This window comes from Myxocyprinus asiaticus, chromosome 11 (genome assembly GCF_019703515.2).
Source record: "Myxocyprinus asiaticus isolate MX2 ecotype Aquarium Trade chromosome 11, UBuf_Myxa_2, whole genome shotgun sequence".
NCBI classification, from domain to species: Eukaryota; Metazoa; Chordata; class Actinopteri; order Cypriniformes; family Catostomidae; genus Myxocyprinus; species Myxocyprinus asiaticus.
In genome coordinates, this window is record NC_059354.1 from 8,993,013 (window position 1) to 9,098,846 (window position 105,834).

Here is a 105,834-nt window from a genome sequence, read left to right on the forward strand (position 1 = left end):
GGCTGCAAGCTTCTTTGGGATCTTTTTATTTAAAAAAAAAAAAATTCTCCCCTTTTCTCCCCAATTTGGAATGCCCAGTTCCCAATGCGCTCTATGTCCTCATGGTGGCGTAGTGACTCGCCTCAATCCAGATGGGGGAGGACGAATTTCAACTGCCTCTGCATCTGAGATGTCAATCCGAGCATCTTATCATGTGGCTTGTTGAGTGCATTACCATGGAGATGTAGCACGTGTGGAGGCCCACACTATTCTCCGTGGCATCCAAGCACAACTCACCATGTGCCCCACTGAGAGTGAGAACCACACATTATAGTGACCATGAGGAGGTTACCCCCACGTGACTCTACCCTCCCTAGCAACTGGGCCAATTTGGTTGCTTAGGAGACCTGGCTGGAGTCACTCAGCACACCCTGGATTCTAACTCGCGACTCCAGGGGTGGTAGTCAGCGTCAATACTCGCTGAGCTACCCAGGCCCCCTTCTTTGGGATCATTAAAGTACAATAGGCCATCATTAATGGAGTACTGAGAAGTAACGTCTGTGTCCTCCTCCTCCTGGAGCATGTCTTCAAGTTTATGAACGAGTTCCCCTGTGACTGGGTCATTTAGCTGCAACTGCCGTAAGTGAAACTGATCCGCAAGCAACACTGAAGGCAGGCAATGGAGGTCAAGACCACCTATTACAGCATAGTCAGGAAGAACGTCTATTAGGGCTCATAATTAGACAGGGGGTTTTGAGATAGAGCATCAGGCACCTTGTTTCGTGATACAGGCTTATGGACAATCTCGAAATCAAATTCCTGAAGGCGGAGAGACCATAGAGCTAATCGGCCAGTAGGGTTGGGTAGGGACATTAGCCACCTAAGGCCACTGTGGTCTGTGAAGATGGTCACATGTAGACCTTCGATGTAAGGCCTGAAGTATTCAAGGGCCCAAATGACGGGCAAACACTCCTTTTCTGGCATGTAATATGGTTTCTTGGATTCATGCAGGACTTGGCTTGCATAAGCCACTGCTACTTCACTGCCTTCCTTATTTCTCTGCATCAGAGCAGCTCCAAGTCCTGCATCGCAGGCATCAGCATGAATAAAAGAAGCGTGAAATCATGGAATTTCAGAACAGGTGCTGATGTTAACCTGCAGTTTTTGTCTTGACTCCACAGCTACGGCAACCTGCCAATACCCCTGTGTGAGGTCAATTGTGGTCAGGTATTTTCCTCTGGCCAGAAAGTCAAGGGACTCATCGACTCTCGGTAAAGGATAAAAGTCTTTCACAGTGAGCTGGTTCAGGCCACGATAGTCCACACAAAATCATGGCTCGCCAGAAGGCTTCTTGACAATTACAACTGGCATGGACCAAAGGCCTGATTCGGGCTCGATGATGCCCTCATTAAGCATTGTTTTGATTTGGTCCTCTATCGACTTGTTTTTAGCCAATGAATGGTCACTGAAGCACGCAACATGAAGTCCATTCCCAAGACCACTGGAGAGGACAGATGAGGGATAATGGAAAAGCAATGAGAAAAGCATTGACCCATGAAGCCTAAAGATAACCATGTCATGCCTGAGGGTTGACAGGCTGCACCATCTGCAAACTGAATTGGAGGAACAGTCTCAGAAATTTGTCTAGCATTATTTTGTACAATATCTGCCTGCACAGCAGAAAGTGATGCCCCAGAATCGAGAGTAGCATCCAGCACCTGCCCGTGAATGTTCACTTTGACTCTGAATGGCAAGTTCCAAAAAGAAGTAGATGTGGGATCCTCCACATGACAAAGGACAGGTTGGTGGGGAAAGGGTGCATTTAGTAAGTGAGGCATGCTTATCTTCTGGAGGGAGGTTTGCCTCTGCGCATTGTCCTCCCTCCCTTGAAGTTTCCTTTTTGTCTGACAAATGGATTGCCTCCATCCACTTTACTGCTTTCGGGTAGGTCTGAATTTTGTGTTTCAGGTGGAGGTTTGGTATGCACATTAAAAGTCTTTATCGAATGTGAACTCATCTTGGAAAAGGAGTTGCAATTTGGACACGTATGAGAGGTGAAACCAAGCAGTGAGCATTTGAAACAGTAGGTCTCTTTATCAGGTTTTGCTTTAGCCTGCCCTGGAGATGGGTATCATCTGCTCGAGCCAAGAACCACAAGGAGCTCATGAGCCCTCAAGAGAAGATCTATGACTGAGGAGACAGAAGTGCCATAAACTGCAACTCTATATTTCTCAAGTGCATGTTTACATATAAGGTGTATTTGCTCTTTCTCGGGGGGAGGGGCTTTCAGCTTTTTGGGCTCTTTAGGCATTTGAATGCGATCATAACCTAACCTCTCATTATCTGTTCTTGATTGTCAGAAGGCAGGATGACCTTCCTAAAGAAGTCTCAGAACTGAGCCCATATAACAACATGCGTCAAGAACAGTAAACAACTAGGTCACATTTCTATAGAGCACATTAGAAGTAACCATACATTGCAGTGGTGCCTGGGTTGACGACACATTGATGAAAGGCATGGAACTGGCCATAGGAGGTGACTATACATGTGATGCAGCAGGGGTGTCAACCTCAGCACGTCCAATGCATCTCAATATGTTTCTCTGTAAATCAAGTGAATCATGGGGGCACTGCCGTAGCACTGTCACTTTGGCTTGTAGAAGTTGTACTTGAACCTCCAGACCCCAGCAGCATATTGTGGTAATAACCACTGTTTCTGTCCAGAGTCAGAGCCTGCCAACATGTAAGTATAGTCAGTCTGAAAGTCAGTGTGGGTAGCCATTATAGCACATGCATGCACACAAACAGTGAAATAGCAGTTGTGATATACTGTATGTCACAATTAGCTTAAATATATCAAATGCAGCTTAAATGCAACAAAATTCAATAGAATTAAACAAACTTTGAATAGTTCACAACAGTTCAAAAGCACACACTTTTTTTTTTAAGTGCTATTACCCACTTTGGTGAACACAGTAATGTAAATTACATAGAAAAATCTGAAATATTCACTCAATAAGAATATGTTTTAATTCAAACACCTATATGCTTCCAATTAACCTATAGTTTGGATTTACCCCAATTTTTCCATTCACCTGCAGTCCTTAATGAGAGAGCCTGACAGAGCGCTAGAGAAAACAAAATCAGCTCCCAGCACATTTGCTTTTTATCCCTTTGAAAAATATGGTAAAAAAGACAGTTAAATGGTAGAAAATGAGAAACAAATCCTCAGTACCATGCTTTTTCAACGATCTCAGTCCATTGCACTCTTAATCCACATTTGACCATCAGAAGAGTGCAAGAGAGGCCAAAATGTCCATATTCCAGCACTTTGAATATAAAGTCTATAAGCACCAATCCTCTGATTTGATCAGGGTTTGCCTCACAAACACTGTGCAGTTTGTAATCCACATAGAGAGTGTCCAAGGTTGTGTGAAAGAATGGCAAAAAGTCTGGTTATTATCAATAGTTCACCGCTTTGAATTCCAGATGTATTGCAAGTGATAAGCACACCCCATTTTCTGACTAGACTGCCTAGTGCATCAGCCACATGTTCCCCAGTATTAACAACTAATCTCACCAGTTCAGGTCTGGCCACGGTGATTAATGAAACCCAGCAGCACGCCTCAGCTAGAACAATTCACCGCACCATGGATCTAGCAGCATTCTTCGTTCAATTAAGCCAGGCGGACTTATCAATAAGGGAGTACTCCCATTTCTATTCCACTGTTGCCGCCCACACTGGTTTTGATGATGCTGCTCTGATATCTATATACAGAATCGGACTTACAACATGCCAGTGGAGGGAATTGCCGGAGACTGGAAATTACACTTGGGAGGAATATGTGAGGCTAATACTCGACAAACTCGCCACAGAGGATCCTCCTCTCACAATCCCGGTTCCAGCTTCCATGTCAGTCAAACCTCAGCCCGCTCCATACCATGTCACAGCCAAACCTCAGCATGCTCCCTGCTATGTCACAGCCACTTCTGAGTCTGCTCCATACCATGTCACAGCCAAACCTCAGCATGCTCCCTGCTATGTCACAGCCACTTCTGAGTCTGCTCCATGCCATGTCACAGCAACATCTGATTCTGCTCCATGCCATGTCATAGCCATGCCTCAGCCTGCTCCATGCCATGTCACAGCCAAGCCTCAGCATGCTCCATGCCATGTCACAGCCACATCTGAATCTGTTCAACGCCATTTCACAGTCAAATCTGAGTCGGCTCCATGCCATGCCACAGTTCAGCCTTCTGCGGCTCATTGCTCGAAGGTCTTCATGGCTCTTGTCTCCAAGTTGAATTATCCGCCACTGATATCGGTGCGTAGGGCCACAAAGACTCTTTCCCACAAACTGCCCTTGCCTGCCACGGCTAATGAGCCGACGCCCACACCTGCCACGGCCAACGAGCCAACACCCACGCCTGCCACGGCCAACGAGCCAATGGCCACGCCTGCCACGGTCAACGAGCTGGAAGCCTCGTCCATCCCAGAGCCAGCATTGCCAGCCTCGTCTGTCCCAGAGCCTGCGTTGCCAGCCTCGTCCTTCCCAGAGCCTGCGTTGCCTACTTCGGTTGTCCGGAGGAGGAGGAGAGGAAAGGCTTCTGTTTCCAAGTCTCTGCCAGTGTTCATGACCACAGAGATTTTCTCTGTGTCTCAGCCTATGTTCACGACCACAGAAGTCATTTCCAAGTCTCTGCCCATGTTCATGACCACAGAGGTCATTTCCGAGTCTCTGCTCATGTTCACGACCACAGATGTCGTTTCCAAGTCTCTACCAGTGTTCACGACCACAAAGGTCGTTTCTGAGTCTCTGCCAGTGTTCTCGACCACAGAGGTCGTTTCCAAGACTCTGCCAGTGTTCACGACCACAGAGGTCGTTTCCAAGTCTCTACCAGTGTTCACGACCACAGAGGTCGTTCTCGAGACTATGTCCATTTCTACGACCACAGAGGTCGTTCCCGAGACTATGCCTATGTTCACGACCATAGAAGTCATCTCCGAGTCTCTGCCTATGCCCACGACCACAGAGGTCATTCCCGAGTCTCAGTCCATGCCCATGACCACAGAGGTCATTCCCGAGACTCTGTCTACGCCCATGATCACAGAGGTCGTTCCCAAGTCTCAGTCCATGCCCACGACCACAGAGGTCGCGCCCGAGACTCTGTTCATGTTCACGACCACTGAGGTCATTTCCCAGTCATCCTGGACTCTTAGCCTCAAACCTGCCACGGCTCTGCCTTCTACAACTTTGCCCCTCGAGCCTGCAATGACTCCGCCTTCCATGGCACCGGTTCTCGAACTTCCCATGGCTCTGCCTTCTACGGCTTTGCCCTTTGAGCCTGTCATGGCTCTGCCTTCTATGGCTTCGCCCCTCGAGCCTCCCATGGCTCCGCCTTCCACAGCTCCACCCCTTGAGCCTCCCACAGCTCCGCCTTCCAAGGCTTCACCCTTCGAGCCTGCCACAGTTCTGCCTTCTATGGCTTCGCCTCTGGGGCCTGCCATGGCTCCACCTTCCACGGCTTCGCCCCTCGAGCCTCCCATGGCTCCGCCTTCCACGGCTCCGCTCCTCAAGCCTCCCATGGCTCTGCCTTCCACGGCTTCATCCTTCGAGCCTGCCACGGCTCTGCCTTCTACGGCTTCGCCCCTTGAACCTGCCATGGCTCTGCCTTATGGCTTCGCCCCTCGAGCCTCCCATGGCTCTGCCTTCCATGGCTCTGCCCCTCGAGACTCCTACGGCTACTTCTTCCATGGCTTCACCCTTTGAACCTGCCACGGCTCCACCTTCAGAGGCTTCTACGGCTCCACTTTCTAGTCTGTGGCCGCCTCCTAGGCCTCCTGACCCTATCTCGACCCAGTGGTCACCACCCAGGCCTCCTGGTCCTGTTTCAGTCCTGTGGCCGCCAACCAGGCCTCCTGATCCAGTCCCTACCCTGAGGTGGTCTCCTGGTCGTCCACCTGATCTGCTCTGGTCTTCTGGGTTTCCTTGCCATCCGCCTGATCTGCTCTGGTCTTCTGGATCTCCTGGATGTCTGCCGGATCTGCTCTGGTCCCCTTGGTCTCATGGCCGTCCGCCTGATCCACTCTGGACTTCTGGGTCTCCTGGTCATCCACCTGATCCACTCTGGTCTTCTGGGTCTCCCGACTGTCTGCCTGATCTGCTCTGGTCCCCTGGGACTCCTGGCCATCCGCCTGACCTGCTCTGGTATTCCTAGTCTCATGGCCATCCTCCTGGTCTGCTCTGGCTCCCTTGGTCTCCTGGTCATCCACCTGACCTAGTCTGGTATCCCTGGTCTCATGGCCATCCGCCTGGTCTACTCTGGCTCCCTTGGTCTCCTGGTTGTCCACCTGACCTGCTCTGGTATCCCTGGCCTCATGGCCATCTGCCTGGTCTGCTCTAGCTCCCTTGGTTCCCTGTTCGACTACCTGATCTGCCCTGGTTTCTTTGGACCCCGGCGTCGCCTGCCTCCTTGCTTCAGGAGCCACTCACAGGGGGGTGCTCTGTCATGAATCCCGCCTTTGTTGTTCCTCCCGCTCACCACAAGAGGGCTCCATCACCTGGGGTTTGACTTTAACTCACTGGACTCCATTTCCCATAATCCCTGTACCTGTCAAGGATTACCTGTTCACCTGTTTCCAATTCATGCAGCTATTTAAGTCTCACTCTCACTCGCTGTCATTGCGAAGTCTTGTTTTGCCCAGGCTGACATTTCTGAGCATTTTCTGAGTTTGTTGCATTTTCTGTGTATTATCCTGGACTGTTTACCCTGTTTTTGATCCGTTGCTGCCTGCCTACTATTACTGCCTTGTTTATCTGGATTTAACCTGTAATTGTCTGCTGCCTGCCCCGACCTCTTGCCTGGTTATTGAATATCCCTCTGGACTGCCTTTGATATTACTGCTGCTGGTGATTTGCCTCTGCCTGTCTGTATTACTACGATTGTTATTAAAAGCTGCACATGGATCTCAACTCCATTGACTCATCATTACAGAAGGAAGCGCGTCATTGTTTACAAGAGAAACTTGCACAGACCACAGACCAAGCGCTGTTCACAAACCAAAACAGTCCAAAACAATTTCAAAACAATATAAAATAAATAAAAAATAATTTCCAAATAATAGTAAAAAAACAAACATTACTGCAGTAAATAACCATCCTTTATATCGGAGCAATGCCGTTGCGTTATCTACTTATGCTTTTTCTTTAGTAGATATATATAGGCTATATGACTATCAGGAATTCAAGCCACACAAGCTGTAGCTAGAGAAACCAAGTGCGAGAGCATTTACTGAGATTCACTGGATTTACAGGGTTTACACAGTGAGATCAATGGTACAGGTGATATCACACAGAAGAGAAGCTTCACAAACGTATTTACGCAGGTAGTGATGAGCGAGTGAATTGAGTGCAGGTGCGGTTAATTAGAAATCGGGTGATGAGGAGCGGAGCACTGAGGGAGGCGTGACAATGACAAAGTTTTCACACATACCTGAGTTCGCTGGAAAAACAGCACGGGCACAGCCGATGAATTCAGATACTGACCCTTTGTTTCTTTCGACGGTCTCAAATCCTCAAGGGTAAAATGTTCACTGCACACCCTCCAATATTTGAGAGAATGTAGGGATGTACTGGTATCCAGGTTCAGTGTGATAAGCCAGAGCTTCAGTCGCTCATGATCATGTATAGGCAATCGATGAATAGTTAATATTTTTCCCAGCGTGCATTTTCTTTGGGGTTTATAAAGGTTGAATCATCCAGGATACACACACCAAATGACCATTTTGAACAATACACTTATACAAATACAAATCTAGAGTCTTGTTTCTCTTGTAAACAACGATGCACTTCCGGCCTCCTCCTCCACGTGACGCGTGACCTTACCAACGAGTTAATGTCATCTCTCTAATGAGCGCGTGTCACAGAAATGTACGGAAGTGAACATTTGTAGTTAAAAACTATATAAGTATTGTTTTGTTTCTAAAATAATCAATCGTTTGGGTTCAGAAGAACTTTATTTGTTGACTGGATTATTTTGATGCACCCTAAATATGCATTTTGGACTGTCAAAAAAATGGAGTACATTCACTTGCATTGTTTAAAGGAGGAGTGAAATGAAATGAAATCCTAAAAATCTTAAATTCTGTTTTGATGAAGAAAGAAACTCAGATACATCTTGAATGGCCTGAGGGTAAGTAAATTATCAGCAAATTTTCATTTTTGGGTGAACTATTCCTTTAAAGGCACTAGGGCTGCCCCCTGATAGTTGACCAAACGTTAGTCAATGAGAAGAGTCTTGGTCGACCAAGTTTTGATTGGTCGGTTTTCGCAGAAAAAAATAAATAAAATCTCCACATGAAACTGATGAACTGGTATTACTGCTGGTTGGACGCTAGGTGGTACTATGGGTTAATTTTCGTTATGCAGGATTAGAGTTAAGCCTACACAATAAAGCAAGACACCTTGATTTCAAACTTTGAACTTTATTTTGTATTTATTTTAACTAAAAATTCAAATGAAAGTGGAAAAAAATAAGTGCAATTAAAATGTGTGTTGTTGTATTTCGTTGTCTGGGAAAATACATTGTGGCAGCGCGGGCATGGTCAAGCGTCCATCTGGAGAGAGAAAGAGGTAAGGGCGCTTGCACCTGAGCTAAATTATGTCTAACACCTGTCTCTAATTACAGTGAGCACGGGGAGAGTGGCATAAAAGAGCCACACCACCAGCAGACCAGTAAGAGAGAGTCTGGGTCCAGAAAGTGATTGTTGTGAAGCTGCAGAGATTATTGTGAACTAAGAATGTATTATTTTGAAGCTATGAATTTATTATTGTGAAACTGCAGAGAATAGTGTGTGAAGCTGTGAGCGCTGAAGTGTGGTCATTAAAATCCTTACCTGTGAGTGGAGCAACCTGCCTCCCGTGTCCTCCTTATCGACTGCCCTTACACTGGTGCCGAAACCCGGGATATCTTGGTTGAAGATGGACGGAAGTCGCCCCGTAGAGTCCTCCCAGTTGGCAGAGATCCTCCAATCCCTCACTAGCCTACATCAGATCCACCAGCAAACCCTGCTTGAGCTCTGGCAAGACCAAGATCGCTGGTTTGTGGAGCTCCTACGGGCTCAAGCAGAAGACCAGCAAGCTCCTGGCTTATGGTGACCTAAAAAAAGCCATCTTGCAATGGGTTGGTCGGAGTCCGGAAGAGAATCGTCAACTCTTCCAGAGCCTGAAGCTGGAGAAGTCCGACCACCTGTTTGCCTTCACCCAACGGCTCCGCGATGCCTGCCAGAGATGGCTGCTAGCGAGGGACCGCAGTGTCGAGGGGATCATCGACCAGGTGGTACTGGAACAGCTAATACATTGACTGCCAAAAGGTATGGCGGAGTGAGTCCTGTGCCACCGCCCGGCATCGCTGGAGGAAGCCGTCCAGCTTGCGGAGGCCACATGGCGGTGATCCCGAGGGCGGAAGAGCCCTCCTACTCTCTCTCCCCTCCCCTTGTTTTCCCTGGGGAGGTCTCATCCGCCTCCCCTCTCTCCTCTCGTTCTGTTCTCTCCCCAGGGCCCGTTCCTGCCCCACGCAGGCGAGGAGGACTTCCGCCACCGAGACCAGTTCCCCGAGCATGGGAGACGACACCTTCCCCTACCCCGATGCCCCGCTGCTCTCCCTATCAGGTGGGGGTGCCCGCCGACGCAAGTGCGGGCATAGCGCCTGGGCCAGCATGCTGGAGGTGCAGAGACCTGGGCCACTTCCGGGATCAGTGCCCTCTGATGGAGCTCGGGACGGTGGTACGGGTCTCCGACATCCCACAGGCTGCCCCTGACCGGGCCGGAGTGTACTGGATACCGGTAAGTGTCAAGGGAGTACTCACCAAGCGTTGGTGGACACCGGTTGTAATCAAACCACTATCCACCAACGCTTGGTTCAACACAAGGCTTTGGGCACAGCTAAAATGGTGAGGGTGAAGTGTGTGCATGGGGATATTCACAAGTATCCTGTGGTGACTCTTACGATTAAATTCCGGGGGAAAAAGCATAGAGTGGAGGCCGCGGTTAGTTCCGGCCTCACCCATCCGCTGATTTTGGGGACGGATTAGCCTGATTTTAGAAATTTATTGAAGGGAATATGTGCGGATGGTTCCTGCACTAAATTAGGGAGATGTGAAACATGCGATGCTCTGGCAGGGGATGCAGAGCTGGGGCCGTCCTTGACAGCTCTACATCATAATGACGAGAGAAGGGGAGAGGCTGTAGCCCCTCCCCTTCTCAGAGAACTCCCTGAGGGGGATTTCTCTTTGGAGCAGTCGCGAGACGAAACCCTCAAACACGCCTTCGACCAAGTGAGAGTAATCGATGGTCAACAACTCCAGCCAGACATTGCCCTTTCATATTCCTATTTTGCAATTATAAATGAGTGGTTGTATAGAGTGACGCAGGACGCTCAGACAAAAGAAGATACAACCCAGCTTTTGATACCATGGAGCTGTCGGGAAGTGGTATTCCAGGTGGCTCATTATAATCCCATGGCGGGTCACTTAGGAGAAAGGAAAACACTGAACCATCTAATAGCCCGTTACTATTGGCCGGGCATTGGCGGCGATGTCCGCAGGTGGTGTGCGGCATGCTGCAAATGTCAGCTGGTTAACCCACTGGCCACCCCAAAAGCGCCATTGCGCCCCCTTCCGTTGATCGAGGTCCCCTTTGAAAGAATTGGAATGGACCCCGTCAGGCCATTAGAGTGGTCAGCACACGGACATCGCTTTGTATTGGTCCTAGTGGACCATTCTAACGATGCTAGAAACTGGGATAAATGGCTCGACCCCCTGTTATTTGCAGTACGAGAGGTCCCGCAAGCCTCCACTGGCTTCTCCCCATTTGAGCTGCTGTATGGGCGGTGCCCACGCTGTGTGCTTGATGTCTTGCAAGAAGCCTGGGAGGAGGGACCTTCAAATAGTAAGAATGAAATTCAATACGTTCTTGATCTTAGAGCAAAACTCCACACTTTGGGGCAGTTAACACAGGAGAATTTGCTCCAAGCTCAAGAACGACAGCACTGAATGTATGACAGGGGAACTCAGCTAAAGGAATTTGCACCGGGAGATAAAGTGCTTGTATTGCTTCCCACATTGAGCTCTAAATTACTCGCCAAGTGGCAAGGACCCTTTGAGGTCACACGATGAGTGGGGGATCTCGATTATGAGGTTAAACGAACCAATAGAGGGGGCGCACGTCAAATATACCACCTCAACCTCCTGAAATTGTGGAGGGAGGCGGTCCCTGTGACATTAGCTATGGTAGTTCCGGAGAGGGCGGAGCTCGGGCCTGAGGTGAATTAAAAACATAAACAGTTCACCCCGGTCACTTGCGGAGACCACCTCTCACCGAGTCAACTCGCGGAGGTTGCCAGGTTGCAACAGGAGTTTGCGGATGTGTTCTCCCCTCTACCGGGTCATACGAATCTCATTCAGCACCACATCGAGACCGAGCCGGGGGTCGTGGTACGTAGCCACCCCTACCAATTACCCGAGCACAAAAAGAAAATTGTTCGGGAACAGTTGGATGCAATGCTCGATATGGGGGTAATAGAAGAATCCCACAGTGACTGGTTCTGCCAAGTTGTTCTAGTGCCTAAGAGCGACGGGTCTGTACGGTTCTGTGTGGATTATAGAAAAGTCAACGCGGTGTCTAAATTTGACGCGTACCCAATGCCTCGCATTGATGAGTTGCTTGATTGGTTGGGTACTGCTCGATTTTATTCGACATTGGATTTGACGAAGGGTTATTGGCAGATCCCCTTGACACCAATTTCCCGTGAAAAAACCGCCTTCTCCACACCGTTTGGATTACACCAGTTTGTGACACTTCCTTTTGGTTTGTTTGGAGCCCCGGCTACGTTTCAGCATCTCATGGACCGAATCCTCAGACCACATTCAGCTTACGCCACTGCCTATTTAGATGACATCATCATTTACAGCTATGATTGGCAGTGGCACATGCAACATCTGAGGGCGGTTCTGAGATCGCTGTGCCGAGCGGGACTCACAGCAAACCCAAAGAAGTGTGTGATTGGGCGGGTGGAGGTACGGTATCTGGGGTTCCACTTGGGCCATGGGCAGGTGTGTCCCCAAATTGACAAGACAGCGGTGATTGCGACCTGCCCGAGCCACGGGGAGAGCGGCATAAAAGAGCCACACCGCCAGTAGACGCAGAGAGAGAGACTGGCGCAAGAAAGGCCGCGACGCCACATGATATTGTAGTCGTGAAATGTCAAGTGAATGTTTAATTGTAAAGCTGTGGACTGTGAAGCTGTAAGTGTTAACGTGCATAATTAAACTTCTACCTGAACCAGGAAATCTTGCTTCTCGACTTTTCCTTTCCACTGAGAAGTGTTACAGCAGTGAACATGTTTTTGTATTATTTTATGTTTTAATCACAGATGTATAGGCTGCAGTGTTGCATTCACAATGAACTGCTATGTGGAAATAAAGCAAACTGAACTCAAAATAACCTCCTGAGCTGAGATGTCATTTGCAGCACTCATATACGATACTGTTCTTGCAAAAAAAATAAAATAAAATAAATTCAGAAGACAGAATCAAAGAAAGAGTGAGAACCTTTTACATGCACGTGTTCCACAAGACTGCACGGCCCCGTACAAACAGCACGTAATACATGCGCATAGATGGCTTTTCTGTCATCTGTTCTTAATAATATAAGTGTTTTTCTTCAAGCACGTGTCTGCGTGTCTATGGGCAAATTATTGTAATATTAATTTGATAATAATAATAGCTTAATAATAATAATTTAATACATGGGAAAACAAGACAAATATCAGCTATTGGCGATCACTCTGACCATCGTCGATCCTCGAGATCATCGTCTGGGGCACAACCCTAAGGTGCATTTCTCTATATAAATTAACAAAATGTTCAGATAGTCTCCTTGCTGGTTTTTCCAACACATTCAGAATCTTTACTGCTTTTGTCGGTGTCGCTGCAGCTCGCTTCATGCGTGCACTTGTGAAATTGTTATTTTAAGGGCTCATTATTACGGTTTAGTATTTCTCTGTAATGTAAACAGTGTTAGCAATGTTACTATAACATTCTTTCTCAGCCCTGGAACTCAAACCATTTTCTGATGCTCCCCCAAAAAATGTATTTAAGTAATTAAATTAATATCATAAACGTGCGACTAGTCCACTGATGGTTAAATTAATGCCTACTAGTCGACTAGGAAAATCTTTGCCCTAAAAGGCACCCTGCATACACAAATAAATGTAAATTTTATTATTTTATTACGGAGACTACTGTATTACATCGATCACAAGGTGGCTGGCATGACAAAAACATAAAGACAGGTATGTAGCCAATGTACTAGAAACTAAACAAGGCAGTTTTGCATAGCACACGACAAGACAACTGGTAAAATCGCGCAGCATTTGTGCAGCCAAGACGGTGCTCGCATCACTGTTTCATTGATAAACGGGTCGAGTTTCTGGAGTCAGACGAAAGAGAGCTAAAGGATAACCTGCCTGCTACCAAGGCTGATGTGGAATGGGTGTGGGAAAAACTAGAGGATAGGGAAAATCGGAGCAGGCGTAATAATGTTCGTTTCATTGGAATCCCAGAGGGAAAGAAAGGTCAGCATATGGTGAAGTTTTTGGTCAGGCTTATGCCAAATTTGATCGACACAGCAGGCAGACGGCTTGAGAGAGAGTGCATGCACAGAGCTCTTGGTCAGCTTCCCGGGGCATCCTGTATCCTGGCAAGATTCTTGCGGTCAGCTGACCGAGACTTTGTTCTACGAGCGGTGAGGAATAAAAGCAAGTTATGCTGGGAGGACCATAACATCATATTTTTTCCAGACTTTGCAAAAGCGACTCAAGTGAAGTGGGATGGATTCAAAGAGTGTAAAAAATTGCTGCACCAGCAGAGGGTAAGCTTTATCCGGCTAAGCTAAAAGTTGATGGCAAGGATGGGCGCAAGACTTTTACATGCCCACAACAAGCTATGGCCTTCATTAAATCAATGGTGTGAGTGGGTAATTTTGCCTGCACTCAGTCAACAATACAGACTACACATCGTGCATTTTACTGATGCAGCCTTGGAGGGTTTGTTATTCTGTTGGCTGCTTACTGACTCTTGCTCTACTTTTTTTCTTTTTCTCTTTCTCACTTTATTGACTTATTGTTGAGTTCATTTTGTGGGTTTGATGTGATTATTTACTGGGGTTTATTATAAAATCTTCCTAAGAACTTCCTAAATTAACGAATGATCAAAAAAACGAACTTGACTCAGATATTACTTTGGAGGAGCTTGTTGAGGTAATTAAAGCCTTGCCAACTAGTAAGGCACCAGGGCCTGATGGTTTTGCTGCAGAATTTTTTAGATTTTATGCCACAGAACTGGCTCCATTTATGTTAGAAGTTTACACAGAGTCATTAAAGAAAGGTGAACTACCGCCAACCAAGACGCAAGCCCTGATCAGTCTCATTCTTAAAAAAGATTAAGACCCAAATTAATGTAAAGGTTATCGTCCAATTTCACTGATCCAGTTAGATGTTAAAATATTGTCTAAAATTTTAGCTAATTGTTTAATCAGAGTAATTACATCTTTACTACATATAGATCAAGTGGGGTTTATTCGTAATCGCAGTTCCTCTGATAATACTAGACGTTTTATAAATATTATGTGGTCAGTACCGAATGATCAGACCCCGATCGCTTCCATCTCACTTGATGCCGAGAAGGCGTTTGATAGAGAGGAATGGGACCATCTTTTTAAGATTTTGGAGATTTATGGGTTTGGGTAAACATTTATTGGATGGATTAAGTTACTTTATAAACAACTGTTAGCGGCAATGCAAACTAATGGATTAATTTCAGAACCCGGCAAGGCTAACACCATTAGCAGCCACAATAAGAAAAGAAGATGATTTTCCTGGTGTTGTTGCAGGAGGTGTGGTGCATAAACTTAAACTCTATGCAGATGATATATTATTATTTGTCTCTGACCCTAGAAGATCTATGCCTACCCTCCATAGAATTATTAATTCTTTCTCCACATTTTAGGATACAGAAGCTATTGCTCTGACAGCATATTGCCCTACCATAGTTTTCCAACCTGGCACCTTTCAATGGCCCAAGCAAGGCATTAGGTATTTAGGCATTTTATTTCCAGCAAATTTGATAGATTTATTTAGAGTTCATTTCAACCCATCAATAAAAATGTTCTCGTGTGATGTTGATAGGTGGGCTTCACTACATTTGTCTATGGCTGGGAAGGTTGTATCCACAAATTCAATTATCTACTGCAGTCTCTCCCTCTAGAAGTTCCTCTTTCTTATTTTAAACAATTTGATAGAATATCTAAGTTTTTTATTTGGAATGGTAAATGACCCTGGTTGCATTTCAGTAAGTTACATAGACCAGTTTACAAAGGTGGTTTAGGCCTCCCCAACATTTTGGTTTATTAATATAATTATAATATTAGACACCTGGCCCATTGGTCTCTTCCACTAGAGAGAGCCCCTCCCTGGTACAATATTGAACAAGCGGTCCTTGCCCCAATCTCACCATTGCAAAGTCTTTCTATTAAATCGCCAAGAGAAGCAAAAATGCATCCTATTATTTCACATTTACATTCAGTATGGACAAAGTTTTCTCACAATTCTGATACTAACCTAAATGTTTCCTCAAGTAGGGATGGATTACCGACCGGGCCAATGGGGCCAGTGCCCAGGGGCCCTTGACTGCCCAGGGTAAGGTTGCGCGATCCATCAACAATGAAAACTCAACAACTTTTGACCATGAAAAATAATCTTCACACCCCAACCCCCCCACCCCCCTCAACAACGTTTGGCCATGAAAAAGACCCACCCACTCCCTGCTCAAAAACCTTTGGGCCAGTTGCTATGTAAAAAAATGGTGGGAGGGGGGCCCTTGGAGATAATTGGCCCCGGGGCCTTTGCAAGTCATAATCCGTCCCTGATTAACAAGTACCCCTTTTGCTGGAAAGAATGGATCGAGAGGGGTGTTGTTTGAGATTTGAGATTATTTGAAAATATATCGCAGCAATTTGGGATTTCTAGGTTTCAATTTTTCAGGTATTTACAGCTGTGCCATTTACTTTGTACTTTTTTTGGTGGTAGTACACAGCACCCTAAGGCTGCTGACACTCTTTGTATGGTGCTCACAGCCTTTGGACAGGGTTATGAAGCGTCAGTGTATTACTCCTCGTTGATTCAGAGACTGGGTGATGGAGCCTTAACAGCTCTTAAGAGGTTATGGGAAAGAGATTTGAACTTGGTATTGGAGGATGGGGAGTGGGAAAGAATAAAAAAAAATATGTTAGAACTATGTCTAGGGATGCAAGGGTATGCCTTATTCAGTTTAAGATGTTGCATTGTTTCTATTGGACTCCCTCTAGATTGTTTAGACTTGGTTTAAAAGACACACCTACCTGCTGGCGATGCCAGCTGGGGGATGGAGACACAGTCCATGCTCTGTGGTTCTGCGCTAAGATTCAAGAATTATGGGTAAGAGTCCATAATTTTATCTGGGAGGCACTAGACACTCCAATTTCATTCTGCCCTAGACTATGTCTATTGGGTGCTGGGGCATTCATTAAAGTAGGTGACAAATATACAAAAAGCCGGGTCCAAACTAGTGTAATTATTGGCAGACAGATTGTTCTTAGTGGATGAAAGTCAAAAGATGGTTCACCAAATTGGGCAGGTTGACAGCATTTTAAAAGATGTCTTATGAACAGCTTGGGAGAATTGACGTGTATGGGAAGAAATGGGACAAATACTTCACCTTTCTGGAGGGCTCTCAGTGAGGACCCTGTTTGTGGTTGAAAATGTAAATTGTATCCTTTGTGGAATTTTCCTTTGTCCTTTTCTCTCTTTATTTGTTGAATTTTATATTTTTATTTTTCTATAATTTTTTATTTTGTGTGTATATACGTGGGATGTTGTTGAGGTTTGGGGTGGGGTTTGGGATTGGTAGGGGGATGGGGGATATTGGGTGTTAAAAGGGGATAATTGTTTGATTCTGTTCATGAATATTGTAATTCATTTTATGAAATATATTAAGAATCAATAAAAACTGTTAATTGCAAAAAACAAAAAAAAAAAGTGACTAATGACATTACAATGACATAGGATATAATTAAAACCTGTAAAAATATTTTTGGGCTATGTAGTTTTTTTTGGATATTCCTTGATGGTCATGCACAGCAGTTCACAAGATGATATTCTTTGTTGTCATTTGCAGGGAAAACGCTTATGATATTTAAACACTGCTTAAGTCTATTAGTAGCCTATATTTACACGTGGGGGCAGCACGGTGGCTCTGGGTGCTCCGGTTTCCCCCAGAAGTCCAAAAACATGCAGGTTAAGTGAATTGGAGTCTCTAAATTGCCCCGTAGGTGTGAGTGAGTGTCCCCCAGCTGCTGGGGGTTGTGTCAGGAAGGGCATCTGGCGTAAAACCTGTGCCAGGTCAAAATGTGTGGATCATGGATGGTGACCTAACGGGAGCAGCCGGAAGAAGAAGAAAAAGCCTATTTGTTTTGGTCGTGAACGTCTCTGTGCTGAATCAATGATTTAATGACCCAAAAACACATAAAAGACATTCATTTGTTGCCACTTACTGGTGTAAAAGTGTGATTTACAAAAACTGTTGTCTGAACAAATAAGTGAACAAGTCTGAACTAATCTTATATATACAGTATATATACTGGTGGCCAAAAGTTTGGAATAATGTACAAATTTTGCTGTTTTGGAAGGAAATTGGTAATTTTATTCTCCAAAGTGGCTCTCAGCTGATCACAAAGTATAGTCAGGACATTACTAATGTAAAAAACAGCACCATCACTATTTGAAAAATGTCATTTTTGATAAAATCTAGATAGGCCTCTTTTCCAGCAGCCATCACTCCAACACCTTATCCTTGAGTAATCATGTTAAATTGCTAATTTGGTACAGAAAATCACTTGTCATTATATCAAACACTGCTGAAAGCTATTTGGTTCATTAAATAAAGCTTAACATTGTCTTTGTTTGTTATTTGTTTGTGAGTTGCTACAGTATGCAATTGACTGGCAGGTCAAAACTGGCAAAAAAAATAAAAAAATAAACAGCTTTCTCTAGAAATTCATCAGTCAATCATTGTTTTGAGGAATGAAGGCTAGAAAATGCTTGAACTTGCCAAAATACTGAAGATTTCATACAAAGGTGTACACCACAGTCTTCAAAGACAAAGGACAACTGGCTCTAACAAGGACAGAAAGAGATGTGGAAGGCCAGATATACAACTAAACAAGAGGATAAGTACATCAGAGTCTCTAGTTTGAGAAACAGATGTCTCACATGTCCTCAGTGTAACATAGACTCAGGAGAACCAGAAGTTAGATCCATTTGCAGCTTTATTTGTAAAGTCACAGAGAATATACAACAGGCATAGGTCAGTATTCAAAACATACAGCAACGTAGGCAAATCAAATAATCGTGGTCAAAAACAGGCAGAGGGTCAAGGCAGGCAGAAAACAATCACAAAGAGTACATCCAGGAACATATCAAAGTCAAAAGGCAGGCAGCAGTGAATCAGGATGACAATAACATGCAGAAGATCAAACACAGGCAGACTAAGATGGAAAAATGCTCAGAAATGTTAGCCAGGGCAAAAACAAGACTTCACACTGAACCCAGTGTTTGCAGTGCTTAAATAGTCCATTAAATAAGGTACAGGTGTGTAGTAATCAGTCCCGCTGAGGATAATGGGAATCGTAGTTCATGAGAAACAGTTAATACTCGAGTGACGCCGCTCTCTGGTAGTTATCGAGGGGAGTGTTCGTAACACTCAGCTGACAGCTTCACTGAATTCTACCCGCTCAACACCAGTTTCATGTACAACAGTAAAGAGAAGACTCAGGGGTGCAGTCCTTATGGGAAGAACTGCAAAGAAAAAGCCACTTTTGAAACAGAAAAACAAAAAGAAAAGGTTAGAGTGGGCAAAGAAACACAGACATTGGACAACAGATAATTGGAAAAGAGTGTTATGGATCTAAATCCCATTGAGTTTTTGTGGGATCAGCTAGACTGTAAGGTGCATGAGAAGTGCCCGACAAGACAGCCACATCTATTGTAAGTGCTACAGGAAGCATGGGGTGAAATGTCACCTGAGTATCCGGACAAACTGACAGCTAGACTGCCAAGGATCTGCAAAGCTGTCATTGCTACACATGTAGGATTTTTTGATGAGAAATCTTTGAAGTAATTTTTCATGTTATTAATGTCCTTACTATACATTATGATCAGTTGAATGCCACTTTGGTGAATAAAAGTACCAATTTCTTTCCATAAGAGCAAAATCTGTACATTATTCCAAACTCTTGGTCGCCAGTGTGTAATCCAATATAAAAGTGTATATATATATATATATATATATATATATATATATATATATATATATATATATATATATATATTAGATTACTCAAGGTCAGTAACGTATTCTAAATACTTTGGATTAATTCTTCAGCACTGGTAGATCACTTGTTTGGACCATAAAAACTCTGTCAGTACAGTAAAACAAAATACACATGTTAAAAATACATTCTCTGAAAAACCTAAATATTTTATGCAGTGTTGTTTATAAAACAAGCACTGCTGTTTGTTCTCTGTGTTCATAAATATCCCAATACTGTTTTAATGAGTGAGAAACCATTCTAAATGATTCAGTGAGAGAGCGCTCTGAATGAATTGAACTGAATCATGAATCGATTCAGACCGTTTTGCAAGACCATTTGGCCAATTCACTGAAAAGAACTGACTCAAAATAATTATTCATTTGCAAATTGGGCATCACTAGTTCTTTTAAACAGCCAACAGAAATACAGAACACACTTCATGATTGATGAAATATTCTGAGAGTAAATGTTTCTTAGGTCAGTCTGTGCACTCATGGTACGCACAGTGCATACAGCTGTACAGTTGCAGGCGCCACTGCACCTAAAGCATTTGCTTTCATTCTGAATCCACTTTGATGTTTGTTCAGCAGGATACTAATCATAAAATTGATATATGAAATGCAACAGATGTGTTTTTGTTGTATTTATATTGACAAATAATTTTTCTTAGTTGTGAAGATTAAAATAAGCTTAAAATATTGATGTTGAGTTTACGGTTACAATTTTAATTCAGATCCATGAACAGATTCATTCGGACTTGGATTCAACTTGTACTCGGCCCGTTATGGACTCGGTCTTGATTCTGACTTAGCCCCTTTTGGACTCGGACTCGACTCGGACTCGATTGTTTAAAGACTCTGACTTGACTCGGACTCGACTAAGGTGGTCTCGAACCCAACACTAGATGATACTACACCCTGAAAATTAATACACTACATGGATAGTGTATATCGTAAGTGCACAGTGTATAGTGCGTAATTTGGGACACAGCTATAGAGAGGAATACACATTATAATAAAGATCCCAACAAATTTATGTGATATACAATTTATAGTCATTGTTATGTCTTAAGCCAATGGTTATTACAGTCTATTTCTAAATAGACCATAATAATGTTGTAAGAAGTAAGAATCACTGAAAACCATGTTTACAGTGTGTCCTGTGATCCTCAGATTAGTGAGGTTGATTGATTTTGTGCTCAGAGAATGACAAAGGGTTTTTCACATTCTGCACTCATCAGAATTTCTTTCTGTCAGGTCTCTTTAGAAACCTTGGAAATATTTGTTTTGTGCATACACACAGGAGTCAGAAAAGTTTCATATTAAAAGAATAAAGCAAAAATTGCACTGAATAATTTAACAGAACAGAGCGATATACTGGAATCACTGTACTGATCTACAGCTAAAATGAACTCTCCCATGTATGTATGTTAAATGTTGGTTTTTATTGTTATTTTGATGCTTTACATTTAATCAATTAGTTGTTATATTTTGTTTATAATTATGTTATTTGTGACTTTTTTCACTGTACTTGGCAGCCTGTCTTGGCCAGGAAATTCCTGTAAAATATATTTCTAATCTCAGTGAGGATTCGTCCTGATTAAATAAAGGTCAAATAATAATAATTTGCGCCCTGGAGTTGTTTATCAGGTTTTTTTTTTTTTTTTTTTTTTTTAAATGTACTTTTATGAGGGCATTTTTAGAGCACATTGTTTTCTAAGCATACAAAATATGACATAATATGATATCATTGTTTTATGTTAGATCAATTAATCAATTAATTTAAATACTATCTAAATAATCATATAAGCTGTTGTCAATAAATTTAAATAAACATCAAATAATTTCATGAAATAATCTGTATACTAGGCCTAAAATAGGATATTAAGAAATGTATCAGTTATCACAAATAAGAAAAAGAGAAATTCATTAAGAGACATGTTTTGCCCCACATTTTCCATTTTGTAGGTATTTTTGTCACTTTCAGTGGCACTTTTGCCCTGAGCACTTGATTATTTCAAGAACTCAGTGTCTGTTAAGTTAAAGCATTTTTCACTCTAAACCCTAACAACCCTAAGCTGACATATGCAAAGAATTTGATTGCATTTATTGCCTCAAAGTATTAAAGTAGACAAATAATCTATTTCAAATCTTGTGTCATCAAGTTTACCTAATGTGGTCTCATTATGAACGTTTCAGAGAAGTTAACCTGCAAGTATACAGACAACTCACATTTGCAATTGAAATTGTGTTGTTTTCACCTAATAACTTCAGTTGAACTGGCTAAAAATTATACAAAATAATTATAAAATTGTAGTGTAGGTTATATAAATAATTATAACCTGAATGTGTGACAGTTAACGAAATGTGACTGTGTTGTGTGAGACATGCTGAGTTTTTCTCAGTGTACAGTAGTTACGGTGTAGCATGTAAAGTTGAGCCATTGCAGACCCAACTTAAACCCTGGAGAGCTTTTAACCAAGCTGTGAATCACTGCAGAGAGACGTGTGTGTGTGTGTGTGTGTGTGTGTGTGTATGTGTTTGTGATGCATTGACAAAATGTTTCTTTACTTTCGACACTAGTTGTAATTTCCTCTGGCTTGCTTTTCTATCATGTCCACGGTTCCCTTGCCACGTTTCAATTCTTCCTTTGATGTCTGCTTGACTAAATATAGATGTCCTTAAGAAGCTTTGTTAGGTTAAGCAGGTATGACATTTATGGCCATGGCTTCAACAAGGTTTACACTGAGAGCTCATCTTGTCTGTGGAAATTACCGCACCATAAATTGAATCCTCCGATCTGACAACATCATCATGATGTTTGTGTTTGTCAGCTTGTGCGTATGTATTTGTGTGTGCTGTGCGGTTTGGAGCTTTGTTTTGGACAATTCACAGGGCGGAAAGGGGAGTCGACCCCATATCACTTCACAAACGCTGATGGATTGCACTTTTACACACCTGTGTAGATGACAACGTTACCATAGTGACCAGTAGACCAGTAGTCTTCTTTTTCCGTAGTGAGTATAAGTTCATGCACACACACACTCTTGTCTGGTGAGAATAATCTTGTTATCAAGTCAATAAAAAAGCACCTCATTGATCAAAGTGAGACAGCATGTCAGTTTACATAAGCAACAGCGCACATTGAATCGACAGACTTCCGCATACTGCAAGCCTGTTTGTGTGTGTGTGTGTGTGTGTGTGTGTGTTTTAAATGAGTCCTGGGAAGAGCCTATGAGACAATGAAAATGGAAAAGTTTTATCAGGTAAAAGTCTGTCTATCAAAATCAATTCAGTTAATTTGTACAACACATTCCACATTACATATTGTTCCACAGCAGCTTTACAAAGAATAGTGAATTACAAACTTCCCTGTAAGCAAGCTAAAAGATACAGTGGCAATGAACAACTCAAATATAGTCACATGATAACTTGTTATAATTCATATGCGATGGCGAAATCGTAAAATATTGTTTGACTTGAGAATGTTGATCATTTCGCCGTCAGTCTATGGGGCAATGTGCCCCTTCACCGTTTCACTGTCAGTCAGGGTGGGGGCATCAGAAGTTTCTCTTTGGAGGGGCAATGGGCAATGCCGCCCAAATCTTGGTACAATCAAACAGAAGTCTTTGGTCTAAAAAGTTAAGGGACGATCACACAAGGCTTCGAGTGTGCAATATTTTTTCATACAGTGCAACGCAGACCAGGATATAATGCTACACACAAGGACTACTGATCTTAACAAATAAATCACAAATAACAAATAATATTATTATTTTTAAAATGTTAAAATATACCATCTACTCACCTTCCTGCAGCTTTGAAATACGTATCCTTTGAATTGAGCCAAGAGGTCAGTGTGTGACGTTTTCTCTTCATCCAGATTCGCAGGTCAGAGTTCACCATATTTTAAATTTTGTACCCAGCGAATTGCAACGTTTCTTTGCACGAGCTTGCGTTTCCGGTTTACCGCGTTTGGATGTGAGTGAATGGAGCATGAAGTGTAGTGTAATGGGGCTTTTCTCTTTCAAGGACATCAGTTGAACTCCAGTTAAACATCACCAGGTTTTGTTGTCATGCAGTTTGGAGACAAAGCTGTGCTGCTTATCGAGAGCTTGAACAAACATCTTTCTATCAGATGCTTTAGAAAGATGTGTCTGTAATACCAAATATGGCCAATGGAACATCAACACATACTGCAGCACAGCTCACAGCTGTCAATATAATCCACTGTTTGCTGTTTCTGAATATTGGAAAACAGGGCTTTTTTTTAAAGGCTGTAAACTGCAATAAGGTTTTATCTCAATCTGCTTAAATGAGGAAGATATATTAGTAACACACCACTTCTTAAAATACAGTATTAGGAGAGAAAGAGAGAGATTGTTTAATCATTAATTTGCAGTATGTGGATGTTTAAGCTCTCACCATATAAGTTAGCTCGTATTGTCTGTGAGCAGTACTTGAATTGTATGTGTGGATATTGAGCGCTTTAATGAAACTCATCACATACAGGAAATGAAGTGCTGAGCGGTGTTGAACAGGAGAGCATCATGCTACAAACTCAGCCAGTGTTGGGAGTATTCTGATCACGAATTTCTACTTTAATTGTACTGTAATCTAATTACTTTTCTGGTACAAAAAGTAGTTTAACACATTGCATTTTAAATTCTTGTCATCAGATGCCAGTTACAGACTTTCCGTTAAGTTAATTACTTTAAGTACATTACTTGGGTTACACATATTTCTAAAATAATATTATTTATGCAGAATATGTTTAAAGAAGGAATTATGTATATATGTACTGCACATCTGTTTGTTTCTTTTGACATTGTCATTGTAAGGGAGAAACACATGGTGCTGAGAGTATGACTTCCTTGTGACAGTGAACAAGGAAAACTATATTGACGTTATTTTGAATTTGTTGAAGAGAAAAAGAAAAACTTTTATGTGAAAAGTGTTTTAGAAAGTAGCGTGAAAGTAATAAGCAGTTTGGTTACTTTTTTGATTAGGGAATCTGTACAGTCAGTAATCCGATTACAATTTTATAGTAGTAATTTGAAGGCCTCACACCTTATCGTGTTTTAATCACTGTAAATTTAAACATGTAGGGTAAAACGCATATGAGCTTATCAATCTTGCAGCATTTATTTAAATCCTGGGTTATTGTCTTGTTCTATACTGTTCATACTTTACCCTGGGTTGGTAAATAATCCTGGGTAGGTTCATATTTACAATGTTAATAACATTGATAGGACAAGTACAGCATGCACCCTGTTTAATAACTTCTAGTCCATCGGTGGTAATGCCACCAAATAAACATACTGTACTCTGGTTGTCTTAAAGACATAGTTTACCCCAAAATGAAAATTCTCTCGTCGCTTTCTCACCCTCATTTCATCCCAGATGTGTATGACTTTCTTTCTTCTGCTGAACACAAACTAAGATTTTAAGAAGAATATCTCAGCTCTGTAGGTCCATAAAAAGCAAGCGAATGGTGACGAAAATTTTGAAGCTCCAAAAAGCGCATAAAGGCAGCATAAAAGTAATCCATACATCTTCAGTAGTTTAATCAATGTCTATTGAGGTGATCCAATTGGTTTTGGGTGAGAACAGACCAAAATATAACTCCTTTTTCACTGTACATCTTGCCATTGCAATCTCTGGACACAATCATAATTTCAAGCTTGATTAAACTTCCTAGTGCTTGATGCATATGCAGGAGCTAGATGGTGCTAGGAATACTGGAAGACTCCAGGAAGGCTGATGTTATGATTTATAGTGGAAAAAGGAGTTATATTTTGGTCTGTTCTCACCCAGAACCAATTGGATCGCTTCAGAAGAAATGGATTTAAACACTGGAGTTTTATGTTGCTTTTATGTGCTTTTTGGACCTTCAAAGTTTTGATCACCATTCAGTTGCACTGTATGGACCTACAGAGCTGAAATATTCTTCTAAAAATCTTTGTTCGAAAGTTATACACATCTGGGATATCATGAGGGAGAGTAAATGATGAGATGATTTTAATTTTTGGTTGAACTATCCATTTAAGTCTTCTGACACTTTTTGAAACTAAACTAAAGCAAACAAAATTAAAGTGGCTTGGATGAGTAAAAGTTATTTGCTAAGCCTAATTTTTGAAATTGGAAAAATGAAAGTCTGAAAGTTGCTTAACTTTGGGTAAAAAAAAAAAAAAATAAAAAATAAATAAATAAATTAACCCAGGGTTAAGCAGTGTGAGGAGCCTTTATAGACTCAATGGTTATGTCTTTGTGATTAATGATTAGTGTTATTATGATTTTTAATAACTGTGAGCAAAGGCCTGTGAGTGTTGTTTGATTTATTTATTATTTATTCTTCATGTTTCCCAATATGGTGGTCTGTAAAATTAAATCGGTTTATATTATTTGTATTTTCTAAAAAATATATAATAATAATAATAATAACAATAATAATAATAATAATAATAATAATAATAATATTCAGACAAGTGCAGCGCCAGCATGTAACAACCAGATTCTGAGTAAATCAGAGAGTGCGGTGGAGAGGAGGCGCAGCTGGACAGCTGTTTAATTGCAGTCAGACAGATGTTTAGATGAGATGGGAGCCTACTGTCTTTATTCTCAAACTGGATTTGTTCAAGACTGGACGCGTCGCGCGCACACTATTATTGCGCTCGTGCGTCAAAGAATGCGTGAGAGGAGATGAAACTTTCCTTCAGACAGACCGAGACAGAAAACATTGGTTTTATCCAGCTCTACTGTCTAATCCGCAGATTTTAAATGAGGATTTCTGCCCATTTACACCAAGTTGCTCTCGCGGCTTTACTCCACATCTTTTATCACGTGAGTTCATACGCGCAGCATATGTTACACAGGTGAAATACTGCATATAGTAATGTTCTGTATGATGCAAATCTATTTAATATGTTTATTTATTGTTATAAATCCTTTCATATTTGTGATTCGACTTAGACTTTTGCACTTTTTATCCTGTGGGTTTAATATGGTTCCTGTTTTCTGTAGGGGAGACTGGAGCGTTTATTTCAATGATTATTTCTCAGGGTAGATTCATTTTTGAAAGTCATTTTCTGATTTAAAAAATACATTAAAGTCTTGGCTACAAAAAGCAGTTGAACATTTTAACCGTTATTGCCCAGGAAAAAGCGATATGCGACAGTTTAACGTAGGCTATGTTATAAATGTTGTCAGTAGTAAAACCCTCAGAGAAATCCTAATGATTTTAATATTTATAATGGGAATTGTATTGGTTTTAATGAAAACTAATGGTTCCTGTGGGTCTCTAGTACTAGCCTATTGGTTATGTGTTGGCTTGAATTGGTGGGATGTTATGTCTAGTGTAATTGTAATTGTTATCAGCCGATGGTTTGCAATAGTAATTGCAGTGGAAACTATTAGACTTTCTATTGTTTTGTTTTTCTTTAAGCAGGGACTAAATGTGGTAAGTTGTCACAAGAGGGAACCTGACATTAAACAGTCTAGTATGTTTTTTTTCAGCAAAATGTAAACAGTTAAACAATTATGAAACACAAAATATTTAATAAAACAACAAAAAAGTAAACATAACTTAAAAAAGTATCAAACAATTGCTTGGCAACCTGAAATTATAATGAATAAATTGTGTAAAATCAGAACATATAAACCACATTGGATATCTAGCACCAATAAACTGTGACAACTTGCCCCTTAATTACATTTATGACGAATACCCCTTTGCTGAGTAGGCTACACAGCTCAACCTTTCAGTTAAAATCTTCCTTAATAATACTGTTTAAGAATGCCTTAATATATCCCAGTGTATCATATTTCTGCAACTGGACTCAAAACCTTACTGAGACACTGACATATACCAATCAGCCACAACATTAAAACCGCTTGCCTAATATTGTGTAGGACTCCCTCGTGCCACCAAAACAGCGCCAATCCGCATCTCAGAATAGTATCCTGAGATGATATTCTTCCCACCACAATTGTACAGAGTGGTTATCTGAGTTACCGAAGACTTTGTCAGTTCAAACCAGTCTGGCCATTCTCCGTTGACCTCTCTCATCAACAAGGCGTTTCCATCCACAGAACTGCCCCTCATTGGATGTTTTTTGTTTTTGGCACCATTTGGAGTAAATTCTAGAGACTGTTGTGAGTGAAAATCCCAGGAGATCAGCAGTTACAGAAATGACCAGACTGGTATGAACTGACAAAGTCTACGGTAACTCAGATCACTGCTCTGTACAATTGTGGTGAGAAGAATATCATCTCAGAATGCTATTTTGAGATGCGGATTGGCGCTGTTTTGGCGGCACTAGGGGGACCTACACAATATTAGGCAGGTGGTTTTAATGTTGTGGCTGATCGGTGTATAGCCCATGTGACAACTTCCCATGTGACAACTAGTCCCGATCTTCCGTATACAGTCATGGGATGCAATTAGCATATTATTAAAGGTAATAATATAGTTTATTGTCAGTATAAATGATATATTTTGTAATAATTTTATATTTTCAGTCTGTCTAAGTCTTGTGTTTGATACCAGTGTGTGTGTGTGTGTGTGTGTGTGTGTGTGTGTGTGTGTGTGTGTGGGCGGGTTATGGGATAGAATCTATAGTTCGTACAGTATAAAAATCATTATGTCTATGGAAAGTCCTCATAAGGATAGCTGCATCAACATGTGCGTGTGTGTGTGTGTGTGTGTGTGTGTGTGTGTGTGTGTTTGTAGGTTCGTGCCATACCTCCAGAATGTGATCCAGACTTTGTGCTGCTCAAAGAGGAGGAAAACTGCTACAGTATCATCCACCAAGAGAACCTGACGGAGACTGGGCCCTCGTATTCAGGCAAGCCATTATTCTCTCTCTCTCTCTCTCTCTCTCTCTCTCTCTCTCTCTCTCTCTCTCTGTCTCTCTCTCTCTCTAACACACACACACACACACACACACACACACACTTTCCTAATGAGAAAATTGAGTTCATATAAAGGGCAGTTATTTTCGATATGCCCAGAGTGGTTTCCGCAAGCCTGCCCTGTACACATCTGGGCTCCTAATGACCTTATACTTGTGCTTGTATGTGTGTGTGTGCAGCCTTGTGGACAAACACAATGATTAGTGTTTATGTGTGCTCCTAAGAGGTGTAATGTGATATCAAGGGGAAGTTTGGAGAATGGCTTCCATGATCACAACACTCAAACATAAATCACACCTTTATCGGATTATACATATAACGCCCTCCAGCGCAGTGAGTTCACACAAAATTGCCGGCCTAATGCCCACTCAGGATAAACACTGTAATGCTTTTTTAAAGCTGAAGTGTGTAATTTGTGCCCCACTAGTATTGCCAAACAGGATTGCAAAAATAATGATTCAAACAGGTTTCAGGAACACTCCCCCTGTCTACCATTAGACAGACTCATAGACAGTCCAGAGTCAATGTTGCTGTGTCGGGCTGGATGGGCCAGTCAAACAAACAGAGCTGCCAGTCAGCTGTGCTAAAACGAGATTTTATTTTATCCCCTTTTTCTCCCCAATTTGGCATGCCCAATTCCCAATGCAGTTACTCGCCTCAGTCCGGATGGGGGAGGATGGAACTCAGTTGCCTCCGCTTCTGAGACAGCCATCCTGTGCATCTTATCATGTGGATTGCTGAGCGTGTTACCACAGAGATTTAGCACGTGTGGAGGTTCCACCTTGACGTCCACGCACAACTCACCACATGCTCCACCGAGAGTGAGAACCACCATATTGCAACCACAAGGAAGGTAATCCCACATGACTCTACCCACCCTTGGATCCAGGCTAATTAGTTGCTTAGCAAGCTTGGGTGGAGTCATTCAGCACACCCTGGATATGAACTCATGACTCCAGGGGTGGTAGCCAGCGTCTTTGTTCGCTGAGCTACCCAGATCCCCCAAGATATTTAAACTTTGCCAGTTACAAGCAGCTTTAAAGGAAATATCTATCTAAACAGAAAATTTAAAAAGTCCATACATAAAACATACACAAAAACATTAACATGCAGAGACACAGATGACTAAAAAAAAACAGACATATCTTGCAGTAATACACTGACTTAAAGGGACAGTTCACCCAAAACTGAAAATTCTCTCATCATTTACTCACCCTCTTTCCATCCCAGATGTGTATGACTTTCTTCTGCAGAACACAAATTAAGTATATTTTAGCTCTGTCAGTCCATACACTGCAGGTGAATTGTGGCCAGAACTTTAAAGGTCTAAAAAGCACATAAACACAGCATATAAGTAATCAATAAACTCCAGTGGTTTAATCCATGTCTTCAGAAGTGATATGATAAGTGTGGGTGATAAATAGATCAATATTTAAGATCAATCCTTTTTACTATAAATCTCCACTTTCACTTTCACATTATTCTTCTTTTGTTTTTGGCGATTCACATTTATTGTGCATATTGCAACCTACTGGGCAGGGAGGAGAACTTATAGTAAAAAAGGATTTAAGTATTGATCTGTTTCTTACCCTCACCTATTATATTACTTCTGAAGATATTGATTTAAACACTGGAGTCATATGGATTACTTTTATGCTGCCCTTATGTACATTTTGGAATTTCAGAATTTTGGTCACAATTCACTTGCATTGAAAGGAGCAAAAGAGCTATAATGTTCTTCTAAAAATATTAGTTTGTGTTCAGCAGAAGAAAGAAAGTCATACATATCTGGGATGGCATGAGGATGAGTAAATGATGAGAGAATTTTAATTTCTGGGTGAACTATTCCTTTAATGATTGATGTATGTCATCATGAAATCAGAGACCCTCCCCTCAAAATCTGAACACAACTGGTCATAGGAGATGCATTTGAGACACATATTAAATCCACGTGTGATGTTTCTCGCCTGACCACTTGAGATCAGATCACCCGAAACACATCTTGATACCGGGTGTAAACGAGGTCTTATATTCTTGTGTGGCTTGGTGACATGTACTTTTGGAACTGTTTTCATCAGTGGAAAAGAAATACACAAACTTACTTACTTGCCATTTTTTGTCTGAAACGTGAGGTATTCAATATTATTTACTTGTTTATATAATTGTTCTACAGCAAGATCACACGAGCAAGAATGCTATTGTTCTGAATATCAACATGGCTGTGATTCAGCCACAGGCACGTGGCTGCTGGTCGATTATCTTAACAACAGCAGTATTCAGACCCCTTCATTTTGTTATGTTGCAGCCTTATGCTAAAATGCCTTAAATTATTTATTTTTTCACATCAATCTACACTACATACCCCATAATGACAAAGCAAAAAACAGATTTTTGATAACTGCAAATTTGTTAAAAAGAAAAAATTGAAATATCACAGTGGCAAAGGTCTCTTGCTTATCGTAAAGGAGGAAGCAGGAACCGTGTGAACAATCAGGAAGACCTTTAATTACACACAACATAAAACTGCTTTTCAGCATAACCAATCGCACACACACAGCTCCGTGTGCTCTCTCACTCTGTTGGCTTTTCAGCCCAGCACGCAGAATGCACACGTTTAGTGGCTGCGTGCATCTCTCTCTCTCTCTCTCTCTCTCTCTCTCAAACTGGCATCTCCAGCTCCTCTTTATCCCCCTCCTGGCTGATTGGGGTAACTCAGCACCAGGCATCCATCCTTATGGTCTGACCACACCCTCCTCCTTGTCACATACCCAATGCCCGATTCATTACTGGTGGGGAGGTGTTGCCCTTCTGGCCGTTCCGCCAATGGCTGGTCTTCCCTGCCTCCTGGGAACATGAGCAGGACGAGGGGAGGGAGACAGGAGAGAGAAAGAGGGAGAGAAAGAAAAAAGAGAAAAGGGAAAGATATAAACTCCGGTTCCCGACCACGTCGCCAGTCGGTCCTCAGCCAGCTGCACAGTGGTCCTCAGCGATGCCGGGCAATGGTACTGGACCACTCAGCCATCCTTTTCTGCTGCCGGCTGGCACACTGCTCCAGCATCACCGAGTCGAGCACTCCCTCGGCATCTTGATCCTACGTCAGAGGCGAGGGTTCTCTGACAGCACGTCTTCTTCCAACTCCCTGGTTTCGTCACTACTGTGGCAAAAGGTCTCTTGCTTATCATAAAGCGCTTTTCAGCCCAATATGTGGAATGTACATGTTTAGCGGCTGCATGTATCTCTCTCTCTCGAACTGGCGTCTCCGGCTCCTCTTTATACCCTATTATTGGGGTAACTCAGCACCAGGCGTCCATCCTTATGGCCCGGCCACGCCCTCCTCCTCGTCACAATCACATTGACATAAGTATTCAGACCACTTTGCTATGACACTTGAAATTTAGCTCAGGTGAATTCCATTTCTCAGGATCATCTTTAAGAGGTTTCTACACTTTGATTGGAGTCCACCTGTGGCAAATTCAATTGATTGGACATGATTTGGAAAGGCACACAACTGTCTATATAAGGTCTCTGCTGAAAATGCATATCAGAGCAAAAACCAAGCCATGAGGTCAAATGAACTGCCTGCAGAGCTCAGAGACAGGATTGTGTTGAGACACCTATCTGAGGAAGGCTACACATTTTTTTTGGCTGCATTGAAGGTGCCCAAGGGCACAGTGGTCTCCTTAATTCTTAAATGCAAGAAGTTTGCAACAACCAGGACTTTTCATAGAGCTGGCTGCCTGGCCAAACTGAATAATCTGGGGAGAAGGGCCTTGGTAAGAGAGGTGACCACTCTGGTTGAGCTCCAGAGATCATGTGTGGAGATGGGAGAAACTTGCAGAAGGACATCCATCTATGCAACACTCCACCGATCTGGGTTTTATGGCAAAGTGGCCAGACGGAAGCCTCTCCTCAGTGCAAGACACATGAAAGCCAGCTTGGAATTAGCAAAAAAGCACCTAAAGGACTCTCAGACTGTGGGAAACAAGATTCTCTGGTCTGATGAACCAAAGATTTAACTGTTTGGCCTCAATTCCAAGCGTCATGTCTGGAGGAATCCAGGCACTGCTCATTAACTGCGCAATACCATCCCAACAGTGAAGCATGGTGGTGGTAGCATCATGCTGTGGGGATATTTTTCAGTGGCAGGGACTGGTCAGGGTTGAAGGAAAGTTGAACGCAAAATACAGAGATATCCTTAATGAAAACCTGGTCCAGAGTGCTCAGGAACTCAGACTGGGCCAAAGGTTCACCTTCCAACATGACAATGACCCTAAGCACACAGCCAAGACAACGCAAGAGTGGCTTAGGGACAACAAAGTGAATGTCCTTGAGTGGCCCAGCCAGAGCCCGGACTTGAACCCAATCGAACATCTCTGGAGAGACCTGAAAATGGCTGTCCACTGATGGTCCCCATCCAACCTGACAGAGAAGAATGGCAGAAAATCCCCAAATCCAGGTGTGCAAAGCTTGTTGCATCATACCCAAAAAGACTTGAGGCTGTAATTGCTGCCAAAGGTGCTTCAACTAATTACTGAGTTAAAGGTCTGAATACTTATGTCAATGTGATATTTCAGTTTTTTCTTTTTAATAAATTTGCAAAGTTATCAAAAATTGCTTTGTCATTATGGGGTATGGAGTGTAGATTGATGTGAATTTTTTTTAAAGCATTTTAGCATAAGGCTGCAACATAACAAAATGTGAAAATACTTGATGAATGCACTGTAAATGCTTTACTCTCTGGAATTTCTAGTGGCAGTGTCGTTGTAAAAATGGAATTAAATCTTATTTATGCCAGCAATGTACCCTGATACTGTGATATGCTATGAAGCCCACCAATAACATTAGGGCATTCAGCAGAACCCCTTTTAGCAAACATCAACACGACAACTCTGAAATCTCCAGCAATAAAATCACTGTCAGTGTGAACAGGGTTTAAGGTTCTCGTGCTGTAAGCAGAAATTCTGTTTCAAAATGTCATCAGTCCTTTACATCCACAGGAAACATTCAATACAGGGCTGTCAACACAGGCAGATCACATTAACACAGAAACGCTGTACAGATCTCCTTTGCTCCTCACACCCTCTCCTCCCTTACACTCCACTCTCCACTCTTTTTTTCCACTCACCCTATCTGCTCTATCATCACTCTTTCTCTCCATATTTCATTCGAGAGAGTACTGAGAGAAACATTTACAAACCTGCAACACTTTTCCTGCCATTCATCAGACTGAGAGACGGAGACAGCAAAAGGGGCAAAAGCTGGGAGACAGACTGTGCAATTCATCAGAGAGAGAGAGCAGAGAGATAAACAGAATGTGAACAAAACAAAAAACAACTAAATTAAGAATGCAGAGAGAAGGGTGATGGAGAGAGCGAATAGAAGATTGACAAATAGAGTAATTCTCTGCTCTCATTAGTATGGGGATGGTACATCGCAAGGACATGGAGGAAGAACGCAAGGGTTTGTGAAAGTGGCAAGCTGTCATGCAACCAATAACTGATAACATTGTATGCACTCTGGCTTAGTTATCTATGGGTCATTGAGAACTGCAGAGAGACAGGTCCAGTTGTGCTTCCGGAAATTGCTGTATATCTGCTTGATTTCAAACTGACATGGCTTTTCCACACCCTCAAAATGCATCCTAGGCATTCCTATCCATCACATGCTCTGTCAGAGCTTTCTCTAGTTGCTCTAAGGGCTGCTCTGTTGATTTATTCTGTTACATTCATGGAAATTTACACTTCACATCTCAGATTCAATGGCTGGCACACATGGAGTATACTGTATGTTTTATAGACATATAGGACATCATAAATCGACTTTATTAAGCAATACAAAGAAAGTTTGGCATCATTGCAAAGGTTAGCCACAGCTGCTCGATGGACTGAATGTGGGTCTTAGGACTCTGCTGTTCTCTCATTAGTTAAAGGTGCATTCAGTAATTTTCTTCTGATCAAAAAATTTACTCCTGAAGAAGTGAATTGAATGAGACTTGCTCTGCCTCTGAAACAACAACATTTAGGCCACTCGGTCTAGTGGTTAATGTTATTTAGATATTATTTAATGCTACTGTTACGGATAATGCAACCCTTCTAAAATCTTGCCAATATTTAATGCAGTAATTGGTAACACTTGACAATAAGGTTGTATTCTTAAACATTATACACAATTGTTAACATGAAATAACAATGAACAACACTTTTACAACCTTTATTATTAATCTTGGTAAATGTTCATTTCTTCATATACAAACACATTTTTACATTAAAAGTTGTTAGAAGTTGCATAAACTTTAGTTCCCCTTCTGTCACTCACTCGACGTTGTGTCGATGTAGTGACACTAGGGGTTGCCCTTGGGAGCCCCAAACACCTCAGATCTTTGAGAAAAGGTCAGTGAGAATTGGCGAGTGGAATTTGCATGCCACTCCCCCGGACATATGAGTATAAAAGGAGCTGGCTCGCAACCACTCATTCAGATTTTTTCTTCAGAGCCGAGCGGTTGTGTGTCAGCAAGCTGTCTTCCACTACCGGTCCATTCCCCTCCCAAGAAGCGTTTGCTGTTGGATATACGGTGCATTCCAGCGGCTTTTCTCTCCTTCTGCACAGATCTGTGCAGATTACGCCCCTGGGTGCTTTGACAGCGCTAAGAGAGTTTATATTCCTGCAAAGAGTATATTTTCTCTATTAGAGCAAACACATTGACGTGAACGTCTTTTTAAGACGCATCTTTTTCAAGATGCCTTTCCGTCTTTGTGTGATTCCTTGATGCAGTTGCTATCTCTCCGCTTCTGACGGCCATGGGTGCTGCCTCACGTGTCTTGGTCGTAATCACACTGAGGCTGCGTTCGTGGATGGTTCATGTTCTCATTGCGAGAATATGACCATGGCAACATTGTGGTCGTGGCCTTCCTTCTTCCGGGGGAAAGCCACTCTAGCCGCCCCCCGCACCGTGCTTTCTACCTCCGGGTATGAGGCCGGCCCGGCTGGCGCTGGAGGCGATTTGGGGGCTTCAGTGGGCGCGGCTCGGCCAGGTAAATCCCCGCGGACCTCCCATTCACCAGCACACTCGTTTTCCCCCGGCGAGTTCCAAGAGGATACCAGCTCGCCCCAGGGCCAGCTTGCCCCAGGGCCAGCTTAGTGTCCCTTTCAGAGCTCCGGAGCGGGATGAGTGCTCAATTGCTGCATCGGAGAGCGTACTGGCGATGTCAGACGCCGAGTACTCGACTGGGCTGCCACCTTTGGGTCATGTCGGGTTGGAGTGGAACCTTCCACCCTCCCCAGAGCCCTCGCGGCTAGATGATTGGTTCCTGGGTTCGGGGTGCCACTCACAGCCACTTTCTTCCTGGAAGTGCACGACGAGCTGACGAGGTCATGGAGGGCACATTTTAATGCCCGAAACCGACCTCCCAGCTCATCCGCTCTCACTACCCTCGATGGCGGGGTGGCCCATGGGTATACGGAGGTCCCTCAGGTGGATAAGACGGTTGCGGTGCACCTGTGCCCGCAAAGCGCAGCCACCTGGCAGGATCGCCTGGCACTCCCTTCCAAGGCCTGTAGGACGACGTCGTCTCTGACGGCCAAAGCCTACAGCGCTGCTGGTCTGGCTGCCTCTGCCCTGCATGCCATGGTCCTCCTGCAAGGCCAAGGCACTAAAGGAACTGCATGTAGGTAGTCCTGATCCTGATGTGATGTTGGAGCTGCACTCGGCGACCAACCTCACCCTCTGGGCGACGAGGTTATGGCGCGAGCACTCAGGCAGGCGATGTCTACCCTCGTGGTCCAGGAACGCCACCTGTGGCTGAATCTGGTCGAGATGAAGGACGCGGACAATGTTCACTTTCTCAACGCCACCATCTCCCAGATCGGCCTATTCAGCGACACCGTCGAGGACTTCGCCCAGCAGTTCTCGGCGGTGAGGAAGCAGACAGAGGCTATACAACACATCTCGCCCCAGTGCGGCTCAAGATCTCATATCCCGTCTGCTCGCCGAGGGTGTCCCCCTGTGGTGGCGAAAGCCCAGGCGGCTCCGCCTCAGCCCGAGCCCAGTTCTCAGCCCCAGCGTAGAGCCCCCCACAGGAAGCTGACACCCCCTGCCTCACGGGCCGGCACAAGGACCCGGAAGGCTCCTAAGCACACCTGAGATGGACGACCCAGGGAGCGAGATGTCTGCTGCAAACCCAGAGCTGGTATCCAGACCACTCCATCCCCCGGTGGAGGGCCGTGAGGTAAATCCTTGGTTTCCTTTTCTTTTATGTTTGCCGCACCCCAAATGGGCTGCGGTACCCATATTCTAAATAAAAGAGCGGTTTCCTCACTCCCTGGGTCACTCCAGATCACAGCAACTGGGCACTGAGCACCTGCGACTTAGACGCTGTGAATGGTGCCCCCCACCTTCGCGTGTCTGGTCACACCACACTCACACCCATGGCCAGGTGGTTGTGACGGACCACGAGGACGGTCAAAAAGTCCCTCCTCCCCCATCGCCGACCCCCCCGACGCTGGGTACATGGAGCAAGGTAAGTGCTTCGAGGGTCCCCTCAGCGCAGCCATGAGTTCGAGATGACGCGAGGCTCCTCAACATGGCATCCCCTGCTCCCTCCCGCCGTGAGGCCCCACCCACAGGTACGTTAAACGCGATCGTCCCCTTAGTGCCCCTCTCCCGGAGCTTCGACGCATGGCTAGTGCTTTCCAACCCATTGCGGTGGTTGGCCAGGACCATCCGACTTGGCTACCTGATTCAGTTCGCCAGGCACCCGCCCCGGTTCAGCGTTGTCCGCTTCACTTCGGTGAAGGCCGAGAACGCCGCCACCTTGCGTGCGGAGATCGCGAACCTTCTGTAAAAGGGCGCGATAGGGCCTGTCCCTCCAGCCGAGATGAAGAAAGGATTTACAGCCCTTACTTCATCGTACCGAAGAAAGGTGGTGGGTTGCGGCCAATCTTGGACCTGCGAGTTCTGAACCGGGCATTGCACAGACTCCCGTTCAAGATGCTGATGCCAAAGCATATTTTGGCGTGTGTCCGGCATCAAGATTGGTTCGCGGTGGTAGACCTGAGGGACACGTACTTTCACGTCTTGGTTCTACCTCAACACAGACCCTTCCTATGGTTTGTTTTTGACGGCCGGGCGTATCAGTACAAGGTCTTCCCCTTCGGCCTGTCCCTGTCCCCTCACGTCTTCACGAAAGCCGCAGAGGCAGCTCTTGCCCCATTAAGGGAATTGGGCGTCCGCATACTCAACTACCTCGATGACTGGCTGATTCTAGCTCACTCTCGAGAGTTGCTGTGCGCACACAGGGACCTCGTGCTCAGGCACCTCAGCCAGCTAGGGCTTCGGGTCAACTGGGAAAAGAGCAAGCTCTCCCCGGTTCAGAGCATCTCTTTTCTCGGCATAGAGTTAGACTCAGTCTCAATGATAGCACGCCTCACGAGCGAGCGAGCGCGCATGGTCGGTGATGCACTGCCTGAAGTTGTTCAAGCAGAGAACGGCAGTTCCACTGAAACACTTTCAGAGGCTCCTGGGGCATATGGCATCCTCGGTGCTGGTCACGCCACTAGGGTTGATGCATATGAGACTGCTTCAGCACTCCGAGATGGGCATGGCGCCGCAGCACACATCGCGTGGCCATCACACTAATCTGCCGCCACTTGTTCAGCCCTTGGACAGACCTTACATTTCTACGGGCAGGAGTTCCCCTACAGCAATTGTCCAGGCACGTCGTCATTACGACAGATGCCTCCAAGCGAGGCTGGGGTGCCTGGACAGGACCGTGACTGTGTTGGCACATCAACTGCCTTGAGTTGCTGGCAGTATTGCTCGCCCTGTGGAGGCTTTTGCCATTGATCAGAGGCAAGCATGTGTTGGTCTGGACGGACAACACAGTGACAGTAGTGTATATAAATCGCCAAGCCGGCTTACGCTTACATCGCATGTCGCAACTCGCCCGCCATCTCCTCCTATGGAGTCAGCAGCGACTGAGGCCACTCACATCCCAGGCAACCTCAACGCCACAGCGGACGCGCTGTCGCAGCAGGTGACGCTCAGGGGAGAGTGGAGACTCCACACCCAGGTGGTCCAGCTGATTTGGAGTTGGTTCGGCAAAGCACAAGTAGACCTATTTGCCTCCCGAGAAACCTCCCACTGCCTGCTCTAGTATTCTCCGACAGGGGTCCCCCTCAGCCCAGACGCGCTGGCACACAGCTGGCCCACAAGTATGCGTTCCCCCCAGTGAGCCTACTTGCACAGACACTGTGCAAGGTCAGGGAGGACGAGGAGCAGGTCACCCCTGTGGCCCCATATTGGCCCACCCAGACTTGGTTCTCAGACCTCACGCTCCTTGCGACAGCCCCTACCTGGCGAATTCCCCTGAGGAAGGAACTTCTTTCTCAGGGACGGGGCACCATCTGGCACCCGCGCCCAGACCTCTGACCCTTGGATGGGACGCAGAAGACCTAAGTGGCCTACCACAAGCAGTGGTAGACAGGATCACTCATGCCAGAGCTCCCTCCACGAGGCAGCTTTATACCCTGAAGTGGCGTCGGTTTGCGAATTGGTGTTCTTCCCGAGCTGAAGACCCTCAGAGATGTGCAGTCGGGTCAGTGCTTTCCTTCCTGCAGGAGAGGCTGAAGGAACGGCTGTCCCCCTCCACCTTGAAGGTGTATGTGGCCGCCATAGCGGCACACCATGATACAGTGGACGGTAAGTCCTTAGGGAAGCATGACCTGATCATCAGGTTCCTGAGAGGCGCCCGGAGGCTGAATCCTCTTAGGCCACGCCTGTTCCCCTCATGGGATATCTCTGTGGTCCTCCTGGGCATCCTTGTGGGCACTGGCCCATGGCACCTCTCTAGCAGACATTTGCAGGGCAGTGGGCTGGGCGACACCCAATACCTTCGCGAGATTTTACAATCTCCAGGTTGAGCCGGTTTTGTCCCGTGTTCTGTCAGGTACGAACAGGTAAGTTCGGGAATACGGACAGCTGGCCGGGTGTATCGCTTGCGTATAGCGCCTTTCCCCTCCAAAGAGGCAAAGATGTGCGCTTCTTTTCCCATGCGAGTTCACTAACACGTGAACCCTGGATGTCCTTCCTCCCTAGCCCTGTGGCTCGCGATTTCAGCAGAAGAATTCACAGCCGGAACCAGTACATATGCTAATATGCCCTTACTGAGGTAGGTTCTCCACAGGTGTCGGTTACTCTGGTAACCCCCTGTGATGTATTTTCTGCAGTACGGTCTCCCTGTCGGCAGACCTGCGTCTACCTTCGACAGAGCCCTCTCTGTCCCAGTTGCCGTGTTTGTATAGCTCCTCCCCTTTCAGGCAGGACCTACCAACGTGCCTCTTCCATATGTAGCTCTGAGCCCACATGACATGCTTGCCACATGTTACCTCCCCGCCGGGCAGGATGAGGTCTCTGCTGGATCTTTTCCCACTGAAATAATAGGATAGGAAAAGAAGACCTTCCCTGGCACATATATTGAGCGTTAAAATGGCCCAGCCGAATAACTGAATACTCTGTGGAGAGAAAACATAGAGAGAAAAGGCAGCGGCTGGCGCCTTCTCCCATACTAGATACGTCTCTTCCCCCCCTAGGGATGTGGGGAACTATTCAATGTTTTTTGGGGCATTGGGGGAGGCTACATGCAGACCGGTGCACCTGCTACTACGCATGCAGCAGCTTGCTTGCACCTGCACCGGCAGTCCACGTAACGTGGTTCAGCTTGTTGTGGCTTTTCGTATAGGGACCCCTAGTGTCACTACATCAACACAACATCGAGTGAGTGACAGAAGGGGAATGTCTCGGTTACTGTCGTAACCTCCGTTCCCTGATGGAGGGAACGAGACGTTGTGTCCCCCCTGCCACAATGCTGTACTACCCACTGAAATGGCCGGGACCCTGTCTCGGCTCCTCAGCAAAAAACCTGAATGAGTGGTTGCGAGCCAGCTCCTTTTATACCCATATGTCCAGGGGAGTGGCATGCAAATTCCACTCACCAATTCTCATTGGCCTTTTCTCAAAGATCTGAGGTGTTTGGGGCTCCCAAGGGCGACCCCTAGTGTCACTACATCGACACAACGTCTCATTCCCTCCATCAGGGAACGGAGGTTACGACAGTAACCGAGACGTTAATGCATTATGAACTGACATGAACGACGCACAACAGTATAATTGTAAATTAATAATAATAAAACTAATGATAAAAAAAAATAAAAAAAACTAATACACTGCCTGGCCCCAAAAAAAGTTGCATTCTCTAATATTTAGTTGGACCGCCTTTAGCTTTGATTATGGTGCACATTCATTGAGGCATTGTTTAGAAAACCTTATGCAACGTCACAACATTTATTTCCATCCAGAGTTGCATACATTTTTGGTGGAGATCATGTATTGACCACAGGAGAGTCGAACCAATCCGTAAAGTCTTCTCCAACACATCCCAAAGACTTCCAATGGGGTTAAATTTAGGACTCTGTGGTGGCCAATTCATGTGTGAAAATGATCCCTTATGCTCCCTGAACCACTCTTTCACAATTTCAGCCTGATGAATCTTGGCAACAATCGAAGAAACAATGGAGGAATTTTTCATTTCTGAAAAAATCCATTGATGGTATAACCTGGTCATTCAGTACATTCAGGTAGTCAGCTGACTTCATTTTATTGCCACATAACATTGCTGAACTTAGACCTGACCAACTGAAGCAACCCCAGATCATAACACGGCCTTAAATCCAAAAGGCTACTGGCAGTGTAATAATAAATGCTATAAAAATAATTGTACATTGTTATTTCATGTACATTGTATCATGAAACCTAATGCATTAATTCATTTAAATGAATACAACCTTATTTTAAGTTTTACCAGTAATGTAATGCCATTAACATGAATGTAATAAAGGTTACAGAACTAATAGCAAATAAATTATTATTGAATTGCACTGTATTGGACACTGTTAAAAGTGGTAACCAAAAATGCTAAAGGAGCTATTTTTGTCTGATCTATCTTTTATAAAACATTTTGTTGGTATAACCTAATACATTTGTGTTGATTTAGTGATGATAAACATATTTTTGACTTGAACCTTAGTACAATGTCAATTTTTAATTTAATGTTGTTGTTTTTTTCAGTGTATGATATGTATTGTTATTCCCTTTTCTATCCAATCCTATGTCTGCCAGATCCATAAATGAAAATGTAATATTTGTAAAAGAACCTTCAGCTTCCATGTCCTGGGCAAAAAACTCATCATTAGTGGGAAGTAGTCCTTCACAATCCACTGTAAATTCACATTCAAGCAGGTTCCATTCTGGTACAGAAAGCCCACTTCTCACCATTCATATATAAAATCAAGTCTCGTCCTACTTTTTTCTAATTTAATATCCTGTTTCATTTGGAATTGTGTCACATTACTGAAGTAAAATTTGTTGACTTTCAACTCTCTTATTCGTGGTTTTGTAAATTGCCACTTACAAATGTTTACTGAGATAATGTACACATTTGTACTTCACCTGGTGGTGATAGAAAGATTATGCAATATTGGGAAACTTTGGAAAGAAGACAAAAGGCAAACTGTAAAACCTGTAAACCGTTAAAGCCATTGGATTTAGATATGGTAACAGTTTATTTTGACACTGTCATAAATCTCATGTAATTCTGTCTAACCCCCATTTGCATCCCTCCAAACAGGTTGCAGTGCATTTTGGGATCATCTGAACTGTTGGCCTCATGCTGAGGTGGGAGAAACCGTGTCACAGCCATGCCCAAAGATCCTTAGGGTCAAAGGTTAGGTGCAAATATTTCCTCAAGTCTTTTGTTAATTAAAGGACACCTTGATTAATCCAGAGCAAATCAGATGATGGGCTAGCGTCAGTGCATAATGCTGTGTTCAGTTTGTGTCAGAATTACTGTAATTAGAGATGACAACTCGCATGTTCTACTCGGAGCTGTTCACATCCTCAGATCTCGGGAAAGTCAAAATAGCTTTGTTATTGATTACAGTCAAATATTTATTACGTACCTACGCTAAAAAAGGGGTAATGCAAATGAATGACATCATAGCAAAGTGAAGAGTAATGTGTGCAGCTCCACATGTTCCTGATTTCAGAATCCTCTGAAAAATGCTTCAAATATGTAGAATTTAACTTAGCACACTTTGGCAAGTGGAGTGAGGTATGTATTCTAAATTTGTATTGTGTTTCTTGATTTATTTCATCGTGGTTTGAAGTTTTTTTGTGTTTGTCTTAATGATCTATGCACATTTTTGAAATGGTCTAAATCAGTGCTTCTCAAACTTTTTAGGCAAAGTACCACCTTCGATCAAATCAGAACCACCTAGTCACCGCCAATGTTCACTCAAATATTTCTTCAGCTTTCGGCAAATATACATTTTTTGCGTAGTCTTAAAGATTGTGAGCAACATACACAATGCCATATTTGATTAATATCAATATTTTCTCTAGTTTACACAATCAGCAAGAGTGTGTTTCTAAAATCAAACATACAATATTAATATTTAGAAGTTTTGCAATCCAGCTCAAACAAACTACTATATATATTTAGAAATTTGGAGCTTAGGCATTGCTAGACCCTGTTTTTCATCTCAGCCCCCATAAAATTATGCAGCTAGCATCACCCTTAAAAATATGTGATAATGTGCATGTGATCTATGAAAACAGCAGCTGCAGTAAGCTGTCTGAGGTTAATTTTACTCTAAATCATGCCCTTACCAGTCGTTAACTTTAAAACTGGTCAAACTAAGTATTTTCCTTCCCTTTAGTCTTAGTCGGACTTGGCCATAGGTGACATAGCGGTAATGTTCATCACATAGCGCTGCCTTGCGCACAGCTGTCAGACGTGCACTCCATTGCTGTTCTATTTTCTGCATGGGAATAATATTGTGGTGTGCACACAGAGACATCAGCGCAGCCACGCGCAACAAGAACGTTACCTATTGACATCCTGCACTGCCAATGTAAAAAAAGAAAAAGAAAAAGGTGGATATATTAAAGATATATTACAATTGTAATCATACATTAGAAATAAAACATGGAAAACATTTTAATAAAAATATTTTTGTTATTTTTTTAATGTAAATATCCTGGGTCGTGCTGCGTACCACCTGAGGGCACTCCGCGTACCACAGTTTGAGAACCACTGGTCTAAATCATCTATTGGGATCATTTATTTACATTCTGTTACACTGTGAATATGCATCGAACAGTTCAAACTTTTTATGTGTATTTTCATTTGTGTACTTATTTTGTAATTTCTTTGTGTAGTTTCACGGTGCTACAGTGATATTCTGAAGTGATGCTCAATGGTGCTCAATGGAGCAAAATAAAAAGCACCCGTCTGAAACACTCTGTGTCCCGCTTATCGAAGCCAATGGAGCTGTTACATTTATCACTTCATTAATTCTTTAATTTACCTCTACATTGATGCAAAATGTTTAAGAAAAAAGAAAACACTCCAGGTAACAATTGTATAATAAAATGGCATGTCAAGCTAAAATATGAATACCTACTTTTAATTGTTGACTCCGCTGCCATATTGGTTCTTTTTACATGACGTCACGAGTCACGACTGTCAAGCTTTCAGAACTCTGAGTTTGCAGCTTGTAATGACATGCTCTATGAAGACGTTAACAATTTTTACGGTAATTACGATAATTCCAACATGATGTGTATGCACCATGCTGAGTTCCATTCAACTCGGTCAGTAAGAATTTCCAGTTTCCTTCTTGAAAAAGTGCAGTAGAATGCCAATTGAAGTCGAAATTTTACATTTTCCAATTTGGAAACTAGTGTGGAAATCCTCAACTACGATTTTGCCAAGATGAATGTGCATTGCCAACTTTTATGTTGTAGCTGAGATGATAATGCCAAATCCCATAGGGGATGCCTTTTGTCCCATATTTAAGTGGCAAATTCGCTCGATTCTCAAGGTGGACTGCAAAAAGTTGGAAAGCCCACAAGTGGATAACGTCACACCAACATGTCAGTACACAGGGAGATGTACAAAGTTAATGATAAACATTGAATGGTGGTTTTTATTTGTTTTGAAGTGAAAGTTACATGATACATTACATGATAATAAAACTTGTTTATAAAATGTTTGCAGAGAGGTTTGTAAAATATTTTGAAATAAACTCTCTGTAACAGTCTAAGGATGGGCAAGGAGGAGGCGGGAAACGGCTGAACAGTAAACATAAACTTTAATGATATAAATGAACTTAAAACAACATAAAACATAAGGACACAGACACACATGCAATGCGTGCGTCTCTCTCTCTCTCTCTCAAACCGGCGTTTCCTCTGGCTTTCAGTGGCTGGCAGCGACCCCTCCCTCCCCAGGCAGATGGCTATGGCTGCTCCCCTGGCGGATGGCAGCGGCGAAGACTCCGTGATAGCGCATCCTTCCTCCCTCCCGGGTTTCGGCACCAATGTAACGGTTCAAGGCTGGGCAAGGAGGAGGCGGGAACCGGCTGAACAGTAAACAAAGTTTTAATGTCAAACTTAACATAAAACACATGCAGTGCGGCCGCGTGCGTCTCTCTCTCTCTCCAAAACCGGCATCTCCGGCTTCCCCTTATCTCACTCTCCCGCTGATCAGCTGATTCAGTGCCAGCCACACTCCATCGTGACCTGGCCATGCCCTCCTCCTTGTCACACTCCTCCCCCGCCCGATTCAGGCCAGGGTGCCACCAGTCTGACTAACTCCCTCCCCCCCATCTCTGGGGGGGAGACGCTGCCCTTCCGGCTGTTCAGTCAGCCGGTGGTCCACCCCACCTCCTGTGAACCTAGGGGAGAGACGAGGGGAGGCATGGGGAGAGGGAAAGGGTGAGCGGAGACACATAGAGAGAGAGGAGAGAGAGAGAAAAACTTGCTCTCCGGCTCCTGGACGCACTGTCGCCCGATCCTCAACTGCTCCTCCGCCCTTTGGCAGACACCAGCTCGGTCCTCCCCCAGCGGACGGCAGTGAGTCCTCCGGCCCCTGGCAGATGGAACCGCTCCTCCCCTTCTTGGCTTTGGCTGCTGTTCCTCCGGCTCTCGGCTGCTCCCCTGGCGGATGGCAGCAGTGAGGACTCCACAACAGTGCATCTCTCCTCCCTCCTGGGTTTCGGCACCACTGTAACAGTCTAAGGACAGACAAGGAGGAAGCGGGAACCGGATGAACAGTAAACATAAACGTTAATGATATAAATGAACTTAAAACAACATAAAACATAAGGACACAGACATACATGTGCTCCATCACGGCCCGGCCACACCCTCTTCCTCATCACACTTTCTTTTTTGATAATCGTACACCTATAGAACAAATGCTAGCATTGCACAGAAAAGCAATATATAATTAAAAAGTAACTTTAGAAATAGTAACAATAGCTTGGGGTGTTTCTAACAAGTTATTGGAGAAACAAGGATGTGTGTGTGTTTGAAAGAGAGAGAGAGAGCACACAGTTGAGCATGTGCAATAACCTGCGTCTGTCGAGATGTTCAGTAAAGCTGAAGCGGTTTAAAAGGATAGTTCACCGAAAAATTTTAATTCTCTCATCATTTACTCACCCTCATGATATCCAAGGTCTGTATGGCTTTCTTTCTTCACCAGAACACATTTGAAGAAAAATAGAAAAATGTCTTAGCTCAGTAGGTCCTTAAAATGCAAGTGGATGGTGATCAGACTTTTGAAGCTCCAAAAATCACAGACAGTCAGCATAAACTTCATCCATACGACTCCACCAGTTAAATTATTGCTTCTAAAGTGATATGATCGCTTTTAGTGTGACAAAATATCAATATTTAAGTACTTTTGAACTATTAACAATCGCTTCCGGTAAGCTTCACGAGAGGGTGGAGATCACATGGTCTCTCATGTGACGTATGCGCATTGACATGTTACAGACGTAAGGGAACCTAGGTGGTTCGTGGAAACTTTCCCATTCGTTTAAGCTGCCATTGGTCGAATAGTAGGTGCGATGGATTGTAGGATGAATTCGGATCCCCCATACATGCTATATAAGTTATGAGTTGGCATCTTCTCCCTTACTCTTGGAAGGCAGGGCCAAGAGGTCAAAGGCACTGTATGGACACCACTAGAGGTGCTCTGGGGTTAGAACGGGCATACGGGGGGTTGTCCCCCAGTCTCCTAGTGTCCTCTCCCCATAAGCTCCATTATAAGTGTCCACAGAGTGTCATTTTGTCCCCTTACCTACTAGTCTTCCCAATGGTCTTCATCACGTCCATGAAGTGTCTACGGTGCCCCCATGCCACCTAAACTTCACCATAGTCTTCCTCATGTCCACAGAATGCCTATTTGTCCCCTTACCTACTAAATAACACTTTTGCATGCCAGAGCCCTTGGGATGCCCACCGATGCCCATCGTCGCCACAGTTCATGACAGGCCATTATAAGTGCATTTTTGGTCATTTATGGCACTTCATATTTTTGGCTGGTTTTCACTCGGTTTTGCCCCAGACCACACGGTGGGTGCCTGCTGTGCCCACCCAGTGCCCTTTAAACCCATTTCATTGACTTTCGACCAAAACGGCACCAAAAAGGCCACCCCCCTTAGTATGTTGTCGAAGGGCTCTCGAGGTGTCACCGTGTCAAATTTGGGGTCTGTATGACCCCCCGGACGCGATCCCAGGGTACATCCCACGTGCAATTTATTTTTAATTCAAATAGGCTTTCTGTGGACAGAGTGGTTTTGTTTGCAAATTATGCACTTTATTGAACTGCAAGTTTAATAAATACCACTATTTGACTGTTCTGGGTGTAAAACAAGTGGTTTAGTTGAGAAAAGTCAGCTAGTTAGCTCAAAAGAGGGCACTTCCTGTGTTTTTGCCGTAAGTGCCTGCCTGCAACTTAATTGACAAGCTCCACGTAGGCTGTCCATGGACAGATGTTTTTATACAAAATCTAAATGTTTATGAATTGTAAATTGCATAAACGTGTTCAATGGGTAGCCCTGAGCGCCTTGCATGTGGTGTAATCACAAAACTCATCCAAGTAACTATAAATTATCTGATAAATGTACTGGTGCATTTAGGCCTCTCAGGCAGTCTGTCTCATAGAATTCTATGACAGGCAGAGAGATACATTGAAAATAATGAAAAATACTTTTTTGCCTCCTAGGCCTTAGTCCTCTTAGTATGTCGATAAGGGGCACTCAACGTGTCAGCATGTGAAATTTGTCTTTGGGACCTCTGGGCACTCTGCCAAGGCCCATCCCAGAGCAACTTATTCTATTAATTTCTATAGGTAATTCGTAGACACCCCTCAGAAAGCTCCAAATGACTCCAATTTGAAATCTATAGTTTCTCAGGGGCCCCTTAGACAGTGTGCAAAGATTGAAGTCTAAATGAGTTTGTTAAGTGCTTAACTGGCTGACTTGTGCACCTAAAATGACAGTTATTTTTCCAGAATATTTTTCTTGATTTTTTTAAGTACTACCCAATAGGTGAGAGACACTAATTTTTTTATACTTTGTTTATGAGGGCCCAAAGATGAAGAATTCGAAGCCCCTAGGTCTTAGCATCAAATTTAAGGTTATTTTCACCAGCTCATACAGGAAGTGCCCACCTGCAACTTATTTGACAGGCTCCACGTAGGCTGTCTGCGGACAGATGTTTTTATGCAAAAATATGCATTTTTATGAGTTTAAAATAGCATACATATGTTAAATGGTGTGTCCTGAGCATTATAAATGTGGTTTTGTCAATAAATATGAATAAATTAATTAAATGTCATTTATTAATGCATTGTCCACGTAATACCTAACTGGGGCCCATTGAATAAGTCACAGGTGGGCATTTCCTGTGTTATTGCTTAGTCATACAGGAAGTGCCCACCTGCAACTTATTTGACAGGCTCCATGTTGGCTGTGTGTGGACAGATGTTTTTATGCAAAAATATGCATTTCTATGACTTTTAAATTGCATACATACACTATATTGCCAAAAGTATTCGCTCACCTGCCTTTAGACGCATATGAACTTAAGTGACATTCCATTCTTAATCCATAGGGTTTCATATGACGTCAGCCCACCCTTTGCAGCTATAACAGCTTCAACTATTCTGGGAAGGCTTTCCACAAGGTTTAGGAGTGTGTTTATGGGAATTTTTGACCATTCTTCCAGAAGCGCATTTGTGAGGTCAGACACTGATGTTGGACGAGAAGGCCTGGCTCACAGTCTTCGCTCAAATTCATCCCAAAGGTGCTCTATCGGGTTGAGGTCAGGACTCTGTGCAGGCCAGTCAAGTTCTTCCACACCAAACTCGCTCATCCATGTCTTTATGGACCTTGCTTTGTGCACTGGTGCGCAGTCATGTTGGAACAGGAAGGGGCCATCTCCAAACTGTTCCCACAAAGTTGGGAGCATGGAATTGTCCAAAATCTCTTGGTATGCTGAAGCATTCAGAGTTCCTTTCACTGGAACTAAGAGGCCAAGCCCAGCTCCTGAAAAACAACCCCACACCATAATCCCTCCTCCACCAAACTTCACAGTTGGCACAATGCAGTCAGACAAGTACCGTTCTCCTGGCAACCGCCAAACCCAGACTCGTCCATCAGATTGCCAGATGGAGAAGCGTGATTCGTCACTCCAGAGAATGCGTCTCCACTGCTCTAGAGTCCAATGGCGGCGTGCTTTACACCACAGCATCCAACACTTTGCATTGCACTTGGTGATGTATGGCTTGGATGCAGCTGCTCGGCCATGGAAACCCATTCCATGAAGCTCTCTATGCACTGTTCTTAAGCTAATCTGAAGGCCACATGAACTTTGGAGGTCTGTAGTGATTGACTCTGCAGAAAGTTGGCGACCTCTGCGCACTATGCGCCTCAGCATCCGCTGACCCACGCTCTGTCATTTTACGTGGCCTACCACTTCGTGGCTGAGTTGCTGTCATTCCCAATCGCTTCCACTTTGTTATAATACCACTGACAGTTGACTGTGGAATATTTAGTAGCGAGGAAATTTCACGACTGGACTTGTTGCACAGGTGGCATCCTATCACAGTACCATGCTGGAATTCAATGAGCTCCTGAGAGCGGCCCATTCTTTCACAAATGTTTGTAGAAGCAGTCTGCATGCCTAGGTGCTTCATTTTATACACCTGTGGCCATAGAAGTGATTGGAACACCTGAATTCAATTATTTGGATGGGTGAGCGAATACTTCTGGCAATATAGTGTATGTTAAATGGTGTGTCCAGAGTATTATACAAATGGTTTTATTTAAAAATATGCACCTAAATAAAAATTATGTCTTGAAAATGGATTGTCCAGAGACCACCTATTTGAGACCCATCAAATAAGTTGTACTTGGGAGACCATAGCTTAAAAAACTCTGTCCAAAACAGCATCCCACCTGCAACTTATTTGACAGGCTCCACATAGGCTGTCCGTGGACAGACGTTTTTTAAGCTCCATAATCATTTAATCTAATAAAAAACCTATTTAGGTGGCTCTGCACTTCATCCTGCTGCATGTTCATCCATCAAAACTTAAAAATTCCTCTGTCCATGAACAGCCTACATTTTTAATAGGATAGGATGTAAATGAGATGTCCAAATCTCAGCTTATGAATAACATAGGAGGCTGAAACTTGTATTTCTATGCTTGTCTCAGTGTCCACTATTCATGGTGCAAATATGAAGAAGATTAGAGAAAGTCAAAAATTTCAACCAAAAAAACTCAAATGAGTTTTTTTGAGCTGAATTTTCAAGTTTCTCCAATCTTTTTGAAATTCACTCCATGGACTGGGGATACCAAGACAAGCAGAGGACTGTGAGTTTCAGCTTGGACAGAGTTTTTTAGCTATGGTCTCCCAAGTACAACTTATTTGATGGGCCTCTGATAGGTGGTCTCTGGACAATCCATTTTCAAGACGTTTATTATTTAGGTGCATATTTTAAAATAAAACCATTTGTATAACACTCTAGACACACCATAGAACATTTTGCAGTAACTTTAATGTCAAAAATACCTACAACTTGCATAAAAACGTCTGTCCACAGACAGCCTATGTGGAGCCTGTCAAATAAGTTGCAGGTGGGATGCATTTTAGGACAGAGTTTTTTAGCTATGGTCTCCCAAGTACAACTTATTTGATGGACTGTCCAGAGACCTCCTGTCTGATGCCCATTTTCAAGACACATTTATTATTTATGTGCATATTTTTAAATAAAACCATTTGTATAACACTCTGGACACACCATAGAATATTTTGCAATAACTTTAATATCAAAAACACCTACGACTTGCATAAAAACGTCTGTCCACAGATGGCCTATGTGGAGCCTGTCAAATAAGTTGCAGGTGGGATGCATTTTAGGACAGAGTTTTTTAGCTATGGTCTCCCAAGTACAACTTATTTGATGGACTGTCCAGAGACCACCTGTCTGATGCCCATTTTCAAGACACATTTATTATTTAGGTGCATATTTTTTAAATAAAACCATTTGTATAACACTCTGGACACACCATAGAATATTTTGCAATAACTTTAATGTCAAAAACACCTACAACTTGCATAAAAACATCTGTCAACAGACAGCCTATGTGGAGCCTGTCAAATAAGTTGCAGGTGGGATGTTGTTTGGCCAGAGTTTTTTAGCTATAGTCTCCCAAGTACAACTTATTTGATGGGCCTTAGATAGGTGGTCTCGGGACAATCCATTTTCAAGACATGTTTATTATTTAGGTGCATATTTTTAATAAAACCATTTGTATAACACTCTAGCATTAAAAAATAATTGTCCAGACACCACCTATTCAGAGCTTATGAAATGAGTTACTGGTGGGATCATCCCAATTCCAACTGATTTAATGTGTCTAATTTAGGTAGTTTATGGACATCAGTTTACTACAGTCAATGATCAAGGTATGTATAAAATAACATATTTACATGAATCTATTCCCACCGAACTATATGCAACCTTCAGAACTTCACAATTCCTCTGTCCATGAACTGCCAAAATTTTTGAATGTGATAGGTTGTACATGTGATGTCCAGATCTCAGCTTCTGGATAACATAGGAGGCTAAAACTTGTCTCAGCGTCCACTATTCATGGTGCAAATATGAAGAGGATTAGAGAAAGTCAAAATTTTCGACCAAAAAATCTCAAATACACCCCTTTGAGTTTTTTTGAACTCAATTTTCAAGTTTCTCCAAACTTTTTGAAATTCACACCATGGAATGGGGACACCAAGACAAGCAGAGGACTGTGAGTTTCAGCTTCCAATGTCATCCAGAAACTGAGATCTGGACATCCCATGTACAACCTATCCCATTCAAAAATTTTGGCTGTTCATGGACAGAGGAATTTTGAGGTTACAAAGGTTGCATATTGTTCAGGGGGACTCATAGAGTCATATAGATGTGTTATTTTATTAAAAATATGTTATTATAAAAATAGGCTCTAAGGGGGCGTCTTAGGGTGTCAGTGGATGTGGGGGTGGTCGGGGTGGTCCTCTGACCTCGGGGGCATTGGTGTCACAGGTGATAAGGAGGAAGAATAGGCTCTTCATGGACAGCGCCGCCCCCTCCCGGACACTCCCCCGTGGTCAGCCAATCGAAATCCCGGATTGGGTGGCCAATCACAAAAATAGGCAGTAAGGGGGAATTGTAGGCTCTGTGGATGCGGGGGGGTGGTCCTCCGACCTTGGGGGGCATTGATGTCACTTAGGTGGTAAGGGGGCAGAGTAGGCCCCCTCCCGGACCCGCCCCTGTGGTCAGACAATCGAAGTCCTTGGAGGGGTGGCCAATCCCAAAAATAGGCAGTCAGGGGGCATCAAAGGGGGTCTGTGGACACTGGGGGGCTGCCCCCCAACATTGGGGGCATCAAATAGGTGGCGGGGGGAAGGATAGGCTGTCCGGGTAGGAAGACACCACCCCGTGGAAAGCCGACGAAACTTTGGCGATTTTTAGCCCCACCCCCGGGGGCCCCAGAGGCCGGGTGGCACCTCAGGCCAGGTCGGGGGGCTGCCCTGAAGGCCCCGGGGCTGTCTGGCGCTTTGGGAAAAATCATCTAGGGGGTGTCGCGCAGCGTCCACAAAGTGCATCCACAGACTGCACTTTAGGCTGTTCAGATACCCCCTGTTGGACTTCCTTCCCTTAGGGCCATAATCTCATGTTCTCCTCTCGGCTGAGACATCCAGGAGAAGCACACAAATGCACCATTGTAATTAAAGAAACAGATTCAAATATAGATCTAAACCAATACCAACCAAGCTTCTGTACAGCATTCCTCCTAATCAGTTGTAAACTGCACTGCTCTTCCTGCTGTGTCGCATGTGCCAACCTGATTACTATTTACAGTTAAAAAGTACTTAAATATTGTTCCCCTTCTGTCACTCACTCGACGTTGTGTCGATGTAGTGACACTAGGGGTTGCCATTAGGAGCCCCAAACACCTCTGATCTTTGAGAAAAGGCCAGTGGGATTTGGCGAGTGGAATTTGCATGCCACTCCCCCGGACATACGGGTATAAAAGGAGCTGGCTTGCAACCACTCATTCAGATTTTTTCTTAAGAGCTGAGCGGTTGTGTTCAGTGAGCTGAATTACTCTACCGATCCATTCACCTCTATATTGAGTGAAGCTGTTGGATTTACGGCGCATTACAGCAGTTTCTCCCCCTCTTGCACAGCCGTTGTGCAGAGAACGCCCCTGGGCAGCTAAAAGAGTATATTCTTTCCTCATAAAGAGTATATTTTCTACTAAAAGAGTGGCACTTACAAAAGCGTATATTTCAAGGGCTGTCTCAGCGACCTTCGTGAATGCGCGAGGTGACAGGGACAGACCGAAGGGGAGGACCTTGTACTGGTATGCCCGGCCCTCGAAAGCAAACCGCAGGAAGGGTCTGTATCGAGGTAGAACCGAGACATGGAAGTACACATCATTCAGGTCTACTGCCGCGAACCAATCTTGATGCCGGACGCTCGCCAAAATGCGTTTTTGCATTTTGAACAGGAGTCTGCGCAAGGCTCTCGTCACATGCCGCAACTCGCCCACCGTCTCCTCCTCTGGAGTCAGCAGCGACTCAAGTCATTGCGAGCCACTCACATCCCAGGCAACCTCAACAGCACAGCGGATGTGCTGTCGTGGCAGGTCAGGCTCAGGGGAGAGTGGAGACTCCACCCACAGGTGGTTCAGCTGATTTGGTGTTGATTCGTTCAAGCACAGGTGGACCTGTTCACTTCACGGGAATCCTCCCACTGCCCGCTCTGGTATGCCCCCTGGCGAATTCCTCTGAGGAAGGACCTTCTTTCTCAGGGACGGGGCACTATCTGGCACCCACAACCAGACCTCTGGAACCTCCATGTCTGGCCCTTGGACGGGACACGGAAGACCTAAGTGGCCTACCACCTGCAGTGGTAGACACAATCGCTCAGGCCAGGGCTCCCTCTACAAGGCGCCTGTATGCCCTGAAGTGGCATCTGTTCTCTAAGTGGTGTTCTTCCTGACGCGAAGACCCCCAGAGATGCGCAGTCGGATCAGTGCTTTCCTTCCTGCAGGAGAGGCTGGAGGGGCGGCTGTCCCCCTCCACCTTGAAGGTATATATAGCCGCTATATCGGCACATCATGATGCAGTAGACGGTAAGTATTTAGGGAAGCACGACTTGATAGTCAGGTTCCTGAGAGGCGCTAAAAGGTTAAATCCCCCCAGATTGCATCTAATCCCCTCATGGGACCACTCTGTGGTCCTTCGGGGCCTATGGGGAGATCCATTTGAGCCCTTGGAGTCAGTGGAGCTAAAGGCACTCTCTTTGAAGACTGCCCTCCTGACAGCGCTCACTTCCATCAAGAGGGTAGGGGACCTGCAGGCGTTCTCTATCAGTGAAACGTGCCTGGAATTCGGTCCGAGTTACTCTCGTGTGATCCTGAGACCCAGACCGGGCTATGTGCCCAAGGTTCCCATGACCCTGTTTAGGGATCAGGTGGTGAACCTGCAAGCGCTGCCCCAGGAGGAGGCAGACCCAGCCTTGGCATTGCTGTGTCCAGTGCATGCTTTGCTCATCTATTTGGATCGTACACATAGCTGTAGAAGCTCTGAGCAGCTCTTTATCTGCTTTGGTGGACAGCGGAAAGGGAGTGTTGTCTCCAAACAGAGGATCGCCCACTGGGTCATTTACACCATCTCTATGGCATATCATGCCCAGTACGTGTCGCCCCCCTTGGGGCTATGAACCCACTCTACTAGGCGTGTGGCGGCCTCCTGGGCTCTGACCAATGGTGCCTCTTTAGCAGACATCTGCAGAGCAGCGGGCTGGGCAACACCCAACACCTTTGCGAGATTCCATAATCTCTGGGTTGAGCCGGTCTCGTCCCGTGTGTTGTCAGGTACGAACAGGTAAGTTATGGGACAGCTGGCCGGGTGTACCACTTGCACATAGCACCTTACCCCTCCCCTGAGGTGAAGACGTGCACTTTTTACCCCCAGTCGTGTTCACGAAGTTGTGGACCCTGGATGTCCTTCCTTCTTAGCCCTGTGGCAGGTGAGTTTACGGAGAAACTCGCTGCCGGCCCAGTACGTGTGCTAACTAGACCCTGTACTGAGGTAGGTGCTCCACATGCGCTGGTTGCCCATACGTAACCCAGTGTGATGTATCTTCCGCAAAAAAAGTTTCCCTGTTGGTAAACTGCGTCTTCCTTGGGCAGAGGTCTCTCTGCCCTGGTCACCGTGTTTGTAGAATTCTCCCCCCTCGGGTAGGACCTACCACGGTACTTCTCGACTCGGTAAGACCATGTGACGTATTTCCACTCAAATGCCCCCCTCTCCGGGCGGGATGTGGTCTCCGCGGGTGTCCTCCTCTTGGGAGGGACACCCCCCGACGAACAGATCCTATATGGCCCCCGGCTGAACGATTTTGTTCCTTTTGGGGAGAAAAAAGAGAAGAGGCCGCGGCTGGGTCAGCCGGTCCCTAATTTTGGACAGTCGACTTGTCCCTGAGGTGCAGGGGACCGTTTGACGCCTGTAAGAGTGTTGGGGGAGGTTACGTGATGGCCGGGTGCGCTGGCTACGAGGCACGCAGAGGTCTGCCCGTCTCGCACCACCAGTCCACGTAACACAGTTCATTTAGTCGTGGCGTTTTGTATAGGGATCCCTAGTGTCACTACATCGACACAATGTCGAGTGAGTGACAGAAGGGGAACGTCTCGGTTACTGTCGTAATCTCCGTTCCCTGTTGGAGGGAATGAGACGTTGTGTCTCTCCTGCCACAACACTGAACTACCCGCTGAAATGGCCGGGACCTTGTCTCGGCTCCTCAGCACAAAACCTGCAAAATCCAGCTCCTTTTATACCCGTATGTCCGGGGGAGTGGCATGCAAATTCCACTCGCCAATTCCCATTGGCCTTTTCTCAAAGATCAGAGGTGTTTGGGGCTCCCAAGGGGCGACCCCTAGTGTCACTACATTGACACAACATCTCATTCCCTCCATCAGGGAACAGAGGTTACGACAGTAACCCAAACGATCTTTTTGCATCAAAAGCAATCGTGTCGCTTTAGAAGACATTCATTTAACAGCTGGAGTCGTATGGATGAGGTTTATGCTGACTAGCTGTTCTTTTTGAAGCTTCAAAAGTCTAATTGCCATCCACTTGCAATTTAAAGGAGAAGTGTGTAACTTCTGCGCTACTAGTGGCACCAAACGGAATTACAAATATAAAGTATGTTTTCAAACAACCTTTGCCAACACCCCTCAGACTCATCACACCTTTTTGCAGTCTCTGATTCCATATAAACAAATAGGCCATGCTTAATAAAAGGTGATAAACATTTAATGTCGTAATAAACAAGACCACTATGATATAAACACACCGGACAGAAAGTGTTGCAGAGGAAATGGCGCATCTGATAACATCGCCAGACTGAACAGCAGCTGGTGTACGGGGGATTTAGCACAAGAGGCAGGATAGTTCTTGGTAACTAGTAAGATTAATGATACATATTCTGAGTATCTTACTAATTTATCTGAAGATCAACAGTAATGAGCTAACTTGTGTGGCAATACCAGAGTGTAGCTTACCTGTCAAGAAGCAACAGGGCAAAAATCGAACCCCAAAAATTCCCTCAAAGTCCTCCAACTTGTAAATGTTCACTCTGGTTTTACTCCATTCTCTGACTCCTTATCTTCTAGCAAGTCTTCGAATTTTGGCAAAGCTAAATTTCATTTCCTCTGTAACATGTCTGCCATGGACGTTCATATTCCCCCGGTTCAACAGTTTACTACAAGTAGTCATGCCTCAAACTCAAGCTATAGGCTTTGACAGAAAGGGATGGGTGGAGCTGTGCGGGCCACTCAGAATATAAACATCAATGTTTGATATTGCCTGGGAGGCTCAGTGTTTACACTTCTGGGGGGAGGTTAACCCATGAATGTCTTACTTATAGTTGTCAGTGAACAATAATCTGGCATATTAGAATGTATTTTGACATAAAAATTACACACTTCAACGTTAAGAAACTTCTAAGCTATTTTTCTGTTTTTCTTCAAATGTGTTCTGGTGAAGAAAGAAAGTCATACACATTTGGGATATCATGAGGGTAAGTAAATGTTAACAGAATTTTCATTTTTGGAGTGTCTATTTGCACCCCAGTATAAATAGCATCTGCCACACAGGCCAGCTATTTGCACCCCAATAGTCTGGTGGAACCACAGAAATATAAAAAAAAACTAACCAATAGATGTTGCTGCAGTGGCGATACAGGGTAAAGACGGTGTGAATATATATGGTGTTGTCCTAGCGACTGTGGTTCGAATTGTTGGGCCTCATGTATTCAGATAGAAGACAAAGGCAGGCCTAATACAGTCGTAAAAACCTAACTCAAGCCCCCACCTTCCAGGTCGTAAATCTTACTGATAAAAATCGCTCCAAAATCAAACAAAGGGAGTCCAAAACAGACTACAAATCCATGAAGCCTTGCTCACTAAAGGATCGAACTCTCACCTCCTATTGGATGAGGCACACAACAGAACGTCCCTCAAACATGACATCATCAGGAGTTGAAATACCTCTGAAATGTTTCGTGAGTGGCTTCCAGCGACTTTGTTCACCGAATATAGACGTAGCTCTTTGCTGCTCTCAGGTGCAACCTCGTGGCACAAGGAAGTAACGTCCGACTTGAAATTGTGGTCATACAATCTCCATCTCGCTGGACGAGTTGAAATTACTCTGTGTTCAACCGAACACTCTAACGGATCCGAAGGAGACCGCTGAGCAATTCGCATCTTCATCCGTTTGCCTACAGAAGTGAAGAGATTAAAGATTTCTCTTCCATCTTCAATCAAGTCGACATTCCTGAGTTCTCCACCAGCCCGCCGAGAATCAACAGCCGTGCCCACCGACAGAGCGAGGAAACAGCCTCCCATCATCACCCGAGCCTCAAGGAACTGGGTCAGAGTTAAAGGACGGAGCAAAAAAACATTCTACCTGTGTCCTCATGCGATTCAAGTAAGAGGTTTACATCTGGGCAGAGATAGAATATTATAGTGTGTTATTCTTGTGTTTCAAGGTTTTTGCTTGTACAGTTTATGGATCACCATGTCCGCTCATTATTAATACTCAGGGTATTAATTATCACAAATTTTTTTTGCTGTATCGTGGTCCAACCAAATTGGATTATTGTGCAATTTCGCCATCGCGGGTGAGACCGCAACTGAGTTCATCCATTAAAGAGTCAAATAATGCGGGACTGTTTACGAGCCGTCCACCGCGTCTCTGAGCGATGAACTAAACAGCTGCTTTCTCTCCCACGATCGCGAAATCAGCTTTAGGGCTGTCACTTCTCTCTCTCTCGTACTAATTACACACACACACACACATACACGCAGGCATGCGACCCCTCACAAACATTCTGGCACACATTTTGGCTCGTAGATAGCTTAAATGCTAACGCCCAGCTTTGTCCCTAAGCTATCGTACAAGCGGATATACGCGGTAACTGGTAGACACCATCTCCGCCCCCATTCGCGGTCATATTCCCTGGCCGGACGTCTCACGTGACATACTCTCCACGAGAGTCACGTCCGCTATTTTGTGCGCGTCCCTCCTTACACACACACTGTCACACACACACTGTCACACACACACACACCCTATGTGTTATAGAATTATTTTTATTTCCATATCTAATCATATCACTGTTTAGTTTGTAGTTGTATGTCGGAAGTTTATTGACTGCATTGTATTAATTATTAATTGATATTACTGCATAAATAAACTTTGTTTATATTACAAAGAGAGGTGTTTTGGTTTGTTTTGCATACACCTGTGTCATGCTGACGGGATGTCAGTGCTCGGATTCAAACCTTCATTCATTGTTTTTTTCCCGAAAATCGATATTCTTCGGATGTCGATTTTCCTAAGAAAACAATCTAATATTGAGACTGTTTTACTATTTGGTTATTAGTCCCTGATTTCAGGGTGTTGCCCCGTCAATGTTAATCCTTATTAATATTCTATTGATTTTTGATAATTGATAATTATCTTTGATGATTGAATTTGAATGATCAATAAGCTAGTGTTAATTTTAATTAATGTTTCATTGATGTTAACAATTAACGATTATCTTTGATAATTGTTGATTTAAAGGATTTAAAAAGCTAACATTGATTCTCATCAATGTTCTATTGATTTTAATAATGAATAATTATCTTTGATAATTATTAATTATTGCTAATAACCAAACTTGCTCCTAAACGTAGCACACTACATTTACTGGAGCCCCATATGAGGTTTTAATGAGTTAGATTCAATTGATTAATTTAAATATTAATTAATAACTACAGAAATAATTATTAATTATTTCTGATAGTAACACTGATCTAAACAACCTGTAAAGCCCTACAGAATCCACGTTTTGTCCCACTCTTTTTCCCATCCGATTTCCTGTTTCCACTCTTAATATTTATATTAAGAAAATTAAGTAAAAAATATTTATATAATATAAATAGTATTTGACACTATTTGCACGAGGGTGCAATTAGTATCTACCATTATTTGCACTAGGTTTGGGGTGCAAATAATATCTGCCACTATTTGCACTGGGGTGTAAATAGCATATACCATTATTTGCACCAGGGTGCAAATAGCATCTGGCTTTCATTTTTGGGTGAAATATCCCTTGGGCTCCATTCCTCAGGCTCAGTTGTAGTGTAGTAATAGTCAGCTTGCTGAAGATAATGGAATTCTGGTCAAATACATCCTATTGTTTCTGTGTTCAAATAGCTGCCCGAGCAGGGTGCTTTCTGAGTATTTTACGATAGCTGGTTCGCAAGATTCATTCACTAAAGAAACTGTACTCTCCTCCGCCATGTTGAATGTTTATGTCTCTTCTCAATTCGGAAACTCTGGTGTCAAGTAAGTGTTATTACTCCCTTTGTTGTGTCTCTTAGCTGTAATAAGCCTTAATGCTGAATCTGTTAGTTTAACTGTATTTCCCAGCTGTAGTGTAGTAGTAATCCGAGCTATCATGGAGGGAGAGACAACGGCAATGACCTCAAAGAAACCGCTCGCTGCCTGACAGTGCTGACTCATCCAACAAATGTCAACTCAACTGCCTCATAACACATAAATTGCTCTTTTGTCACCACCTGCTTGCTAAAATCTTTAATGTCACAGGGATAAATGAAAAGACAGATATCTGCACTACTCTTTTTTTTTTCTTTTCTCCCCAATTTTTGCATACCCAATTTCCAGTGCGCTCTAAGTCCTCATGGTGGTGTAGTGACTTGCCTCAATCTGGGTGGCGGAGGATGAATCTCAGTTGCCTCTGCATCTGAGACGGTCATTCCACACATAACGTGGCTTGTTGAGCGCATTACCGTGGAGACCTAGTGCATGTGGAGGCCCACACTATTCTCCGTGGCATCCACGCACAACTCACCATGCACCCCACTGAGAGCGAGAACCACATTATAGTGACCATGAGGAGGTTAACCAATGTGACTCTACCCACTCTAGCAACCGGGCCAATTGGTTGCTTAGGAAGCCTGACTGGGGTCACTCAGCATGCCCTGGATTCGAACTTGTGGCTCCAGGTGTGGAAGTCAGCGTCTTTACTTGCTGAGCTACCCAGGCCCCCCTGCATCTGTGCTACTCTTAGATTTTTGTTTAGAATGCCACAAACACGAGTGATAAAAACAGTAAAGCATCCAAGTGCTTATGGTCTGAGCTATCAGCACTCTTAGAACGCCTCTTGACATAGAGAAATAGCTGCCCAGTCTGCCCGAGAGCGTTCCAAAGATGGCCGCAGAGTGGACTGTCCTTTACAATTTGGTTGCTAGGGAACATCTCTGTTGACAATCAAACACTTGCGAAGCTAATGGGACCATCGCATTTTTTTCCCTTATTCGTAATACTCCAAGCATTGGGCAATGGAATGCCTTTATGGATGGAAATCTGAGATTTTAATGGGGGAGAAATATCTCTCATCCGACTTTAACACGGTATCAGCCTCAGTGCTGTTCCTAGCATTCTGGGGGCCCTTTGCAAAACAATATCAGACTGTATTTTCTTGTACTCTTCTAATTGGTGTGTAGAAGTTTGAGGTGGGGCATCAGAATGTGGTACAGGGCATTAATTTTGTTGCTCACTCTTTCTCTCATGTCTCTTGTCTACAGGAGTTGTGATGAGAAACTGCTCTGAGAATGGCTGGACAGAAACATTTCCCCCTTACGAGCTGGCCTGCGGCCATGCACTCAACGACAGCTTATATTTTCCCACTGATGCGGTAATATTAATAGTAATGTTTCATTTCTATTTTTATATTCTTTTGTAAAAATCAACAAACATTAAATATCTCATTGGGACAAAACAGATAAACTAATGACAGAAACGAGTAATAAAATACAGGGCACAAAGTAACTGCATAACAATAACTATGGCTTGTGTAAATCAAATGGGCAATTCCTCTCTCTTCTAGGCACTTGTCTCACACGAATATTTCTTTTATGTGAGGATTATGTATTCCGTTGGATACACCATCTCTCTTGTCTCACTCAGTATTGCTCTCACGGTGCTGTGTGTTTTCAGGTAACAGATCACCTGTGTGTGTGTGTGTTCACATGTGTGTTTAAGTCGCATATCGAGTGTAATAAAACTGAGCAAAAAACAAAACAAACAAAAAACACAGAAAAGACAGATTAAAATGACGAAAGCAACAAATAGCATTATTATACATATACAAACTTCCATATAAACATAATATAAAAAATACAGTTCATACTACACCTTTGACTCAATTCCATTAATTAATTTTACAGGGGGTAAATGGTATAGACACATGCCTTGAAGTTAATAAAAAATATGTTAAACGTTTCCATCATTATTGCCCAAAAGAACAGATACGGTTAATTTAACACATGATAGCCTTGTGTGAAAAGGGCATGTCACAAAATCTATAGCAGGACCTGTTGTCACATATTTGGGATTGTCTTTCTGGGAACCTGCTGTTCATTGCCACTGATTTGAGAAGAATACCCTTTTTTGAAATAAAAATATTGAAGCAAAAAAGCCTTTTTCCACAACAAATCTGTATTTAGAGTATTTTTAGGTTATAATATGAATTATAAACTATTTCAGCAATATGTAGACAGTGAAATAATTAATAAAAACAACAAAAATGGAAAAGGTAGCATGCAAAAATATTAAACCATTGTTTAGGACAATAGAAATTGTAAATTATAAAACTTATAAAGTTACAATATATAAAACAGATATGACAACCTGCCTCGACCTTTCATTTATGTAAAATAAATTTTCTGATAAATTTGACTTTCATTATATAGTTGACTCTTGCCTGAATGTATGTGTGGTTTTATTGTTTTCACTTGTTACAAAAATATGTCGATATAAAAAAAATTATTTGAAGGATATAATTCCCAAAAAATATTTTAATTAAAGACAGTTTTGAAGTGTTTGAAACCAGCGTACAAAACTACTGCTGAAGAAAATAAGCATTTATTTGGCTTAAAACTTTAGTTACTGAGAAATAGCCCTTGTGACAACTTTCCTGTGTGAGACACTATTCCTGGGCTCTCCTATAGAGTGTTAGATTAAAGTTGAAACATGACCCAACATACACTGAAACATACGTTCATTTTTCACTGAATTCTTATTTAGTACCCAGCCCTACCAAAATGTCAGAAAATTCAGCCTCAAAGTCAGAAACCTCTCCAGTGCTTATTCTGTTAGTGATAACAAGCGCAAATCATCTGAAAAGAACTTAAAATTAAAACATTGCTTTGAGTTTGTGTATAAATGTTGTAAAAGTTACATACCACTTAGCCTAAACCATAGTTTTGTTGTACTCGTGACATCAGCCAAAGAATTCTGCAATTTCTATTCCAAGTTTCATGTTGCAGTTAGTTTGTACAGGCTGGCTTGGTGATGATACAGATGTTTACAGTTTTGACATTCACTAGAAAAATTCCACATACCAAATTGAATCGAGCACATTTTTATTGACATATGTAGTATGTTGTATTGGTTATATGCTGTAGGCCTCATCCTCACTCTCTATATATCTCTCTGTTTCAACTCCAGGAAGCTCCACTGCACTCGTAATTTTATCCACATGCAGCTTTTTTTGTCCTTCATTCTAAGAGCCATCTTCATCTTCATTAGAGATGCTGCACTGCATTACTCACAGGAGTACTACCACTGCAACTCTCATCCGGTAAACATGCTCACTCTTGCACTCTTACACACAATAAAAAAATGTACACAGGGCTGTTTTCTGGCATAGTCGATCTAGCCCACCTAGGGCGCCACCAGCTGGGGGGGGGTTAAATCGTGAGCTGCTCCCAAACCAGGGTCGAAAAAAATTGTGAGAAATGGCACTGCATGCCAATAGACACACATATCTGCACTATATTGTACACACTGGCCATCAAAAATATTTGAACAACTAAGTCACTCTTTAACATATCATATAAAGTATCATATAATGTGGCATTTGCTATCAAATGATGCTAGACCTTTTCTCAGAACTTCCTTTACTGAGCCATTTTTGCAATTGCTTTTAACAAACTTGTATCAATGAGCTTTTTTACATTCACAACAATATACGGATAACTACCAAAAATCAGACAATGCAAGAAAACAATGTTTATGTGTAATTTGAAATAATCAGATTATTCTTTGCTTTTGATTCAAAACATAAACAGTCATGTGCACAACACTTGTGCACATTGGATAAGCCAGTAAGAATGCCGGTAAAGGTGTTTACATGTGACGCAAAATCGGGGTAATGGGCAAAATTCAATGTGAGCTGAACGGTTTATTCTTAAGCAGTTTAGGACTTTACCACAACTGTAATGTTGTGGAGGGATGATTTGAGAGCACAGGATCTAAATGCAACATTTAATTAAAGAAATGCAAAACAAACACTAGAGACATGGGAAAACAACAAACAGAACATCTGTGAAGGACAAGAACTGACAAAGTACACAGGGGAAAACAGGGATTAAATACACAAGAAACTAATGAGAAAACAAGGAACACCTAGAATTAATAAACACAAGAACCAATGAACAAATACAAGTAAAAGAACTACAAAACCCATAAGCAAACAAAAGACAAGAAGTTAACAATAAACATATATAGCAACCCCTAGTGGTCGCCAGGGTAACCCTTACAGGATGGCCAGGAGATCAGGTTGGACCAGGCGGATGGCCAGGAGACCAAGTGGAACCAGGTGGACGGCAAAGAGACCAGGGTGGACCAGGCGGATGGCCAAGAGACCAGGGTAGACCAGGCGAGGCAGCAGGTGACCACTGGGAACTGGGAAAGGTACTAGGGGACTCAGAGAGCAAGGCACTAGGGGACTCAAAAGTCAGGGCACTTGGTGACTCAGGGTGCAAGGTACTAGGGGACTCAGAGGGCAAGGCACTTGGGGACTCAGAGAGCACAGCATTAGAGGACTCAAAAGTCAAGGCACTATGGGGTTCAAAAGTCAAAGCACTAGGATACTCAGAGAGCAAGGAACTAGGGGACTCAGAGAGCAAGGAAGTAGGGGACTCAGAGAGCAAGTCACTGGGGGACTCAGAGAGCAAGGCACTAGGGGACTCAAAAGTCAAGGCATTAGGGGACTCAGAGAGTACGGCACTTGGAGACTCTGGGGATGCAGCGGTCAAGGCAGATGGGGATGCAGTGGTTAAAGCAGCCAGGGATTATGCTCACATAAAGGGCATACACTCTCCAGAATGATTTTGATGTACTCCCTCCATGTGAGATCTCCTATCTCTGGCCAATCTGTATTGCCATAATAATTGAGACCTATCCAGAAAATGGATGTGATGTGGGAGTCTTCCCAGTTAGAGTGGCTCACAATGGCGTAGAATCGCGCAGAATATTCCCAGAACGGGAGTCCTGCCCGACATTAGTGATGGGCACTTTCAAAACACTGCTCTATGAAGCTTGGAAACCTTTACGAATCATTTGTTTCAAACCAATGCTTCAGAGCACGTATCAAACTGGCCAAGTCATGTGATTTTAGCAAACAAGGCTTCGTTACGTCATACTGTTTCGAAACAGTATCGAAACGTTTAGAAATGTTTCGTGGTTATGCTAGGGGGCGTTGCTCCCACAGTGAAACTCTGAATAAATGTTAAATGAAGGCTGTAACCGATCTCGAGTCAGTTCAGCAATATCTAAGGTCTATAAAATCAGACAGATTCAAACAAGAGTTGCTGATTTTAATTTAGTCATTTTAATTTCCCTGTCTACCTTCTACCATCAAAAATATGAATGTTGTGTTTATGAGAAATAAATTTGAGAGAAATATAGATATTTTTTATATTTAAAGAGATTTATTTGTTTTAAAAAAGGTGAATCTGGAATTTCGACTATTGTATATGATAACGCACCTTCACTTTCTTTTTTTATTTTGTACACCCAGTTTCTTTGTGCCAGAATTGCTGCATAGTGTAGTGGTTAACACACTAGCTAAATAACCTATAGCCTATAGCAGTAGGATGTGTAAGTTCAAGTCCCCTCCCTCAAGTCTTATTTATTATAAAGCCCTTTAAAACTACACTGTAGACCAAAGTGCTGAACATTAGAGGTAAAAGAATAAACATAATGCAAACATTAAAATCACATCACAATCAAATAAAAAACAATATAAATTACATAAACAAATTAAACAATATAATATCACAACACACAGTGACCATGAAGTGTTGAAACCTAGAGAAAACAGATAGGTTTTTAAACAAGCTTTAAAAGTGGAGATAGTAGAGGGGGATCTAATATCGAGCGGAAGACCATTCTACAGCCTCAGACTAGCAACAGAAAAGGCACGATCGCCTTTAAGCTTTAAGTGCGACCGAGGGATCATAAGAAGTTGGTTAGCTGATCTTAGCGATCTGCATGAGTAATGAAGATTAACAAGATCCGTAACATAACCAGGAGCCATTCCATGAACTGCTTTAAAAATATATAGCAGGACCTTATATTGAATCCTGTATTGAACCAGTAACCAATGTAGAGAAGCCAAAACAGGTGAAATTTGGTCCCTCTTCATGGTATTTGTTAGTTGTCTGGTCACCGCATTCGGGACTAACTTGAATTGTGAGGTCCAGGCAGGAGGAAATAAAAGCATGTATCACCTTCTACAGGTCATTAACTGAAAACATCAGTTTAATTTTGGCAATGGCTCTAAGTTGATAAAAGCAGCTTTTCACAACAGCCTTTATCTGCTTGTCAAATTTAAAGGCTGAATCAAAAACTACACCCAAATTCTTTACTTGCATATGTAAATTAGCAGCCCATGGACCTAAGCCATTTATTATATACCCACTACCTTCACTAAATCAAAAATGATGATCTCTGTTTTCTTGTCATTTAACAGGAGACGGTTTTGTGCCATCCAACTTTTAACCGAGCTTCCAGACATAACAAAAGTGATTTAAAAGTACTATTGTCTCCAGGTTTCAAAGGGAGGTAAATCTGTGTTTCATTAGCATAAAAATAGTTAGCATAAAAACAAAGGCCTCAGGTAAACAATAATGTCTTTCACACCCGATAGAGAAACTGATCTAAGATCTCATCACTTATAGTAGCCACCAGAGGATCATGAATTGAAGGAGAAACACTTGACCTAATTCCACTGATTTTATCAACAAAAAAATTCCAAAACAGTTCACAGGTATCCTTGGAGGGATTTAGGCATGCTGTAGTTGAATTAAGTAGTTTGTTAATGGTATTAAACAAAACTCTAGGAGAGTTAGAGTGAAGGGAGATAATATTAGAAACATAATTAGCTCTTGCATCTTTCACTGCTCTTTGATACTTAGACAGATCTTCCCTCAAAACTTGAAGAGAGACATGCAGCTTATCTTTCTTCTACTTCCGTTCTGCCTTACAGCACTCCTGTCTGAGAGCACGATTTAACCATGGTTGGGTTTTAACTTTAAGTCTCCTAACTTTGTACGGAGCAACAGAGTCATGAATATCAGAACAAACAGAGTTAAACACAGTAACTAACTCCTCTGGACCTACTGAGGAAGGAGGAGACTCAAAAGCTGTAAAAGAGAAGGCTATAAAAGCAAAGTCTAGAGCTTTGGATGAAGTGATTAAGCGAGAGCCAGAAGAAGAAGGCTGAAAACTAGGAGGTCCACATGAAACAGTAACATTAAATATCACATGCATGTGATCTGACAAACAGAAGTTTCTAATATCTACATCACAGATTGGAAGACCTAATGATAAAACAAGATCAAATGTGTGATCTTTCTCATGGGTGGGGCTGGAAACAAACTGAGAAAATTTAATCCAAAAACTCAGCAAAGAGCTTTGCAGGGCTACAAACATGAATGTTAAAATCCCCAAGAATTAAAATGTTGTCTGAAATAGGCAAAATATATGACAAAATTCAGAAAACTTCTTAATAAAATCTTTGTCTTACTTGGGAGGTCTGTATACAACCACACACAGCACAGACTTCTGTAAATCAATCATCATTAATTGGGCTTCAGAAATCTGATAGGTAACAGTCTGCAAAAGGCAGCACTTAAACCGATGTTTAAAAACTGTTGCTAGCCCAGCACCCTGACCAGCAGTCTTAGGAGTGCTAAAAAAGTCACATTCAGTTGGAGAAAGTTCATCAAGGAGACTAAATTCACCAGAAGTCCAACTTATGGGATAAAAAGAAGTAATTTAAAATAAAAGTTTTGTTCAAAAGAGACCGTGCATTAACCAATGCCATCTTTACTGAACTGTAAGCCAGAGAATCACCATAAGCTCCTACCCTTTTAAGGTAGTGTAGTATGTTTGGATTCACACCTCTTGTGCGATCCTGTGTTTTTACAACGATGATTCATGGTGTCAGAGTCCACAGGGCTGGGAAAACAGGCAGAAGACACAAGCGTCTCTGAGACCAGGTCCTCGTAACGCCATCCTCAACAAGGCTCCAGTGCATGAACGGTGAAGCATCCAGGTTTCTCCTCATTCTCATGGAGACACCAGCTCTTCTGCCACGTTTCCGACTGTGCTTTTCCTAGCAGAACACACATCCATTAGAGTGCACTTTCACCAGAACCGGCAGGATAAGATGAGGGTAAAAGAAACACTTTCTGCTGCTGGAAAGCTCCGTAACGAACAATTGAATGTGAAGTAGAGTTTGGCGATCGTAAACCCAATGTCACTGGCTAGTGTGAGTATAAATACATAAAAACAAAGCAAAATTAACAAAACAAACATGGAGGTGAGCGACGGCGGCCACCACACAGTACGGAGCCATATTTCGCCTGTCATTGTTCCCTGGCAGAGTTACCATAAGTCAACATTTCGTTTTCTAATGTTTATTGCACAATCTGTCAAAGCATTGTCAGGATCCCGACTTTTGAGTTGAGTTTTTATTGTGTCTGGATCCTTTCACCTGCTTTTCTGTGTTGTCTCAGTCTTGTGTTTCTTGTGTCAGGATCCTGCCACTTTGATTGGACTGGTTTGTAGTTTTGTGCCTGGATCCTGACACTAGTGTTGTGAGTGCACATGGCTTTGTGTTTTCTCATTGCCATGTGCACTCGTGTCTTGAGTGTAACTCTGCCCCCTCATTTGCCTCATTATCTGTTTATCAGTTTCACCTGCATTTTCTCGTAACCCTCCTTATTTCTTTCCCTTTATATTCCCCTTGTGATTTCCTTGGTGGCCTTGACGAACTGATGGATTGGGAGGAGCTGGGAGGAATCTTCTACTGGCCCTATTGGGACATTGTAGACCACATTTGTCCCCTCAATGAGATGGAGATATTGTTGAGGAGTCAGAGAGGGGGTCCCAACTCTACTGACTCCATATCCGAGGTCCTTGTTGTCCCTGGGGATCCTGGTTCAGGCAGCCAATCCATCGGTGAGGAGGAGGAGGAGACGACTTTCACCATCTCCACTTCCTGCCGAATCATCTGCCAAGGAGGCAGCCGAGCCCGCTGCTGACCACCAGGAGGTGGCCGAGCCTGCTGCTGACCTCCAGGGGGTGGCCGAGCCTGCTGTTGACCATCAGGAGACTGTTGACCTCCAGGGGGCAGCTGAGCCTGCTGATGATGGTAAAGACAATGCTGACTATCAGGAGGCGGCCAAAGCCACAGCTGACCACCAGGAAGTGGTCAAGCTGGTGTTTGACTCTGTCCTGTTCTCAGCGTCCGTTGCCACGTCTGACACTGTCCCGAGGCTGCCTGACCTGGTCCCTGTCCCGAGGCTGCCTGACCTGGAACCTATCATGAGGCTGCCTGACCTGGTCCCTGTCTCGAGGCTGCCTGACCTTGTCCCTGTCCCGAGGCTGCCTGATCTGGTCCTTGTCCTGAGGCTGCCTGACCTGATCCCTGTCTTGAGGCTGCCTGACCTTGTCCCTGTCCTGAGGCTGCCTGACCTCGTCCATGTTCCGTTCCTGAAGAATCTTCTTCGGCCACTGGACCCCGCCCCCTTCCTGGATCCTCCGCCTTGGCCTCCGGACCCTGCCCCCTTCCTGAAGACTCCTCCCAGGACCCTGGACCCCACACCCTTCCTGGATCCTCCTCCTTGACCCCTGGACCCTGCCCCCTTCCTGAAGACTCCTCCCAGGACCCTGGACCCCACACCCTTCCTGGATCCTCCTCCTTGACCCCTGGACCCTGCCCCCTTCCTGAAGCCTCCTCCCAGGCTGTCAGATCCTGCACCCTTCTTGAAGTCTCCTCCTTGGTTGAGTGAAACCCCACCCCCTCGTTTCCTCATTATCTTTTAATCAATTTCACCGGCCTGTCCTCATTACCCTCCTTATTTCCTTCCCTTTATATCCCCCTTGTGTTTTCTTCTCTGTGTCGCATCGTTGTCGTTTTCTCTGCTTCCTGTCGGTTTAGTACTGTTTTCTGGTCTCTTTGCCAGATTATGGCCCAGTACTCCTTGTTTGGTTTTTCCCTTGTATAGTTATTTAGTTTAGTTTGTTTGTGTTTGATGTTTTGCCCTACCACAGGTTGTTTGTTTTTTCCAGCCCTGTTGGCTGTAGTCTGGGCTTCTGTTTTTTTCTCTGTGCCCAGTTTTGTGTTGTTGTTGTTTTTTGTTTTTTTAATCAAGTATTTTTATTAACGTGAAATCTCCAAATGGTTTCTTCTGTAGCCAAAACCTGACAGGTATAAATATTTGTAAAAAATGTAATACAAAACAAAGTGTTGTTTTAAAATTTTGTATATATATTAGTGTTTGATTTAAGCAATATCACACAAGCAAGAGTGCGATATGGCCCTACATCAGCACTGCTGTGATTCGGCCGCAGCGGCCTCGTGCCATAGGTAATCACAGCAGTGCTGATTTAGGGCCAAATAGCATGATTGCAAGTGTGATATTGCTTATATACAACAGTTCAATGTACAAGCAAATAAAAAAAAAAAAGGAAATACGGTCACAAAAAACGCATTTGTGCATGGAACTACTTTCTTACGCGACGGATCAGAATCTGCTGTTGCTAGTTCAAACCAAATGATGCGTCCAAGCCTCTCAAAAACATCACTTCAGAACTACTAGTATCACAGCTTGGGCTGTTTCTAACATGTTATTGGAGAAACAAGGATGTGTGTGTGTGTTTGTGAGTGAGAGAGAGAGATATGGAGTGTGTGCGATCACCTGTTGATGATGCTGTAGTCTGTTAGTCAGCTTTCTGAAGATGTAATTTTGGTGAAATGCATCCTTTTTTCTCAGTGGAAAAATAGCCATCCCAGTGGGGGTATTCCTCTCTATTTCACTGTAGCCAGTGCGCATGAGTCATTCACTATAGAAACTGCAATCTCCTGAAAAGTACGGTAAGAGGTAAGTTTGTGTAATTAATCAGTCTGTTGTGTCTCTTAGCTATGATGAGCCGTAATGCTGAAGTTGTTAGTTTAAAGCTATTTCCTAGCTTTAGTAGTAATATGAGCGATCACGGAGTGCTGTTGAATATTAACACTGAGTGATGCTGACTCACTTCACCAACTGGCTCATATTACACATTAAAATGGTCTTTTGCCTCCACCTGCTGGCTAAAATATGTAACGTCACAAAATTAAATGTAAAGAGACAGGTGGCACTTAACACATTTGCACTGCTCTTACACTTAAGTTTAGAATGGCACAAACACAAGCAGAGTGATATACACAGTGAAGCGGCCGAGTGCTGATGGTGCGAGACCATCAGTACTCATGGAACATCTCTAGTCAGTCAGATTTGAGGACCGGAACCAACTGTTGTGTGTATGTATGTATATATATATATATATATATATAAAAAATTTTTATAACAGTAATTATAAGAAGGACAACTTACATGAAGGTATACATATTTTCCAGATATTTTATTTCAGGATATTGTAGACAACCATGAAAAATATATGACAAAAACAGGACAGTAAATAATTTCCAGTGTATTAAGTCATTGCAGCTGCTTTTGACTCTAGTCTTCCCACTGCATTTACACACCAGTGACCAGCAGATGTCCTCAGCATGCTGCGTTTCGGGCACTTGAATCATTTAATAATTTTCCGAAGCAATTGGTTAAGTTGACTCGAAGTTTCAGAAAGCTTAGTTTCTGCCATCACTACCAGACACAGCTTGCCCAATTCAGCTGCTAGATCCATATTTTCAGTCAGTTCTTCCGTAATGTTGTGGAGAGATGATTCGAGAGCACAGGATCTAAACACAGCTTATAATAAAACAAAAATATATTAAAAAAAAGCTAAACAAACACTAGATACACAAGAAAACAACAAACATTACATCCATGAAGTACAAAAACTGACAAATAACACTGGGGAACACAGGGATTAAATACACAAGGATCTAATGAGAAAACAAGGAACACCTGGAACTAATAACCACAAGATTCAATGAACAAAGACAAGGAAAAGAACTTCAAAACCCACAAGCAAACGAAAGACAAGAAGTGAACAATAAACAAATACAGCAACATCTAGTGGTCACCAGGGTAATCCTTACACTGACAAAGGAAAAACACTTAAGGCATTTATATGACCACACGTTTCCAGCTTACTAAGCATAATAGGTGTAAGATCATACATGTAAACACTAAGGATATGCACTTAATTTTTAGATTTGTAATTTTCAGATTACCGCAAGGGGTTCACAAATGTCTCTGCGGTTATTTGTTGGGAGTCGGGACTCAGGAATAAAGAATGTTTATTGTAATAGATTTGCATCAAACACTACTCAAAATTGCAGGGAACATAGTGCACCTTGAGCTATGATCTTAAATAGCACAATACATAGTTCTTCAAATGATAAAATTACTAAAATTAAAGTCAAACTAAAATAATCAAACTGCTCTGCCTGCAAAATAGTATTCTTATACCTGATATTTGTTCTGCCTGGGCAGATTCACATTTCCATGAGGCAGCGAACGCTAGTATTGTCACATGGAGTTACACGGCTGCGGTTTATCAGCCTATTTGGGATGCTTTTATTTTTAAATGGTTTAGCATTAATCTTGTGTAATTATTGACTGCACACCAGAGCAAAAGGGAAAAACATTGGCTCACCATTTATCAAGCACTGAAACTTTTCTGGGTGAAAACCATTCTGGAATCATGTGTAACGGTGTATCAGTCACATGAAGTCCTCTTTGCAACCTTAACTTTTTTCAGAGTGTTTAACCTTTGTGACACCTGCACTAAAAAAGCTAAATGTTTCACATTGAATGGTGTAACAGAAAGCAGTGCCTAGAAATGCATTAAAAAAAAAATTACGTTCTTTGTAAGTTAACACTATATCTAAAAAGTGCGGTGGTCCTGTGCAAGGTGCTGAAAAAACAAAACTATGAGATGCAGCGCAACTGTTAAAGACACCAGTGTGTGCTGAGATATAAAAACAATTGAAAAACTGTGCAGACGCACACAAAAGCACTTGAGAACAGTCCTTAACTTGCCCTAGACTTGAAAAACTGACCCACATCTGGCCCGAAAACCAATGGTTCATCAGGTCCTGTCGGGTTTGAAGACCTCGATTACACATATATACTGAATAGTGATTTTAGTATTCGAATACAGGCGCATTGAACGTTTAACCAAATAACGACTAGCCGTGCAAATCTCTAGGAAACACGCTCAAAAGCATGACTTGGATTTTTTGGATAAGCTCACTTTAGTTATCTGCATATTGGTGTGCATGTAAAGGTACTCAATGTGATTTTTAATGCACATACAGTATGAAGTCAGTTCCCCTCAAGTTCACACAGGTGTCCTAGCAGAGTAACCACAGGTGGAATTAATTACATTAAAGGAATAGTTCACCCCAAAATGAAAATTTTTGTCTTGCTTCAGTAGAACACAAATGCAGATTTTAATGCAAGTACTGTTTGAAATGGCAGAACTCTCGCGTGACGTTCGTTCTTCTGTTGTAAATAACTCGCCAACGCACTTACGTCACCCTACAGCTACAGTACGTGATGCGTCAACTGCTGGCAGGAAGCACTTTTTAAAAGTTAATAACATTTTAATTCATAAAATGTTTTATTGATAATGATTTATATTTTACTCAAACTTATCGATTTGCTTCAGAAGACATTCATTGATTGACTGGAGGCATGGATTACTTTTATGCTGCCTAAATGTGACTTTTGGACCTTCAAAGTGCTGGCACCCATTTACTTGCATTATAAAGACCTGACAGAGCTCTATCTTCTTCTAAAAATCTGTATTTGTGTTCTGCTGAAGAAAGACAGTCATACACATCTGGGATGGCATCAGAGTTAGTGAATAATGAGAGATTTTTCATTTTTGGGTGAACTATTCCTTTAACAATGAGCATGATAACCAGAAAGTGTCAAAATAATTTCATTTATATTTGTTTTGTAACTTAAAACTTAACAAACATCTTTTTGTTTTGCTTGAAAAGTGTGCTTGTGCTATCTTTCTTTAAGACAAATGCCACTTGGTTTACATACTGTATTTTGTTGTCTAATGCAATGATGTTCATACATTTCTAAGTGTTGAAATACTTATTGGAGCCACTGTACATTATAAACACACAGATAAACTCTTTGAACTGATGTGTTTCTGGTGTTTTTCTCAGCCTGGCTGCAAAGTGGCATTGTTCCTGTCTAATTACTGCATCCTGGCAAATTACAGCTGGCTGCTGGTGGAGGGTCATTATCTCCATAGCCTCATTAACCTCTCACTGCATTCACAGAAGAAACGCCTGCACTGGTACATCCTGCTCGGCTGGGGTAGGTTCCTCTCTCTCTACTGGACATACTGTATTTATCGGTTTGTTGTTTGATAATGTAAAGTATGAGCACCTAAAAGGATGAAACTTCTTTGGTTGAACTTTCTCATGCTTTGGAGCGGTCACATTAGATTTTAAGCATGCAAAATTATTTCTGCCCCCACAAAGAAATATAGGCTACAGGGTATGATGTTACACTCCATAACTTGTATAAAAAATTATATTATAAGCATTATAATACATAAGCATACAAAATGTTACATTTACATTTATTAATTTAGCAGATACTTTTATCCAAAGTGACTTACAAATGAGGAGAACAACAGAAGCAATTCATCGTAGGGAGGCAGTAGTAACACAAGTGCTGTAATACAAGTTTCAAGAGTGTACTTTTATTCATCGTTTTTTTTTTTTATTAAAAAAATAAGAAGACGATGCTCTAAAGGGGTTGGGTCAAGTGCTCACAGAAGAGCTGTGTCTTTAGATGCTTTTTGAAGGATGTAAGAGAACCAGCTGCTCTGGTGGAGTTTGACAGGTCATTCCACCAGCGAGGAACAGTTGAAGTGAAAGTGCTGGACAATGATTTTTTGCTTCTTTGAGATGGCACTACGAGGTGCCGTTCACCCACCGAACGCAAACTTCTGGAAGGCACAAAGACCTCAAGTAGTGAGCATAGATAGGGGGGTGCAGAGCCAGTGGTTGTTCTGTAAGCAAGCATCAATGCCTTGAACTTAACGCAAGCAACCGTTGGCAGCCAGTGCAGTTTGATGAAGAGAGGCGTGATGTGCGCTCTTTTGGGCTCATTGAAGACCAGTCACGCTGCTGAATTCTGGATCAATTGCAGAGGTTTGACTGTACATGCAGGAAGGCCTGCCAGAAGAACATTGCAGTAGTCCAGCCTGGATAACACAAGCACCTGGATGAGGAGTTGTGTGGCATGCTCAGATAGGAAGGGCCGGATTTTCCTGATGTTGTACAGAGCAAATCTGCTCGATTGGGCAGTCCATGCGATATGGTCAGTGAAGTTTAACTGATCATCAAACACAACCCCAAGATTTGTGGCTGTCTTTGATGGTGTGATTGTTGACGAGTCTAGTTAAATTGTGAAATTGTGCTGAACTGCTGGGCTCGCTGGAATCACAAGAAGCTCGGTTTTATACTTACTTTATACTTCACTTTTATTGTCACACAACCATATACACAAGTGCAATAGTGGGTGAAAGTCTTGGGTGCAGTTCCGAGCAATATAGCAGTCATGACAGTGATGAGACATCACTGCGAGGTTGAGTTGGATGTGATGTTCTTTCATCCAACACGAGATGCCTACCAGGCATGCTGAGATCCGTGCAGCTACCGTAGGATAGTCACGCTGGAATGAGAGGTAGAGTTGTGTGTCATCAGCGTAGCCATGTTAGGAAAAACTGTGTGCCTAAATGACAGATCCCAGAGATGACATGTATATGGAGCAGAGAAGGTACCCTAGTAACTAGTTGGTGAGACTTAAGACACCACTTCCCTCCAAGACACCCTGAAGGACCTACAGTACTTGTGAGATAAGACTCAAACCAGCGGAGCACAGTTCCTTTGATGCCCTTTGCCATGAGTGTTGACAGGAGAATCTGGTGGTTTACAGTGTCAAATGCAGCAGACAGATGTTAAAAAACCCTCTACTTCAGTTTCCCACAACATTGCAAACTATAAAGCGTCTCTTTTATATTTATATTCTTTTCAACTTTTGAACTAAACCACTAAAATAAGAGTTTCCTCCATGTTGACAAAACAATTTTTATGCATTTGTTTGCATTCACGCACTCTCATGTTTGCATGCATATGCAGGAAAGTGAATGTAACACAAAGTCTAGTGTGACCACCCATTGTTATCGATCAGTTTTTCAGTTCTCGTGCAAATATCATCAGCTGTTTGCAACAATCCCCTTAAGTAAAGAAAACCCAGTTATAAAATACGGCCCCCCAAAATGTTTTGATTGGCCCGCGGAACCATGCCTGTCACACGTTTTGGCTGGACTGCTTTGGTGGCTTTTCGTGCCTGTAAGACTGACTATAGCGTGAGCCAATAGCATTCAAGTGCGGGCTGTTAAGGAGCATATAATTGGTTTCACCCACTGAATGAATACGCCTCTTCACTGAAGTTTGTGTCGGTCGTTCATGAAGGATCTGAATGTACTAGTACACTTGTTCGCGAACGAAATGCATGAATCAGTCATCATTAACGAAGATCTGCTGAACAACTAAATGAGAGAAGGAGGCAAGTCGTTTGTTCAATTCGGCAATCTCGTTCAACATGAAATGGGTCGGATGTATTATAAATAAAATGGAGTGATAAACAACTTATTACAGTGGCATACAGACCTTATTCAAACTCATACTTTTTTTTAGGCTAGTGTCTTTTTTTGTATAACTTGATAAAAAGTAATGCTCAGCAGTGAACAGTATGATAGATATGCTTTGTTTTCATTTGTGGGGAAATGATTATGAGCTTAAAAACCCTGCAGTGCTGAAGTCTCTTAGTAGACTTGTTGAGACAGAAATTTTTATAAATGATAATTAGACTGTTTTCGATCACGAATATCTCTGTGTTTTCCTCGTTCAAAGAGTAAAAGATGGTCATTTGGCACCATCTACTGGCGCAAAAGCGTAATTTGCAAAATTGGACAATGAACGAATCAATGAACTAATCTGAACAAAAATTTTTGTCGAACAGATTAAAAAGACTCGTCACTGAGATTAATCAAAATCATCACCACTACTGGAGAGTACTTATTTCAAGTTCTTTGAGCCAGTGGATGGATCCACGTAAATAAGACTAAGTTTGCTAAAATGTAACATTTCACACAGATTTAAATTTTTTTGTTCTTGTTAGCCTACAAAAGAAAAACATATAATGAAAGTTCTGTTGAACACCCCCCAAATTATAATAATGTTCTGTGAATGGATTTTAATTGTAAAATTAATCCATAAAATAAAAGCAGAAGAATAGTCTCTTTAATACCGTAGGCTCACTCCACCCCCCTTGAAAGCATAGCAGAGTGACCTGGCCCTGGCAGCAAAAAGTTTGGGGACCCCTGAGTTATACAGTGATAACTCAAAGCTGCACTACAGATTTTTGTGCTCTCTAGTGACATCTGTGGTGAGCAGTGTTTCGGCACTGCTCTTCTGCATTCTTCAGAGCCGGAGTCATTTGTTCTACTTTCATGTTGATATTGTTATTCTATTAAATTTTAAAACCAAATATTACTTGCTTTGGTAAAGAAACCCTCGTATTTACATATTTTGAATGAATTTTACACTTCTAGCACTTTTACATTAACAAACCACCGACTTTATTTAATACAGGCTCAGTTGATAATGCAAGTAAAACCGTAATACTGCTATAGTACGTCTTTGCACTGCACACAATAACACTAAACTAAAAATGCAAAAAAATTACAGTAATGTTTAATTAATAATTTAGCAGTAAAGTTATAGACAGAGGGTTACACGCTAAACAAATTAATATGTACATTACTGTGCTATGAAATCAGTACATTTTAAACAACTTGACTATACAGCACATTTCATTGGGAACTACCTTGTATTAACTTATACCTAGTGGCTTTTAAACAGACTTGTAAAGAGACAATCTGCTTAAAGGACAATAAGTGACAGCTTGTGCATTACTGCATCTGGGGCAAAAGAAATGATAAATTCGCAGCACACATAAGGAACATGGAAACTACAGCAATGTTATAAAATACCCAGGTCATGAATTAGTAAACTTGTTACTGTAAAGTTGGTGTCCAAGGAGTGGAAGAGAGGAGACGCAGGAGTACAATCTTTCAAACTTTTATAATCATTGGAGTAGAACTCACACTGGAGTGGAAACAAACAATAAATCTTAACATCAAAACTTAACTCAACATAACACTTCATTAACACAACACTTCAAGGACTGACAAATGAACAAAACTAGAGGGTTTATATACACAGGGAAACTAATGATGGAATGGAAGGCAGGTGTGGATGATGAACAGATGGAAGTGATTAGAGCAGTGAACTATGGGTGATGTAGTCCAGTGGAAAACTTCAAAATAAGAGTCCTTGAAGACCATGATGGAGACAGACTGTGACATTACTACTACCCCCCTAAAAGGGCAACTCCTGGCACCCAAAAATAGATGAGGGTAGGGTGACGCAGAAGATGAAGGATCCAAGGAGGATGATCAGGAGGCCCGGGAGGCGGCCACAGGGCAGGGACTGGGTCAGGAGGCCTGGGAGGCGGCCACGGGGCAGGGACTGGGGGAGACTCTGGGGAAGCGGGCGGAGCCGAGGAAGAGTCTGAGGGTGGAGCTAAGGGAGGCAAAGCCGAGGAAGGAGCCATGGGAGGTTCAGGGCTGAGAGCCATGGAAGAGTACAGGCAGAGACTGGGGAACGACCTCCGTGGTCGCGAGCATGTGCAGAGACTGGGGAGGAGGAGTCCTTTTCCTTCTCTTCCAGCCAGCAGGGAGCGTGGATATGGGGACGGTCGAGGCTACAGGCACTGGGACAGTTGAGGCTACAGGCACTGGCTCTGGCTCGTTAACCGTGGCAGGCACGGGCACTGGCTCGTTAACCGTGGCAGGCACGGGCACAGGTTGTGGCCTGGGGTTCCCACCATAATTCACAGCATATGGGGGAAAATGCAACTTCCGTGGTCGCTACCGCTGACTGTGGCAGGGAATCGACCACCGGAACCTGGAGAGAATGAGCCCTCCCCCCCAAAATTTTTTTTAGGGTAATTGAATGGAGGAGTTACCTTGGAGATAAGGGGCGTGGAAGGTGGAGACAGGGGCCGTGGAAGAAGTCAACTCCTGTATTAAATATGCGAGTGAAGGGTTATGCATATTCAGGGTGGCTAGGATGTAATTCGCCAAGGGAAGATCTTCTGCCTCCGGAAGTGCTGTGGGTCTGTGGAAGTTTAATCCCATTCTATAAATGGGCTTGAGGTAAATATCCGGTATTGAGGTCGAAGAAGCGAGGTGAAGGAACTTGGTTGTTTATTCCAAGATGGGAAGATCCTGCCTGAACAGCGCCAATAATAATACTGTTGGCTTCATGCTCAGTGATGTGCACATTATATTATTAAGTATATCCATATTCTTTGTGGGTCAGTCCTTCCGTAACGTTGGTGTCCAAGGAGTGGAAGAGAGGAGATGCAGGAGTAGAAGCTTTAAAACTCTTAATTATAATCATTGGAGTAGAACAATCACTGGGTGGTAACAAATGCTGGAGTGGAAACAATCAATAAATCTTAACATCAAAGCTTAACTCAGCGTAACACTTCAAGGACTGACAAATGATTAACAAAACTAGAGGGTATATATACACAGGGAAACTAATGAGGGAATGGAAGGCAGGTGCGGATGATGATGAACAGATGGAAGTGATTAGGGCAGTGAACTATGGGTGATGTAGTCCAGTGGAAAACATCAAAATAAGAGTCCTTGAAGACCATGATGGAGACAGACTGTGACAGTTACAGTACAATGGACAATGTAGATACATCGCAATCGGTTAACACACGAGTATTGTTCGATTTATATGAGTATGACAAGCAATATAAGCTTCAACAGCCCTACCAGACAACATATCCAAGCATTATAGCAAGTAAAGAACTTTGCCAAATGGATGACAGATGAACATCCATCCAGACTGCAGCAATGCTGTCCTGAACTGTGTGACAGTGACTGACTAAACTGAACAGTGTAGTTTCCCCAGCTGGAAAACGTGACAGCCAGTACTTCTTTTCTGTGTTTACGGACATAATGTAATGACGTAAGGATGAACGACATAAGCCTCTGATTCTGCGCAAAATCGAACCCAGCAGTTCAAAATACAAATCATTTTTGTAGGCTTAATGTAGTGATTAACCTCGGGTTAAGGTAAGGACATTGTTTTGAACACTGTTTGTTTATGTACTCAATCAATAATGGCATTTTTTTTTTTTTATATAACTAAAAAATATTCCGTAGTGCAGATTTAAAGGGTTTGTTGCAACCAGTCTCAAATATACAATTAAAGTTAATTTCAGGGCCACTTCCATCAGATGTATAACTTTTATAGACAATTCAAAGCAATCTGCTGGTGTTGGTGGGATGGTTCTTTTTTGGGCAAATGTATTGCTCATACAAGTAGCCATGCATGGACAGAGCGGGGACAGCAGTGAATCAAACCCCTCAAGGGTAATTGAACAGATCCAGCCGAATTCATTACAGCATGGTACAAATCGATTAATTTGCATGATGTACATTAAATGACACTTGATATTAATTCAAATATTTTACCAAGGCACAATAACACATTGAAGATGTGCTTAAAATAGATTGCCAGTCTGGAATTCCTAAGAGTACAGATTTACAAGACAAATTTAAACCCTCCTATTGTCTTAAGAAACTGCACCCTTTTTTGTCAGTTTGTTATCCATATTGAAAACCATTCAAAATGCATTAATTCTTGATTTGTGGCACTAAAGAAAGAACATCTGTTTTATTGTGGTCCAAAAGTGTATAATGATATGGAAAATTATACTGAATATTAATTGCGTTACATAATATTTAAAGATTAAAAAAAAATTTTTTTTTTTTTTTATAATAATAGAAAAATAAAAACTTGGCAAACACTGGCCAAGGATGTCTCAGTTTACATTTATTTCAATCACTTTTGGCATTTTATAATATCTTGACTATATGATAACAATTTCTGCATTGTAGTAAATCACCAGTGTATATTTTTTAGTTAGAATTTTAGTACATGCCTATTTCACAAATGAATCTGTATTGCCTTTTCCAGCAGTCAAAATGGCAAATTTGCACGTCCATTGCAACAAATCCATTCCTTCCCACTAATGTAAAACAATTTGTTGTAGTGTTACAGGGGGTTAGGAAGGTGCTGTAACATTCAATGGTCTTTTCACACTGGGGGGTCTTTAGCCCCATTGTATACTTTCATAATAAAATCATGTTAGTAAATGTATTTACTACATATTACCTGTTCAAAACTGTTAAAAATACTGTGTGTGTGTGTGTGTGTGTGTGGGAACATGTGCGTGTGTGCACAAATCCCGTTTGAGAGAAAAGAATGCAATTTGTGGTAAAGATGCAGAACATGGTGACACAGGTGGGGAAACTAGAGAAATATATGAGGCTAGGAGCTAAATTTGAGATTTTTTTTTTTAGAACAATATTGTAAGGTCAAATATGATTCTTTGATGTACAAAAAGAAAAAACTGTTTAATGCTGCATAAGATCCCGAAAGTACGAAGGTGAAAGGTCACAACTGGTTTTTCCCATTCGGTCAAAATTGACCCATTAAGACAATGGAAATAAGATTTAAAATGTTTTTTATTTCTCTAGTAAATTATTATTTCTCTTAAAAAATTGTATACAAAAATAAACTTTCTTTTTATTTTGTTTGTTTTGATGGTCTTGACAAAATCACATTTGGTTCTGGTACCAAAAACTATGCAGTATTTATAATGTATTCCTTACCTGTCCCAGGGACAAAAATTACCCTAAGACAACAGGAGGGTTAAGAGAACTAAAGGCAAAGAGCTGTCATACGTGAAGTGGAGCTGGGGATGGAGGAGGGTATTAAGTGCAGCTTGCATCCAAGCAATGGAAAGGCAGTTGAGAGAATAAATGAATGGCGGTCTTAAAAATAACCGCTCTAATATGTGTCTGAATTGTATTGGCAGACAGATGATTGCAATCTTGACTAATATGACCTGCCTGAACATACATACAATAATGCTTGATTTTTGTTCCCACAGGAGTCCCAATGCTCATTATCATTAGCTGGAGTTTGGCCAAATACCTGCACCAGAATGAAGGGTGCGTTCACACATATGTAAAATTTTGAACACAGACCGCAGCTCAGTTGGTAGAGGACTAAGTGAGTTTTGTTCTTTTTAAGTTCAGTCTGAGCTCTTGAGAGGGCAGATATTTCACATATGACTTTCCTGGTCTGTTTACACCAACCTTCTCTGGCCAATAACAAAATATTATTTATTGTTTTTATATTATATAAGCAAGGCATATACATGGTTGTGAGAACACAAAGAATGCTGTTTGTGTGTGTGTGTGTGTGGTGTGTGTGTGTGTGTGTGTGTGTGTGTGTGTGTGTACTTTGGGGACATATTTGTATCCAGAATTGAGCTAAATTGGACAAAACCTACCTTTTGGGACATTTTGGGATGACCTCATTTAAAAACACAGTCCATACCTAAATTAAATAATGATTTTTTAAATTCTAATACTGTGAAAAGTTTTCTGTGAATGCTAGTTTATAGTTGTTTTAGTAATTATATTTAGTTTTATTTAAAAAGTTTTTAAAAAAGTGTGTGTGTGTATGTGTGTGTGTGTTATCAGATGTTGGGAGACAAGAGATCATGGCTGGATATGGTGGATACTCCGAGTTCCAGTCATTATTTTTATCACTGTGAGCAAACCTTAGTTACACTCCCACATTTCAACGTTTCACTTATAGACTAGTTGCCAAATCTCTCAGATTTACACACTCTAATATTTACAGCTCTACTTCATATATCTTGCTCTGCATACTTTTTTAGAATTATTATTCAATAAAGTACTGTTGAAATGTTTATTATATTTTGAAAATATGCAACACTTTATACAGTAGTATTTTTAATATCTCAAGGGAACTGTTTTTCAGGTAAACATGCTGTTTTTTCTGAGTATTATTCGGACATTAGTTGGAAAATTGAAAGCTCCAGACATGCGTGGAAATGTGATTAATCATCACAGGTGAGACTAACCAGCACAATCTGTGTAAAGGTGAAGTGTGTAATTTTTGTGACACAAGCGGTCATATATTACTATTCAGACAACTCAAGAAATTGTCATTATAACTTGTTTTCTCAAGATAAGTTAAAAAAAATTGTGATCTCATGAAACATGACAGAAAAATAAAAATGCATAGCCTTTGTGGGCTTTCAAATGTTTAGTATCAGTTGTTATTATTGCAGTTCTGTTTATGGATCGTTGGAGTTTTTGTTTTATTTTTTTCTGGTGTCTCTGTGTGCAGGAAGCTGGCGAAATCTACATTTCTGCTGGTGTCTCTGTTTGGGCTGCAGTATGTCCTCTTCGCATTTTTCCCTGATAGAGTGAGCGTCCTAACCTTCAAAATATGGAATGTCACAGAGCTTGCATTAGCATCCACACAGGTGATGACAAATACATGCACACTGACAAGAAAAATGTACAAACTTAGGCCAGAAACATACTCAAGCAAGTAAACAAACTCAGACGCAAAAGCTTGGCTGATGCATCGCAAGCGCACTGTCCCGTTGTACATACTTAGCATGCTTTCTTGTGTTACTGTGGCATAACAAACCTCAAAACTCAAGGTGGACAATAGAGTAACCTTCAAATGTCATGGACACTCATGTTGACACTCTCACCCTGCTAACAAGTTACATTGCCTAGGCGAGATCAGACATTAGATATAAAGCATGTACCATAAAGCTACCAATGTTTGCTATTAAATTATCAACACAGGTTGCATTTTATTTTCAAATTTGAATAACTTGGCCTGTACTGGCTTCTAGAAGGTACAAATTGAAAAATCATAAGCAATGACTCAATTTGGGTGATGTTAAACAAATAGGGTGGCAACATTACATTGAACAAAAAAACAAAAAAAAACATTTACATACTAAATACTATATAAACCTAAATAAAACATACTAAATTGAACAAATTAATTTGTACTTAATACAACTAATTAAACACTTTTATGTTAACTGGGTCAAAAACATAGTGATAAACAGCTGCAATTACGTAAATATTTAGCTTTAAACAAGAACGCAATGACACTGGCTAAAGTGAATCTGTTAATCATTTATTTGAACTGGCTCATTTACATGAACCTCTGCACAAACTAATTTAAGCATTTGAGTTTGTTTGGGGCCTAAGGCATCCGAACTATCAACAACAGTACTTTTATTTTACATTGTTTAATTACTTCTGCTCTGTTTGGACTTATTAAAGCATGCACCACTGTCATGTGATTCTTCTTCAGATTGTGTTTGCTATTGCAGGGCTTTATTGTGGCACTGCTGTACTGTTTTTTGAATGGAGAGGTGAGTGAAGGAAACTTCTTGATGAAAAAATTAATCTGTCAAATGATCTCAGATTGGGCTTTACAAGGATGAAGAAATATTTAATATGTACATACAAAATTTAGACACATCTACCTCTAGGCATATGCTGCTAATATTTGTCTATCTAGTCAACCTTGTCTACTTTTGACAGGTACAGTATGAAGTTCAAAGACGATGGAGACGGTGGCGCCTGAAGCAACGTTTACATGGTGATCCCAGAGTGCATCATGGCTCCCTAAGTAACAGTGGCCTGCCGCTGACACAGGTCACACTGCTGACACGTCCAAGCACCTAAATAACCTAATCACAAACCGCTCACAACCTAATGTCTATTTCACACATTCTGCATCTGTGGGGCATGCACAGTGCAGTTGCATGACTTCAGCAGCACAGCAGGTGCACATAGAGCTTGCACATAGAGCTTTCATATGACAGCGTTTGTGTTTTATAAAAAATAAAGTGATTTCATTGTTACTACATTGACCTTTCTTTTGATAACGGCTGTAAATGATACATTGGTTATCAGGAGTGGGCCTTGAGAACTATTTGATCATTTTAAAAACAAATTTGCATGAGGATGGGGATTATATTTACTCAGTGGCAAATTCTTAGGGCCAGCAAAGCCTTCTCTGCTGGCCTAAAATGCTTAATAATAAAATGCATTTCTCATTCTCATTTCTCACCTTTTCGCCTATGTATTTTCAATCGCTTTCCACTCCTAATTCATCAATTGTACAAACGAAAAGGGAAAAACAAAAAGTTTATCTAATCAGAATTTATTTCTTGATGCTTACAAGAAAAGCGCAATGGATGTTTCACAAATCGCATGCCTGAAGCCGAGCTTGTTAGCCGAAGCAACATGTGAGTCTGAGCTCCACGCCGTTAGGCCTTCTGAATTTCTACAGAATCCCTCAACAGTACAAATGAATAGGCATCTAATGTCAGATGGTTAGATTCATCAGCCAATCAAATTGATTTATTTGTTCTTGGTGGATGTGGTCTTTAGGATATGTCCCAGTCGAGGACTTCTAGCTGGCCTTGAGTGAAGCAATCACGCATTTAAGGAATGTACGTATTCAAAAGCGAAAAGTGCGAGATCAGGCTGACAGTGTCGGCTGACATCACTGACGCTAAGAACCCGAGATGTTCTGCATGACCTTGTGATTATTTAATTTATTATACAGGAAAGGAGGGCTTATTTTCACTTCAAGTAAATTGGCAAGTGCTTTTTGCATTGTTATAGCAACATCAGGAGTTTTCTAAGTGTAAATTAGGTTGCTTGAGCATTCAGTGTCGGTTCAGGTTTTGAAAAGTAATCGTGTACCCTGATGAAACAAAATGTATTGCAAGCAAAATTTAAATCGCAAATATTATTAGATAGCTTTTTCCAGGTATTATAGACCTCCTTGGTAGATTCATATGAAAAAATAAGATTTTTGAATGTCAGTTCCGGAGACGTTCATTTCACACAACAGTCGTGCCGCAGTTCAAATTAGGCTTGCTTGAGCATTCAGTATTGTTTCAAGTTTTGACTTTCGTGCGTGGAAGTGTTTTAAAAATGTCAATTGGTTTTATTAGTTGGCTGCAACATAATGTATGAGGTACATAGTCATAGTGTGTCTTATTCATTGTGAAATGGTGTTTTCTTAATGGCATGAATCGCACTGAAGGCCTAGACTTAAAATGCACGGGCCACCACTGTATTTACTGGTATTAATTAATTTAATTTACACTGAACAAAACCCAGATTGCAGAATAGAAACTGCTTAGTAGTTCCCAACCCTGTTCCTGGAGGCCCCCCAACACTACACATTTTGTATATCTCCCTAATCAAACACACCTGATTCAGCTCATCAACTCCTTAGTGGAGATTCGAAGACCTGAATTGGGAGTGTCAGAAAAGGGCGATGTACAAAATGTGCAGTGTTGGGGGGCCTCCTGGAACAGGGTTGGGAACCACTTTAATCATCTGGATTCAGTCATATTTACTAAATAGATACTGTGTTCCTGTCACTGCATGTGTAACTTACATCAAGACCAACACAGATGTCTTTTTTCAAAAAAAATTGTTCAGAAGGGATGTCGAAAGTACCAGTATTTCATTACCATGTCAATACTAAAATAAAAAAGATGTCATGATACCAGTGTTTATGTTGTACTGGCAGTACCAAGCACCGACTAAATTCGATACCCCTGCGCTGTCTGACTAACTTAAGACTGCTTTCAAATGCTAACACACAAATCTGACATATTTGGGGGAAAAAAATAATGCACTGTGTGATTTAATTGTATAAGTATACTGTCTGCAAGTGCTGCATGCTTTACAGTGAATGTGTAAAGCTGCTCATATGCTAAAATCACTGCATTTAGATTGTCACGCATGCTGTGCATGTTGTAATAGATGACAGAACAGAGCGCTTTTTCACTATGAAGAGCATAGTGCCTGCAGACCATTTACATAATTAAATTGCATTATTTTGTGCTTTAATACTCACAGTGGGCCATGTAAACAACTGCTTATCCAGAACCACAAACTGAAAAGCCTTCATGTCAAAATAAAAGCTTGTGACAGAAATATGTTAATACTGTATAGTAAAATGTAATATTTACTATATGTATATGTATTTAAATGTATATTCGCAATAATAATAATTATAATAATGTTTAAGCAATATCTCACAAGCAAGAGTGTTTTGTACTGAATAAAAGTTTTTTCAATGTTTTAATTTACACTGTGATGCTCTGTTGTGCAGCTTTATCTGACATAAAATAAGACCAACATTGTGTTGTAGATTATGCTGTGAGGATCGGTACTGAAGCATTTATTTGACCAAAAATGTAATGTTATATTGAAAAGCAATTGTTCTATTTTTGTGTAATTACATTTTTATTAATTAATTTGATTAGACATCATTTTTATGCTGAAGTTGAATTAAACTTAAAAAAATAAAATAATAATTTAATATAAATAAATAATAAAATGGAAAAACAAAGATTTGGGGAGAGAAATAAGACATTTCGTAGGGCCTTATTTTGAAACAAAATGTACAGGAATATGTACTGAATTGAGAAACACTTGAGGGAAACATGCAGTTTTTTAATTTATTATTTACGTTGATATTGAAATAGGCTAAAGAAGTGTGTTCAATAGCATATTATTCATTTTACTGTGGTGTCAAAATTTGTATAGAGAATTGTGAAATTTTACCGGTGTTGGTACTTCTGAAATTTTGGTATTGTGACAACCCTACACTCCAGTATTTTATTTTGCTTCATGAAAGCCTGTTTTCCAAATGGCTGTGTTGATAAATTTTGTTGGATTACAATGCAGTGTTTTCTGCTGAGTTCAGTGTGTGCCACATGGCAAAAATATGCTGAATCTCTACTTTCTGTGGTGCATCTGGGACACTCCTGGGATGTAGTGCCCAGTGTGGTTGCTGTAACCTGTTAAATGAGTATGTGGCACAGACGCAGTGTGTGTGAAACAGACCTAACACCATCTCTGATCATAAGCACAAAAATGATAGAATACAACAACCAAATCAGCTAATATTATCAGAGATACATGTATATATAACCATCTGACTGACTGGCCAATGGAAAACTTTCATGGCCATACTGTAACTGACTATATATGGAACTGATTAGCATCTCATTTTGCTTTCCTGTCATTTCCTTTTATTGATGGTTGTAATTCTTGTGTGTAAAGCACCACTGGGCTGAATCTGTTCAATCCATGTTGGTCATTAAAAGTGCCTGGATGTGATGAAACTAAATTATTATATATGGCAAAACAACACTATAGTTAATGAGGGCACAATATGTGCTACTACTATCTGTATTCTTGCATGTCCTTGTTTGGCCATGTGGAAACATAGCTTGAGATAATAATGATGATACTTTGTGCAACACCTAATATCCACTTATTATCCTGTGTCATTTTGTTATGTAATGCATAAAAATGAATTATTAGTGTTATTCCATGTCAAATCAACTACATTTTAGAAACATACCCTTCTGAAATTCTGAATTTTGTTAAAACTTTTTCTAAAAAAAATAAATAAATAAACAGAAAGGATGATTAAAGCCAAAATATGAAATGCCATGGATCAATATTTAGTAATCCTTTTCTTTGTTGATGGGGGTCAAAATGACAATCTTTGCCTGTGACTTTGGAGCAAAACTACAGATAAAAAAAAAAATAAAATAAAATTAAAAAAAACATTAGAAAAGTGTCAGCATCATCATTTTACTTTTACACAGAGATAGGCAAGTCTACTATTAAAAGCATTTAACATTAGCACCACTTGTTGCATTATATGCCAAAGGTGAGAAACATAGTTTCAAGATCAAGTCAGTTTTTACTTCACCCTGCCCAATAAGTGGCGATAAGCAAATCACCAAAAACAAAAGAAAAAGGACTTAAATACTGAACTGTTTCTCACCCACACCCATCATATTGCTTCAGAAGACATGGATTTAACCACTGGAATCTTATGGACTACTTTTATGACGCCTTTGTGCATTTTGTAGCTTCAGAATTTTGGAATGCATTCACTTGCATTGTATGGACTTACAGAGCTGAAACATTCTTCTAAAAAATCTTCATTTGTGTTCTGCAGAAGAAAGAAAGTCATACATACCTGGGATGGCATGGGGGTGAGTAAATGATGAGAGAATTTTAATTTTGGGGTGAACTGTTCCTTTAATATAAATAATTCTGGTTCAGAACAAATTTTCCTTTTTGTATCTTCATTTTAAGACTCTGTGGTATATGGTTTTGATCCCCCTCTACAAAATAATGGATTTCTCAGTAAATATTGATCCATGACATCATTTGTGTTTCTTTTACCAGTAAACAAATAATCAAAAACAAACATTTTAGAGATCCATTTATTTAATTAATGTAAAAGCAATAGAGACCTCTTTATCAAATTAACTGTAAAAGACATCTCTTGAGTTCATCATATTTATTTACAGATGAATATTGGAAATGATCTCAACTAGGATTAATGCACAACTTCAATACATTAAATGAAAATAAAAGTTAATGACACAAAAATAAAACAATCTGTGAAAGCATTATTTAACAAAATTATTTATTGCAAATATTATGATTAAACAATAAATAAAATACAACCAAACAAAGATTTGTCAAAACATTAATTGGGAAATGAGAGTTATTCTTAATACCTAAATCTGACAAACTTTAAAAATCAGTATCCAGAAGCATGCAGATTATTTTCAACAGGTCAGAGCTGCTCAAGAGGAAACATGTCTAATGCAGGTTAAAAAATCCAGAGGGTTTATTGTTAGTGAAGAACTGATATCTACAGTTTGTCAGGATTTCCACTAAAAGACCACACTGGTGCAATATGCCGTATTTGTCGTGCTGCCATTCCATTGAGGAAGAAGAGGAAGGTAGCCGTGAACTGGCACCAGAATGTGAGAGTGAAGCCAAAGAGTGTAGCAAATGTCCCCAACCAGAGTACAAAGGTTGCGATACCTCCCACAGCCATTACACCCGCCAGTAGCACAAGCCATGCCCCCAGAGTCCAGCATCGACTAGAGTTCCGCCCTTCACTCGCCTGTGACATCACAAGCAACTCCAGTCCAAATACGGCACTGACCACAGCCAGTGTAGTCACCAAACGACAAACTGCCAGCCCCATGCCTAAATCTTCCACTCCTGCTTCTTTCAGATGTCTCGTGCAGTTAAAGGAAGCTTTAAAGCCATGGTACCCCGACTCAGAACTCTGCTGCTTCTCTAGCGAACAAAAATACCACAGGCCAAACATGTGGTGGCCGGCTAGCAGCCAGTGACCATCACAAACAGCGACAGATGACAAAACAACAGACAGAGATGTGCACAGGATAATAAGACTGTGGCAAAATAAGTCTAGAAAAAGAGGAGTGGACTTCCCCTGTGGAACCGATCCCATCTAGAAACAGAGAGAGAAGTAAAATCAGATATCTGGAGCAAATCTATAGCAGCATGAAAGATGGGGTTGTAACCCCTTTCTTTTGGTCCCTCATGAATAATGACAGCAGATGGTCAAAGATAGAGTTCATTTTCTTTTGAGTTGACAGATCATTCTTGAGCTGCATCTGAATTTGCATACTTTAAGAGTATGTACTGGTTATACTTAAGAACTGACTTCGACCATTACTAAAGTTTGTTCTTTTGGTATGCAGGTGAGTAGCGAATACATTGAACATTCATCTGGTAATGTTGGCTTTGTACTGTGACCCATATGTATGCTGTAGCAGCAGGAACTGTGAAAATAATTTACTCTGGTGTTGTCAAACAAGTACAATTTAACCACAAAGTACAACATTCTTGGTATCTAGAGCACTTAAACTGTATTCAAATGAGTCCAACCCCAGAGAATAGATTTAAGAGAATAGATGATTTGACGTTGGTAATTTAGGTGTACCAAAAATAATATGTGTGTTTTACCATTACTGTGAGGTGAAAATGAGGATCCAATCTGCCAGTGTTACTCAGTCACCATCTGTAAGTTTCTTCAGAAAACTATGCGTTGTGCACTCATTTAGACTTTTCAGATCTAAAAGATTTAATTTGGATTATGAAAACTGGAACAGAAAATGCACAATGTCGTGTCACACAAACACTTTTTATGTTTCTAGTATTCTAGTTTTGATTAAACGAGTCTGATCTTTGATGAAAGATTACATTATTTTGGCCTATTTGGTCCCTTAAATGTTATGGGGGTCCGGGACCCCCCAAACCCCCCTCAATTCGAACACTGCACTTAAACTTGAAGAGCTCCCAACTTGTTTTTTTGCCATTTATTTAGTTTGAAATTCAGTGTTTTGAATTTGATGTCTTCTTAGCTCCCATGGCTTTTCAGCAATGCATCGTGATTCTTTCTGAATCGATTCTCAAAGGAATCAGAATCGATTCGGTGTTCAGTTTATACCACGGCAGTGCAGTGGCGAGCGCCAGAGACATATATAGAAACAAAGACAGGCATTAAGCGCATACATTAAAGTCAAGTGCACAAACACAACTGTTTGCAGACTATCAAACACATGACCATTTGTGCCAGAATGAAACTATGATCCCAAAATTCTTTCACAAACCCACGCTTATAGCAACAGGAGAGTTTATTCATGATAACATACCAACAAACAACATGAAATAATTTTTACCAGGGGTGGCAAAGGGGTGGCAAGAGTCGAGTAAGGGGTGGCATCCAGTAATTGCGTCTAAACTTGTTATGAACCATGCGCGACACGGACGGGTTAAGCCATTGCGCATCGTTTCCAGGATGCGAGCGGGGTCCGAGCTGGGGTGGCAAGTGGGGTGGCAAAGCTTATTTTTAAGGTGCCACCCTTCTTGCCCAGCCCCTGCATTAAAGACGAGCTTGCGCCCATTACTGCACTGATTTGCACAGAATGGGGAAAACACAGCTGAAAATAATTATGAGGCAGCAGTTCGTGAGACATGGGTGATGTTTCATTTCATTCTTTTTTCTTTTTTTTATCTTTGCTGATGCCTTTCTCTACTCTTGCATGCTCTCCATTTCATTGGCTTTTGCTTTTTGCCGGTCACTTGCTTGTCAGGACAATGCGCACACCTGATGATAAAGGCTTGAAATTCATCGTAGTGATTGCGATTTTCTACTCGCAGAGAAAACAGATGGAACAGTGCATACGAGATGCTTGATAAATATCTGAAGCAACAACCATGCTATTTAAACTGCTTTACATTCACCTGTGCAGGTGAGGAGAGGAGAACCTGACAGCTGCACACTCATAGAAGCAGATATACAGTATCTTTCATTCTGGACCAGCAACTTCCAGTTGTGGTTAAAAATAAAAATTAATAGGCATGGCATAGTATTTAATTATTATTTAAAATTAATCTATTAAATGATTAGCGTTGTTAATCATTTAGTAGTGTTTAATTATATATAATAATATGTTTAATTTATATAGCACCTTTCCAGAGCTCAAGGACACTTTACAATAGTAACACAATAATATACAAACAAAGAACAGTCACGAAAACACAGTTCAAATAGCACAGTCATTGAGAGTGAATACATAACACATTAAGCTAAATAACACTGAGAAAACAAAAAAGTTTTAAGTTGAGAGTTAAACTCAGATATAGAAAAGATGCTGAGAAGAGTCAGGGGGAGTGAATTCCATATATTGGGTGCTACTACGCTGAATGTCCTGCCACCCATAGTAGAGAGGCAAGATCTAGGGACAGAAAGGAGTCCGGACCTAAGCGAGCGGATCAGGTTGTAGGGGAGAAGCAATTCACTAAGATAGTGAGGTGCCAGACCATGAAGTGATTTAAATGTAAGCAGGATTAGTTTATATTTGATGTGAAACAAAACTGGTAACCAGTGAAGTTCAAACAGGAATGGAGTAATATGAGCTGAGCACTTAGTATGTGTAAGAATTCTAGCAGCAGAATTGTGAATATATTGCAACTTAGCAATAGAGTTAGCAGGTAAACCAGTGAAGACGGCACTGCAATAGTCAAGATGTGAGAATATAAATGCATGAACCAGTGTTTCGGCATCTTTGAGACTGATAAAGGGACGAAGGCCAACAATGTGGCAAAGGTAAAAGAAGACAATTTTAAATACAGATTTAATATGAGCTTCAAAAGTGAGGGAGGGATCAAAGATGATACCTACATTTTTTTCAGTATTGGATGGTTTAATGAAAGTGCCATCAATATCACAACCAAAGTCATAAGAAATGTTTTTTTGTAAGTGTTGGTGTTCCAATAATAATTATCTCAGTTTTATTCATTGTGAGGGAAGGAGGTCACTGGGACAGGAATTTTCAGGTCTCAGGTGAGCTTTTAAACTTAGGTGTAACACAGTCACAACTGGCGCAGTAACTTCTTCAGCTTCACAAACTCTTTAGCGTCACAGGCTCCTAGTCACAGCCTCTTAATCATCACAAAGTCTTTATCACAACTCTTTAGCTTCACCGTGAGACTCTTGTGCCAGACTCTCTCTCTCTCTTCTGGCGGTGGTGTGGCTGTTTATATGCCGCTCTCCCCAAGCTCACTGGAATTAGATACAGGTGTTAGACATAATTTAGCTCAGGTGTAAGCGCCCTTAACTCTTTCTCTCTCTCCGGATGGGCGCTCGACCATGCCCCTGCTGCCATATACCCCCACCGTCCGACTCAGGCCGGGGAGCCATCCGGCCTGTCTACCACTCCACTCCACTCCACTCCACTCCAACCCCCGCCCCCCCCACCCACCACCATTTCTGGAAAGGAAGTCGGCGATAGCCATCTGCTCCCCCGGTCTGTGGACCATCTTGAATTGTATCCTTCATGCGGTGGAGCCATTGAAGTGGGGCATGGTCCAAGCAGAGGGTGAAGGCCCACCCCAGCAGGTAGTAGCGGAGGGTGAGGACACTCCTTCTCCGCAGTGCTGTACTTGGTCTCCCCCAAGGAGAGCTTGCGGCTGATGTACTGCACCAGGCGCTCCTCCCCCTCCACCACCTGCGAGAGTATGGCCCCCAGTCCTCTGTCTGAAGCGTCCGTCTGTAATAGGAAAGGGAGAGCGAAATTAGGTGCATGCAAAAGCGGCCCCCTGCAAAGTGCAGCTTTAATTTGCGTGAACACCTGTTGGAACTGCTCCGTTCACTGGACCGGGTCTGGAGCCCCCTTTTTAGTGAGATCAGTCAGTGGGCTGGTGACGTCCGAATAATTAGGTACAAACCTCCTGTAATAGCCAGCCAGCCCCAGGAACTGTCTCACCCCCTTTTTGGTCTTGGGTCGTGGGCAGGTCGCAATCACCGCAGTCTTGTCAATTTGGGGACACACCTGCCCATGACCCAAGTGGAACTCCAGATACCATACCTCCACCCACCCAATCATGCATTTCTTGGGGTTTGCTGTGAGTCCCGCCTGCCACAGCGATCTCAGGACCGCCCTCAGATGCTGCATGTGCCACTTACGAATCATGTTCTTAAAGGTTTTATTAAAACGCTCCACCATGCCGTCTGTCTGTGGGTGGTAGACACTGGTGCGTATCACCTTAATGCTCAATAATTCATAAAGCTCATGTAGTGCCGGTGACATAAAAGTTGTGCCCTGGTCGGTGAGGATTTCTTTCGGAATCCCCACCCGGGAGATTATTTTGAAAAGTGCCTCCGCCACACTGCATGCTGAGATGCTGCGCAAAGTCACTGCTTCCGGATATCGCGTTGCATAATCCACTAGGACTAATACAAAGCGATGTCCACGTGCTGACCGCTCTAATGGCCAGATGAGGTCCATGCCAATTCTCTCGAAGGGGACCTCGATCAATGTAAGGGGGCACAATGGGGTGGCTGGTAGATTCACCAGCTGACATTCACGGCACGCCACACACCACCTGCGGACATCGGCGCCAATGCCCGGCCAATAAAAACAGGCTATTAAGCAGTTCAGTGTCTTTTTTCCCCTAGGTGTCCCGCCATCGCATTACAGTGAGCCACCTGGAATAGCATTTCCCGGTGGCTCCGCGGTATTAAGAGCTGGGTTGTATCTTCTTTTGTTTGAGTGTCCTACGTCACTCTATACAACCTCTCATTTATAATCGTAAAATAGGGATATGAAAGTGTGACAGTTGGCCGGAGTGGTTGACCATCAATTACTCTCACTTGGCCGAAGGCGTGCTTGAGGGTCTCATCTCGTGACTGCTCCAGAGGGAAATCCCATTCGGGAAATCCCCTGAGGATGGGAGGGGAAGCAGCCTCTCTCCCCCTCATGTCATCTTGACGTGGAGCTGACGAAGATGGCCCTGGCTCCGCCTCCCCTGCCAGAGCATCGCACACTTCACATCTCCACACTTTCATGCAGGACCCATCTGCGCATATTCCCTTTAATACATTTCCGAATTCAGGCCAATTAGTCCCCAAAATCAGCGGATGAGTGAGGCGGGAACTAACCACGGCCTCCACTCTTTTTTTCCCTGAAATTTAATCACCAGGGTCACCATAGGATATTTGTGAATATCCCCATGCACACACCTCACCCTCACCGTTTTAGCGGTGTCCAAAGCCTCGCGTTGAACCAAGCATTGGTGGACCGTGGTTTGATTACAACCTGTGTCCACCAATGCTTGGCAAGTAACCCCCTTGATTCTTACCGGTATCTGGTATGCTCCGGCTCGGTCGGGGGCAGCCTGTGGTGTGTCGGGAATCCGGACCCCAGCTCCATCACCAGGCATTGATCCCCGAAGTGCCCTGGATCCCCACGACCCCAGCAGACCGGCCCAGACGCCACACCCACACCTGCGTCGGCGGGCACTTCCACCTGAGGGGGAGAGCAACGGGGCACTGTAGAGGTAGGGGGCAGTGTCCGCGGGGCAGGAATGGGCTCTGGGGAGAGAGCAGAGTGAGAGGGATGGGGGGAACACACAGAGGGAGGGGGTAGAGAAGGAGAGAAAGAGGAGGGCTCTTCTGCCCTCGGGTATGCCACCAAGTGGTCCTCCGCAAGCTGGACGCTGGGTGGTGGCACTGGAAACACTCTGCTGTCCCCTGCGCAGTCGATGAATCAGCTGTTCCAGTACCACCTTGTCAATCACTCCCCCGACGTCACAATTCAATTAATTAATTAATTAATTTAATTTTTAATTAATAATTAATTAATTAATTAATAATTAATTTTTAATTTAATTAATTTAATTTGAATTAATTCTTAATTTGGTTAATTCTCCGCCAGCAGCCATTTTGGAGCCAGCGTCTCGGAGCCGTTGGGAAAAGGCAAACGGGCGGTCGATCTTCCCCAGCATCAAGGTCCAGAAAAGTTGGCGATACTGTTCCAGGCTACAACCCACCCACTGCAGGATAGACTTTTTTAGGTCGTCATAGGCCAGGAGATTAGCCACTGGCAACTGTTGGGCCGCAAGCTGGGCTTCCCCGGACAGTAGTGGGAGGAGCCTGGCCGCCCACTGGTCACATGGTCAGCCCCACATCTCTACGGTCCTCTCAAATAAATCGAGGAAGGCCTCTGCATCATCCTCTGCGCCCATCTTCAGGAGTGTGGGGGAAGGCAGTTGGCTGCGGTGGTCCGGGGTCACGCTTACTCTCTCTCCTGGCTGAGGAGGCTCCGGATCGCGAGCCGGTCCTCTGCTTGAGCTCGCAGGATCTCGAAAAACCGTCGTTCCTGGTCTTGGCGTAGCTCAAGCAGGGATTGCTGGTTGGACTGATGTAGGCTGGCGAGGGACTGGAGGATCTTGGCCACCTGGGAGGACTCCATGGGGCGTAATTCGATTCCTGGGTTTCGGCAACAGTGTGAGGGAAGGAGGTCACTGAGACAGGAAGGTTCAAGTATCAGGTGAGCTTTTAATCACAAACTTAGGGGTAACACAGTCACAACTGGCACAGTAACTTCTTCAGCTTCACAAACTCTTTAGCGTCACAGGCTCCTAGTCACAGCCTCTTAATCATCACAAAGTCTTTATCACAACTCTTTAGCATCACAAACTCAGTAGTTTCACCGTGAGACTCTCGTGCCAGACTCTCTCTCTCTCTTCTGGCGGTGGTGTGGCTGTTTATATGCCGCTCTCCCCAAGTTCACTGGAATTAGAAACAGATATTAGATATAATTTAGCTCAGGTGTAAGCACCCTTACCGCTTTCTCTCTCCGGATGGGCGCTCGACCATGCCCCCGCTGCCACATCCATGTTCAATTTTAGGAAGTTGGAGTTTAGCCAATTTTTTATTTAATTTACACATGTTGATAGTGGACTGGAGTCTGGAGAGTGGGAGCAGATCTACAAGCTGTACATATTTGAATGTCATCAGCATAACAGTGGTAACTGAAACCATGGTGGTGAATGAGTTGACCAAAAGGCAATATATACATATATATAATGAATAGTAGAGGTCCAAGAACCGATCCCTGAGGGACACCTAATTTCAGGGAAACAGTAGGTGTTGATAATTTTGCATTGAAATGTAAAACTGCCTATCCGTGAGGTATGAAGAAAGCCAGGAGAGAGCAGCACCAGTGACACCAACATCTGAGAGGCGGGAGAGAAGTAATTCATGGCAAACAGTATCAAAAGCAGAACTGAGATCAAGTAATAGAAGAATGGAGAGAGAATTATAGTCACCAGTGAGTAGTAGGTCATTGACAACCCTTACAAGGGCGGTTTCAGTACGGTGAAGTGGGCAAAAGCCAGACTGAAAGGGGTCAAAAAGATAATTTTGAACAAGGAAAGATTGTAACTGGGAGGCAACATCTCTTTCCAGTATTTTTGAAATGAATGGTAAGTTAGAGATAGGGCGAAAATTAGAAAGAGCAGTAGTGTCCAAGTTAGGTTTTTTTAAGTACTGGAGTTACTGCCGCAGTTTTAAGTGGTACAGGGAGAGAAGCAGAAGCTACAGATCTGTTTATGAAATGTGAGATAGGTGCAGAGATGACAGAATGACAGAGATTGAGGAGGGATGCAGGAGCAGGATCAAGTCGGCAAGATGAAGAATTTGACTTCAGTATTAAGTCACTGATAGAGGAGGGGTTTGTAGGAGTAAAACTAGACAAATATTGACAAGAGTGGTCTGGCATAAAACTAAAATCTGAAGCCTCATCTATAAAGCACTGGCGGACAGCATTCGACTGTTACCTGGAAATAATTCAGGAAAGAACAACAAAGCTCATCAGATGGATGGACATCATGAGCTGGAGGTTGGGTGAGCTTATTTATCATGTCAAACAAAACCTTGGGTCTATTGCTTGCTTTATTGATATTTGTAGAGACATAGTTAGACCGTGCAGAGTTCAGAGCAATTTTGTATGCGTTGAGGTGTTCAATGAGAGCTAGATGTTGAACAGTAAGACCTGTTTTCCTATAAAGCCTCTCAAGCTGTCTACCAGTGACTTTTAAGGCCCGGATCGCAGGTGTATACCAGGGGGAAGTGTGGGAGGAGGGAACAGACCTAGTTTTAATAGGAACTTGCTCATGCAAAATTTCAGAAATAACAGAAAGTATCAATGAAGGACAGGAGACCAAGACATCAGAAATTGCAGAGGAAGCGATAGAAGCAGAAAATAATGTGACATCGACAGATTTAAGGTCACGATAGGATATCATTTGTTGTTGCATTTTTTCTGAGCAGGTAGACTAAAACTAAATTCAATAAGCTTATGATCAGAGATGCCAGTGTCAAAAGGAGACACTGAAGCAATATCAAACCCAAATGTACAGATTAAATCAAGAATATGACCATGAGTATGAGTATGAGTAGAAAAAGACACCTGTTGAGTCAAATTAAAACAGTCAAAAACAGACAATAGTTGAGATGAATTTGAGCAAACTGTATCCACATGAATATTAAAGTCACCAAGCAGGAGGACGCGAGATAACGAAGCACAGGCAAGAGTCAACAGTTCACTGAGTTCAGAAACAAAGTCAGATTGAGCCTTAGGAGGACGATATAGTAGAATAATTGTGAGAGGACAGTGAGAATCAGCCTTCAATACCATATATTCAAATGTATTTGTGTTGTGGAAATCAAGTTGGGCGAGTCGCAAATCATTTCGACAGATGACAGCAAGGCCACACCCCTTGCCATGTAGCTGCGGTCTGGACAGGTGTTTATATTAATTTGGTATAAGAAGGTTCAGCTGCAAATAATCATTGGGTACTTGCCAGGTTTAACGAGCAGTAGCATATCAAGGTTATAGTCAGTGATTATTTCATTGAGGTAAGAGGCTTTATCAGAGATGGAACAAAAATTCAGAAGAGCAAAGTGGTGACATGAAACATCAGGGTTGATCAAATTATGCTGCTGGTCATCGCTGTTAAGATATATCAACAATCGGCGTGTTCTGCAGCCAGTAGAAGGGAGCTTAAACTTAGGTGGAGCCATGTTGCTAGACCAGATGCATGGGATAGCAGCAGGCATTGATCAGTGAATGTTCAGGGATCTTCTGGATGAGCGGTGTATATATCGTGGATGATGTGTAATTCCAAGCGTCTGACAGTACTCATGTAGCAGAATCAAGGCGCAGATGGCAGTTTAAAGCCCTGAGTTGAGATGGTGAGTATCCAATTTCCATTTTGGTTTTGTCACCAAAAGTGAAGCAAAATAAAAGCAGAATGAGCACTAATGCCCAAGGCATATTTACGCTGATAGATATAATGTGGGCCACCAGCAATACCATGTTAGCCAGAGCCCCAACCATCACATCATCAATATACAGCTCACCAAAAGGAAGGCAACCCAACCAAACATAAACAGTAAACGATCAGCGCAACTGACACAGAGAGTGTTAACTCACCCATCAGCTGAGCCGAAAGAGGTGGCAGAACAAAGCGGGGAGAGAGCTCGAAGCAGGCCAATGGCCGAACAAGCATCAGGCAACACAAAACTGGAACATCAAAATATCAGGATCCAAGAGAGTCCAAAACAGAAAACGTTGGGGAATCAAAAAACGAAATAATCCAAATAAAGCACAAACAAAAACAGACAGAACAAACGATAGTCCAGGTGCGAAGTGGCAGCCAAACGCACACAGCGTTCTCGCCCTGGATGAGAACAGTCTTATAGAATTATATATAATTAAAGAAAGAAACAGAAAAATTGTGATACTCTTCTAAAATATAGAATTGTTTATTTAAATCTTGTGGATATTCCATGTTTTGTTCACAGCTCATACTGAATGTAAAAGGCCAGTTTATGTAATGTGACTCGTTCTGACTTTTGAAAACAGCTGTTAAATAAAAAGCTTAAAGAAAAATAGAAAGATAAAATTTTGAAGAAACTGAAAAAAGAAAGTGGAGGACAAGATGCAGTGTGATACATCGAGAATCTTTTTATAATCAAATCTTTACCCTTTGAATCGTAATCTATTCGAATGGTGAGAGGCCAGTGAAGATTCACACTTTTATTAAACATCATTACTAAATTAATCTTTGTGAAGTATGCACGTTATATCCTATAGTTGATGATGTTAAACCAAGATGTGTGGCAGAGAACATTTCATAACCACCAAAAGGAAAGCAATGTTTGTCAGATCTCCCTCTACACCAATGACTGCATCGCTAAGGACCAATCTGTCAAGCTCCTGAAGTTTGCAGATGACACCACTGTCATCGGCCTCATCCGAGATAACGATGAGTCTGCATACAGAAGGGAGGTTAAACAACTGGCGGTCTAATGCAGTCAAAACGACCTTGAGCTTAACATGCTCAAAATGGTGGAGATGATTGTGGACTTTAGGAGGAACACCCCAACACTGACCCCCCCTCACCATTCTAAACAGCACTGTGGCAGCAATGGAGTCATTCAGGTTCCTGGGCACTACCATCTCACAGGACCTGAAGTGGGAGACCCACATTGACTCCATTGTGAAAAATCAAAATCAAAATCAAGTCAAATCAAATCACTTTATTGTCACACAACCATATACACAAGTGCAATGGTGTGTGAAATTCTTGGGTGCAGTTCCGATCAACATAGCAGTCGTGACAGTGATGAGACATATACCAATTTACAATAACATCAAATTAACAACACAATTTAAACATCTGATATACACATAATTACACTCAAGAATATACAAATAATAACATACACTGTACAGTATACAATACGCACTATATAGATACACATTATTCAATAAAAATAAAAAATAAAAATATATAAAAAAGTATATATAGTATATATAGAATGTACAGTATTGTACTGTATTGACATTCAGGCTGTCGGTTGATAGTCAGTTGTTAGGAGAGAATATAATATAATAATAATATAATTTATGACAGTCTGGTGTGAGATATAAGAGTAAGGGTAATAAAGTGCAGTGCTGATGTATTTTGATCGTGGGAGATCAAGAGTTCAGAAGTCTGATTGCTTGGGGGAAGAAGCTGTCATGGAGTCGGCTGGTGCGGGTCCTGATGCTGCGATACCGCCTACCTGATGGTAGCAGTGAGAACAGCCCATGGCTCGGGTGGCTGGAGTCTCTGATGATCCTCCGAGCTTTTTTCACACACCGCCTTGTATATATTTCCTGGAGGGAGGGAAGCTCACCTCCGATGATGTGTCTGGCAGTTCGCACCACCCTTTGCAGTGCTTTGCGGTTGTGGGTGGTGCTATTGCTGTACCAGGCGGAGATGCAGCCAGTCAGGATGCTCTTTACAGTGCAGGTGTAGAACCGTGTGAGGATGTGGCGGTTCATTCCAAACTTCCTCAGCCGTCTCAGGAAGAAGAGGCGCTGATGAGCCTTCTTCACAACGACTTCAGTGTGGATGGACCATGTGAGTTCCTCAGTGATGTGGACACCCAGGAACTTGAAGCTGCTGACTCTCTCCACTGGTGCTCCATTGATGGTGATTGGACTGTGTTCTCTGTCTTTTCTTCTGAAGTCCACCACAAGCTCCTTTGTCTTACTGACATTGAGGGAGAGGTTGTGCTCCTGACACAAGTGTGTCAGAGTGTGCACCTCCTCTCTGTAGGCTGTTTCATCATTGTCAGTGATCAGACCTACCACCGTCGTGTCATCAGCAAACTTAATGTTGGCATTGGAGCTATGTGTTGCCACACAGTCATGTGTGTACAAGGAATACAGTAGTGGGCTGAGAACACAGCCCTGTGGGGCTCCAGTGTTGAGGGTCAGTGATGAGGAGATGTTGCTGCCTATTCTAACCACTTGGCGTCTGCTTGACAGGAAGTCCAGGATCCAGCTGCACAGCGAGCTGTTTAAGCCCAGAGCCTGGAGTTTCTCTTCAAGCTTGGAGGGCAATATGGTGTTTAATGCTGAGCTGTAGTCTACAAACAGCATTCTCACATAAGTGTTCTTTTTTTCCAGGTGGGAGAGAGCAGTGTGTAATGTAGATGCAATGGTATCATCAGTGGAGCGGTTGTTGCGGTAAGCAAACTGCAACGGGTCAAGAGAGAGAGGCAGCACAGGGCCCAGTACTTCCTTCACCAGCTGAGGAAATTCAACCTGCCACAGGCTCTGCTGATACAGTTCTACTCAGCAGTCACTGAGTCTGTCCTCTGCACTTCAATAACTGTCTGGTTTGGTTCAGCTACGAAATCAGATATCAGAAGACTACAAAGGACAGTTCAGACTGCTTAGAGGATTATTGGTTGACCCCTGCCCCCCCCCTGCCCCCCTTGTATGGTTGTACACTGGAAGCTTCTGTCACCAAGACAAATTCCTTGTCAATAACAAATTCCTTGTCCTTGCTTTATCTCAATAATTCCTTGTGTGGCAATAAAGCTCATTCTCATTCTCATTCTCATTCTGATTCTGATTCTGATCTCCTGCTCTGCCAACATCTAACAACCAGAGGTCATTGTCGCCTGAGTTTTAATTATCTGCCGTAGTTTCACTCACCTGTTCTACATTTACTTGATTACTACTGAGCCTATATAAACTCTCTCTGCTTGCCCTTTTATTGTGAAGTATTGTTTGTTGTAGATTGCAGTTCTGCATGTACTCTTATTCTTTACCATTGTGGTTTTTATTTTTCTGGGGGGTAACCTTTTGCATGTTTACTCGTTTTGTGCTCTTTGGATTATGTTTATTGGATTTGTTTGCCACATCTTTGGATACCCTTTGTTTTGATCATCGTGCCTGTTTATTGCATTTTGATTTTGGAATTGTGCTGTATTAAAGACTTTCTGCTCATGGATCTAAACCAACCTCCTTTGTCTCATTCGTCACAATGTTAAGGAAAATGACATCAAAATTTGAGATCAATCTAGTTAAAGGTTATAAAGTAAAATCTGACTTTCTGTTTGTAAATGATACATGTCATTTTTTGTGATTTGAAAGTGTATCAATAAATGTAGAAAGTAAATCCAAATAATTTGTAGAAATTTTCTGTAGAATTGTTTTTCCTCTGTCCACTTTGGGATAGGGTGATACTGGGGAAACTGGGACAGCATATCAAGTCAATTTAAAAAGGGGTTCTGAGTTTATGGTTAACTTTCAAAGCAATATTCATTATTAATTACTTTAGCACTGTAGTGCAGTGCATAATGTAGCATATTTACATGTACATACAAATGAAAATACAAATGAATGTAGCCTATTTTCCCCATTTTTGATTAACTGTTTTTTGTTGTGCTGTGTATGTATATAAATCTGTGTATATAAATCTGTGTAAATAAATCTCCTATGCAATGTTGCAAGCAAAATTATAATAGTCTTTACAAATGTTTTATAGTAATATTTAATGGATATTTTAAGGAGTATTAACGACTTTAATTTGTTCATATAACTTAAATCAACAAAGTTAACATAAGTTGATTTAACCAGTGTATAGTTTAAACTTTATGTAAGCCCATGTTGGAAATAAGGTAAATACTTAAAGTATACTGTATTTAAATACAGGTCCTGGACGCAACCATGCTGGTTACAGACTAAAAATATAGTGTTTTGTAAATGTAGGTTTGGTCATAAGATGGTCTTCAAGTTTTTCCTTCCTAGTATTTAGTATTTCTTAACTTCTTGCTTTTGACTAAGGTAAGAGCCATGCTAAGCTTTCCAAAAGGGTATAATGTCAGGTCATATGGTATTTGGATCATATTTAAAAGTGCAGAGAAAAGTAGAATTTGTAAAAGTATCCCACTTTACCCATATTCACCCTGTTTCCTATTAAATCTTTAAAATGTGTTTTTCTATTCTGCAAAATAGACAAACTCTCTCTTGTATTTTTTTATTTATGCATTTTTTAAATGTATTTTGTTGGTCAATGTGCTCAACTTGTGCAGTTATTGACAAGCCTCGAGTCAGTCGAGTCGATCGAACTATTACAAGAACATTACGTTTTTGCCCGTCATCCCAAGCAAACGAATCATTCCACTTACAAACATACACGTATTAAACATACACATAAATGAAACAATTAAAATACATTACCCTGATTTTTATGACGGTCATACTGAACTTGAGCAGCCGACAGAAGCACGACGGACGAGCTAAGGCACCGCCAGTCGAAAGTACAGTATCATTTTAGTTAATATTAACTGAAACAGATGAACAAAAGTAGCTGAATCCTTAATCCCGCCGTCTTGCTCTTAAGAAAGGCAGGTTACGGGCTATCCGAGTTAGTTATCCGGTCACGGAGGTAGGCTACTCGGGAACTATCAGATATTATGCGAGAAGACATCTGCAATACGGCGAGGAGCCATGACAAGACAATTTAAAATGTATCCCCCAAAACAGAGCCGGTGTTGTGCCGAATACTTGCACTGTGGGAATAAATGTTTAAGTATATTACAAAGTAAAATCATTAAATCCTTTAGCAATTTTAGGATCTACCTTTCCCCTTTGGTGAAAATGTGAGTATGCCATCCACAAACATACTGCCTCACTTATTTAACTTACCCTCATATATTCACTTCCATTGTCAGATTTGTCTGTGTGCCTTACTATCTACAACATATGTAAACATATAAATGTTACTTATTCTCTTATGTATCTCGTTGTACATACCCAAGTTGTATTAATGTAGTTTAGTATGTTTATTGACATTTTATGTTTAAACCATAATGATACGGATTAATTAATATACATTTTTTATGACGTTCATATTTAGGTCCAATGATAATAGTTAGTCAGTATTACATATAAAATGACTAGAATGACACCATAACCTACATGAATAGCATGTCAATGCAGTTCAACACTACTTTGTTTTATCTGTGAAAGGAGTGAAATTCCTTGAATGCTTGTCCCAACAAAGTGCAGTCCTCTTACACATCATATATACATATTACACTATTTAGCATAAATGTACACATTTGACATACAGGTGCATTTCAATAAATTAGAATGTCGTGGAAAAGTTCATTTATTTCAGTAATTCAACAAATTGTGAAACTCGTGTATTAAATAAATTCAATGCACACAGACTGAAGTAGTTTAAGTCTTTTGTTCTTTTAATTGTGATGATTTTGGCTCACATTTAACAAAAACCCACCAATTCACTATCTCAAAATTAGAATACATCATAAGACCAATAAAAAAAAACATTTTTAGTGAATTGTTGGCCTTCTGGAAAGTATGTTCATTTACTGTATATGTACTCAATACCTGGTAGGGGCTCCTTTTGCTTTAATTACTGCCTCAATTCGGCGTGGCATGGAGGTGATCAGTTTGTGGCACTGCTGAGGTGGTATGGAAGCCCAGGTTTCTTTGACAGTGGCCTTCAGCTCATCTGCATTTTTTGGTCTCTTGTTTCTCATTTTCCTCTTGACAATACCCCATAGATTCTCTATGGGGTTCAGGTCTGGTGAGTTTGCTGGCCAGTCAAGCACACCAACACCATGGTCATTTAACCAACTTTTGGTGCTTTTGGCAGTGTGGGCAGGTGCCAAATCCTGCTGGAAAATGAAATCAGCATCTTTAAAAAGCTGGTCAGCAGAAGGAAGCATGAAGTGCTCCAAAATATCTTGGTAAACAGGTGCAGTGACTTTGGTTTTCAAAAAACACAATGGACCAACACCAGCAGATGACATTGCACCCCAAATCATCACAGACTGTGGAAACTTAACACTGGACTTCAAGCAACTTGGGCTATGAGCTTCTCCACCCTTCCTCCAGACTCTAGGACCTTGGTTTCCAAATGAAATACAAAACTTGCTCTCATCTGAAAAGAGGACTTTGGACCACTGGGCAACAGTCC

General features: G+C 42.3%; 2 protein-coding genes across 3 annotated transcripts; one reads left to right on the forward strand and one right to left on the reverse strand.

Moving 5' to 3' along the window:
- Positions 1-36,862: 36,862 nt before the first annotated feature.
- LOC127447731 (vasoactive intestinal polypeptide receptor) lies at positions 36,863-85,987 on the forward strand. Its single transcript, XM_051709769.1, has 12 exons — positions 36,863-36,872; positions 42,036-42,131; positions 60,981-61,090; positions 61,283-61,392; positions 62,905-63,037; positions 73,886-74,039; positions 81,843-81,903; positions 82,441-82,510; positions 82,745-82,836; positions 83,117-83,255; positions 84,132-84,173; positions 84,346-85,987. Exons 1-12 carry the CDS (start codon positions 36,863-36,865, stop codon positions 84,487-84,489), a joined length of 1,161 nt encoding a protein of 386 aa, XP_051565729.1. The 3' UTR covers positions 84,490-85,987.
- A 3,289-nt stretch (positions 85,988-89,276) lies between these two features.
- On the reverse strand, positions 89,277-104,141 carry tmem37 (transmembrane protein 37). Of its 2 annotated transcripts, XM_051709846.1 has the most exons (3): positions 104,067-104,134; positions 95,335-96,766; positions 89,277-93,256 (listed from the first exon to the last, which is right to left on the reverse strand). In XM_051709846.1, exon 3 carries the CDS (start codon positions 90,134-90,136, stop codon positions 89,525-89,527), a length of 612 nt encoding a protein of 203 aa, XP_051565806.1. In that variant the 5' UTR covers positions 90,137-93,256; positions 95,335-96,766; positions 104,067-104,134; the 3' UTR covers positions 89,277-89,524. The 2 variants fall into 2 exon arrangements, with proteins under 2 accessions (XP_051565806.1, XP_051565805.1); XM_051709845.1 differs by lacking the exon at positions 95,335-96,766 and having other exon boundaries at positions 89,277-90,136; positions 104,067-104,141.
- Between the last annotated feature and the right edge of the window lie 1,693 nt (positions 104,142-105,834).

Coding starts and splice junctions, on each gene's coding strand:
- tmem37 (XM_051709845.1), bottom strand. CDS start 104,087: ATGACCGTCATAAAAATCAGG. Junction 90,137..104,066: donor TGACCGTCATAAAAATCAGG/GTAATGTATTTT, acceptor CTCTGTTTCTAG/ATGGGATCGGTTCCACAGGG.
- LOC127447731 (XM_051709769.1), top strand. Junction 42,132..60,980: donor AAAGATCCTTAGGGTCAAAG/GTTAGGTGCAAA, acceptor TCTTGTCTACAG/GAGTTGTGATGAGAAACTGC. Junction 74,040..81,842: donor GTACATCCTGCTCGGCTGGG/GTAGGTTCCTCT, acceptor TTGTTCCCACAG/GAGTCCCAATGCTCATTATC.